General features: G+C 46.5%; 3 protein-coding genes across 10 annotated transcripts; 2 read left to right on the top strand and 1 right to left on the bottom strand.

Moving 5' to 3' along the window:
- The first annotated feature begins 37,018 nt into the window (after nt 1–37,018).
- Maea (macrophage erythroblast attacher, E3 ubiquitin ligase) lies at nt 37,019–74,982 on the top strand. Of its 3 annotated transcripts, none has more exons than XM_048461691.3 (9): nt 37,019–37,139; nt 59,788–59,970; nt 60,864–61,067; nt 63,213–63,335; nt 66,772–66,848; nt 70,316–70,424; nt 72,136–72,269; nt 73,270–73,465; nt 73,952–74,982. In XM_048461691.3, the coding sequence occupies exons 1-9, from the start codon at nt 37,071–37,073 to the stop codon at nt 74,045–74,047; spliced, it is 1,191 nt and encodes a 396-aa protein (XP_048317648.1). In that variant the 5' UTR covers nt 37,019–37,070; the 3' UTR covers nt 74,048–74,982. The 3 variants fall into 3 exon arrangements, with proteins under 3 accessions (XP_048317648.1, XP_085548184.1, XP_085548185.1); XM_085692058.2 differs by lacking the exon at nt 37,019–37,139 and adding an exon at nt 38,104–38,274; XM_085692059.2 differs by lacking the exon at nt 37,019–37,139 and adding an exon at nt 42,070–42,225.
- A 4,148-nt stretch (nt 74,983–79,130) lies between these two features.
- Uvssa (UV stimulated scaffold protein A) lies at nt 79,131–121,822 on the top strand. Of its 6 annotated transcripts, none has more exons than XM_085692055.2 (15): nt 79,919–80,161; nt 80,449–80,548; nt 81,915–82,032; nt 90,229–90,559; nt 91,846–91,966; nt 92,797–93,192; nt 94,156–94,268; nt 94,489–94,617; nt 104,618–104,723; nt 112,470–112,641; nt 113,111–113,233; nt 114,206–114,389; nt 114,855–114,966; nt 117,198–117,372; nt 118,125–121,822. In XM_085692055.2, the coding sequence occupies exons 3-15, from the start codon at nt 81,977–81,979 to the stop codon at nt 118,216–118,218; spliced, it is 2,112 nt and encodes a 703-aa protein (XP_085548181.2). In that variant the 5' UTR covers nt 79,919–80,161; nt 80,449–80,548; nt 81,915–81,976; the 3' UTR covers nt 118,219–121,822. The 6 variants fall into 6 exon arrangements, with proteins under 6 accessions (XP_048270856.3, XP_085548181.2, XP_087765245.1 ...); XM_085692056.2 differs by having other exon boundaries at nt 79,921–80,161; nt 81,915–82,006; XM_048414899.3 differs by lacking the exons at nt 79,919–80,161; nt 81,915–82,032 and adding an exon at nt 79,131–79,282.
- Nucleotides 121,823–132,525: 10,703 nt separating this feature from the next.
- On the bottom strand, nt 132,526–136,106 carry Nkx1-1 (NK1 homeobox 1). The gene is made up of 2 exons (XM_085691474.2): nt 135,638–136,106; nt 132,526–133,620 (listed from the first exon to the last, which is right to left on the bottom strand). Exons 1-2 carry the CDS (start codon nt 136,104–136,106, stop codon nt 132,764–132,766), a joined length of 1,326 nt encoding a protein of 441 aa, XP_085547600.2. The 3' UTR covers nt 132,526–132,763.
- Nucleotides 136,107–142,606: the final 6,500 nt, after the last annotated feature.

Here is a 142,606-nt window from a genome sequence, read left to right as displayed (position 1 = left end):
TCTCCATTGCATAGTGTGCCATGGCTCACATTCACCTACCTACCAATACATACAAACAAATGTTAATAATAGAAAATTGAAGCCAAAAAGAAAACAATGGCAAAGCAAAACAAAACAAATAAGCAAAAGCGGGTCAGTGAGAAAGCAAGTCGGGTTTTTAAGTTAAGGGGCTTTGCCACCAATTTTGACAACCTGAGTTCAATTCCCAGAATCTACACATTAGAGCAAGAGACAGAATCCCATAAGTTACACTCTGATACACAGAGAGAGAGGGAGAGAGGGAGAGAGAAAATAAAGGAAGGAAGGAAGAAAGGGGAAAATGGAAGGAAAGAAGAAAGGAAGAAGAAGAAAAGAAGAAGAAGAAGAAGAAGAAGAAGAAGAAGAAGAAGAAGAAGAAGAAGAAGAAAGAAAGAAAGAAAAAAGAAAGAAAGAAAGGAAGAAAGGAGAGAAAGCATAAAAAATTAAACAGACATCTGAGATATCAGGGGCAAGCTCACGAGGTTTAATGGGTATATGATATAATATGACACCCAGAAACATGGAGGGATAGAGAATAGAATAACCCATGGAGAGAGGAATGGTCAAAGACTTTACCAAAGCTATAGAAAAGTTCAATCCATGCACCAAAGAATGTCACCAAACCCCAACAGGGATAAGCTTCCCAAAAAACTACTTCCTGGGGAGATCAACCATGTTGCTGAAAGGCAAAAAAAAAATAATCATAAAAGCAGCTATGGAAAAATGAGACATAAAGAAAATCTCACTGTGAAAAATGGAGACGTTGGGACATAAGAACGGCTAGGTGGGTAAAGATGTTTACTGTACAAGCTAGGCAACTGGAATTCAGTCCCTGGGACCCAAGAAAGATGGAAGGAGAGAGCCAACTCCATGAAACTGTCCTCTGACCTTTATATTTTCCCTGTGGCACAGCAATCATGCCCACCCATCATCATCTTATCAGATACCAGAGAACAGTGAATGTTAGATAACCTCACGTCTAGCACAAATGAAGGTGTTGTGAGCACACTGCCAGAAACACAAACACACAAGTTCACATCCTTGCATGATGCCAGAGTGCATTGAATAGTAATCAATTCATAAGCTACCTTGTTTTGGTGGCTGCAATTTACCAAGTATTCCTGGTTGCCCTTGACAGCAGGATGTTGGCAAACAAATTTTTTTATTACAATCTTTATTACTTATATTAAATCCCAGGTCTGTCTCTCTTTCTCTCTCTCTCTCTCTCTCTCTCTCTCTCTCTCTCTCTCTCACACACACACACACACACACACACACACATACACACACACACACACACTCACAGTACAGAATAGCTACAAAAGGGTTAAATTAAAGAAACCACAAGATTCCCAAAGACAATACTGAAGGCAGAGAGCTGATACAGATGCAGAAACATCACTGCAGGTAGGTAGACAAGAAGAGAAATCAAGATTGACGTTAGCTGCTGGAGGCAAAACCATACTGCAAAGTCCAGTGGCGTCACAGAAGCACAGGACCATCAAGGTAAGGTGTAGGACCTCTCTGAAAAGACAGGTGGGTGGGTAGGGTGGATGATGGACGGACAGTTTGAAATTCAACTGGACCACGGAAAGTCCTGGGAAAGTCAGGGATTCTCTGCCTGTCGGTCCCTTTACCCACACACAAGGTGTCTAGATATCAGGTCAGTGGTGCTGTCACAGCCACTACTGTCACATGCTCTCCTCTTTGCGGGTTCCAGGTGACAGCATTGCACCTTTTCTTGTTATAGTATGCTCCATAAGCTCGTGGGCCTGGTTCATCTAATGTGTTATTTTAAGATTTACTTTACTTATTTGTCTATATGTGAGTGTGTCTCTGCATAAATAGGTACATGTGTATGCAGGTACCTGCAGAACCCAGAAGTGTCAGAGCCCCTGGAGCAGGAGTTACAGCTCATTGTGAGCTACCTAATGTTGGGAACTGAACTCGGGTCCTCTGCAAGAGCATCAAGCACTCTTTACTGCTGGGCCATCTCTCCAGACACTCCGATAAGGTTTTAATATCTCCATGTGCTCTTATTTTTTCTGATCTACTTTGATAAGTTTGCAGGTGGTAGTTTTTCAGTTGTTAGTTGTTAATCAGTCTATACCTCCTGGGTAGTACAGGGCATGTTATATCTTCTACATCCAAGAACAAGGTACAAAATTATCCTGTCTTTGCATTTGCTTCTCAAATCAGGCTCGTGTGCTACAGCTAAAACTGAGTTTCCTTGGGTACGGCACAGCCTGAAAGCCACTGTTCCAAACAATGTGGAGTGTCTTTGGGCAAGGTGTGACCTAATCTTCACAGAGTAAGACTAAAGGTGGACAAAGCTAAGAAGGCCCATTTCCAGGAGACCTGCACAGTAAGTACAAGCAGAACTCCGAAGGATGAAGGAATGGAGTCATTGGAAGCTAAATTTGCATGAAGAGAGAAGCAAAGATCAAATATATAAGTGAACGTGCAACACCTTACATACTTACGATGCACATATATGTTGGGAAGAGAAGAGGCAAATGAAGAGGGTCTATGTACCATCGTCTATTTGGGAAAAGCTCCTTTCTCTAAACTGTTGACTGAAAAAGCATCATCATTCCGTTGTGGTTATAGGACGACAGACGCAAAAATGCCAGAACACAGGAGCACCAAGGAGAGAGGATGGGAAGTAAAATTGCGACGATGAGGTTCTTGTTTTATGAATGCAGCATATGCACAAATCATGATGTGTTAAAGGTGCACACAGTGGTCTCCAGAGCCACACCTCAAAATCTGTGTCACGAGAAACACAAGGACACTAAAATCCAAACGCACGCAGCTGGCCAGGCCTGGGTCTCCCCTGATTGAGGTCTCATTTAATCTCTCTAAAAAAGGCTTTGTTTTCTGTTTAGCCATCTTGCCTGATGTTGTGGAGGTTCACTTAGGGGCTTGTGGAAGGCAGCTGTGAGGCTCCCATGTGGGTGCTGCAGGCCCATTTGAGAGGCACAGTGAAGGGAGAGTTCAGTCCCTTCTTACTGCCCACCACCTTTTGGGTACCACTCTGTATCCAGAGCTCCATACTCCATCTGCAGCGGTACAGAGAAGAGAGGGACAGTGTTCAGGCCTGACCCTGCTTCTGGAAGGAGATGAGGGAGGGCATAGGAACCTACGTTCCCCATCCCCAAGATCCCAGTTCTGCCTCTGTCTTAGTTAGGGTTTCTATTTCCAGAAAGAGACACCATGACAACAGCACCTCTTATAAAAGAAAACATTTAATTGGGTGGCTTACAGTGGTTTCAGAGGTTCAATCCATTATCATCATGGTGGGACATGGTGGTGTAAAGGCAGACATAGTGCTGGACAGATAGTTGAGAGTTCTACAGGCAACAGGAAGTGGTCTAAGATATTGGGTAGTATCTTGGGCATACATAAGACCTCAAAGCCCGCCTCCACAGTGATATACTTCCTCTAATAAGACCACACTTCCTAATAGTGCCACTCCCTTTGGGGGCCATTTTCTTTCAAACCAACACAACCTCCCACCATAAACCAACTTATCACAGACCTTCCAGGATACTGGGATCTAGAACTTAGGTCTGTCATACTCTGGAGGAGGGAAACCTTGTTTCAGGGGAGATAGGAGAGGCAGACACTCCAATTCATGTGACTAGCTGAGAATCATACCATTGGGTCAGGCTTTAGCTCAGTGGCAGGATGCTCATCTACATTTGAGAGGCCTGCATTTTAGGTCTCCAGCAACACCAAAATTAATAGTAAAAGAATCGCCTTGCTGATGCAATAAATTATAGCTTTCTCATTTATCATATTTAAGTAGATAAAATGAAAAATGTTAACACAGAGTTGCATGGTCAAATCCACCTTCTATTTTGACTGATAGCAATTAGGGGCCACTCTGCAAACTGCCAGTGACTCCTCAGGTATCCAGCTTGCCCTCCTGGAGGCTCTGGTGCCACCAGAGGAGCCTAGGCTCCCACTGGAAGGTGGTTCCTTGCTCATAGGACTTGCTGTCCTCCCTTCCATAGGTACAGATGATATAAATATATATGATATAAATATGTGTAGATTTGTAGATAGATAGATAGATAGATAGATAGATAGATAGATAGATAGATAGATAGATAGATAGAGATATGCCTATTTTAGGCAGCCCATTTCCAGGAGGAGAGAAGATGCTTCTGTCAGAAAAAAACAACAACCCCATCCTGATGATTTGAAACTGCAGCACCCGGATTGCTAACAGCTGCTATTCCAGCACCGTCCTTTGTAGATCAAGACACTATTTCCTTGAAGCCTAGGAGTGGGGAGCTATGACGCGGCGCAAGCACATGCTGGTCGCCAGCCAATAACTGTGACAAATGGAATTCCTGGCATCTATAGTGATGGATGAAATGACATGCCAAATTAATAAAATGGGGATCACAAAGCATGCATTTTTATTAAAGAATAATTTTGTGATAACCATGTAATATGGAGGCCTCCAAGCAAGAGATTAAATTACATGCTGAGAAAAATCTGGCATTTTGTGATAAACTGTGAAATCTGGCTTTCTCCAGCAGCTGGAGAGGGAAGTGGACAGTGTCTATAAACATGCTTTACCAAAACACACACACACACACACACACACAACGCTGGAGTGGCTGCTAGGATCCGTCGCTCTGCCCAGAATAATGAGTTGTCTAACACAGTCTTCTGCAAGAAATCATTTTCACTAATATCCCTGTTCTTAACATTAAAAGTACATCATTTTTATTATTACCGCTATCGAGCAGAATAATTACACTAGAGATTAAATTCCTATTTTGACTTTCTGAAGCCAAGATTACAGGGTTAACCACCTTCTCTGCATTCTTTGTGCATTGGAGCTATTTTCCTCTAGCCTAGTGCGGCTGGTGCTCTTATTGGTCGTTGTTTGCCTTTTAAACAGTGTTGGCTCAGAATGTGCAGTCCTTCCAGCCTTTGTAGAACAATTTGAGTACTAGGTATTTTCTGTGGTACTGTCGATCTGCCCCTTACCTGACTGCTCCATCTGCTCCTCCATCGCCCCCTGGGCCACAGAGGGGAAAGTCCATGTCTTCACCTCCCTGCTGCTTCCCAACCTGGACGCTCAGGACCTGGGCATTGTATGAGAGACACGGGCTCAGTTCTTCTGCACACAGCTGTTGGTTCTTGTTCTGTTTACCTCTTTAAGCATTTGGGCCAGGGAAGGAGATTGTGCAGGGATCTGGGGCAGCATGAATTGAAGTCTGCATGCTGGCACAGGAAGCCTCAACCCCTGGAGCACAGGATCTTCCTTAGCCTTTTCATGATGCTTGTGGTAGCACTGAGAGAATACAGCCTGGTCACGGTCTGGGCCAGACAGCTCCATCCCTCCACCCCTAGGGAAACTGGCTGGCTATGTTGTTGCCCCTCGTTGGGACTAGATTAATCAGAGAGCACAAATCTGCTTTTCCTTCTCCAAAACCCCAACATCTCTATCCAGACAAATGCCCTTAAAGAGGGGCATCATTGTTCCCAAGATCTTCATGTACTTCTTTGGTTCATCTCTTCCTACATAAACCTTAATCTCAACAGGACTTGCTGTCTTGCTCTGTTAAGAACGAGATTGTATTTTCCTAGTGTGGTGGTTAATACTGCTAACTTGACATGATCTAGGGTCACCAACCTTCTGGGCATGTCTGTTGGACAGTTTCTATACTGGGTAAACTGATGTGGGAAGACCTACCCTGAATATAGGTGACGCCATCCCATTTAGTGTACACCATTCCTTACTGGGCTGTCTTGTTGTGGGATATTTGTCCACTCTGTGAAGATGTATTGCTGTGACTGGTGTAATAAAAAGCTAAATAGTCAATAGCTAGACAGGAGGTATAGGCAGAATTTCCAGGGAAAGAAAGGAAAACGAAGAGGAATCTGGACTTGCGAGACATGCCAGGAAACAGAGGGGAAACAGGAGGAGCAAGGTGGAAGACAGGCAATGCCATGTGATAGAGCACAGATTAATATAAAAGGGTTAATTTAACTTATAAAAGCTAGTTAGGAACAAACCTAAGCTATAGGCCAAGCTTCCATAAATAAGAAGTCTCTATGCTGTTATTTGGAAGCTGGTTGGCAGGACAGAAAAAGACTCGCTCGCTGTCTTCCATTCATGACTGATGGGCACTGTTGTATTCAGCCCACCTGTCAGCATTTCTCTACAACTTGTGGTGTTTCTGCAGCATGATCATCGAAGAGCAGGTCCGTTGAGGTCAAGGATGTATTTTAGTTATGGTTATTGTTGCTGCAATGAAACACCATGACCAAAGCAACTGTTCGTCATCAAAGGAAGTCAGAGCTCAAACAGGGCAGGAGGCAGGAGCTGATGCAGAGGCCATAGAGGGGGAAGCCTACTGGCTTCCTCTTCCTGGCATACTCAGCCTGTTTTCTTCCTCCTCCTCTTCTTCCTCCTCCTCCATCTCCTCCTCCTCCTCTTCTTCTTCTTTTGAGATGGTTTCTCTGAAGTTTTGGAGCCTGTCCTGGAACTAGCTCTTGTAGACCAGACTGGCCTGAAACTCACAGAGACCCACCTGCTTTTGCCTCCCAAGTGCTGGGATTAAAGGCATATGTCACCACCACCCAGCTTCAGCCTATTTCCTTAATAGAACCCAGGACCGCCAGTCCAGGGATACCACCACCCACAAAGGGCTGGGCCCTCCCACACCAATTACTACTTAAGAAAATGCCCTCCAGACTTGCCTACAACCCCATCTTATGGATGCATTTTCTCATTTGAGGTTCTCTCCTTTCAGATAACTCCAGCTTGTGTCAATTGAACGAAAAACTATCCATCATAGAATGCAAACAACTGGAGATAACAGTCACCATAGATAAGGCTGCTCTCTGCTGCTCAGAAGACTGGGGTAGGGGGTTGTTTTAATTCACAAATGTAAGACCATGAGACTAGCTGAGCAAAACAGGGAGACCTGGTCTTTAAAGAAATAGACAAACTTCTGGAAAGTCTAGGCTGTTTAGAGAAGAGCGAGGCATGTTGGTGCACACCTTTAATTCCAGCACTTGGGAGGCAGAGGTAGGTGAATCTCTGTGAGTTTGAAGCCACCGTAGTCTACATAGCAAGTTCCAGGCCAGCCTGGGCTACACAGTAAGACCTTGTCTCAAACAAAATAAAACACACAACCAAAAATGGAAAAGAATAAGCACTCAGAATGTGGCTCATGCTACTTAAGTTTGTCTCTGGAGCCCCCCAAACTCTATTACAGGGACCTCCTCAAGGCACTGCTCTAAACATTCTACAATGGGTGTCCCACTAGATGGAATTCTCAAGGCCTCTAGGGCCCCAGCCTTTGAGAAAACCTATAGCTGTGGATCACAGCAAGGTCAAGGCTCTGGTGTAAGACACAAAAAGAACGGAGGCCAGGAGTCCTACAGAATGAAGGATGCCATTGGCTACTGCTGGATCTTGCTGTACAGTGGCCTCTGTTCTCACAGGAGACAGTGGAGGGCTTGCTGGTGCCCAGGACTCAGCCTCCATTCAAAGGAGCTAAGGGGATGCTGCAGTACCACGTCCCAGGTGGCTTGTGTCCTGAAACCTTGGCTAGGAGCAAGGAGGGGATGAAGAAAGGACAGACATATGGACACACATACGGGGAAACTGGGGTCGGGTGTGGTAGTTTGAATGTCTTTGGCCCCATAAGCTCATATGGAGTGGTTCTATTGAAAGATGTGGCTTTGTTGGGGTACGTATGGCCTTGTCATGGGATGTGTGTCACCAGGAAGGTGGACTTTGTGGTCTCATATATGCTCAAGTCATGACCAGTATCTCAGTTCACTTCCTATTGCCCGAGGGATGAAGATGTAACCCCATCTCAACTCTCAGCTCCTTCTCCAGCACCATGTCTGCCTGCATGCTGCCACATCCCACCATGATGATAATGGACTAAACCTCTAAAACTGTAAGCCACCCAATTAAATGTTTTTCTTTACAAGAGTTGCTGTGGTCATGGTGTCTCTTCAGAGCAATAGAAACCCAACAAAGGCACATGGCTAATCTTTCAACAGGCTTCTCCTAGTACCATACAGAGTCCTCCCTGTTTTATGAAGAAGGGGTCCAGCCATCTGCGGTTCTGAAGAACAATCTCCACTAGGAAGTCTACCTGGGCTTCCAGATGGAAAGAGAATTTTCTAAGTGGCCAAGGTCTATATTTACTTGAGCACTGAGTTCCTTGAAGTTTTTATCCTCCACAACAAAGGGTGAGGTTCCAACTGCAATGGAGCCTGCCATCCCTTCCCCCACCAACTGGGGAATGAGAATGGTGACATGCTTGCCATGCATGAGGGAGCCAAGAATCTAGACCCTGCCCTCTTCTCCATTTTAGATAAACACCTGTGCTGTGATATACGTGAGGACACAAAAGAGCGGGTTCCCCTCTAGTGCAAACAATTCAGAAGACGCACACTTGACTAAGCCAGTAGTGCCAGCAAACCAGGTAGTCTCTGAGGCCGGGAAAGATACTCGGCTGCAGCTCCTGGAGTCAACCTGTTGTTATGGCTGTAAGAATTTGCATGAGGGAAGTAACTAGGTGACATTTTGGTAATATTAAGCAGGCTCCCTTTCCTTGGCAATCCCCAGGGTGAACTTGAGCTGGTTCCATTTACAGTTGTCCAGATTGAAAGTAGAGCTTACTGTTTGATTAACTTCTTTCTTAAAATAATACGGGGATTTGAGGTCTGTCATAATCAGCAGTCTTTTTTAATTTCCATATCTAGACTGAGCCTTTCCCATGGAGATAAAGAGAAGATTTTTTAAAAAAAAAGGACAATCATAATCTAAGGGCCCATCTCACTGCTATCTTTATTGGGTTGAAGGACTTAGCGATGACCCATCTTTCAACTTTTGTAGCCTCCTTCAGCTGGGTGTGACTCCATGGGATGACAATGGCAATTATCACCGCTGTGGAGTATGGACCTTTCCACATTGGCTTCAGGCTCTGGACTGGGATCGTCTTTACCCATATGTCCTAGTTAGGGTTTTACTGCTGTGAAGAGACACCATGACCATGGCAACTCTTACAAAGGAAACATTTAATTGGGACTTGCCAATTTCAGAGGCTTAGTCAATTATCAAGACAGGAAGCATGGTGGCATGCAGGCAGACATGGTGCTGGAAAACGAGCTGGGAGTTCTACACTTGATCCACAAGCAGCAGAAAGAGAATGCCACACCAAACCGCTGACTGGAGCATCTGAGACCACAAAGCCTAACCCCTAGTGACACACCCCCTCCAGTAAAGTTACACCTACTCCAACAAGGCCATACCTCCTAATAGTGCCACTCCCTATGAGCTATCCATTTTCTTTCAAAGCACCACACCACATGAGGTTGCCAGGCTAGAACTTGTAGGTAAGCTCAGATAGAAGCAAGAGTGCATCCTCTCAATTCACCCGATGAAGTCTGGTGGGTCTGTTGAAGGGCCTGCCAGTAACTGAGGAGGGAGTAGTTAATAATTTCTGCTTTATGAACATCTCTGAGCTTAGGGAGGAGTGGGAGAGGTAATTTCAAATGGGGTACAACCTTCTTGATATGGGGTGTGCCTAGCTCTTAAGAGGAAAAGAAGGAGGTTGACCCAATGCTTGCCAGTCTCAAGGACACATTTAGTTAAAGTCTCCGTTAAGGTCCTATTTATCCTTTCTATCTGCCCTGAGCTCTGGGCCTATTGACTCAGTGTAATTTCCAATCAATATTTAGGACCTTTGCCAGATTTGGGGAAACGTTGGCTGTGAAGGCCAGGCCATTGTTGGACTCTCAGGGAGAAAGGCAATCTAAATCCAGGAATTAACTCTTAGAGGAGTTTCTTGGTGGCCACTGAAACTGTCTCCATTCCAGTGGTGTGGTGGTTAGAATTAGAATGACCCCCATGGGCCCGTATGTTTGAGCTCACCAAGGAGGGGCACTATCTGAGAAGTATTAGGAGGTGTGTCTTTGTTGGAGTAGATGTTGGAGGGCGTTTGTCCCTAAGAGTGGGCTTTGATTTTTCAAAGCTGATGCTAGGTGCAGTTTCTATCTCTGCCTACAGATCAGAATGTAGCTTTCAGCTTCCGCTCCAGTGCTAAGCATGCTGTGCTGTCATGCTCCCTACCATGATGATAATGGACAGTCCCTAAAACTGTAAGCCAGCCCCAATTAAATGCTTTCCTTTGTAAGAGTTGTCGTGGCCATGGTGCTCTGTTCGTAGCAATAGAACATTGACTAAGGCAGGCTGGAGAGGCTTCTGCCCATGCAGAGAAGGTATTTATGAAAACTAGCAAATACTTATAGCCAAGAACTGTGGGGCTTACTTCTGTAAAGTCCACTTTCCAGTGTTCCATGGGTATGTTTTTGGTGATATTTTGTTTGTGCTGTAACAAATAAAGCTTGCTTGAAGATCAGAGAAGCGGAGCAGCCAGCCACTAGTTCTTGCCTCTACAAAACCCTCAGACTGAATGGGGAATCCTATCTCTATAAGTCCTCAGACTGAATGCAATGTGCTCCTGTCTCCTCCTGCCTTATGTTCCTCTCTCTGCCCAGCCGTATTCTTTGCTGTTTCCATCTCCCTGGTCCTGGGATTAAAGATGTGAGCCACCACTGCTTGGCTCTGTTTCTCTTTTAGACTGATTTAATCTTGTGTAGCCTAGGATGGCCTTGAAATCACAGAGATCCATCCGCCTCTGTCTCCCAAGTGCTGGAATTAAAGGTATATGCCTTTAATTCTACTGCCTAGCATCTATGGCTAACTAGTGTGGCTAACTATGCACTTTGATCTTCAGGCAAACTTTGTTATATCACAAACAAAATATCACCCCAGGTGTTCCCTCAGGCATTGTAACATGAAGGGCCGGGCCTGCTTGTTTGTGGGGTTTTCTGTCCTGCCCGGGCCCCCCAGCTATTTAGTCCCAGAGAAAAATCACACAAAGATCTCTATTAGTTATAAAGCTGATTGGTCCTTTAGATCAGGCTTCTTTCTGGCTAACTCTCACATCTTGATTAACCCATTTTTCTGATCTATGTTAGCCATGTGGCTCAGTACCTTTTTCAGTGGGGCAGCTCACATCCTGCTGCTTTGGTGATCTGGGCAGGAGTGGAAGGAATCAGCTTCCTCCTCCCCAGAATTCTCCTGCTCTCCTTGCATCATTTCCACTTCCTGTCTGGTTTTCCTGCCTATACCTCCTGCCTGGCCAATCAGCATTTATTTAAAACATGATTGACAGAATACAGACAATTCTCCCGCACCACAAAATATCACCCCAGGTGTTCCCTCAGGCATGAATTCCTTCTAGGGTTTTCCTTCCTCCTTCGGGGTTCACTTGTACACAAGTGGTACACCTGGACACAATGTCTTTGGCAAGATTATCTAGCAGCAGGAAGTATGGGTCTCCTGTCCAGTAAGAGCCACCATACACATAAGTGTCTCCTTAGCTACTTGGTTTCTTCCTGTGTGTGGTTTGGGTGCTGTAGCAATTGGAGTTTGAACAGGGCAACCAAGATCTGGAGAGGAGCCACTGGCTCTCAGGCTACCTTCTCAGTGGCTGTGCTGAATAGCTTCATGTCAACTTGACACAATCTAGAGTCATCTGAGAGAGACTCAATTAAGAAAATGCCTCCATAAGATCAGCCTATAGGCAGCCTATAGGGCATTTTCTTAATTAATGATTGATGGGGGACGGCTCAGCCCATGGTGGTGATGCCATCTCTGGACAGGTGGTCCTGGGTTATATATGAAAGCAGGCTGTGCAAGCTATAAGGAGCAAGCTAGTAAGCGGTACCCTTCCATGACCTCTGCATCAGTTCCTGCCTCCAGGTTTCTGCCCTGTGTGAGTTCCCGTCCTGGCTTCCTTCAATGATAGACTATGATGTGGACATGTAAGCCAAATAAACCCTTTTCTCGCCAAGCTGCTTTTAGTCATGGTGTTTCATCACAGCTGTAGCAACTCTAAGACAGTGACCAAACCTGCTGCCCTGTTTCTTTGGCCTTTGGGGAATCTCCTTTTTGATGCCCTTTGCTGAGGACAATAGCTACCTCTTTTGACAGTCGTATTGCCTCTAGTAGGGCCAGGATTTCTTTTTGATTTTGTAATTTTCAGCTGAGATAAGGAGCTCTCTCTCTCTCTCTCTCTCTCTCTCTCTCTCTCTCTCTCTCTCTCTTTCTCTCTCTCCAGAAGGTCCACGGGACATGGCAAATGCATACCAACTGTCCATGTAGATAATAATGTCTTTGTCCTTTCCCAGTGAAGCACCTGGGTTAATGCTAGGAGCTCAGCCCTATGTGCTGAAGTCCCTCAGCTGAGGGACCGAGCCCACACTGTTCTGTTGAAGGTGACAATGGTAGTCCCAGCATACCTGATTCCATCTTGAAGAGAACTTCTCCCATCAGAATACAGCACCTCTTCCATTTCCACTCTGTTAGCTCCAGTCTGATGAACTGGACCACAGCAGTTACCTCCAGGCAATCACGGAGAGACTCTGCTGGATTATCATCTGGTAGCAGGCTGGCCAGGTTGATGGCTGAAATTTTACAGAGTTGGATATGGGGTGGTCCAGGAGAGGTGTTTGATAACACTTTACCCAGGCATTGGTCATTCACTTCTCTGGTGACTCCCACAGGAGGGCCTCTGCTGAGTACAGGATGATGGGGACAGTCCCCAGCCCAAGGTCAGCTTGTCAGCTTCTTTTACTATCATGGCTGTTGAGACAACTACCCACAAACAAAATGGCTAATGGGCAGAAACAGGACCAAGTCTTTTGGATGGGTCACTGGCCTCTTCAAGGGTCCTAGTGTCTGGGATCTACCAACTAGAGGATGGGGCAGTCTGGCATCAACTAGAAATTTAACAGATTTATCACCTATCTTTAATGCTACCCTGGGCTCCTAGGAGCTCAGTGGAATGGAGCCCCAGTGTAGTGATGTTTTGTTTATATTTTAACAAATCAAGCCTGCCTGAAGATCAGAGTGCAGAGTTAAGACACTAGAGGCCAGGGAGTGGTGGCACACACCTTTAATCCCAGGACTCAGGAGACAGAGGCAGAAGGATCTCTGTTAGTTCAAGGCTACCCAGGCTACACAAGATTGAATCTATCTAAAAGAGAAACAGAAATCACACAAAGGTGATCCCAGCCCTTAGGATCCCACGCCTTTAATCTCAGCACTAGGGAGGTGGAGACAGGAATGAGACAGATGGGTAGAGAGAGGAATATAAGGCAGGAGGAGACAGGAGCTCAGGGCAGTCTGAGGTTTGGTGGAGACCGCTGAAGTCTGGAGATGCAGTCTGAGGACAGGATCGCCCCTTCGGTCTGAGCATTGGTAGAGGTAAAAGAACTCTCTAATGGTTGGTGCTCTGTTTCCCTGATTTTCAGAATTAACCCCTATATCTGACTCTGGGTTTTCTTATTATTAATACCAAGTAGAATTTGTGCTACACCCCATTCCTGGTGGTCCTCACCCAAATGAAGGACAGGGCATTCTTTTTCCCTCTTTTGATTTGGGCATTATTTTTCCAGTGTCCTTTTGGCTTACAAGAAGCACGTTGGTCCTTCTCTAGCCTCTTCCTCCCCTGAGGTCTCTGACTTCCTCCTCTGGGATCCCTTTTATCAGTCTCCCTGAGAACTGCCACTACTGCTCAGCTCAATCATTTGCTCTGCTTTTCTTCTATGGAGTCACAGTTATTGTAAACCTTTTGAGAAATCTCTAATAATTGGGACCTGTTCATACTCTCACATGCTTCTAACTTTTGAAGTTTCTTTGTTTTTGTGTTGTTGCTTTGTTTTGTTTGTTTGTTTGTTTTGAGACAGGGTTTCACTATGTAGCTCTGGCTGTCCTGAAACTTGCTCTGTAGACCAGGCTGGCCTCCAACTCAGAGATCCACCACTGCCTCTGTCTACTTATTGTTGGTATTAAAGGTATGCACCACCACTGCCTGGCTCTGAAGTTTCTAATATCTAGGGCTGATTGCCTAACAAAAGCAATATAGGTTGCTCACTGGTTTTCTGGTGCTTCTGGATCTAGAGGGTTAAACATCCAGGAAGCCTTGTAAAGGGGCCCCAGGAATCCAGTGGGCAGTTTGGAGGGGGCTTTTATATTACCTTGCTGACCTTGGACAGACTGATAGGTTTTCTAGCAGCTGCCTTCAATCTTCTTAAAAGGCCTGACAAAAATTATCTAGAACCTCCTGTAACATGAGGGCCGGCTTGTTGGGGTTTCTGTCCCGCCGGGTACCCCAACAAGCCGGCAAGTCCCAAAGAGAAAAATCATACATAGGACTCCATAAGGTTATAAACTGATTGGCCCATTAGGTCAGGCTTCTTGTTAACTCTTATAATTTATGTTACCCCATTATCTTTATCTACATTAGCCACATTGGCTCCGTACCTTTCTCAGCTGGGCAAGTTACATGCTGCCTCTTCGGTGGTCTGCGCAGGAGTGCTTAGGGAGCTCTGCTTCCAGAATACTCCCAGTCTCTTTGCTCCACCCCTACTTCCTGTCTGGCTTTCCCGCCTATACTGTCTGCCTGGCCAATCAGCGTTTTATTAAAATGATTGACAGAATACAGACAATTCTCCCGCACCAACCTCCTTTCCTTGGTTAGCATTGGGGTTTCAGTCAGACCAGGCAGTGGGGAATCTTCTTTACCTGGGCTGCACTGTCTATGAGCAATCCCCCACCTGGCCCTAGGGTAGCTTTCCTATCCCCAAGCCAGATTCAGTTCTACTCCGTGGCCATGAAGAGGGTGGCCCAGGAACTGTTGGCCATCATCCCTGCTTGACTGGTGGGTGTAGAAGACAATCTCAAGGAGACTAATGAAAGCCAGGGGGTTTGGGGAGAAACTATGTGTTCTGAGTTTTCCAATGATCAGATCATTGATTGAAAAGACATAAACCATAAAGGAGGGAGGGGGAACATTTGGGTCATGTGCCTGCTGGAGACCCCTCCTTTAAGGAGAAGGTGGGGGCTACCTCTCTCCAGGGAAATTCCTCCCCGAGCTCTCATAAGCAGAGCAACTCCATTGTGTGGAGGGGACAGGGGACCAGAGGTAGAAGATATTGCCCACCCCAACCCAACCCCCGCCTCCTTGGCCAGGGTCCATATGGAAGGGAAGTCAGCTTCCTCTGGGTCCATATGGAGGGGAAGCCAGTTTCCACGGGCAGGGTTTGTATTTCCCTGGGCAACCTTGCTGAACTAAGAGGATTTGGGTCCCCAACAAAAGGACAGAGAAAATCACTGGTCACTCTGGTTGTAGTGGCCAGGGTCTCCAGTACCACATTCCACAGGGCCACCAGATTCCAAAAGAGCACCAATCAGTTTCACAAAAGGTCCGGAGTTTTCCAGGCAAGAAACGGGACACCATATCGATCTTAGTTTGCACAGCCCTGCTTGGGCCGTGGCCACTCCCAGCCGGCCTGCATTGTGTACTCCCCAGCAGCTGCGGTTCCTGGTCTGCTCATTCCCTCTGTCATTTTAGATCTGTTTCTGCAACCAACAGAATTAATAGAAACTCCCAAGGACACAAAGTAAAGACAACCACGAGTGGCCAACACATAGACGAAAACTAGGCGATCCAGTGAGGTCCCACATGGATCCCGGATCCTGGAATTCGGGCCTCATCACTTTCCTAAGTGTCCTTTGCAGAAGGTGACATAAACAGACTCAGCTCTGGAGGGCACAGATCCAGGCAACTTTCTATAGTTTCTCATTTAGGGTGGTGGCACCAGGAGCCTCTGAGCTGACAGGAGCAGAGGAAGAAGAAGTTCCCAGGGCACTGGGATGTCTCGGAGTGTGCAGTCAGTCTCTAAGAACTGTCTGTTTCCTGTGCTATCAGCCCAGACGGGATTTGGGCACCACCCCCAACTCCTGCCACTTGTCCCAGCATCTAATCTTTGGGAATTTCACGGGCACTTCTAGAACATTGCAAGGTAAGTCTACCAGAGAACATACGTGGACACTATTAAAGCCAAATGGAAAGTCGGGGGCCATGGTGCATGGGGAATTTGCCCAGTCGTGCAGCCCCAAGCCTCACCATTCTTTGCCTTCTGAGTGTGAAAAATCACATCCTGGTTGACACACTTCAGTTAGCAATAACAGTTAGTGAGAAGTAAAACTACAGAAGTCAAAAAAAAAAAGTACATTAGGGCTCTAAAGTCAGGATGGTGCCTCTAACACAGCCAGCTGTGCTAAGGCTGTTACAGTCTCTGTCACTTTTAATTGATACAAAGGCCATTTGCTTTATATTTGTTGCTCAAATTTATCTTTCTCAGTTCCCTGTGATGGCATCGATGGTGAGCCCTAGCTTTCTCAGACATTTTAGCAGAAGCAAGCCAAACTCAGGTAGTTCCTCCTACTAGGCTGCGGCTACCAGGCCAGCCCATTCAGAGTTAGAGATTCTGTTTTCACCATAAAACATTTGACTTTACAGTAACTTTGGATACAAGGGCTCACCTTAAAGCATTTGGCTTTGTAGGATGGTGGTGGAGCATGATTTAAACCCAGCACTCGGGAGGCAGAGACAGGCAGAACTCTGTGATTTCGAGGCCAACCTGGTCTACAGAGTGAGTTCCAGGACAAGCCAGGACTGTTTTGCAGAGAAACCCTGTCTAGAAAAACAAACAAAATAGAGATAAACAAACAAACAAGAAAGAAACAAAAACAAGGAGGGAAGGAAGGAAGGAAGGAAGGAAGGAAGGAAGGAAGGAAGGAAGGAAGGAGAAAACATGTGGCTTTACAGTAACTTTGGCTTCAAGTTGACCAAGAAGCATTTGACTTTACAGTAACTTTGGATACAAGGGAAGAAAATGTTACTTGCTAATACAAATTTTAAAACCTTTCTAAAAAATTTAAATTACCTAATTTTCCTAAATAAAGAGCCTTTGAGGCTGAGGCACAATTATCTGCCATCCTAAATTAGTTTCGTATGTGAAAATATGACCCTAGAGCTACTAGGGTCCCACTGCAAAGACAGACTCATAGACCGATTTCAATGTAAAATCGAACTCAAGCTACCATGCTATTGCTATTGACTAAAAATTTACTTTTTGCTATTCCTTTATTTAAAAGAACTTGCTTTTCAGTGACTGCTCTCAGGAACCAGACACCTATGTCTTGTGGTGTATGATTAAACGTTTCCAAAAAATTTAAAGCTTATATAAGTTGTAAAAGCCTGAGGAAGTGATTTAAGGTGTGTGAAAAATGAGACTTAAAGATGATAATACGATGTTAAGACTTCAAAGTTCAGTGGAATTCTAATAAGTTATTAATCTAGTCTTGGTAATAGTTATATTATCGTAGTCATGGGTTCAAATTTTAAATTGCCTTTGGTTATTTTCTCAATATAGACTTAAAAGTGCATCTCATTGTACTGAAAACTTCTCTGTCCTATATAGATATCCAGCCCTCTGGACAGGGGAAAAGTGTTCACTTTTTTTCCCAGAGCCATCTTTTTGGGATCCTTAAGCTAGTCTTACCCTTTTTTCACTTTCCTACCAAGAAATTTCTTTCCTGTTACAGGTGGATATTCATTTCTCCTCTTACATTAACTTTCCAGTCTCTGTTTGCTGTGGATAAAAGGCATGAATCCATTTCAGCTATTTACAGACACTTGTTAACTGCTTTTTCTGCAAAAAAAAAAAAAAAGATCTTATTTCTGATTATAGACAGTGTTCATGCTAATATATCCAAAACTCCTATCTCTTTTGTCAATTTTAAAGGATTCATGCAACCTTTAAGGAGTCAAGGTTGTTACAGGATTCCTGAAGAGGAAAACTCCCGAGAAGACTGAATAAGTCATCTGGAGTCTTTGTTTACCGGCAGAGGGGCTGTCCCAGGCAGAGGGGCGTGGGAAGCAGCTCACCACTTCCAGCCTGAGTTTTTAAGGCAAGGTCTGCAGTCATGGCACATTCAGAAAGGCTGGACAAGCAGCAGCAAGTGTTCACAGAAGCAGAAAGATAGCAGCTAAGTGGTCAGACGGCTCCCATAACCTTTAGGTCAGGCACACATTGTATAGCATTTATGGCTGGTTCAGAGACCAGTTTACTCTAGGAATTTGGTTCAGTAGCCCACTACAGTGACTTGGATCCAACTGTCACAGGTCAAGTGAACCCCTTCCTCCCTCTCCTGTTGGGTGTGGGTTCTCATCATGTTCCAGCCTTTTCTGGAAGTAGCAAGTAAAGATCCCCTTAAGTTCCTCACCTTCCCCTCTGTTACTAGTCTATATCTCCCCAGATATCCACACAGCTAGCAGACACCATCCAGGAGTCAACGCCATCCAGGAGGGGCCCTGCAACTGCTTCAAAATGGCTCACCACACAGCACCAGGTAGTCCTGTGGAACCATTGATTCCTGAACTTGGCTGAAGGCCATTGTGAATAAATCCCACCAAGTGAAAGAGAATCGGCTTGCAAACTACAGCTTCCAGGAGCCAGCTCCAAGACTCTCCTGTTATAACAGGCCCTGAGATCTTAGCACAACAGACACCATAGAACACAGGCCCCAACATCTGCCAAAACGGGAACAAAGACCTAGTCCATAGTTTCAGGATCTGGGAAAGTCCCTAAATGGACTAACTTTGCTTTTGGTTTCTGTAGTTTTTGCTTCTCACTAACTGTTCTATCTGAATTGTGTCACCCAGGATGTGGTTTTTGTGCTCAAAAAGCAAGAAATGGTGAGGCTCAGGGCTGAATGACTTGGGAAAGTCGTGCAATACATACTTTTTATTCAGCCTTAAGAGGGTCTGTGTGCATTCTCTGGTGCACTTGCTTCACAATACTGTGGTCTCCTTTGGGCCCCTAGCTCCTACCATTCTCAGCCCAGTGGTCCAAACTAGAGATCATCCTCCTAGACTCAAGTGATCCTCCTGCCTCCACATGTACAGTGTTAGGGGCACAGGTGCATACACTACTTTAGCCAGCTTAACGTAGTGCTTTAAGTGGAGAAAGGAAGGAAATGGTGCTACCACTCTGGTGAGCCTGGTAGTGAGCTGCCACCAACAGAGCCCACTGTCCACTTCAGTCACTCTAGCGAGCAGCCACGCAGGGCATGGATCCCAGGAGTTTTCTTTAGTCTTGGACTGGAGCAGAGAGATCTTGATTCATTTCATCCCTTCCATGCTCAGGGCAGGTTCCCTTTGCTAGTTATGACTTTCCATATTCCTGGCATCTTGTTTTTAATCAGGTCAGAGAGCAGGACAATCATATTCCACATTTTCTATATGGTTCTACCATCTTTTTTTTCAAATCAGGGTCTCTCTGTGTCTGTGTAGTCCTGGATGTCCTGGACCTCACTCTGTAGACCAGGCTGGCCTTGAACTCAGAGATCCACCTGCCTCTGCCTGCCAAGTGCTGGGATTAAAAGAGTGCGCCATTGCCGCCTGTCATGTTCTACCATCTTTAAATGTCTAACCTCATCATTCCTATGCTGCCTTTGCGCTTTCATTACTGCTCGCATTTTAAAAGATTTGTTTTTATTTTTATTTGTGTGTGTGTGTGTGTGTGTGTGTGTGTGTGTCCTGATGCCCACAGAAGTCAGAAGAGTGTCCCCTGGAGCTGAAGTTTAGGGCAGTTACAAGCCACCCGATGTGGGACTGTGATCTGATCTTGGGTCCTCGAGAAGAGCAGCAAGTGTTCTTAACCACTGAGACATCTCTCTAGCCTCTACGTTTTTTTTTTCTAAGTGCTGAGTATTGAATCGAGGATCTTGCCTGTACTATGCAAATATTCTACCGCTTTGCCACATTCTAGCCCACATTTCTTAATGGCGTATACTCTGCATTTTTTTATTTCTCCCTTTGTAACTAACATGCAAGCCTTAAAAGCCAAGGCTTCCCGTGAGGCCCAGCAAAGTGCCATTCTCTGACCGCTTCTTCTCGCAGTCACTACCATCAAGGCCTGCCTTCCCCACGGCTCTAGAGAGGACTTGGCGGTTCTGCTGGGAGTTTTCCTGGCAGTTTTAGGATCAAAGGCTGGACTCCAGAGCCCAGTTAATCTCGACTCAACCATCCATCTTCATGAAGTCAATTAAAGAAACAGACACTTGTGAAAAGAAGAGAAAGCAGATGTATTCACGTTAACCACACTGGGAAAGGAATGACTAAGGAGGTTCAGTGAGCTCTAAGTCCATCCTTAGTGTCCTGGCATGGCGCATAGATTTAAACAGAGGACAGAAGCTATTATGCATAACTAAGCAGGCCTGATCCAGCATGGTCCTGCCCCTCACTGACCCATCAGTAACTTGTCCAGTAAGGTGATTAGACTCTGTGAAATATCTTTCTGGGGACAAGTACCTCTTCTGGGTAATGTGTTTCAGCCATTTTCTTCTTCCTGCTTGAGATTCCTGGAAAAATTCCAATTTCTGGGGGACCATTGTTTCAGTAGTGTGATAGGCAATGGGAAGGACTGACATGGGATTCCCGTCTGCATGTTCTGAATATGTTTTATTAACATTGGTTAAAAAAGAATCTCCTTTCCTAGGGCAGAGCAGAATAGAGCTAGGCAGGGAAAACTAAACTGAATGCAGGGAGAAGGAAGGTGGAGTCAGGCAGACGTCATGTAGCTGCCAAAGGAGAAAGGCACTGGAAATTTACCAGTAGGCCACAGCCTCATGGTGATACAAAGATTAATAGAAATGGGTTAATTTAAGATGTAAGAGCTAGCTAGAAATATGTCTAAGCTATTGGCCAAGCAGTGATGTAATTAATACCGTTTTTTCTGTCTGTGATTATTCAGGTCTGGGTGGCCGGGAAACATAAGCGCAGCCTGTTTACAAAAGACACAGTGTCAGCATCTCTCTTAGAATATCTTCATTTCTGCCAGCGTGGGTGAAGGACCAACTCTCTTAGCATCTTGTCTGAGACATTGCAACCAACGACACACACACACCTATTGCAACATTTCCACTGTAGCCACATAGATGGGTGATTTTAATGACTATCTGGACTTTCTCTCTAATGATCTACTGGGCTCAACTGCTCAGGGCAAGAGAAACTGGATTAGTTCTACCAACTGTAACCAGGCTACAGAGACACATCTTGAGGAGCATCTCACCATAGCTCTTCGTGGCCACTAGAGCTAGCTGGGATGCCCTCTGCTAGGCTTCTGAACACAAGACAGGCCTTTCTGAATCCAAGACACTAAGCTTTGTCCTTACCTAGCCTTGTAATTTTAGGGCGGGTACCTACCACCACATCAGGTGCAGATCTAAGCACCCACCCTTGGTGGAGTCCATCAAGACCCCCTGGCCACCTCTGGGCATGACTGTCCTAGGAAGGGCCTCTGAACCTCCAGCCTGAAAACAACAGAGCCATTTCCCAGGAGACAGAAGCAGATGTGAAAATAACCATTTGGGCAAATTCAAGCTAATCATAGAAAATAATTATAGGTTGTATTACTAAATAATTTCAAGGGAAAATCAAGTCATGCTATTTTCTTGCCAATAAACCACTCAGCTTTGTAGAGTGTGTGCATTATTCAAGAATTAAGTTTTAAAACAGAATCAGCAGGTGTTCACTACCTCTGTTAAAGATGTGTGTTTCAATACAATCACAAGGGCAACTTTGGTTTAGTACTTAGGAAATCAGTCTGAAGCTGGCACAATGGCTCACTGGACAAAGGTGCTTGCCAAACAAACCTGGCAAATTGAGTTTGAACCCCCAGAACCCACATAAAGGTGGGAGGAGAAAACCAAATCCAAAAAAGTTATACTCTGACCTCCACATGCATACTGTGCTCCCCTCAATCCACACAGCATACACTCCCCACACAACAACAAAAGAGAAAATTCTGTTAACTGCTAAACAAGGCAGACGCCTCTATCAATGCACCTTCACAATGCCTTTATTTTGAGCTAAAACATTATGGTGTGAACTGAGCATGCCCAAAACCATTCTTGTCCCAAAAATGTTTTGTGGGACAAGTTTTCACTACATATCCATGGCTGTCCAGATCAACCATGCTGACCAGACTGGCCTTGAGTTTGTTATGGGTCTAGAATCATTCAGATTTTCACCACGAGTAAATTTTAAACAAAGAATAGGCTTTACTTGGGTACCAGGTCTACACCAAGATTTGGATTCCCAAGGTGTAGCACTGAATTGCATTAGTCAGGGGCCTATAAAGGCAAAACTCACAAGCCTACATACTTCCTGCCTTCCTGCAACCAGGGACAATCGCACATCCTGATATACTTTCTGCCTACGTGTAATTGGGGCAAGCAGGCTTATTTACAGACACAAACGCTCAAAATTTGTTATCTCACATGGACAGTTTCATTAAAATTTTACCAAACTAGGAAATTGCAAGAAAAGCTCCCAGAATTCCAGGAAGTTACCCATCTTTGAAAAAGTGGGGTTTACAAATTAGAGGCATTTTGTTTCAAAAATGTCTTTGGTGGATTTTTGTTTATTTGTTTGTTTTATTTTCGGGTGTTTTGTTTTGTTTTGTTTTTGAGACAGGGTTTCTCTGTGTAGCTTTGGAGCCTGTTCTGGAACTCTCGCTGTAGACCAGGCTGGCCTGCCTCTGCCTCCTGAGTTCTGGGATTAAAAGCATGTGCCAATGCCACCCAGCTTTGTTTTATAGTTCTTTTAAGCACGGTAATCTACACTTAAAATACAATGTTAGCCATCACAAATTCACAGATATAATGTCTGCCTCTACCTCTTGGTTTAAAGGCATGCATTAGCATGATGATCAGCTATTGATCCATGGCCTTGAGCTAAGCAAGTCTCTCTTTTTTCTTAAATTATCTTAAGCAGACAATGCTCAGGAATGTACTCCTTTTGTGGTTGTTGTTGTTAAACCTATTTTTTGAGACTTTATTTTTATTTCATGTGTGTGTTTTGCCAGAAGGCATGTTTGTGCACCATGTGCACGCAGTGCCCAAGGAAGCCAGAAGAGGGCATCTGTTGTTTTACCTTCATCACAGTGGCTGAGCTTTAAACTACTAGTGGTTCAATCACTCAGGCTGAAGCCTGGGAGAAACTACACCCCAGACAATGACTCTGTTACTGCCACTAAAGGTAGTTCTAACTAAATCTCTATCATTTAATAAAACTCAAGATTCAAAGGCTACGGTGAAAACCTGTGAGTTCAGAGAGTCAGAGTAGTAACTGGCCACCTTTCTGTATTTGCTGACATTCCTGGAAGCCATTCTTCTTCCTAACGCTCCAACCATACCCATGCTATTCACACCTCCCTGCTACTTCCTAGTTAACTAGTTCTTAACCCAGGTTAATTTTATTTAATTAATGCAAATGCAGCACATCTTTACATAGTTAAGCAAATATTCTACAATATTTCTCCCCTTTTAATCTAAATAAACAGAAACCCTTTAATTTTAACATAGTAAAACTATATACAATAAGAATATTTATCCAGAATTACATTTACCATACCCAGTCCCTTTGCATTTGGCAACATTGGAGAAATCGCTCCATTATCTATCCTATCTTGATGAGGTCAAAACTCTGTACCTAATTTACCTTCTATCATAACTAAGGAAAATTGTAACTATAACTATCTAGTCTTCAACTCTATCAGACTTGAGAAGGAAATAATATTAACTAAATAAACAGAAAGTGTAGAACAAGAAACTTCTAAAACTATAGAAATGAAAGAGATATCTGACAGCCTGAACAGTCCAAGGTTTCTCTGCAATGTTAGGGTACCCATCTTTGGCCTACAGGCCTAGAATATCTGGCAGACTTTTCTAGCATGAATTTTAAAGGACTGTCCTGCCCTGTCTTGGCAAAGTTGGCAGTCTTTTTCCTTTGTGTCCTGCAGTTTATACAGCATACTGTCAGCAGTTGAGTCCAAGGAAGTTTCTTACTCAAATGGCTAGCTTTGCCACAATGGAAAAAAAAAACTCCATATGGAGGTTCTTCAATGTCCATCATCCTTTTATGAAGTAGTCCTTTGGAAAAAACCAACCTGTACTCTTAACCGCTGAGCCATCTATCCAGGCTCTTACACACTTTTTTCTGAAACAGGGTTTCTCTGTGTAACTGTCCTGACTGTCCTAGAACTCGCTTTGTAGACCAGGCTGGCCTCAAACTCACAGAGATGCACCTACTTCTGCCTTCTGAGTGCTGGGATTAAAGGCGTGCATTACACCACCCAGCTAGAGACTGTATTTTTAAAATTTTATTTATTTTATGTATATGCATGTTCTATCGGCATATACAACTTTATACCAGAAAAGGGCATCAGATCCCACTATAGATGGTTGTGAGTCATCATGTGGGTGCTGGGGATTGAACTCAGGACCTCTGGAAGAGCAGCCAAGGCTCTTAACCTCTGAGCCATCTCTCCAGCTCAAGATTGTATTTTTAAAGTGCTTCAATTTGCAAAACTGTGGGACTTTTTAAAAAATAATTTATTTTTATTTTTGTATGAATTGGTGTTTTTCCTTCATGACTGTGTGAGGTATTGGATCCCCTGGAGCTGAAGTTGCAGTTGTAAGCTGCCATGTAGGTGCTAGAAACTGAACCTGAATCCTCTGGAAGAAAGGCCAGAGACCTCTTAACCACTGAGCCATCTCTCTAGCCCCAATTATGGGACTTTTTAAGTTTGTAAAAAAAAAAAAGTTTTTTTGAGGCAGAGTGTCTTTGTGTAACCCTGGCTATCCTGGAAATTTCTCTGTAGAACAGACTGTCCTCAAATTCATAGAGATCTGCCTGCCTCTGTTTCCCAAGTGCTGGAATTATAGGTGTGCACTACTGCCCTTGTAAAATGTTTTCTATTGTGATATTTATATTAATGTGTGACCTTTGTGATGAACAAGAAAGGAAAGGCTGTGGTTTAACAGCGATGTGCTTGTGTGTTGATAAGGGGTCAATTGTACTGTATAATTTAATGCTAACTTGACACAAGCTAAAATCATCTGAGAGAAGGGAACCTCAAATAAGAAAATGTCTCCATAGGACTGGGTTGTAGGCAAGCCTATGCATTTTTTAGACTAGTGATTAATGAGGAAGAGCCCAGCCCATTGTGTTTGGCCCCCTGGCCTGGTGGTCTTGAGTTCAATAAGAATGCAGGCTGAGAGCCATGAGGAACAAGTCAGCAAGCAGCATCCCTCTATGGCCTCTGCATCAGCTCCTGCCTCCAGGTTCCTGCCTTGCTTGAGTTCCTGTCCTACTGCTTTTGATGATGAACTGGAGCTATGAGCTAAGTAACCCTTTCCTCACCAAGTTGCTTTTGGTCATGGTGTTTTATCACAGCACTAGCAACCCTGACCGAGGTGTCTGGAGACAAAACTCTGCCCATACACACAACTCTTACCCAGGTTTGCCTTTGTAGCACACTAGCAAACACAGGTAAAGTGTTTCCCTGACATGCTGACCTGATCAGGAGTCATAGGAACGTTGGTCTCTCTACCTGGAGTGCTGTGTGACACTCTTCCTGGGAAGACATGGATAAGCATCTAATGGCGAATCAATCCCACACCAGTTATGTTTTAAAGGGGTATTTATTTTGGGGGGTAAAACTTACATACACCATAAACCGTCAGGAAGGGAGCCTAGTCGCTGAAGCAGGAGCCGGGAGCAGGAGCTGGAACCAAGCGCCGGAACCAAGAGGCCGAGCCGAGGCTTGCTGCTCTTCTTTTAAAGAGAAATATACCTCGCCCCAGTGGGCTGGTATTTCAGCGGCTATTGGCTGACGGAGTGGAAGGTGCTCCCGCAGCACTGTGGGCTCGTGCTTCAGTGACTATTGGCTGAAGCAGTGGAAGGTACTCCCGCAGCAAGCATCTACTCGCTACAGTGACAGACCAAAAGTGAGGATTCTACTAAAGTACAACTTGATGAACCTCTGAGTTTTATTGAGGTTACTTGCAGGAAAAGAAATGACTCAAAGGCATCTATATTCCTAAAGCCTGAAGCTGGGCTCACAAACTGGTCCCCACAGAGCACTGGAATAGAGAAATCTTTATAGATTCTTAGACTTGGGATGGTGAGCTCACACCTCCTGGTATGTGTGTAGTCATTTAACTGTGCTGGAATTGAACCTAGGACCTCACACGTGCTAAACAAGTGATCTACCACTAAGCCACAGCCCTAAATATAGTTTGATTATTTTGAAAAGGGATTTATTTTGTTTTCCTCTTAATTGTGTGTGTGTGTGTGTGTGTGTGTGTGTGTGTGTGTGTGTGTGTGTGTAACTGTGGGTATACACATGTTCCTGAGGACGCCAGAAGAGGGCATCAGAGCCCGTGAAGCTGGCCTTACAGAGGATTGTGGGTTTGATAACCAAACTTGAGTTCTCTGCAAGACAGCAACTGTTCTTAACTGATAAACCATCTCTCTGCCTCTGTACTTTTATTCTTGGCTCTAGAAGATCTCATGCACTTCCAAGTTCTCCCCCAGATCCCGTATTTTCAGATGATCCTAACCCACATCTTGTCTTTCCCACAATAGCATTTGGATGTTTCATGGGGATTATGACAGAATGACATCGCGCAGAATTTTCCCCTAAGTTTGCAGTGCTTACCAGGAAGAAGACACTCCTTCCAGGCATGTGCCTTGCTGAAGTTTAGGAACCTTGTACTAATTCCCTAGTGAGAGAATCTCAAGGTTGGTAAGGCTGAGGTGCTAGGTCAGGAGGTATCTGGCCTCTGTGGGAAGCAAAGTCAGGTTAAGGCTATGAAGCACCTTAGCAGGAGCAGCGCAAAAACAAACAAACCAAGAAATGGCATCCAATATGGTGCAGATCTCAGTCATGGCTGGTCACTAGTCCCAGCCATAGGACTGGATGCAGCTTCAGAGAGCAGCTCAAAGGCAGTGGGAAGAAGTCCATCCATCTGTCTGGGAGTTGGGTCAGCAGCTGGCCTACAATGTCTGACACAAGTGTGATGTGACATCAGGGGACTTGAAGGGCCCCAGCCAAAGATACCACTCATAAAGCAGATTCTGCAGGTATCTGGGGTCATATCAAACCTGCAAATCAGCTAGGCTGAGGTGGCGCACGCCTTTAATCCCAGCACTCGGGAGGCAGAGGCAGGCAGATCTCTGAGAGTTTGAGGCCAGCCTGGTTTACAAAGCTAGTTTCAGGACAGCTAGGGCTGTTGCGTAGAGAAGCCCTGTCTCAAAAAAGAAAAAAAGAAAAGAAACAAAAGAAGAAGAGAGAGAGAGACCCACAAATCAGTATGCAAACTCTAGAACTGGGAAGGCCAGTCTGTGACAAGATGTAACGACTAGCTTAATGTCAACTTGACATAAAATGAGTCATTTTGGAAGAGGGAACCTCAGTTGAGAAAGTGCTCCCCCTAGATAGTCCCATGGGTAAGTCTGCGGTGCATTTTCTTGATTGATGTAGAAGGGTCTAGCTCACTGTGGGGTTCCACCTTGAGCTGGTGGTCCTGGGTGCTATAAGAAAGCAGACTGCACAAGTCATGAGGAGCAAGCCAGAAAGCAGCACTCAGCACTCTTCCATGGCCACTTTGTCAGCTCCTGCCTTCGAGCTTCCGACCCGACTTCCCTGAATGATAGACTGCAGGCGTATGATGAAATAATATGGTTATGGTGTTTCATCACAGCACCATGTTAGTTAGAAACCCTAACTAAGACACAGCGTAGCAGCCCCCATGGGCGTTGCTGGGGTGGTGTCTGTGCAGGTTGATGCATCCCCTGTTCTGTACCATTATCTCAAGCTGGAAGAGACTCCGGGACTCAAGAGGCAGAAGGAGCTCTATGAGTTTGAGGCTAACTTGGTCTACATACACAGCAAGTTCCAGGTCTGCCAAGACTACACATGGTGTGTGAGAGAGAGAGAAAGGGAGGAAGGGGGAAAGAGAAAGAAGTTTCAGTCCCTTCTTGCTGGCAGCTGCTTGAAATGGCTGCTGTACTCTAGGAATGAAAGGCATTGGGATACCCTGTTTATGCCCTGGGAATGTTCCCCAGAACCATAGAAAAGGTAATAGCATAAAGCTATTTAAAAGATACACTCTTCCTCCCTGGTGATAGCTTTCAGAGTTCTGGAGGGTTATATTCAGTCAGCTAGGGGAGAAGAGCAATCAACAGACTTACTCGGTGGTGGTCTGTGAGTGCTACACCAACCTACCAAGCATGACGTCCCCATAGTGCAACACTGGAATGACAGGGTAACTAACCACTTTCTGTCTGATTGGCTTTGGGGCCTGTGCCACAGGAGAGAGATCTCTGCTGATGCTATAAACCTGCTCCAAAGCTCATAGCTGGGAAGTTTTAGACCTTGGTGTGGATTACTACTACTGCTACAATGTATTTGTGTTTATAAATATATAGAGCTGGTTTTGGAGTTGGACTCTGGCTCAGTCCCTCTCTAGTTCCAAGCTTGTTGTTAAGAGAAAACCCAGAGTTTCTGTCTCATGTCAAGAGCCATGATATGGGACAGAAGGAAAAAATAATTTACAAAATTTCTTTGCCTTTCCTCATATCTATTTTGTCTTTATCATATCTTTCATTGAATATATATGTCTGTATATGTCTATATAGATAATGCTTAAGTTTTCCATAATGAACAATAAATTTCCCTGCAGTAATCTTTGAGGTTTCCAGGAAGAAGATGGGGCCCCACAACAACAACTCCACCTGGTTGATATGACGTCATGATGCTGATAGCACTACTACAAGACCTGTTTTGGGTACCAACTACACAAGATGGTTCCAACTTTTTAGCTGAAACGGTGCACATCTTTTACAACATTCTGGCCAGACCTCCACAAAATACTCAGAGACTATTTGAAATTTTACCAGACCAAATATTAATCTTGAAATTTAACCATCATTTACTTTAACAGGATCGCCTAGAAAGAATGTTGCCCCCTTTACAGCTGGAAGCAATTTTAGAGGACGTCCCCTCTCCCAGCAAAATTTGCCCTCAGGCTTAGGGACAAATCACTTAGGGGTTGATTATAATTGGTATACGGTTGAGGGATGGGAGAGGAATTTTATAGGCTCAGGGATCTTTCTAAAAAAAAAAAAGGAGGGATAATTGGACGATGGGACAATAGATGGTACTTGTGAATTATTGTTTTTAGACAAATACATTGGTATCGATTCTTGTATATTGATACAAAGTTAAATTATATTGAATATTGTATGCATGTATGCTTCTACCCCTGTTTAAAACATTATGTATTGATATATATATTTACCATATTGCAGTGTACATTACTACCTCTGATCAAGATACTTATACATCGTTTACATTTGAAGGTCATTGTCCTCATTTATTGCACAGTTGTTTATTGTCTTAGTCTTTTTTTAAAAATATCTATTTATTTATTTATTATGTATACAGTGTTCTGTCTGTCTGTATGCTTGCTAGCCAGAAGAGGGCACCAGATCTCACTATAGATGGCTGTGAGCCACCATGTGGTTGCCGGGAATTGAACTCAGAACCTTTGGAAGAGCAGGCAATGCTCTTAACCTCTGAGCTGTAGCATGAGGCTTGTTGGGGTTTCTGTCCCGCCCGGTACCCCTCAGCCGGAACTCCCAAGGAAAATCACACACAGGACTCCATAAGGTTATAAACTGATTGGCCCATTTGGTCAGGCTACTTATTAGCTCTTATAACTTATGTTATCCCATTATCCTTATCTACATTAGCCACATGGCTCAGTACCTTTTCCAGTGGGGCAGCTTACATCTTTCCTCTCCGGTGGTCTGGGCAGAACTGCGGAGGGAGCTTTCTGCTTCCCAGAATGCTCCCAGTCTCTTTGCTCCACCTCTACTTCCTGTCTGGCTTTCCCGCCTATACTGCCTGCCTGGCCAATCAGTGTTTTATTAAAATATGATTGACAGAATACAGACAATTCTCCCACACCATCTGAGCCATCTCTCCAGCCCCCTAGTCTTAGTCTTTAAGTTAGATAGGTATTGAGAATTATATAGATCAATAGTCACCTATGTTTGTCATATTTTAATTAGACTAATCAGGTTCTTTAGATACATAGAGATTATATTCAGTGTAGATAGATAATCTTCAACCTCCTCAAAGAGCTGTAGAAAATGGCCTTTAATCTAACTCAGAGTTCTGTGGTAGTGAGACACAGTCGCTCCTGGTAACACTGATCTATTCCCGAGAGAATGTTGAGCACCAAAGACACTCCACCTGGAGCCTTTCTTATTGGCAGAACTGGCCTTTGGGCAAAGAAATGCCTATACCTCAACCACTGACAGAGATACAGAGTATCCATAAATGGATAAAACAGGGCTGTCATATCCTGCCAAGATAGGGTAAGAGAGTTTTGAAAAGTTTCTTGCCTTTGAAAATGGTATGTCAGTTACACTAGGCCTTAGCCAAAGTTGGTTGCTTCAACATTGCAAATGAGACTTTGGGTGATTGCCCAGGTAGTCAGTTGTCTCTGTCATTTGTTGCAAATTTTGGAAGTTTCCCGATTGTACTTCCTGTTCACTCAAGTAATATTGTTTCCCTTCTCAGATCTTTGATGGAGTTAAAGATTAGATAATTATATCTACCTTCCTCATGATTTAGCCAAGCTTAATTTCAATGCAATATTTAGACTCCTTAAAATAAAATGCTTAGTAAAACTTTTGTTGTTATGCGTTCCTTAGTTAATATTGTTTATTGCTTGTAATTTTATATTTGGTATCTGTTCCTATTGTATAGAGTTATATTGGGTTTGGCTCGGTCTTGTTTAGACAAAAGGGTGAGATGATGAGGAAACTATCAACCAATCACATCTAATTAGGGTGTGGCTACCTGGGGTCCAAGTAGAAATACTGGTAGATTCAGGCGCACTGCTCCCTCTGTGTGGTGCTCTCTGGACCTATTGGATTTTGAACCTCCCACTCTTGTAGTGTGAGTTTTCCCTTTTCAACTATTAAAAAAATGTAACTGTTGTTCTTGAGCTGGTCTGGTTATTTATCGTGCTGACCTAATTCGTCAGCATGCTACTACTACAGCCACTGTTGTTTTGACAGATGAACAACATGCGCCTGTCAAGCTGCCGCCTATATTTATGGTTACGCCCATAGATTAAATGCATCATCAGCTTTGTTCAGTGGGAGGTGGTTGCTGCAGAGACTCAAGAGGTCAAAGTGCTGAGAATAAGTGAGTGTTGAATGTTCAACTCTAAATGTGACATCTATGTCATTTCCCTCAGGGCTCAGGGAACACTGAAGAAAGGGCAATTGCATTCATGAATACAAGGTAGCTGTGATTATTGACACAGGATTGGGCCCATTAGCACTTCAGCGTGGAGAGAGAAGGAATTAACAAGGCTCCACCCCTTCTTGAGGGTTTATAGGCAGTTAATGGCTAATGGGAGAAGGAGAGACATTTTCTTCAGTAGTATTGCCATTAGTCAGTTGCCCATGTTCCTGTAAATAACACCTCACCCAAACTCCCATAAGCAATCCTAATTAAACTCACTGGGTCACAAACAAAAAAGACATGTAGAAGGGATAGAACAACAACAACCAAAACATGTAAAACCAAGACATGGTTCCCTCAAAGATTTATGTGGCAACAGAGTCACAAAGTTCATCTGAGCTAAGGGATGATCATTTCTGCAGAGTTCAACAGCCAAGGCCATGGGACTTCAAGTCACAGAACTCAGACAACCACTTACAGACACAAATTCCCAGCATGGCATTCCTTTGTGCAAATTCAATGGGCAACCAGGGGTGGATCTGGCACAGGATCCATTTTCAGAATAAAAGCACAAGTTAAGCAATTCCTTTGCACGAAAAGGACCACTCAGGAAAGTACCTAGTATGACTGGCAAAGGAAAAGTACACTCTCCAAAATGAGATTCATACATTGAATTCCATCTAGTGGAGCATCTGGCAGAAAGCTGGACCATGGGCCCTAATGTGACTTCTTTGGTACTCTTAGGAGTGAGGCTGAGTTGAAGAAAGTGGATCACTGGGGGCGCATTCCTTAGATGGGAATAGCTATCTTGTCTCCTGAGCCTTCTCTTGGTCTCACTGCCTCCTGCCTGCTATGAGAAGACTTTGCTCCACCACATGCTCGCTGCTCATCAATTACAAGGACCAGAGAAACAATGGAGTCAAGTGATCAGACCGAAACCATAAGTCAAAATAAATCCCACCTCCCTTGTGCCGTATTTCCAGGTGTTCTGTCATGGCATGGAAACTGACTGAGATGAAAGTTGGTGTCAAGAAGTAGGATCATCGCTACGACTAAACCTGACGATGCAGTTCAGGAGTCTTTCAGAGATGTGGGTTCGAGAAACCTAGAATGCAATGAGCAGAATTTAAGGGTGATTCTGGTGTGAGGCGAGTGGATCAAAGCGTGGATAAGGAATATAGATAGTAAAGACTGTGCTCGGGAAGTTTCATATGGAAACCAGAACGCCATCTGGAACTGGGTCAGAGGCCAACTAGAGACGAAGAATCTGACTGAGGTTTTCCCATGCTCTCAGACTTTCTGTAAGTCTGAGTTCAAGATGGTGGACTAATTAATTTAGCAGAGGAAATGTCAAGACATCTTAGCATTCAAGCTGTGTTGTGGTTATTGTTAGCTTCTTTTAGTTAGCTTTGCATTGATAACCGGGAGCAAAAAGCAGACTTTTAAATCTTTAAGTTTGAACAGAAAAGGAGCTCACTTAAAGTTATTCCCAGGGGAAGTACGGTTGCTAAGAATAGGACTATTACAAAGAAGATAGGTACTTTACAGTAGGACAATGGGAAAGAGGCCTTTCTTAGGAATTAACCTTCAGGCTTAAGCTTCACAGGCTTCAGGGTGGAAAGGGAAAGCTCATCTGAAAGACATTTACTTGAACAGAATCATCTATTCATCCCAATAGTCAACCAGGCATTCAGAGGCCACAGGAGCCATGACCTGGTAAGCCCTGGTTACTGTTCATGCTCATAGCAGACCTCAGCAGGGTTCATATGATGCTGGCTTTGCAGGCATGCAGAATGTAAAAACGCCTATAGAGGCTTCCACTTACACATCAAAGCAAGGTCTGGGACTCCAGGAAGTATGTGGTAGAGTCTTACAGGAAACCCATAGTAGGGTACTGCATGAAACTGTGAGCAACAGAAACCCCAGGATTTGGCAGTGCCAGGAATGTAGAACACCTGCGGAAGAGAAGCCACTGGCGATGAGTGAAGCCAGATGAAGATAGAGGCCATGTGGGCTCCAACCCAATATGTTCTGCATGTTCTAGGTGTTGGGCATGGAGCTGCGTTTCTGCCTTGTTCTGGTCTCATTCCTCTCTTCTATCCCCCCCACCACCACCAAATTCCTTTGTTTGGGAATGAGAATTATTATAATTGGTTTTAATGTCAACTTGCCATAATTTATAATCACCTGAATAGAGAGCCTCACTTGAAAAATTACCCCAGTAGCCTTCTGGTAAGAGCCCTGATTTTTCTTTTTCTTTTCTTTTTTTTTAGAAAAAAAAAAGTATTCCAGGGGGAAACTTATTCTGCTTGAATGAAATTTTAAAAAAGAAAGAAAGAAAGGATGGGGACTGGAGAGATGGCTCAGGGGTTAAGAGCACTGACTGCTTTTCCAGAGGTCATGAATTCAATTTCCAGTAGCCACACGATGGCTCACAACCATCTCTTATGAAATCTGGTGCCCTCTTCTGGCGTATAGGCAGAACACTGTCTAGGTGCTCTCAGTCTATGCTAGGGTTGAAGAGTCACAAGCAGTCTCCTATGTGACAGACCCTAGGATCATAATAGGAGGGCCTCTCCAGCTACCGGACATTCATTAGATGAGGCCTTGTGTGCTGAATCAATAGGATGGGGGATTTGGGGAGGGGTCTATGCTAGACAAGTGCAAAGACTGTACCTCTCTGGAGTAGCAGCCGATGGGAAAGATGGCAGGAAGTTGTCACGCTCAGGGAATTTGAAAATCACTGTCTCCTGTCAACCTAGGGTGCCAGTCACTTTCTTTCTTTTTCTCTAAGCTGATGGTGTCCTCCATTTCTGCAGAATCAAAAGATTAAAAACTGCTCAGCTCTTTCTAGTCTCTTGAATGTATTATAGTTGAGGGTCTTGTTTCTCAGTCTTTGAGCCTCTAGACGACCATGAGGAGACATTTTCCTTCCCCACGTATTCCCTGTTATCATGGTCTAACCCATCCCAAGAGGCCTAGAGGCAGAGGAGTTAGGGGAAAAAAAACCCTCAAACATTTTATCACCCAGAGAAAAATAGTTCCAGTGCAATTTTATCTTCAAATACAAGAAATTCTAGAGCAGAGGTTCTTAACCTGTGCGTCATGACCCTTTTGGAGAGGGTCACATACCAGAAATCCTATATATCAGATATTTATGATTCCTAACAGTAGCAAAATTACAGTTATGAAGTAGCAGCAAAATTTTATGGTTGGGGGTCAGCACGGCATGAGGAACTGTGTTACAGGGTTGCAGCATTAGGAAGGTTAAGAGTGAAGAACTGGTTTTGAGTGAAGGACCCAATCAGACTGTGTAAGGCCTATAGCTTCAATGTGCAAACTTACTTTACTGTTGCTGAACATTCCTGATTAAGTTCACACATGATGGCTTGGTATAGAGATGAGCAACTAGGAATCGGACAGACCCATGGTAGAAAGACAAAGAGGTAAAAGAGGCTATAAGTAGATCACTCTATTTTTCACTTAAATTTCTAAGATGGCTGACTTCCTGGTTCTTCTCCCTCTTTAAGACAAAGGCTTGTTAGGCCTTCCCCTGACTCCCACGGAGGAGTTGGGTGAGACTTTCAAATCTCCCACTGGAGAACTCCTATGGTGGGAACCAATCTGCTTCCCTGTATTTGGATCATACAATCCCCTGCCAGAGCCCAAATCAGCCAAAGGAGTAAAGGAACTCACCCCATTCCCAAATATAAAATCCCCTATCATCTGAGCAGACTCTGGCGCCATCTTTTTGTTCCCTCCCTACTATGGAGAGCCTTGTCTTTTTGTGTCTTGCATGTGTTTGTGTATGTGCTTCTGCTTTCAACAAACTTGGTTGAGTGCTGAGACCTTGCTTTCCCTGCCTTTTTTATTCTTTAAATCAACAGTGTAAGAATTCATTCCTACAACCCTAGACACATCATCCTGACAGCATCAGAGAAGAAGTCTGTTTTGGGTTAGTTTTAAATTCATGAATTGGCCTCTAAGAGCCAATATTTGGTGCAGCAAATATTTCAGCATTGAACATAAATGTGACCATAGCAGAATCAGGATGGCTACAGAGAAGAGTGAGGAATACCACCTGTGCACATATGGCCTGGAGGCCTGGGAACTTCTGTGCCTCAGGGTCTCTGATTTCTCCGTCATCTCAGGCCAGATAGGACTAATTCTGAGAGATACCATCGGGGAAGGAACCCAGAGCCTTCTCTAGAATCGAAAATGGTCCTAGCTTTTGATCAGCTTGTGTGAGGGAAAAAAAACAAAACAGAAAACATTCAGTAGCTGCAGAGTTGAGATGTGAGCAATTTATTCAAAGCAATGTCTCAGTATTCAAAAGAATCTGGATGAGCAGAGTCTACACACACACATACACACGTGTGTTCTCCTCATCTCTCAATCCCCTGCTAAAATGGGAAGCTCTTCTAAGATACTTCTTCCCTCCCAGCTGTGACAAACTGTGACTGAAGTTCTCACACATCGTCCAGCAGGTTCTCCCTTCACTGAACACCACCACCAAAAGTCCTTTCTTTTCTAATGCTGCACTTAATGTCTAAAATGTTCCTGAAGAATTGAGTTCTGAAAGGTGGTGGTGACACACATCTTTCATTCCAGCACTCGGTAGGCAGAGACAGGAAGATCTCAGTGAATCTGAGGCCAGCCTGGTCTACAGAGCGAGTTTCAAGGTAGCCAGGACTATACAGAGAAAAGACCATGTCTCAAAGAACAAAAACAAAACATAATTAAGTTCTATAAAACACAAAAGACGATTTAATGTAGAAGTCATTTCCTAATGAATGAAGCCTAACTTCATTTTTAATTTTAAAAGCAGGTGAGAGGGCTGGAGAGATGGCTCATGGGTTAAGAGCACTTGATCTTGTAGAGGACCCAGATTCAGTTCCCAGCACCTATGTGCTTGCAACCGTTCAATCCGACAACAACAAAATGTGAAATGCAGAGAAAGGAATCTAATATGCCACATTCCATACAGATAAAGGGGGTTCGGTGACCTCAAGTCAATTGTCTGGCCACCAACAATCAACTTTAAAATAGGGAAGAACTAGAGCAGAGGTAAGAGGTGTGATAACTAAACAGTCCTAGTCAAGGTGTGGTCTGGTTGAGCATTAGTCTTCTGTAGGGTGGTTCAAAAGAACTCCTTATTGCCTGAAGGGACAAGCTGATTCTCGGCCAAGGCAACAAATAATTGCCCTCACTTGCGGGCCCTGGAAGGTCAATGTTGTTCAGTTTCAGTTCCTTGTAAGACGTACCGTTGCTCCAGGAATCCAACTTGACTACAAGTTGTAGCACAGCCACTGGACACTCTAGGTGTCTTCTAGACCCAATTCAAGGAGTCAACATTTTTTTTTAAACAAAACCAGTTGACAAGCGTTCCTTATGGTAGTACCTGCGGGAAAGCCCAGTTGCTCGCAGGCCCCGTCCTACACTATTGTAAACATCCACTTTTATCTTTCATTAGGAAGCCTGTGTCAGGTCTCCAGCTCTGCTAATCCGTGAAAATGGAGACGAAGGAAAGTAGTTCCCGGATGGCAAAAACCGCACCTCTGAGTGACCACCAAGAGATGATGGCCACCAAGCACTGAGACAGGGCCAGTGGCCACTACCAGAAGTGACCGGTGCGTGGGCGGGGGCGTGAGCGTTTACAAGAGAGCCACCTAACGCGCCCTACTCAGCCCCAACTGCCAATATGCAGACGGCGTAGGAGTCTAGGCTACTTAAACCCGCCAGCGGCCTAGGCCGGCGGACAATTCAACGAGGAAGCCGCTCTCTAGAGCTGTCGACGATTGGTCGAACCCGTGGGCGGTGATTGGCTCGGGACTTCTTCCGCTCGGGCGGTCCGGTGACGTGATTGGTGCAGGGGCTCAGCCGCTCCGCCTGCCCCCCGCGCGTCGCACGTCACTACCCGGCGTGCCGCGTACCCGCCTCCTCCGCTCGGCCGGCCCAAGATGGCGGTGCAGGAGTCGGCGGCCCAGCTGTCCATGACCCTGAAGGTGCAGGAGTACCCGACCCTCAAGGTGCGTTCTGGGCGCGGCCAGAGCCGCCACCGCACCTTCTAAGGCGCCGTGGGGGCGCAGAGGCTGGGGCGCGATGGGAGCCGCTTCTCCAGGGGCTGCACGGCCGGGGGCGGGGTCGGGGGCGGTGGGGCTGTGGCTCTCCGGGGCGTCAGGCAGGGGCTGGGGCCTCTCGGCGGGGCCCCCGGGAGCTCTCTGCGTCCTGGGGATCTGATGGCGCGGGGTGGCGGGGTCTGAGGACCCCCGAGATCCGGGCGACGGCGCCTGAGCCCCGCCTTCCGCCTAGAGGCTGCGGGCATTCAGAGTGCGGGCAGCCGGGCTACGGCCCAGGCTGCGGGCACTGAAGAATTGGGGGGCCCCTGGTCGCGGGCGTGGGTCGCGACAGCACCTGGCGTCCTTTCGGAAGCTCGGCCTGGGGCGTGGCGGGCATGCCTTGGTGCTAATTAGGGGGCCAGTGGGGAGCATTGGCGAGCTGGTGGCACCCTGCCTCGCTGGGCGTCCCCAGTACTCCAACTCAGCTCCTGCCCTTGGTTTCCGGGGCGTGACCTTGGGTGGTCGCTGCGCCAGTGCGTTCCTCTAGGACAAATGTTCACCCCTGACGACGGACGACTGATAGTGCTTCTTCGGTTAAAAGGGGGTTTGATGGGGCCGGATGGACTTCGGTGAAGCACCGGGGAAGAAAGCCTTCGGAGAACAAATTGGATAGTTTTTAGGAAGGCCGGCCGAGCCTTGGGGTTCTACATTCCTCCTGGGGTCGGGCTGCTTTCTTCTGGAGCGCTTGGCACCGTGTCTATCTCTGTGGTGACCGAGCGGTTGCCGTGTGACTTGGCGGTGGGTGGGTAGTTTAGCCGAGATTGAAGAGCACAGGTTCTAAGCTCAGCTGCCTGCTTGTGCTTAGGGAGCCCCGGAGTGCGTATGGGAGGCACCTGATTGCTGGCATTCTCTCATCAGATGTAAGCCCTAGGGAGCGTTTGTTTCCCACTAGGGTGAAGTGAGCGATCACGTATTGCACACGGACGTCTTGGCATTCACTGGAAGTTATCTGCTGTCATTGTCCCTGTGACATCTGACTGCTCTGGTGTAGTTGGTCTTCACAGGAGGGCAGAAGCAAGGCCCTGCTGCTCCTCTTCAGCAGTAGGTGAGCAGCCATATTTAATTGCTGTTTTGTATCCCATGCTTTATTCGCCCAAAGAAAGGAGCAAACAATGCTGGCATCACCAGCCTCTTTGCCACACCTTCAAAACGAAGGGTTATGGGGGAGGGGGGGAACACGAGGGTTGTGCCTGCTAGGCAAATGCTCTGCTACTGCACTATACCCTTAGGCCTTGTTTGTTTTTTATTTAAAGCAGGCCATGAACTCTCAAAATTCTCTTTGTACTTCCTCCTGAGTGCTGGGATTACTGACAGCTGTTACCAGTAGCAGTAGTTAGCCGTAGTTTTCTGGCATTGTTGGATTTCTGTTGATTGACAGGTGGAAACCCTGCAGCTCCTAGTGGGCTGTACCTGGGAACGGCTATCAGTGGACCTGTAACCACTTTGGGGCCTAGTCAGGGCCTCCAGGCCTGTTGCAAGGAAGTTGCTTTGGGAGAACGAGGTATTTTGCTTTGACTGGTGAATTTAGGACCCACACACAGGAAAGGTTTCCAGAGCTCCCTCTCTGGCCTACTGAATGCATTAGGCAGTGAAATGGATGACCAGGAAAGGATTCCTTCAGTCTTACGTCTTCTGGTGATCATGAGTGCACTTTGCATTCCAAAGCAGTTGCACAGCTTCTGGTAAAATGATTACAGGGATCCTCATGCAGGTACAGAGAGGTGGTGGTGTCGTTAAACAAGATTGCCATCTCTTCTTTTTTTGAAAGAGTGACAATACGCAAAGATTTGTGGGTAGAAATGCTACTTCCTCCAGGAAAAAAATAGCACTTCCCTCTAAGTTCTTTAGATCCTAGCATATAATTTCTGTTCTGTTGACAGTGTGTCTTTGCTTTGTTAATGTTTTTCCTATAAGTTACTGTTGCTTGTTTGTTCTTTTGAGATACATACAGTCTTGGCTGGCCTGCAATTCATTGGTTAGCTAAGGATGACCTTGAATTTCTGCTGCTCCTGGCTCCAGAGTGCTGGGATTTCAGGCATGTGTACCACACCCACTTTATGCAGTGATGGATTTCAGATCCAGAACTTTCTGCACGGTTGGCAAGTACTGTGCCAACTGAGCTACATTTTTCGCTTCATTTTTTTGGTCATTTTTTCAAGAGTAATTAATGTTGGGTACTGGGAAGTTTTATAGCTTTGATTTAGAAGTATGTATTGACAGGACGCCAGAAGAAAATGTATTTGTGGACAGTCTTTAGGAAGGTCCAGGTGTGACATGGTGGGTTGGGATCCACAGGAAGCAAGGACTGGGGGCTGAAGGGCTCCTGAAAAGCAGTGAGAGCTGGAGTATACTAGATAAACCTTTACATTTTTTTATTCACTGAAAAATTCATAATTTATATCTTTTTAAAACAGATTTTTTTACCTGCCAAGCAAGGCCTCCTCAGATGTGCAGGCTTGGCAACTCCAGGTGGGCTTAAACAGTGAACTAAGATGTCTATTTTGCAGTCTCAGGCCCTGGCAGTAATTCTTTTTCTGTTTTTCCTTTCTCTTCATTTTCCTTTGAGGTACTGTTGCTGACATGCCCTGACCCTGGGCATGACTCTTTTCTGTTCCTATGTTTCCTCCATAGTGGTGGACTGATAACAGGCTTCTTTATAGGCCTTGGAACCTCTTGGCTTCATTATCCCAGTTTCTGGGGCCAACAATTTCAGGATGCTTCCTAGTATATCTAACCTCTGCCCACCAGGTGTAGGAGTGTCCTCAGAATACCTCCAGACATTGCCAGGTTGTCCTGGGTACAAAGTCACCAGCATGAGGATCTCTGGACTGAATGTTGCTTTAGGGGACTTGTTTCTGTGTTCTTCAAAAGCTCTGGAAATGTGGTTCATAAGACATCCTCCTGTATTCTGACTGCAGAATATTCTGCTGAAATCTGTTCTGATGCCAGTTTGTAATTGACAGCCCTTTGAAGCAAGGGGAAACTGGGATTTGTGGCTCAACGTCTTAAGCTTAGATGCTTTGTTTGATTTAAGTTTTAAGCAGTCTTTAGTTACAGAAGGAGATTTTTCTTCCTTCAAATTATTCTACTGAAGACACCACTCCATCAGTATTCCTACTTTCCTTCAGATATGCCAACCTTCTCTGCTCACCTCCTAAGTCAGGAAGCAGGAACTGAAGGCACTGGGACAGCCAGCTCTGATCCCAGCTCCTTCCTGAATCTCACCTGCTGTACCTTTCTGCTTTTGGACACCTAGTCAGGTATCTAGCTCCTGCAGTTCTCTTAGACACACAGATACAGCTGCTGATCCATTCTGTGCTTTACAGAAGCCTAGGTGTGTTTTTGAGCATAAACTCGTGTGTTCTTGGAATTTTTACAGGAATAGTTAAAATTTCAGTCTTGAATTTGATAAAAGACTGGTGGACCAATTACTGCCTTGGTAATTCATATCTTGAAATATCACACAGAAAGTGTGATACATGCCCTGTGTTATAACTTATAGAGCACTTTTGCAAACTTGATTTTGGCTGGATTGGAAAGATCATCAAGTATTAAAGCTGCAGATAACCATAAAAGTTTGACTTGAGACGGGTACACGTGGCATTAGGTAGTAGGTATAGCAGTATCCTACAACAGTCTAGATCTTTTAATATGCGGATTTGAAGCTGCTTTTCTCAGTGGGCAGGCTATATAAGAGTACTTGGTGCATTCTTTTTGGACTCTTAAGTACTTGGTGAATTGTAATCTCCTTGCTCCTTTATGCACCAAACCCTGCCAGATCTTCAGTGCTCTCTATTCTAGTCTGAGGCATCCTTCTTTTAGAACCTGCCATCCATTGATGGGCCCACCTGAATTCCTTGTGTTCTTTAAGAACTCTGCCTGATGCTCAAGTCTTCCCACCTCTCACTCACCTTGTCTTTGATTTGTTGGACATTTGAGTGAATGAATCTGTTTCAGATGTGTGTCCCATTGGTGTACCTCTGTGTTTCTGAAAGGTGGGTCCCCACTGAGATTAGAAAAGCTTGAATTTCATGAGAACTTCTGGGTTTTTGTTGCTGTTGTTGTTGTTATCTTAAACAGAGTTTTGAATTAGGAAAACAAAACACTTGGTAATACCTAGTTCTCTGTGGTGGGTGGATCATGTTAGAGGCATTGCTAAGTTGAGGCACAGAGTGGCAAGAGACTTGAGCAGGGCATATCCAGGAGACTGCACTATCAGTCTGCAGCCCAGGCCTTAGAGCCAAAACCTTGACTGTTGGCAGTGATAGCAGCTGTTGATGAATTTCCTGTTAGGCACCTAAGGACCCTCAGGTGTTGTGATAAAGCTCTGTGCACATCCTCTTGGAATTCATACCCTGTCAAGGAGAGCATTTATTGAGTGGTTGTTTGATATATTGATCTGTCAAAGATAACAAGAACAGATAATATGACTCAGTAGATAAAGGCACCTGCTGCCTGCCAAACCCAGTGACCTGATTTTGATCCCTGGAACCCATGTAGTTGAAGAAGAAACCAGTTTCCCAAAAGTTGTACTGTGACCTCCTCATATACTATATAACACTCATGTTTCCACACACGTACAGACATAAAAAATAAACTTCTGCTTTGGTTTTTGTTTGTTTGTTTGTTTGTTTTGAGATAGGGTTTCTCCACGTAGCCCTGACTATCCTGGGATACTCTGTAGACCAGATTAGACTTGAATTTAGAGATTTGCCTGCCTCTGCCTCCCAAGTGCTGGGATTAAAGGCTTGTACCACCACCCTCTGACATTAACTTTTTTTTTTTTCCTTTCTATTTTTAAAGATACCAGTGAAACCAAAGTGAAGTTGAGTAGTGGAAGGGGACTGGGCTCCTGTGACTGACAGCCTGAGCCAATTATCATGGAAATAATAGCTGGTGCTGCGAAGCCTTGTGAACTGTGTAAAATCTTGGCTGACATTGCCCCAGAGGCCTGCAGTCCAAGAAGAAAGGAGACTGACTGACCTGTATAGTCAGTGTATGTATCCATCTGTGGAAGTCCCATGACTACCAGTCTCATGGGACTATGTCAGAGTTCAGACTCTGCTGGTGGTGTGCAGTTATAGAATTGTTAGACATAGGAACCATTTGAAAACTTGAAGAGAGTTATTCACTTTTGTCATAACTAGTAATTATTTGGCAGAATGTGTCTAAATTGAGAAAACTCTGGGGTCTTTTTTTTTTTTTTTTTTGGTTTGTTTGTTTGTTTTTTAAAGGTCTGGGCCTGGCTTTACTTTCCTGACTATGAACTTCTGGTGCTACCCATTACCTGCCTCTATCCCAGGTTATCCTTCCTCATGTCCTCTCATCCATCCTTCCATCCATTCATCCATCTTGAGCCAAGGTCTCTGTAGGCCCAACTGTCTTGCACCTTGCCACGCTGGCCTCCAACTCATACCCCAACCTCTTCCTCCTTTTAGATACTCTTTCCTACCCATCTGTCTTCTCAGACCTTTCCCAGCTCAATTGCTCATGCCTATCTTGACAGTTGTGGGTCCCACGTGCCCCAGTTTAGATCTTCAGGGTGTCTACTGGTGTTCCTTCCTGCCCCCTCCCTACTAGGTTGGTCTGTCAGTTTTTAGACAAGAACTATTGCGGCTCTCTCTACCTCCTTCTCTTCTTCCTACCTTTATGCTGTTCAACCTCATGTTTCTCCAGATTTTCTTCTTTCTTTCTCAGCAGTCTATGGTTCTTTTACTGTTTCTTCAATCTTTTTACTAGCTCTTTGGTGTCACCAATTAACCCTGAGAGGTGGCCTTAGTGCTTGTCTTTCAGGCTTCTGCTTCCAGCTAGGTTTCTTGAGCTCTCACTAATGTAGTAGCCACCCACTGTAGTTTCTTTGGTTATCTGGGAGGTGGGTCAAGAGTACCACTTGTAAAAAGGACAACAGACTTTACTATCCTAGTAGAAGTAGTAGAAGGCAGTGTCCTCTTGCCTTATTCTATGTCAGGCTACAACCTATAGTTTGTCTCCCCACTCTCTAAATACATGGAATTACATCCTCAAATCTCCAGCCCCCCCCCCCCCCCATCTTTAAGATCCTTAGTTAATAGTAACTGCTGAGAGACAGGCTTCATGTCTAGCCGGGAAAGTTGAAGAGATCCGTGTGGACCAGCTTCTTTCAGGAGCCCTTCCAGATCCCTACATTTGTAAACATAAATTGGCCATATCTAGGCTTAAAGGAGTCTGGGAATAAAAATATAGCCCATTTGTAACTTATTGTTGCCTAAATAAATAGAGAATTTTTTTATTTTTGTTTTGTTGTTGTTGCTTTTGGTTTTTCGAGATAGGGTTTCTCTGTGTAACATCTCTAACTATCCTGGAACTCACTCTGTAGATCAGTCTGGCCTCAAACTCACAGAAATCTACCAACCTCTGCTTCTCAAGTGCTGGGATTAAAGGCATGTATCATCACTGCCCAGATGATTTTTGGGTATTTGAGGTAGCCTCACTGTGTAGCTCTGGCTGTTCTGGAAGTCACTATGTAGACCAGGCTGGCCTGAAACTACCTCTGCCTCCCCCAGTACTGGGATTAAAGGTGTGCACCACCATAATAACCATCTTAATTACTCATTTTTAAAGATTTATTTTTATTTATTATGTATACAGTATTCTCAGTATTCTGTCTGCATGTATGCCTGCAGGCCAGAAGAGGACACCAGACCTCATTACAAATGGTTATGAGCCACCATGTGGTTGCTGGGAATTGAACTCGGGACCTTCAGAAGAGCAGATAGTGCTCTTAACCGCCGAGCCATCTCTCCAGCCCCCTAAAGATTTATTTTTAATTATGTTAGGTGTTTGTGTGTCTGCATGTTGGTATGTACATATGAGTGCACATTCCCTGAGAAGGCTACAAGTATCAGATTCCCGGATCTAGAGCTACATTTTCCAGCTACCTGTCATGGGTGCTGGGAACGAAGCCTCAGATCCTCTGGAGCAGCAAGTGCTCTTAATCTCTCTGAGCCATCTCTGAAGCCCCCATCCCCAGTTTTGGTTTCTTTATAGTATTAGTCACAGTTGTACAGAATTATCTACACTTACATCTTTTTTCTTATCATCTCCTTTAGAATATGTTTTGGTAAGCCTTGTGGTAGTGGTGAATTACTTTAATCCCAACTCTTGGGAGGCAGAGACAGGCAAATCTCTGTGAGTTCGAAGCCAGCCTGGTTTACAGAGCAAGTTCCAGAACAGGCTCCAAAGCTACGTAGAAACCCTGTCTCAAAAGAAAAGAATTATGTTTTGGTCACTGCCATATTCCTAGCACATCCAAGAGTACCTGGCACAGAGTCACTATAAACAGCCATTGGCCAAATGAATTTCTCTACTGTCTGGTTGGAAAATTCCTTAAAATTTTGTGTCACTTTTGTGCATTTTTTTGAATTCCCGAATGCTTTTCTAGGCAAGCATATAGATTCTTTGTTTCGTTTTGTATCTGTCCTCTAACCTACTTGTGCTCTGGAATTGCAACATCGACCTCCTGTCCCTAGATGTCCAGCATTCTTACTGATAAATTTCAGCCTAGAGTCAACCATCTGTGGATTCTGTGTTGATTCAAGCAGTTGCCCCACTCCTGAGGGCCCTGACAGCTCACTTGGAGGGTCTCTTGCACACAAGTGCTGTTTCATGTACTTTCACCTTAAACTCTTATGCTTGTGCCACTCCCCATGGGCTATGCTCAATGCTTGGTTTCCATTGTGACCTGCCTGCCTATGCACATTGTCTTGTTCTGATGATTAGAAATACGTTCTCTGTCCCCTATCCCTGCCTATCTCCATCCCTCACAATTAAAAGATGTGCAAATAATGACTGCCTTCTAGTTATCCAGTGAGCAAATTGTCACATTCTCTCTTAGTTTGTCTTGTTTGCTATCTCTGGAGTAGCCTCACCTCTGCTTTTGCTCACATTGCCCTTGGTCTTGTTATAACTATGTTTATGGTGCTTAGACCCTATGCTGTGACCATGTGTCCATCCATAGCAACCTGCCAGCAGGTATCCTGGTGTTCAACTTGACCTCTCAAAGCTAGTGACTCCTCCATAGTCTTGAGACACATTCCTGTTTGGCTTCCACAGTAGCCACTTGCCTGACTCACAGCTGACTCTCATTCTTTATGGGGCAGCAGCCAAGCTTGACACTGGTAGTTGGGATCTTGGTGATCACATGAGTGATAACTGTAATGACGCTGTAACTTGCAAAGACAATTGTTAAAAACTTCCCAATTGTGAAAAAGCCCAGTGCTGGATAGCTTTACTGGTGAGCTCTTTTAGACATTTTCAAAAAGAATTTATACCAACAAAAGCTTCCAAGAAACAAAGAAGAGGGGCCACTTTTTGCCTCATTTTTATGTGAGCCCTGTATTACCCATAGCAAAAACAGAAAGTAACTTATGAAAGCTATAGACCAGCGTTTCTTATGACTAGCTGCATGCTAAAACACTCAGCAATATCTAAATCTAAGCTTCCAGCACTTGGGAAATGGAAGCAGGAAAATCAGGAGATGGAAGAAGAGACTGTAGTCAGTCTGGGCTGGCTGACATTCCTCAAACCACTGAAATCACACATTATGATCAAATGAGTTCTCCCAGAAATGCAAAGTTAGCTCACCTTGTGGAAATCAGTATAATGGACATATTAATGGAATAAAGGACAAAAACCACAGGATCATCTAAATGAATACAAAGTAACATCTTTTCAAGTTAAAAATACCAACTTTCTCAACCCAATAAAAAGCCTTCAAAAAGCAATTAACATAATGCCTAGTGGTCAGAGACTGAAAGCTGCCCCTAAGATACAAGACAGTTGTCACTCCTCACCACTTCATTTAACTTTGGCCTAGAAATTGTGGTCAGGGCAGACAGACAAGAAGCCAAATCTTGGAGACTGGAAAGGAAGAAGCAAGACAATTTGCAGATATGATCATGCAAGCTGAAGGAATGCACACCAACACACAAGCTATTAGACTTGATGAGTTAGTTCATTGTTGCAGAATACAAAAGCAATATATAAGTATATAAGAATATTTTGTATTTCTGTACCCTAGGAGTGAGCAGCCTAAAAGGAAATTAAGAAAATTTGATTTACTGTTGTGCAAAAATAATACAGTATGTAGGAATAAGGCAGGATTGTTAGGATAGCATTACTCCCTGGATTAATGTGCAGACTCGACACGATCTACATCAAAATCTCAGCTGACTTTTTTGCAGAAATTGGCAAGCTGTTTGTAAATCAACAGTATAACTCAGGAACCCAGACTAGTCAAGGCATCCTGATAAGCAGCAGTTATAGAACTTGGAATTTTGGGTTTCAAACTTTTTATGGAGATGTAAGATTGCATGATATTGGCAAAAGAATAGACATAGCAAGAGGGATGGTGGTGCCTTTAATCCCAGCACTTGGGAGTGGGAGGCAGAGGCAGACAGATCTCTGTGAATTTAAGGCCCTGCTGGTCCAAGAAGACCAGAGCTACACAGAGAAACCCTGTCTCAAAACACAAACAAAACAAAGCAAAGCAAAAAGAATAGACATAGCTACCAAAATTAAAGTAGGCTTTTGTTTATTTGTGCATTGCAGGATTGAACCCAACACTTTACACACAAAGCCAAGCACTGTACCATTACTGCACTACACACTCAGCTTTTAACCCATATATTTAGAGTAATTTATTTTAGCAAGTGTGTCAAGACAGATCAAGAATGGTGTTTTCAACAAGTGCTGAAAACAACTGGTTTTTCACAAACAAAGTGTAGTTGGGTCCCTATATTACAAAATATCTAAGAGCTAAAAATAAGTCAAAAGAACTAAATGAAAGATCTAAAATTATAAAGCTTCTAGCACAATATACAAGATAATTCTGACCTTGAGTTAGTCTGTGGTTTCTCAACACCTGAGCATAAGGAGCCCCAAACGAAAGACTGCTTTGTGGGAAGCTGCGAAATGAAAAGACTGTCATTCAGAGTAAGTGTGCCCATGTCCAACCCCTAAAAAATGTATGCTGAAGCCCCAGTCCTTGAAGTGTAATCTTTGAGAAGTGGTTCAATTTGGAACAGATAAAATGTGCTATATAGCCAAGGATGAGGAACTTTTTTTTTTAGTTTAGCATTTTTGCATTAAACATACCTCATCCAATTTTTATTTTATTTTATTTTTTTATTTGTTTGTTTTTCGAGACAGGATTTCTCTGTATAACAGCCCTAGCTTTCCTGGAACTAGTTCTTGTAGACCAGGCTGGCCTCAAACTCACAAGGATTCACCTGCCTCTTCCTCCCGAGTGCAGGGATTAAAGGTGTGTGCCACCACCACCTGGCCCCAAGTTTTATTTTTAACCCCTTGTCACATTTGTAATTTTTAAATATTTTAAAAATTGTGTGTATGAATATTTTGCCTGCATTTATGTAAGTGTACCCCGTGTGCCTGGTACCTTTGGAGTCCAGAAGAGAGTGAGGGATCAACTACAACTGGATACAGACAGTTGTGAACCACCTCATGGATGCTGGAAACCAAACTCATGTCCTCTGCAAGAGCAGTAAGTACTTGTAACTGTTGAGCCATTTCCAGTCCTCCATTTGCAATTTTTAAAGTTATTCTTTGATGTATGCATGCGTATATATATTTGTTCATTTTTACCTTCACTATCCTCTGATTCTCCTCTACTACTAAAATCTACTTTCTTTCCAACAAGTCCCATTTCCAGTAAGTCCCCTTACTCTCATTTTATATTTTGTGAACCAGTGAGTATAGAGTTACTTGCAGGAGCATGGATAGGGGTTATCTATTGAAGCATGAGCAACAGTGGCTATATACCACTGAAGAAATAACACCCATTCCTCCAGCAACCTCTACTTGCCTGCCAGTAGCTCCTTAAGGAGTGGTGTGGCCTCATGAGCCCTTTCGCAATCCATGATGGAATGCTTATGGGCCCCATCGTGACCACAACTGCTGTAAGCTTATAAGTACAACCACCATGTCATGTCCAGAAAACTGTTTCACAGCCCTCCTCCCCATCCTGTGGCGCTTAAATTCTTTCTACTCCCTCTTGAGTATGCCTTGAGCTTTGGAGGGAGTGGCACAGATGTCCCATTTGGGATCCAGCACAGGATAGTCGTGTACTTTCAACACTTTGATCAGTTATTAGTCTTTGTGTTAAAACTGTTGCTCACTACACAGAGAAGCTTCTCTGACCAGGACTGAGAGCATCACTCATCTATAGTTAATAAATACTTAGAAGGCAGTTTGACAGCTTGACCACAAAGCAACCTTAGTAGGTTCCCTAGTAGGAAACCAGTCATAGACTTTTGACCAGGTTTACAGTACCAAATGTGAATTCCTCCTGTATAGTGGGTCTAAAATCCAATCAGAAAATGGTTGGTTACTAACCCTCATAATGTTCATACCACTATTGCAAAAGTGATCAACTCTTTCCTGGCAGGCTCCATAGCTGAGTGAGTCTGTTGATGACTATTTTTCCTCTCCTAGCAGCCTGTGTAGCACCTTCCAACACTGAAAGCTATCCAGAAAGAAGGAAGTTTTCAAGTCCTGCCACCAAAGTGTGTGGTATTTTCAGCAATGGGGTCATAACCGTCCAATTCTGATTGGCAGCCTTGAACAATGGCAGTAAAGTAGCCAGTATTGTTTTAGGGGCCTCTAGCACTTCAGTGGCCAACAACTCAGGGGAAGCACTCCAACCAGTACTAGGATTTTTATTTAATTTATGGCTTTGGGAGCAGTATAATTTACCCATGCAGGGTGACTACATTCAAACTTTTTTTTTTTTTTTTTTTTTTTTTTAAGACAGGCTTCTCTGTGTAACATCCCTGACTGTCCTGAACTAGTTCTTGTAGACCATGCTGGCCTCAAACTCACAGAGATCCACCTGCCTCTTCCTCTTGAGTGCTGGGATTAAAGGTGTGCGCACCACTGCCTGGTTCAAATTTCTTTTAATTACAGTTTTTAATTAACTTACAAAATAGGTTTTCATCTGACTTTTTAATACTCAGTTTGATTACCCTTCCCCCACCCTTTCTCTTCCCCATCCGTCCTTACACCTTTCTACCTGTATCTTCCCTGTTTACTGTCATATCACATGTGTTCTACTATCAACTGATAGTCTTCCATTCTCCTGCTCTCACTTCTAAATGCTGGGATTACAGGCATGTGCCACCATACCTGGTTTGATATGATGCTTGAGATGGAGCATAGGACTTCGTACATGCTAATCAAGCACTGTACCATGAGTGACACTAATCCCAGCCTGGATTATTGTGTTTTTTGTTTGCATTTATTTATTTTGTGTATACATGTGTGGGTATGCATGAGAGAGAAGAACAGCTTTCAGGAGCCAGTTCTCTTCTTCTATAAGGTTCCAGGCATTGAACTCAGATCAGTAGACTTGGGAACAAGTCCTTTTGCCCACTGAGCTGTGTTCCTACTCTCTAATGTTTTTATAAGACGATTGTTGGCTAAAGCACTCTGCACATATACCAAAAGAAAATGTGAGATTATAGCAAGCAAGAGAATTTTTGCTAGATCCAGCTCTGCCAGGACCTTGCTCCAAAATTTTCAGCCTTTTTAACTTTCTGTAGATTGTGTAAGCTGAGCTAAGATAATTGCTCATAAAATAGGAAGAAACATTTGCAAATCGCATATCTGATAAGAGCACGTATTTAGCTCTATGAAGAAATCTTACTGTTGAGTAATGACTTAAATTTTAAAAATGAGCAAACATAGTGGATAAAGCAAAGTTCTCACTATGCAGACTTGAGGACCTGAGTTCTGATCCCAGGATCCCCCCACATAAAACCTTGTTATGGAAGGCTACCTGTAGCCCACCTGTAATCCTAGCACGTGGAAGACTGAGGCAGGGTAATCCCCAAACAGCTGGCTATCTAGACTAGTCAAATTGACAAGCTCTGGATTGGGCAGGAAACCCTACCCCAATAAAATAGAGACACCATAAATGTTCACCTCTGGCCTGTACACATACTTGTGCATGTGCACCTACATGCATTCCAAAAACCAAAACAATTTGAAGACTTTCTTCAGATAAGATACACAGATAGCCAGTAAGCACATAGGAAGGTGTTCAGTGTCTTTAGTAATCAAGGAAATGCAAACCAAAGCCACTGGGACACACTACTTCCTTCTGCTAGAATGGGGTGGGGAGATATGGAGAAATCAGAAACCCTCAGGTGCTGTTGATGAGAATGAAAAACAGTGGTGCCTCCTTTTGAAATACCCTAGGCATTAGGTAGTCTATACAAGGTACAAAACTTTCACAATCCCATTCATAATTGCCCCAAAGTACATGCAGTCTTAATGTGTGTGCATAACAGTTATTAATACAGGATTTGTAGATGATTTTTTTTATCATCTACAAAGAGAGCAGAGCACTGGTATATGCCACATCATGGATCAGTCTCAGAAATAACATTAAGCCAAAAGATAGACAAAAACTATTGTTCCATTTGTGTGAAATTTCAAGAACAGAGACGGAGTCATGGCCGATGCTTGTGTCTTGAGGGATGGCCATGATGTGGTTATGAAAACACTCTCTTATAGATGGTGGTAATGGTTTCACAGCCTTGCAATTACAATCAAACCTCCTGAGTGTTATCTTTTGAAGGGGGTCTTAGAGTATGTGAATTACATAAATAGTAACAACATTCCTTTTTTTAAATTGTGAGTGTTGACTTGACTGACAAATGAGGTGACCTCATGGCCAGATCTGTTGGTTAGCTGTGGTACACAGCGCTCTGCATACATGAGCAGTTGTTTTAAAGTTGGTTCAGTGACCGGGTTAGGAGGCCAGGCATGGTCAATGACTCAGATCACATCATCTCCGCCTGTGCCCCTTCCTCATCAGTGATGTGAAGCCCAGACTCAGAGGAGTTGCCCATCACATATGTGTACTACATTCTTTCAGGGCCGCTGTGAACTTGTGTATCTGGAGAGCACTGGGAATGTTACATGCTCTGAGTTAAGATGACTCTGGTTTTAAAGACTTAGTACAAAGTGGGGGATGGACACCGTGTCCCAGCTGGATACAAATTGGGATCTTAAGTGTTCTGCAGTTATTCAGCTGATTGAATGAGACCCGCACCAGAGAGGCCATCAGCTCTACTGAGGACTGACTCAGTCATCCAGAAACATGCACACAGACACCAAAGTCTTTGGCCAAATCAAGATTCTGCCTAAGAATAACCACTTTCTTTTACAGTTTTCATTTATATTTCCTTACAAGAAAACAGCATTGTAGGTCTTCCATATGTCGTTTTGGATGGCATTCCTGCTGATACTCTGGCCTGTTTTGAGAATAGGATTTTGCTATCCTCATTTTAAATTGTTTGTAAGCATTTCACATTTTCCCTGGAAGGAGTCGTGCTAGGTGTGTATATTTCCAGTGACTTCCTTCCAGTCTGGCTTCTGTTCTCTTTCCTAGGTTGTTGTTTACAGAGCAGGGTTTGGTAAAGAGCGTTGATGAGTTTTCTTCACAGGTTGTGTGGTTTGTGTCATTTACAAAGCTTGTGTCCTCCTAAAGGTCATGACAATGTCTTGTTTCTTCCTCAAATGATTAATAGACAGTGTCAGCTTCTGTTTTTGAATATATGATCTGCTTCAAGGTGGTCTTGATAGATGTATTAGGCATGACTTAGTTTTCACTACTTCGAGGTGAGTTTCCAGTCCTGCTATTGTCACTTGCTAATTTCCCTTGACCTTGTGGCTGGACATATATAGTTAGTGTGGGGCTCTATATGTGGTTTCTCCACTCTCATTTGGTCTATATCTAAGCTCAGACCAGCACCTTGTTAAGGGAATCACAAAGGTTTATAGTTACTTTTTTTTGTTACGGTTTGGTTTGGTTTGGTCTAGGGTAATGGTGTTGAGATGGGATCTGATGCAACCCAAGCTCAAACTCACTAACCACCTGCCTTGGATTCCTTGCCACCATGCTAAGCTAGAGTATTAAGTCTTGGTATCAATTGTTAGTTTCTTTTGCCTCAACTTACTATGTAGTCAAAAAGGATCTAATCTTGAACTTCTGATCCTCCTGCTTCCTCCTCCTGAGTGCTAGGATTGCAGGTGTGCACCACCACTATGCAGTTGGTTTATGCAATGTTGGGAACAAATTCCAGGGTTTCATGTACTCTGGGAAAGCACTGTCTGTACCAGCTGAGCCACATTCTACCCTGAAATTTAAATTTTTTGTAGTAAAAGCACAACGTAGAATTGTTAAAGTGTACAATATGTGTGCTCTTACTTGTATGTACCCTCATGGTGCATGATGTCTCTGGAAAACTCAGTCTTAAAGAACTGAAATTCTGCCATTAGAGAATTACTGTGCATCCTACTTTTTTCTCTGAGAGCTTGTAGTTTTTAAGAGTCTTGTTTAGTAGACATTGATCTTTTTAGGAGTCTTATTCAATGACAGTTTTGTCATTTTGTGGTCAGCTCATCTTACTTAATGCCCTCAGATTTCATCCATATTTTGGTATGTGGCAGTATTTTCCATTGTAAGGCTGAATTATATGTATATGCTACATTTTCTTCATTCGTCAGTGAATACCCAGATGGCTACTGTTGGGGTTGTAGTAAACATGGTATGCAAACATCTGGTAGATTGGATGCAAACTCAGAAGTGGGCCTGCTATCATATGTGTTTGTAGTTGGCATTTTCTTTGGCTGCCAGCCAACTCCCAAATAGACACTTATTATTAATTATGAATGCTCAGCCTTAGCTTAGGCTTGTCCCACTAGCTCTTTTTAACTTAATTTAACCTGTTTCTATTCATCTATGTTTTGCCTCAGGGCTTTTCACCTTTCCTTCATTCCGTATGTCCTGCTTTCCTGCTTTCTCTATGTCTGTTTGTCTGGCCCCTAGTGTCTTCCTGTCATTGTCTTTCTTTTCTTTATTTTCCCCTGAGCCTAAATTCCTTCTACTTACTCTCCCTGCCTGGAAGTTACTAGTCCTCCTTCCTAGCTACTGGCCATGTAACTTTTTATTAAACCAGTCAGGTGCCTTAGGCAGGCAAGGTAAAACAACAACACATCTTTATATAGTTAAACAAATGCAACTTTTGTTTTGTTTTGTTTTTAGATTTTTCAAGACAGAGTTTCTCTATAGCTTTGGAGCCTGTCCTGGAATTCACTCTGTAGACCAGGCTAGCCTCGAACTCGCAGATATCTGCCTGCCTCTGCCTCTGCCTCCCAAGTGCGGGAATTAAAGACATGTGCCACCATTGCCCAGCTATACAACACATCTTTACATAGTTAGACAAATATTTTGCAACACAAACGCAACTCATCTTTGCATAAATATTACACATTTCCCCCTTGTCTAAATAAAAAGAAAAGTTTTAGCTTTAACATAGTAAAACTATACTCAAGAACGCTTATAAAGTAAGAATTGTATTTACACTATCCAGTCCATTTGCATTTGACAAATTCAGAGAAAATACTCCATTATCTGTCCTATCTTGATGAATCCAAAGTTGTGTATCTAATTTACTTTCTATCCTAACTTGTATTACCATTCCAAAATGATCTTTTTAGACCTCAGATCATTTTCTTAGGTAAAAGTTTAAGCTTTTATGTTTCTCAACCTTTTAAACTTTACATTTCTATGTAAGTTTCTTTTCTGAATTTGGTAACAAGAAAAACTGTAACTATCTCTTCTTCAACTCCATCAGAGACCCAAGAAGGATATAATATTACATGAGTAAACAGGAAGTGCAGAACAAGCAACTTCCAAAATTATAGAAATGACTGAGAGGTATCTGGCTGCCTGGACAGTCACCCAGAGTTTCTCTGCAACATTGGGGCATCTACCTTTGGTTTCCAGGCCTAGAATATCTGACAGACTTTTATATGAAACATTAATTTTGAAGGACTGCCACACCTTAGCTTGACCAAGTTTAGGAGTCTTTTTCCTTTGTGTTCTTCTTGTCCAGTTTGTACAATATACTGTCAGTATTTGAGGCAAGGGCAGTTTCTTGTTCAAGTGACTAGCTTTACCACAATGAATGCGAACTCCATATGGAGGTTCTTCTACACCCATCATCCTTTTATAAAGTAGATTGGTACTGCCAGGAACAAACATGTCTCACTGTCATGAAAAGCATTAGGTTATTAAACATCTTAAATGCCATATTCTGTAGGTCTCTGAAGTGTTTGAATATGACCTATCTATCTAAAATATATCTCTATTTAACCTTGTAAACTTACCTAATGTAACTACAAGCTTGATTATTATAGATCAGTAGCTACTAACCTGTATTTTTTAATTATCCTAAACAGAAAGAATAGTTTTCAAGAACTAGGACTTTATATTACATTTTTAAATGAGCTGCATAGATAGCTTAAACAAGAGTAGAAAAATATATATGGTATAACAAAAGTAACCTTAAATTTGTGTCCATATACAAACATCCATTCCAGTGTAAAATATTTTGAGATGAATAATTGTCTTTTTAGTCCTATATTTCTGTATTCCCACTAAATGATGACAAACATCCATAACCCACTGAATGACCAAAACCACCTACCCCATTTCTTGGGAATGTGGGCATTTTGTTCTCTAGACTCCTTCCTGTTGTCAGAGGGTGACAGCATCCCCAGAGGACCCTGAGAAAATTGAGATAATGGTCAAGTCCTAAGAAAACTAGCAATAACATTTTTTTATCTAGTCTCTGTGTAATGGGAAAGTGCAAGGCTTATCTGAAGTCCTGGCTAGAATGGTCTGTGAGGCTGGACCATCTCAACTATCTGCCTTGAAGTTGTTGTGACTGTAGAACTCTGAGGAGACTGCAGCAACTGTTGTTTATAGTAATCCTCTGGTGGTTCACCATTAACAGTGTCATTCCTATCCTCACCAGCAAGACACTTTGCTAATACATGGTGTGATTTCAGTGTGATTTTGTTGTTATTTAGAGACAAAGTCTGTATACCTCCCATTGGCCTGGAACTTGCTGTGTAGACCAGGCTTGCCTCTGCTCTGTCTCTGGAAAGGGGCAAAGAAAAGAGGGCTGTTTTCCAGGTCTGGGAAAGGTATGGGTAAAAGGAAGAAGTTGGTTGGGAAGCTCCTTCTTGATTGTTAACTACACTATGAGATATGTTCTAAGAGCCCCTGAGAGTAGTCAGCTACTTTACCCATTCTCTAGTCTTAGATGAGATGCAGGCACCTGGCCTAGGCCCTAGGAGGAGCAGACCATTATGCTGGAGCCTGGGAGAGGGAAGGTAAGCTAAAGAAGGGAGTAAAGAGGGGTGCCTGACAAGCATGTGTCTAAGTCTAACCAAGGGAAGTTGACACTGGGCTATTCTAAGGTTAGACTCAGGCGTGATGGCTGGCGGGGAAGAGATGTTCAGTGCAGAACCCCAGGAGGACACTCAGCTGACAGTATTAGGAACTGTCACAGTACCTTTCAGGTCTATGCCATCACATTAGCCCAACACAGACAACAATTATGGGTTAATGCAGGATGTAAGAGTTAATAAGAGATCTGAGCTAATAGGCCAACCAGTTTATGATTATTGTAGACTTCTGTGTGTTTCTTTGAGACTGAACGGCTGAGGGTCCAGGCGGGACAGTCAACATGTAAACCATTTGCAGTGCAAGCCTTATGCTGTGCAGCCTTCTCGTAGATTCTGCATGGACATTGTGGTTTTGTTTCATGCCTCACTTCAATATACTCGGTCTTGGATTTTGTTTTCTCAAAAGATTCTCAACAGAGCCATGAACTTAGAATAGATGACTATCTACCATCTCTCTAGATAACAGTTAGATGGACACCCTGACCTGATGGAACTGATGGAGTTTTGCTGTCATTACCTGTGTTGGTAGACCATCTCAGTAAGTGTGGGACAATGTAGATGTGTTAGTCCCAACAGTCAGCTGATCCGCTGACAGATTTTATAACACTTGAAGCCTGCAGGTGTTATATGCTAGGTTTCACTCAGGGTCTTCACGGGGCATAAGACTTGGCAGGATTCTGATTCTGTTGAGAGTCTATTCACATCACCCAGTGCCACCTAGATGGAGCTTTATGTACAAGTTTATAATTACATTTTCATATTTATCGGAATATAATTTTATATATTATAATGTATGACAGAAGGGTTTTGTTTTTGTTTGTTTTTATTTTAATTTTTATTAACTTGGTGTTGCTGTATTGAAGGAAAGTGTGGGTCCAGGTCAGAAGGGAAACCGTCCAAAGGATGGCCAGCAAAAGGGAGAAAAGGTAGACTGTTGCGTTGTGTTGGGAGTAAGGGGGCTAGTGGGACTGCCTTTGCTCACTAAGTGCTCCTGCCTTGTAGCCTGATGTTTTTGTTTTGATTTTTAAAGAGTTGCTTATATCATTTTATATGTATATCTGAGTGTATGTATGTGTACCGTGTGCATGTAGGGTCCTGAGGATGCCTCAAGAGCATGTCACAGCCTTCCTGAAGCTAGAATCACTGCAGTTGTGAGCCACCTGATATTGGTGCGGTGAACTGAACCCAGGCTCTGTATAAGAGCACCAAGTGCTTTTAACAGCTAAGCAACACCTGGTGGAATTTGTTAGATGTTGGTTGTGGGGATAACCCATAACCACAGCTGGGAACTGGTGTTTTCCCTCTTGGGAGCCCAGTATTTTTTTCCTATACTTGGGACTGAATCCCAGAGCCTGGCAGCACATGCAGGTGTGAGTCAATGTCTCATCCACCATGGCAACAGCTCATTCTTCTGATAGCATTGCTCCTGACAGAGGAGTTTTAGCAAATGCTGCTTTCATTTGTTTTGACTTTATAAACTTTGTATTTTGACATAATGTTAGGCAAAACTAAACCCTTTACCTTAGGCCATAAAGAACAGGAACCTGTGTCTGCGGCCTACTGGTAGTATTTGTTTTTTCTTGTTATTGCACAAAATAGGCTTGCTAGCAAGACATTCTTCAGGCATCCAGCAACACCCAGAGAAGATATTCCTGGCCACAGGTTGGGCTGTGTTGCATCTGGGGAAGCTATGTACATGAAGCCTCTAACTACATACTCCACTGTTTGGTGGGGTGGAATGCATTGTGGTTGAAGAATATATGATTGATTTGCCTGCCAGAATTCTACCTTCTTGCAGGATAATCCTTAAATTGGGTAACATATAGGAGTTTGACCTGGCAAAGGTACCAAGTGCTGTCTATGGTGGCTCAGGGACTTGGTGGCTGCCAAAGTCTCACACTGGGTCTTATGTCTGTCTATTCTCCCATTAGCTTCGTCCTAAGAGTCTGCAATAGGAAGGCATTGGACAAAAACTATTTTGAATACATCTTTCCCTTGGGTAGATAGAAATAGAGGAATCTCTCTTGCGTGCGTGCGTGCATATACATACATATCCCACCCCCACCCCCTTTGGTGAGAAGTGCTGAATCCTCAGGAGAACATATCCATGAAGACAAACAGTGTTGGCTGAGCAAGGTAATGCAGGTTGCCTTGGCCACCCATACTGTGACAGACTGACTACTTAGGAAGCGTATCACAGAGCCTCTAGAGAGGATGCTACAGCTACCTGGCCCAGGAGCTGCACTGGCCACACTAGTCCCTTGTTTCTTATTACCCTGTTGAGTTATTTGCTATTTGACAACTTCTCCCATCTTCATTTCCAACACTGCAGGATTTCCTCGCTCACCAGTAAGCAAGAGCTCATGTCTTGTCTAGTGGAATTTACCTCTTGTACCAGTGAAGTCTTAGGTTAGACAGGAATGGGTACACATTGCATGTTCCTGCCTGAAGCTGCCTGCCTGAGGAGTACAGTCAACACAGGACTGGAGAAAAGTGGGTTTGGGATTGGGGGAAGTAAACCTAGTCCTTTTCCCATGCCTGTTGTCTTTATATTACCTGCTCTTAAATAGCCTAGGTTTCATAGTGAACCATGTCTAGGTCTGTTTACATTCCTGCCTTTATCAGGCCTCACCATGAGCTTAATGACTGGCTGGTGCAGGGTCCATGAGTTTGCCCATGTTGCTGAGTGGGTTTAAGATCACAGGTGTGGGATGCACATCTTTAATCCTTTCACTATGGAGACTGGATCTCTGTGAGTTCCAGGGCAGCCTGGTGTACAGTTTCAGGACAGCCGTGACTACACATTGAAACCTTGTCTCAAAAAAGAAAATGAATGAATGAATGAATGAATGAAACACTTTTCCCACAGGTGAGTTTGCTGTGACAGCAAAGTTGATCCTAGCAGTACTTGACAGTAGAGATAGGAGCCATGGCTGTAGCCTTGCTTGCCATAGAGGTGGGGCATTTGCTCAGGTACAGCTTAGTGTGCTATGCCAACAGTCATGGGCCAGGAAATGAGAGAAAAATGTGACAGTGATGTTATTAGGAGGCCACTTGTTGGTTCCCAGCTGCTCAGCAGCTCAGACCCGAAATAATCACACAGAAACTATATTATTTAAAACACTGCTTGGCCCATTAGCTCTAGCTTCTTATTGGCTAACTCTTACACATTAATTTAACCCATTTCTAGTAATCTGTGTATTGCCACATGGCTGTGGCTTACTGGGTAAAGTTCTGTCTGGCGTCTGTCCCTGGTGGGGCTACATGGCTTCTCTCTGACTCCACCTTCTTCCTTCCAGCATTCAGTTTACCCCGCCTACCTCTATTCCCTGCGCAGGTCCAAGACAGTTTTCTATATTAACCAATGGTATTCACAGCATACAGAGGGGAATCCCACATCACAGTGATTTTCTGGAAAGACAGAAAATCACAGTGACTTGACAATTCTTTACATAGTGCTTACTTTGTAATTTTTCTATAGGAAATGGTAGTTTTGGTTTTTTTTTAACAATTAGGATAATATTTTTCATGGAGGAGAAATGTTAATGTGTGTTTTTAATTTCTTTTTTTTAAAGATTTATTTATTTATTATGTATACAGTGTTCTGTCTGCATGTCTGCCACCAGACCAGAAGAGGGCACCAGATCTCATTATAGATGGTTGTGAGCCACCATGTGGTTGCTGGGAATTGAACTCAGGATCTTTGGAAGAACAGGCAGCGCTCCTAACCTCTGAGCCATCTCTCTAGCCCGTGTGTTTTTAATTTCATATGAAATATGATGGCTTCACATTAACCTGAATGATATGAAGCTATTTGGACCCACCCTGACTGCCCTTCCTAGTGTTGTCTTTACCTCCAGTTTCCCAGGACTTGATGGGAAGGAAGTCTCTTTCTCTCATCTTCTTTTTTAACTGTTTGTTTTTCTAGATAAAAAACTTTGCTGTTATTTTGTCTGTATACACTTTTTTTTTTCTTTTTTTGTAAAAAAATTGTGGCTTAGCATTATCCAAAGACTAGGGCAGCATGTGTCTTAGTGCCAGTCAGTCTCACTTCCGGGCTCTGGACCGTGTCTAGTCATGCTTTGTAGGTCCTGGTCCAGGATGCTTGGAGATGTTTTTAGAGCTCAGGGTCTTAGACTGCCTTTACTAGATGTGAAGGAGACCCATGTGCTGTGCCTGGGATGTATCTGTGCACTGAATGTCAGGGCTGAGATTCTTTCTGCCTTTTCTTGTCTAGGTGCCCTATGAGACACTGAATAAACGCTTCCGAGCTGCCCAGAAAAACATTGATCGGGAGACCAGCCACGTCACCATGGTGGTAGCTGAGCTTGAGAAGACCTTGAGTAGTTGCCCAGCTGTGGACTCTGTGGTCAGCCTACTGGATGGTGTGGTGGAGAAGCTGAGTGTACTCAAGAGGAAGGTTTGTCCTCTGCAAATGGGCCCTGGCTGGGAGATCAAGATGTAGGCAAACTGTGGGAAAGCTGTCCAGACCTCCTGCTGCTAGAAAGAGAACTGAAAGTGTCCTAAGCCCCACCTATGAGGAAGCTAGGGCTTGCGGACTCTGATATTTCACCCCAGAACTTCCTGGAACTGTCCAAATGACCTAGCCACTGAGGATGACCTTTAAAGATATGAGTAGTCCTTCAAAACAGCTTCCCAAAGGGGTTAGAGAACTCAGGCAACAGAAGAGAATCATTAGTCCCAGTCCCCATAGGGGTCAGATGTAAGAAAAGGCCAGGGACTGCACCTGCCTAGGAACATTGTCTGAGTATGAGAGGTTATATTTAAAAGTCAGACCAAACATGACACATGCGTTTAATCCCCACATTCAGGAGGCAGAGCCAGAAGGATTTTTGTGAGTTTGAACGACATTCTGGTTTACATAGCAAGCTCCAGACCAGCTAGGGCTACACAGTTGGACCCTATCTCAAAGTAAAGTAATTAGAGTCACTTTATAGTAAATAATAAGACAAGGAAAGTACAATAAATTTCAAATTTTAAGCATCTGACAATGTAGCTTAAACCAAAAAAGATATGCATACATTTTAAGCCTTATTCTCAAATGTGCTCAACAAGCATGTGAAGTAGTGGGTAGTATGTCATGTCCCTCTTAGTAATTACTGTCTCACACAAATTCACACCAAACAGATGTAGAGCCTGATTTCTTCTATTTCTACAATATAGTCCAACAACATCTTAGCTTTTGCCTTTGCTTGCTTGTCTTCTTTCAAGTATACAGAAGAGGTTGTAAATACATATGTTTTCATTGCTGCTGGTGGACCAATCATCTCAAGTGTGTTTGCTGTGACTTAGGCAGTAGAGTCCATCCAGGCTGAGGATGAGAGTGCCAAACTCTGCAAACGTAGGATCGAGCACCTCAAGGAGCACAGCAGTGACCAGCCAGCAGCAGCCAGCATGTGGAAACGGAAGCGCATGGACCGCATGATGGTGGAGCATCTCCTGCGCTGTGGCTACTACAACACAGCTGTGAAATTGGCTCGCCAGAGTGGCATTGAGGTGGGCTCTTTGAACTCTTAGTCCCCTACTTAGGAGTGAACACTATCGCATTCCCTTTCGTTCCTACCTGTTACGGTGCCCCAACAGTCACTGAAGATCACAGGATAAAATTAACTTGCTTTTAGCCAACTTGAACTTGTTGGCCTTGCGGTGCCTAAGGAGGCCCGAAGGTTGGTGTTTTTGACAGGAGCTCCCTGAAGTCAATGACATGCCCATGGGAAGGTATTGCTGCTTTCTTGCCCCTGACCAGTGACCGCTATTTATAGTTACTGCCACTAGACATTGAATACCCAGCCTGTGCATGGCCACCAGAGTGTATCACTGAACCCATGGGTTACCACATTTTTTATCTTGTTACTTCTTGTAAGCCATTATTATTTTAAAATTTTTACTAAATTTATCATACATGTTATGACATGTGTAGAAGTTAGAGGACAACTTTGGAAGTCAGTTTTCTCTCTGTCATATGAGTCCTTGGATTGAACTTGGGTTGTCAGGCTTGGTGGCAAGCATCTTTATCCAGCTGTGCTATTTCACATCATCCAGGCCGTTAGTTTTAATTGCATTGATATTAGCTCTAGTCTGCTTTTTACGATTGTTTGTCTTGAAATAGGGATAGTAGGAGTCTTATTACGATTTCTTTTACTTTAAAGGCTGTGCTGTGTCTGCACCATGTTCAGCAAGTTCCACGTGCTCTGCCCAGCCATGTCTCTGGAAGGAGCTTTCTCCCTTCTCTGGTCATTTCCTGCATGTGTAGTGTCCAGTGCTTGGGATGTGATGCTAACTAGGACCATTGTCATGGGGTTTGTCAGAAGAAACATCTGGTCCCTGTAGATTTTGGCCAGAGCATACATACTACACCCGACTCAACTAGGAATTAGCAGTTCTGTGCTCTTACTCTACTTGTTAGTTGAGAAACCGTTTGTTATCGATATGTTTTATTGGAATCTATCCCAGAAATTGTGTTTTCAGGCTGATGAGACGGTTCAGCAAGTAAAGGCACACTTGTTGTCAAAACTAAAAATAAAATTGTTGTTGTTGTTTGATCCCTATGAACTACATGGTGGGAAGAGAGAACTAGCTCCTGCAAGTCATTTTCCGACCTCTGTATATCTGCCCATTGATACATACATAAATCAGTGTGATTTTTAAAAATTTCCATTTTCTTCAGGTAGTTTCCCTGCCTTTCTCATAATGTGCGTACATCTCATTGTCCCAGCCACTCAATTCTTGCTAATCTTGCTGGACACTTTAATGAAGAGGGACCGTGACCTTGTTTGAACCCTCCAGAGCTCAGCAGATTTTCTGTCTTTGGCCCTTCTTAAAGAACACAGGCACTGGGGAGAGTATTGTATCACACACACAGACACACACACACACAGTGGAGGCATTGTGCCCTATGCTGAGAGCTTGAAGAAGGTTGTACACTGGTTTGTGGTTTGTTTGGGGTGATACTTTAATTGCTGCACCAAAATGCCTGACAAAAGTAACTTAATGAAGAAAGGTTTAATTTGAGAGTTACAGAAGATAGTCAGTCCATCATGCCAGAGAAGGCATGGCAGCAGAAGCAGGAGGCAGCTGTTTATGTGTGTACACAGTTAGGAAGTAGAAATGATTACCGGGACTCAGTTTGCATTCTCTGTTTTCAGACTTGAGACTTGCGGCCCCTGGAATAGTACAACCCACATTTACGATGAATCTTCCCACCTTTAAAATTTACCTAAGCTAGGTGGTCCCTTACAAATATGCTGATATTAATTTTCATGGTGATTCTAAATCTCATCAAATTGACAAGGTTAACCACAGAGTGCCTGTACCCTGTGCTGGGAGCCAGTCCAAGTAACAGTCTGGTTATGATCCTTGTTGATCTTTCTTTATCACAACAGGATGGGTCTGGTTCCCCTAACCAGTAGGCATCTGCCACATGTAAGCTTCCCAGTCATCACGGACCATTTCTGCTCCTGGAATCTTATTCCCTGGGTACTGTCTATGAGCAGTGCCCTAGACAGGTTGGACCAGAGGCAGGGGTGCAGTAGGGCCAAGCCTAAACTCTGGGTGGGAGGCTGGGGTGAAGAGGGTAGAAATCAGTTGCCCCTGCTTGTAGGCCACAGACATGTTGTGACCTGAGCTGCCCCTTCCTCTAAGGACCTTGTGAATATCGAGATGTTCCTGACAGCCAAAGAAGTAGAAGAATCCTTGGAGAGGCGTGAGACAGCCACCTGCCTTGCCTGGTGCCATGATAACAAGTCCCGACTCCGGAAGATGAAGGTGTGTGGGCTTTCCCAGTTGGACTTCTGGTGAGGATGGGGTCTCTATTGAAGGAGAGGCCAAAGTTGAGTAGCTGTGCCACCTCTCCACGACCTCATGCCCTCACCTACTTGCAACCTTTTGGTTTGGTGATAGTTTGTAAGATTGAGTTGTTGGATGTGGGGTGGGGTTCGAGTGTGTGGGTGTTGGTGCTTTACCTTTAGGTAAAAACCCTGCCTCTTGTGTTGGTTTGGTTCAGGAGTGAAGTATGGAGTCCCATCACACATGCAGCATGTTCATGCCCACTGCACTTAAGAGTTGAGGCAGCTGTGGGTTTCCCACTTAGTCAGGGGCTATACAACTCTGGGGTGTGATGTTCTACTGAATATACACTTTATACTTTTAAAACATTATTTCAAAGTGAAACACAGACTACAGACCTTAAACCTGCTCACTGAAAATTATCGTCTTAGGGCTTTGTAGCAGAAATGTGTTAGTTTTCATTAGTAGCCCCTATTTCCACCAGAGAAGCTGTATTCTAGACTGAATGCTACTTTAATACATCAGGTTGAGTTTGTTGGGGTGCATGTAGTCACCAGCCAAGAGTGACACTCTGCCACTCAGGACTGCCAAGGTGAGCATGAGATGAAGATGGAACAAAAGAGTAGAACCATCAGTGAGGAGCTTGGTACAGAAACCCCCAAAAGGGAAGCCAGATGATTCGTTACATAATAGTCTGGCCTACTCAGGTTCCACCTTCACTCCCTCCCACAGAAAACACTGGGCTTTTATCTTTCGTGAAGTGATCTCCTAGGCAGTGTGTTTACAAACTTGCTGAATTTACTATGACTGGTCCATGTGGACCAGGGGTGGACACTGTGGATAGGCAGTGCTTGAGAAATTGAGGTGCACGGGGCACCAAGATAAGATCTGTAAATTAGCTTAGGTCTCTAGACTAGACAGGACACAGAAAGAACAACCTGGAAGCCTTTTGTCTAGAAGTCACACAGAATGGTAAATTCGGAGTCTCCAGCTGCTGTAGAGTGAACAGGGTGGCCAGTCATTCCTCTATATGACTTGGTAGATACATGTTTTAGATTTAGGTCTGGAGGGTTAATTTGCATGACAAACAGGCACTCTGTATATTGGTAAGGTGTTTGAAAGTTAACTGTTAGGGAATATTGCTCCTAAATAATAAAGACAGATTTAAGGTATATGCTTTATGAAACAAAACTTTCTGCTGGGCTGTGGTGGTGGTGCACACCTTTGATCTAGCACTCGGGAGGCAGAGGCAGGTGGATCTCTGTGAGTTTGAATTCAAGGCCAGCCTAGTCTACAAAATGAGTCTGCAAAGCTGTCTGCAGGACAGCCAGAACTGTTACATGGAGAAACGCTGTCAGGGTTGAGGATGAGTACTGCTTTTCCTTTAATACCTGCTTTTAAACATCCTCCTGGTGCTCACCAACTATAGGAGGAACGGTGTTACTTTGCAACTTAATGGGGCTCTAATGTGCAGATTCACCTTTCAGTCCTGCTTTGTTTCCTGGTTTTAAAGGGAGCAGAACACTCACATGCACCTCTTCATCAGTGGGGCCAGGCTGCTCCTAGGGAGCCTTGGGCACCCTGTCTTTTCCTGATAAGCCTGCCACCCACCACTCAGTCAGGACAGTACCTGCTCTGGCTTGAAATGTACTGTTTCCAGCCTGCTTGACCCTCAGCCTGGGCACGGGAGGGCACAGTGCAGGGATCAGAGGAGTGGATATCTCTGTCATCTTCCTACACAGAATTGTGAAGCTGTGGTTACACTGTATTGGTGGAATAGAGTCAAAGCAGCTGGCGATGGAGTATGCTTTGCTGGAGTTACATTGAAATGGGCCATGGGGATTGGGTACATAGAGGAGGCTAGGTAGGAAAGAATGTGGCACTGGAGAATTGAGTAAAGTCTTATATGTTCATGAATGATTTACTTGCCATGTGAAGTCTGTGCTTTTGTAATACGGATTCTCTAAAATCGATGACCTATGATAAATAGTCTTAGACTAGTTTTTCATATCCTCATTCCTGTTTTCTGTCAGGAAGTGTTTTATGTGTCCTGAAGCTGAAGGTTTTGAGTAGCTTTTAGGGGGACATTGCCTCAGGCTAACCTCAAATTTACTGAGGCCCTGCCTCAGCCTCCTAGGTGCTGGTTTTACAGGTGGCTCTGTACGTGCTGGGCAAGTGTTCCACTGTCTGGTGCTCAATGCCTGGGGATCTTTAGATTATTACTTGCAAAGAAAGGTGCTTTCTGTGTAATGTGGTAGCAGGTACTATTCCTACTGGCTAGCCTCCAGTCACAGGAACTTCTGCCTTCATTGGATTGTAGTGCTGGTTTTAGAGTCAGCTTTGAACTTCTATGCCGATGGCATCTACCAGCATACCCTGTACTGTCCCCAAGAGCCGCTGTGGTGCTGATCTCAGATCTTCCTTGCAACTGCAAATCTTGAAGCTTCTGCATTTATGGATGCACCCATTCTCTCATCTCCTGATCCCCCAGCCTGGACCTTATAGTCTTAACAGGAACCTTAGCTTCCTTGGGCTTATTGCTCTGGGTATTTTTTCCTTCTGTCCTAGGGCCTTTGTACTATGCCTGTTTCTGCCTGGAACCTTCCTGGACATCTTTTCAGTCTTCCATCTTTTGTTGTTGTCTTAGTGTTCCGTGTCAGCACCTTTGAGGTGCCACATTCTTGCTACCTCATACCCACTTGAGGCACTGTCCCCTTCCACCAGGTATCAGTCTTAGATAAACAACTTGTGGACATTTTTACAGAGCAACCACCAGCTTAGGCAGCATGGCTTACAATACAGACAAGAAGTATGCTGAGTTGAAGCCTGGTGGAGGTGGTAGAGAGGAAACTTTTTAAGATAAGGTCTCTTTACATAGCTCTGGTTGTCCTGAACTACTCACTCTATAGACCAGGCTGGTCTTTAATTCACAGGGATCCGCCTGTCTCTGCCTCCTGAGTGCCGGGATTAAAGGTATGCGCAACCATGCCCAGCTAGAGGAGACACATTTAGAGGAAGAATTGCTTTATGGTATTCATAGACAATAGGATCTTGACTGTAGGGGACTTGGAAAACTCTCTAGGGAGTTGGCAGGATTTCCTCATACAGTCACTTAACCTTACCCCATGGACTCTGGGAGCTAATGACAATCCCTGTCTGCTGCCCATACAGATGTCACATGACTGCCTTCGGGTATTGAACTCACCATCTGCATAATGCATTAATCCTGCTGGAAGAGGACTGTTGCCCATTAGAATAGAGACTCTGGCCATAGCATTGCTTCTCAGTGCCCATGGGGAGGTCCTGAGTTTTAATGATAGAACCTATGGGACCTGTGGATCCTCGTGCCCGGGTGTCTAGGCCATCTGACTGCTGAAAGGTGGCACCTTCTAACCCTGTCTGTGTTTGCCCTCAGAGCTGCCTGGAGTTCAGCCTCAGGATTCAGGAGTTCATTGAACTTGTTCGGCAGAACAAACGCCTGGATGCTGTGAGGTAAGAGGCCATACACAAGGTTTTTTTTCACTCAATTGCTGTTGCTTTTTCCCTGTCGTCTTGGTCAGAGTACTGGAGAGGGAAACACACATGTTGGGGCACTTCTCATCTGATGGCTTCAGTCCTACATGCCAATTACATTTCTGTGTTCTAAGTCAGGGATTGAAGTGTCCCCTGCTCCACAGACAATTTCATGTAGCAGTTTAGACCCTCATAGTTGTCAAGTAAGCTAGATTGGTGTCCCAACCACCCATGTAAACCTGTGATCAGGGCTCTGGGGCCCATCTTCTCCACCTGGGACATAATCATGATCTTTAAGTAACAGGTTTGCTTCAAGGGGCTGGCCCTTGGTCAGTTCACACTTCCTTGGTCTGATGCTTCCTTCGTGGCCATCTTAAAGCATGCTTGCATCAGGAAGTATACCTTAGGGCTTTTTACAGGTATATCTGAGCTTCCAAGGTCTATCTCTGCCCTAAGAGGACTTGGGCGGTCCCGAGTGGCTCTCTAGCAGTCCAGCATAAGAGTCGCCCTTTTTTGCCTGGAGTGTTACAGAGAGTATCATATGCCAGTTTCTGCTCCTTTCCCTGAAACCACTGGCTTTCAGTAAACTTTGTGAAGCCTTCCTGGTGCCTACCAGGTGTCTCAGTGCCTGTAGCTGGGATTTTCCAATTCTAGCTTTGCCAAGGCTCCTGCCCAGTTAGTCCTGGAGTGTGAGCAGGGAAGAACACTGAAACAGTGAAAACGTGAGTTGCTGCTCTCTAGACATGTTCTGAGCTGGTGGCATCTCCCAGCATAGGCACTGAAGGAATATATCTTCCAGAAGACTCAGCAGTGACATGTTCCACCAGAGAAGCCTGGGTTGGGAGCAGAGAATCCTGTTGGTCCAGCCCAGCCTTAGCTTTTAGTGAACCCAGGACTGCTATTCCCTGGTAGCATGGGAAGGTGAAGGTAGGTATGATAGAGCTGGCTGTGAACCTTACTAGCTGCTGTCACTTCACCTTAACTCATACATTGTAAAGGGAAAACATGACATGCCTACATGTGTGTTTGCCCTCCATTGATTATCAGGGCTTAGAAAAATAAGATAAAAAAGAAACACAGAATATAGCATCAGGAGGGAGTTCCCGTGAATGCTGAAAAATTGCCTACATTTAATTCCCATTTCTTAAATACCCCAACTCAAAAAGGTAGGAGTAAGATCAAAACAAACAAACAAACAAAAAAACTGCATTAACATGAGACAAGGAATGAGCAGATCAGTTGAAGGACTGTGGGCTACATTCCTAGTTAAACATTCTGTTGGCCAAAACATCACAACTAATGCTCACACCCTAGACCAAAACATTCTGTAGGTAAACCACTCCCTGTGTGGAATCCGTTGTTATTTCCCGGAGGGAGTAGGAATCTAGTTGGATCCTTAGACTTTTGTTTGATGTAGAAACAGATCTACTTTTTAAAACCTGAAATACTAGGTCTGGCTATTAGCCACACCTGTTGTCTGAACTGTTAACAATAACCTTGAAGAAACAGAAATAAGTTCCAACCTTTAGTCAAAGCAGAATGGACCTGTTAGTTGGTTCCCCTTCTTTCTAGCCCTTGAGCGCGTAGACAAGTGCTCTACCATTAAGTTAATTTCTCCTCTTCTCATTTCTATTTTAAGAGACCTGATCATGCCAGGAGTGGTGGTATATGCTTCCAATCCTAGTACTTAGAAGGCAGAGGCAAGTGGATCCCTGTGAATTTGGGGACAGTCTGGTCTACATAACAAGTTCTAGGCTAGCCAGGGCTACATATAGTAAGACCCTATCTCAAAAAAAAAAAAACAACAACACATTTTGCTGCCTCGTCCTCAGCTTCCTGAACAACCCAGAGTTTTGGAAGGGCCATTGTGCCTGGTGCTTGAGACTTGAGACTTGACCTGTGTCAACTGCAATGTTATAGGGATTGTCACTCTCCTCAGACTGGGGGCTGGCTGGTTGGTTCAGGTATATCAGTCTCTGAGTATCTCACATTTATGTTTGCAAAGAAAAATTGGTGTTGCCGTATGTCAGTTGCCAGTTTTATCACTGTAATGTATTCTTGAGGCAAACAACTAAAAAGGTGAGCAAGTTCATTTTCACTCTGTTTTCTGTCACTTGGTCTCCTGTGTGGCACCTGTGATGAGGAAGAACATGGCAGAAGTATATAGTGAAGCACAGCCGCTTAATTCACAGCAACCAGGAAACACAGTGGCAAGGGGCCAGTATGCCACTATCCCTTCAGGAACACACCCAAGTGACCTAACTTCCTCCAGTGGACTCCACCTTCTAAACTTTCTGCTACCTCAAATCGTGCCATAGCTGACAGCCAGGCTTTCAACCTCTAGCTCTTGGAGACAATAAAAAGCCAGACTGTGCTTTGTTTTTCTTTTACTGTTTGTGATGTTCATTAAAGCAAAATTGGTTCTTTTACCCTGGGATTAAGATGTCAGAGTCCTACACCTGGTACTGGTCTTGGCTCACTGCTTCTGTTGAGTGGCAAGCTATGTAGAGTAGTTGGTTGTATCCTAAACCTGGGCATACCTCTCACTTCCTCTGGCTTTATGGCCATCTTGCTACTTCCTGGGGGCTGCTTGGTGACATTGTCTACTAATTTTATTCTCTATCTAAGCATACATACCCATTCTTACCCCAAGGCTGCCTCAGGTTCCCAGGACTTTCTAGCTCTTTTTTTCCTGACTTAGTACAGGGTTGACTTACATGGTGACTTGATTCTTGGGTTCTGCTGTGTCACTGCCACTGGTTAGAGGGACTGGTTCTGCAGGAGGGACTTGGGAGACTGTGACAGTGAGTGAGGCCTTGTGGGAAGATATGAAGCCTTAGGTCTTCAGGGCTAGTGGCCAGTGGAGGAAAGTTCCATACTCCTCCTGGCGGCCCAGTCCTGAGATAGCCATGTGCATCACATGTGAAAGCTCACAGCATGTGTTTACTTGTACATGATAGGCTAGACAAGCCTTGGAGTCCATCTGTGGGCCCCAGTTGCTCCAAACAACTTAGAATTAAAGATGTTGGACTCAAGTCCCTGGGACTGAGTAAGCACTCAGGGCAAATGGAATTACTTGAGGGCTCAGGCAATAATTTTAGCACTAATTGAACCCATTTTCTGATATCTTGAGCCCTGTCTCCCCCCCCCCCCCCCGGCCCTGTCTAGCACATCATCTGGGATGGGATTCCTTTATGCCAGATTATGAAGGACTTGCTAGTGTAGTTCCTTATAATTGGAGTTTTGGGGCTCAGAGAGTTGGCTCAGCAGGTAAGACATTTGCCTCCAACCCTGGCAACTTGTGTGTAACCTCTGAGATCCACATGGTAGAAGGAAATACCTAACTCTCACAAGTCATCTTTTAACCTATGAATTGATTGTCTAAGTGATTAATTATTGAACATCTGGGAATACAAACTTAAATGTGCCGAAATGTTGTTTTTCAGACATGCAAGAAAGCATTTCAGTCAGGCTGAAGGGAGCCAGCTGGATGAGGTTCGCCAGGTCATGGGCATGTTAGCCTTCCCACCAGATACACACATCTCTCCATATAAGGTAATGTTCATGACCCTGCTATGTAGGTTTCTACTACTCCTTGGAGTCAGGGGTCCACTGGGATGGATTAGAAGATGCTAGCCAGCTCCTGAGGCCCATCCATTGTTACTTCTTCACACCTCATAGCTTGTCCTACCCAGCTCTGCTTTTCTTGCTTTATTCCCATCCCGCTGATGCAAAGTTTGGGGCAAAGGTGAGGAGACTTCAACCTGGCAGGCTCTGGGGTCTCCACCCCCTGCCATACCTCCTTGGTATTCTCTTCCTGTAGTCTATTGCCTTATGCACAGTCTGTCTCCTGCTCTGCTCTCCCTTGCCTCTTTGCTGTTTTTGTTAGGCCAGAGTTCTAGGTCTAAAGGGCATTAGAGTCTGGTCATGGTGGTGATCTTGTCCTTCCTGGGCTGCTCCTGGTCTTTTCCCTCGGTGCAGGCCTCTTGTTTTCAACCCCCTGTTCTCTAGCCTGTGGTGAGGGAGGTCTGTTCCCTCTGTGGTCATGTTCCCTTGCTGAGACAGCTTTGTACAAACTTCAGCCCACGTCAGAGTATCTGTACCTAGCCCTGAGTGAGCAGCCTATTAACCACTTTTGAATATAGCCTCACTCACCAAGCCAAGACCTCTGAAGACATTAGGTACAGACTTGGCTCATAGCATTCTATACTTTGTTCTCTGAGCCTTGAGATTGGCCTCTGTCAGAGGCTTTTGTGTCTGCCCTGCAGCCTCACCCACAGTGCCAGCATGCCTGAGTAGACCCCGTTGGTGCCATTTTGAAGCTACTGGATTTGCTCTGGGCCCTAGTAAACCTACCCAGCTTTCATGTACTGAAATACCATCAGACCAGAGTGTCAGGAATGTCTAAACTCGTTTTTTAAACTGATGTTGTAAATTTCTCTTCACTGCATTGGAGGAGGCTTTGGTTTGGGCCTGAGACATCTGAGTTAGAAGATGAACCATCTCTCTCTGATGGAGACCTCATAGTACAGGAAGGGGTGGGACGTACCTGCTGTCCCACCAATGCACACAAGGGAGAAAGCCTCCTCATGGGGTCATGGTCAGCAGGGTAACAAGAATAGCTTATCAAGTCCTGTCAGTGACAGGAATTTAGTGATCTGAAAGAGAAAGACCAAGATCATATTGAAAACCTTTGTCTTGGGGGCAGTCAGGCATTTAAGGGTACAGCAAGCTATAAAAAGAACTGAAAGAATGGCTTTTATAAATTAAGGAGGAAAAAACCAGGGCACTTGTGAGGAAGGCAGGGAGGAAGCTCCCTTCAGAGGAAAGTGGTGGTCTGGTTCGATACCATTCCTTCTATGAGAGCGTCCCAGACTGGGCATAACTCCTGTAGACTGCTTTTATAGAATAATACTGAAAACCATGTTTTTATAAAAAGGTGGAAGGGAAGTGTGTGGTGTCCCTGGTGATACTGAGGCTTCAGCTCTTTTTTGCTCTTGTACGTGTGCATTCCTTATGTGTGTCTAAAACACACGCATTAACCAGACATAGTTCTGAGCTGAGCATTTCTTGTCTGGAGTGACCTCACTTTCAGTTTTATTCTCTGTGATTCTGTTTATAGTTGCAAGACCACAGGATACACACCAGGGTAATATTCTGGATTAAGCCAGCAGGGGTCTTGCAGTGGCTAACAGAGCATCTGTATTGTCTGGGCCTCCCAGTAACTGCCAAGGGAGGGTCCCAACATTTCCATGTTGTTTTTCAGGACCTTCTGGACCCAGCCCGGTGGCGGATGCTGATCCAGCAGTTTCGATATGACAACTACCGGCTGCACCAGCTAGGAAACAGCTCCGTCTTCACCCTCACCCTGCAGGCTGGGCTCTCGGCAATAAAGACACCGTATCCTTCTTGTTCTACCTTGTCCTTTGGGGTAAAGGTGGAGAGGGCATAGGACTCGCAGCTTGGTCTTTCCTTGGTCTGTTTACTTTTCATGGCTTTTGTATCTCAGGTGTTGCCATGCACCTGATACTGACTTCCCAAGAGTCCTTAAGACCTGAGCCCTAGTTCTCTAGCCAGCTTGACTCATAGTGGTCGGTCATGGCTCTGGCAAGTCAGCCTCCCTTCTTAGGAAGGACAAGAAAGGCTGATCCCTTCTTGCTTATATCTGACATACTAAACCCTTGTATGACTCCCTCTTGCGTGGCTGACCTATTCCTTGCTGTGATGGACCATCCCCTATGGTAGATGTAGATTCTTGTCCTTTGTGTGGCTGATCTTCCCATATGTGTTTGACCCCCATCTCTTGTGTGGTTCCTACAGTCAGAACTCATATCTTGTGGGTCTGTCCCTGCCCCCTCAGGTGAGTTGCTCACTTTCATGTGGATGACTTGTATCTATTATATGGCCAAACCCTACCTCTCTGGCTGAACCTGTCCCTTATATGCCTAACCTGATTGCTACGTGTAGCCAACCCCATTCTGTGTGTGACTGGCTGTCCCACAAAGTAGTGGCTGTGGGACACTGGGGTCACGTACAGCTGGTATGTGTTGTGTTATGCTCCAGGCTGAGGCTCAAGGCCCATCCTCACCATCTGGTGGACACTGGAGAACAAGCATGTGTTTGCCTGCCATCTCTGACAGTCACCAGAATATCCCTATCTCACACTTGGGTGAGATGCCAGCAAAGGTGCATGGTACCACTGCTTGGCCATGCTAATGGCTTGTCTTAATTCAAGTGTTGGTGACCATTGTTATTGAATAGTATAGAATTCTTTTCACCTTGAGCCTTCTTTATTTTCTTCATGGTGTCCCTATGACCATAAGGATGCCCAGTGTGTAGACAGTAGTGGTCACAACATGCCTGCCTTGTTGGTACAGCCTTTCCTTAACCCTGTGTACAGACAGTGCTACAAGGAGGATGGCAGCTCCAAGAGCCCTGACTGCCCTGTGTGCAGCCGCTCTCTGAACAAACTGGCGCAGCCCCTGCCCATGGCTCACTGTGCCAACTCCCGCCTGGTCTGCAAGATCTCTGGTGACGTGATGAATGAGAACAACCCACCCATGATGCTGCCTAATGGCTATGTCTATGGCTACAATGTGAGGGGCCCGGATGATGAGGGCTGCGGGCTAGGCTGGGCTGGGCAGGTCAGCTGTGTGGAGGGTAAGGGGGAACCAGAGTTGGGGTAACACCACATTTGAACAACTTCAGGTTTCTTTGACAGGTGTGCATTCAAGTGACTTTGTAACATTAGGTGGCTTGAAGCTGAAGAGCTGAAGAGATAGCTCAGTAGTTAAGAGCATGTGTTATTCTCGTAGAGAACCGGATTTGGTTCCAAACATCTGCATGGTAACTCACAGCTATCCATAATAAGTTCCACAGGATCTGGCACCCTTCGCTGACTTTCAGAAGCATCAGGCACACATGTATACATGCATGCAGGCAAAATACTTATAAAAGTTAAAAACTATAAAATTAACTGATTAATCTATGGTAGCTTATTTTGGGGAATGAGCCCTAATTCAGATATTTTTTTGTGGGGGATTTTCTCATTTTAATGCCTAACTCTGGTCTTGTTTTTTCAGTCTCTGCTTTCTATCCGTCAAGATGATAAAGTTGTTTGCCCAAGAACCAAAGAAGTCTTCCACTTCTCCCAAGCTGAGAAAGTATACATCATGTAGGCCTTGCGTTGCCATGTGCACGCTTTTGGCCAGAGGCTGTGGTGGGTGGGAGCCATACCCTCCTACCCTGACCCATGACCCCGACCCCAGCCTGCCTCGGCATTTGTTTCTTGCGACCAAAGATCAGTGAGCAACGACAAATACTCTTAGGAAAAGAGGAAGTGAGATTTAATAAGTCTGTGCTTGAGAACAGCGTTTGATTGGTAGGATTTTGTAACATAAGTCGATTGATGCCTCTGCAAGTTCTTGCACCTCTCAGAGGAAACTTTCTCTACAGTGTGACCTGAACACCAAGGAAATGAACACCAGAGCATCTCAGAAGTAGGAATTGGTTCATCGGTTATTTCCCTGTGTTTCTCCATTTCCTTCCTTTTGCTAGTGATGGGACTCAGGGGAGCTTGAGGAACAGGCTGGTCCTTTGCCAACTCCTGTTGTCCACAGCCTGGGCAAGGTGTCGGCCACACCAGGTTGGCTGCAGTGACTTGTGACGTGGTGCCAAGGCCTTTCCTGACTTCATTGTCTAGCTGCTGCCAAAGCACCATGCACCACACACGCCTGGGCTGCTACTTGAGGATGCTCCGCCTACATGGCCAGGGTGTCTGGGGCTGTTTCTGTACAGATTCAGTATCTCACCTCCAGCACCGCCTTATCTCCTGCTTTGAGAATGTATTCACGGGAAAGCCGCTGGACTGAGTTTCTGCAGAGGCCTTGCCAGGTGGTTCCGTAGTCCTAGAGTGTAAATGCTTTTCATTACAGAAACTGATAGTTGAGCTAAAATAAGTACTGACGGGTTTTCAAAACAGATGAACCATTGTAATTCACACAAAACCATATTGTAGAGGTTTGTATCTAGCGCTTATTTTTGCATGTTGATGTTGATTAGCTAATTAACTGTAAATGTAAAGCGTGTTAATAAAATAGCTTTCTATTTCTCATTTTTTTGTGTGAGGTGTTTCTAAGACCTCCGGTCTCTTCCGCTCACTCTGCCAACCAGTAGGCTATACAGTACCTATATGGGACCTGGGTTTGCCCTATTACTACAGTAAAGGGACTCAGCACACTACTGGTCTACTATATACAACATGTACAAGTTTACATGTCCTGCTGTAGTGGCAGCTGTAGGATTCCTGCCTTGGGTGATAAGACATACAGCTCAAGCTGAGCTATCTGCCTTGAGGGAGCTGGCTTGCATGAGGGAGGGATGACACATGGGAAAGGACATGCATGCTAGCCTCTGATTAGGGCGGGAATAGATAGTAGGACAAAATAAAGATGGTGACTTCCAAGGTTTTTGTCTTGGTTGCTTTTATTGCTATGATAAGACATGGAGGCAGCCTATAGAAGAAAGCGTTTAAATTGAGGACTCCACCTCCAGAGCATTAGAGTCCATGACCATCATGTAGAAGACATGGCAGCAGGCAGGTGTGCAGGACAACCACGAGGCAGAGATAACTAACAAAACCCACCCCCAGTGACACCTCTTCCAAAAAGGCCACACCTGATCCATCCTGAACAGTTCCAAGTGGAGACCAAGCATTCAAATGAGGGCCATTCTTATTTAAACCACCACAGCTTTCTATGTGTATGGGTGTGTGTGCACAGAACTGGAAACTAGAGAATAACTCTGGGTGTCGCCCCTCCAGTACATTCCCACTGCTGTGGAAGTAGAAGTTCTCACAAAATGGAAATCTCAGCTGCACCCTTAACGGGATGGTCAATGTTGCCTGCAAGTGAGCTCCTTGCATGGTGACCCGAGGCCCCACATTGGATCACATGTTGGTTGAACCCTACTAATAAGCAAAACTGGGGCCTTAGTGGATACTGGAACCAAATGCGCTTTAGTTTGTGGCAACACCCATAGGCAGCCCGAACAAGTGTCAGCAGATGGGCACAGAGGTAAAGCAGCACTTCAAAAAGACTAAACTTATCCTATGGGTGAGTAGTTCTTCCCCCACAATGCATATTTCTCCCCTGTAAGAAAACAATGTGGGACTGGAGAGATGGCTCAGCAGTTAAGAGCACTGACTGCTTTTCCAGAGGATCTGAGTTCCATTCCCAGCAACCACATGACAGCTCACAACTGTAACTCCAGTTCCAGGGCATCTGAAACCCTCAGGCCAATGTACATAAAATTAAATAAATTGAAAAAGAAAAACTGGCGTTGGGGACTGAAGAGATGATTCAGTGCTTAAAAGGCAGGCTGATCTCTGTGAGTTCAAGGTCAGCCTGGTCTACAAGAGCTAGTTCCAGGAAAGCTAGGGCTGTTCTACAGAGAGACCCGGTCTTGAAAAGCAAAAAAGCAAACAAAGCACTTGTTGCTCTTGCAGAGCACCCAGGTTTGGTTCCCATCACCCACATGGTAGCTTACAACCATCTGTGCCTCCAGTTCCAGAGAATCCAATGCCTTCTAACCTAGGGCAACAGGTCACACATGGTGTACATACATGCATGTAACAAAATATTAAAAAATTAAAACGGTGATACAGCTGGAATGCACCATGCACACAACCATTGGAGAATTCTGTTTGAGGAATGTATTTGGGTAAATTGGAGCCTATAAATAGATGATAGATTACTGTGTCACCCCAAGACCATTTTAGAAAGCAAATTATGTGTATAGTGTTTGCTTGTATGTGTATGCAGGTGTATGTGTACCACATGCATACAGTGCCCACAGGGGCCAGAAAAGGATCAGATCCCTTGGAATTGGAGTTACACCTGTGAGCCACAATTCCTGTGTAGGTGTTAGCTTGGAACTGAACCCAGGTTTTCTGCAAGAGAAGCAAGCAGGCCCTTTGAACATGGAAGTGTGGTTGAGGAGGCTAGATGGATCATACTCCATACCCAATAATGCTCTTTTGACAGAAAAACTGATGCAAATGGTGGGTTTGTTTGTTTGTTTTGGGTTGGTTTGGTTCTTGGGTTTTTTTGTTTGTTTTGTTTTGTTTTTTCTTTTTTGAGACAGGGTTTCTCAATGTATCTTTGGACCCTGTCCTGGAACTCTCTCTGTAGACCAGGTTGGCCTCGAATTTACAGAGATCCATCTGTCTCTGCCTCTGCCTCCCAAGTGCTAGGATTAAAGGTGTGTGCCACCATCGGCCGGCGTTGTTTTGTTTTTCTGGGTTTTTTTGTTTTGTTTTAGACCTTGCTGGCTTGTTTACTTTCCTCATAGTTGCTGAGTCCCAAGAGCAATTCTCCCTTGTTTTGAGTGGAAGGCAGTGAAGCTTCAGAGCTCCTGCCAAACCTTTGTATAAAGGTCCCATTATTTAATGCTAGCGTCTTAGTGTCCTGTGAGTGGCAAAACATCTAGGGAACAGTAAAAACAACATTTAAACACTCTGAGTGAAGGTTATCTGTGAAGAGGAAAAAAGAGCGGATAGGTTGAATGAAAATCTCAGTGCTAGGGCTAAGCAACCTCTCTGTGTATTGTTGGCCTGAGGACCAATAAAGCCCCTCATGCAGGCTTTTGCCATTATTGTTGCTGTTGGACAGAGTCTCCCTAAATAGCTCTGGCTGTCGCTGTCATGGAGCTTACTATACAGACCAGTCTGCCTTGAACGTAAAAAAATCCACCTGCATTTGCCTGCTGGATGTAAGAATTAAAGTCGAGTACTGGGATTAGAGGCATGTGCCAGCAGGCCTATCTGACATGTCACTCTGCTGTTCGGTTTAAGGCTGTTACTTGCTGCTTGTTTCCTATTTGACTCCTCTGTTCTTTGTTCTTTCTCCTTTTCACCCATATCCATTTTATTTTAAATTGATCCCATTTTATCTTTGCAGTCTTACTAGTGATGTGCCATTTTTTGTGTGTGGGATCAAATCTAGGGCCCCAAATACGCTGAGTCAGTGCTCTGTCAACAAGCCACACTCCCAGCCTTGTGCATCTAATTCATTGTTACTTCAAGGTTCATTTGATGGAAGTGGCATATTCTGAGAAATGGACATTAGGCAGTTATATTGTTTTGTGATAATAGAATACTTAAACAAAAGACTGCTATGTCATTAGGTGTTGTATTGGACTGTCACTTGTTTTTCAGAATGTACCTCCAAGTAGTATACCAATTTGTGTAAGAACACAACTCTTGGAATATATACCACCATTTCCCCCTCCTTGTCACTTAAGTAACTGTTGTCATATTTTTCCTGAATATTAAACTTCATAGTCTATTGAACTGTGGCTTATAAAAGAAATTTGAAACTATTTTATCAATTTTATCATTTGCAGTTAGTTCTTCAGTTGCTCGAAATCTGCATCTAGAATCATTTCCTTCTCCGAAGGGACTCCCTGTGGCATGCTGGCATGCAACAGCTTGCTCCTGTTTGCAGGAAGCTCAGCTTTGGAAGGATATTTTGCTGCACATGTGTACACGTCTGGCTCGACTTTTCTTTTACTACCCTAAAAAACATTCTGGTCGCCTAGATGGCTGAGCTGGTAAAGGCACTTCACCAGGCCTGGCAACTTCAGTTTGAGTGGTGAGAGAAATAGCTCCCTCAGGTTGTCCTGATTCCACAAGAGGACCCACCTTCTAACCTCCCCAATAAATAAATGTAACAAAAATATCTTAAAGATACTTCATTCTTTTTCATTGGGGGGGGGGCGGCAAATTTGTGACATATCTTTGTGTGAGGTGATCTTGTGAAGTAGGAAAGCAACAGGCCACAGTCATTACCCCACAAGTATACAGGGACTGGGAACTAGCAGCCGCCACGAGGTGGTAGGAGGAGCTCAGACTCTGAACATATTCTAAAGTTAGGCTGCCAGGTCCTCATATACTGAACACAAGTGAGAAGAAAGGTCCAGTTGACTCAGGTCACTGGCCCAAATTCAGGGTGGGGCAATTGGCACACCTATTAAGTCAAGGCAATAAATAAATAAATAAATAAATATCGCGGGGCAATTGGCACACCTATTAAGTCAAGGCAATAAATAAATAAATAAATAAATAAATAAATAGATAGATAGATAGATAGATAGATAGATAGATAAATAAATGTCGCGCTTCAGTACACACAAACTTGCTGATTGTCTGCTCTGTGGGTGGAGAACCCGGGCCTCAGAGTAGGGCAGACAGGGAAGGCCCGTGAATGCCACTTCTTTGCTGGGTGAAGCAGGAGCTAACAGAGAAAGCGCTGACTGCAAAAGGCAGCGCGGCGAGTTGAGAGAAGGATGAAGTGACAGTGGCCGGGATCTGTGCAACAGAGAGCTGGCCAGCGAGCGGACTGAAGCAGCGGGAGGTTGGTAAGAGCCAGTGACCTGGACATGGTGAAACTGTAGGGAAGGGAGCAAGCAGCTCTAGCCGTGAGCCATATCCTTTAAAATCATTCTACGCTGAGACAGAACTGACACTTAAAAATATCCGATCAGTGCAACCACTACCCCGACGCAGCCTTGCACTGTGCCTCCTCCGATGGTCCGGCCTGGGGGTGGACAGCTAGCTGACCCGGTCAAGGAGGCGGGCCGATCCCTCCCCACTGGACTTGCGCCCAGACTCTCTTCTGAGCTTTCTTAGCAGATGCGAGCCTCCTGGTGGCCAAGGAACTGATGCCCCGATCAAAACCTCTTTCTACGCCTGTGTTTCAGACTTCTGCCCGGGTGCCACCTCCCCTTTAAGAACTTGCTGCGCCCTCGCGCCTCCTTTTTCTCGCGCGTACTTCTTCTAGAACTATCCCGCCCCCTGGAGGCGCGTCTGCGTCACCGCGTTGCTGGGTCCTCGCGCCTGCGCTATGGGACCACCCGGGCAAATGACGGAGACTGGCGGGGGCCCCCTGGGAGGGGCGGGACAAGGGCGGTCGCGTCGCACGTCACGTTGACTTCCGCTCCTGCGCCGCGGGCCTTCGTGAATATTTGCCTGCTGCGCTCACGGACCTGTGACAGGCATCTCTCTCCACCGGAAAGGGTGGGCGAAGGGAGCTGCCGCATCCGGCGTTTTGTGTCACATCAGCCCCGGAACAGTGTCACTAGGTTTCCTGAGGCGGAGGGTCAGGCAGCGAGCGCGGCGCACCGAGGCTCATGACCGTCCTGTTCCTCGGCCCGCGGGGATGATCGGTCGCCCCTGCAGTGGTCCAGAGGCTATCACTAACAGAGAAAGTGTCCTGTGCGGCCAGCGTGCGAAGGCCAGTTTGAGTATAATTTAGTGACAGTTTCCCTTCAGGAGCCAGTACGGGCTTGGCTTCGACTCCCACACAGCTGACTGTGGACCGCCGGAGTTAGTGTCATCTTCAGAACCTTAACTAATTACCATCAAAGGTCTTGATGGCTTTCGGTGCCTACAGAGACACCCTAGGACCCTTGCCATAGTCCGCAGTACTTTGTTGCCAAAGTCCCAGTAAACTTTGTTGCTAAAATCAAAACTGTGAAGTGCTGGATGTTAACTCTGCATCTCCGCGTCCCTCGTTTCTAGATATGGATCACAAACTTTCACAATTGATAGAGGAGCTCACAACTTCAGGAGAATCTCAACTGAATGCTCAGAAAATGAAGGAACTGAAGAAAATTTGCAAGTATGTATTTAGGTTAAACGTGTATAGTAACTGGTCCAGTGAGCACCCACACTGAACCCTTCTGCCTTCTTGTGCATCTCTGCCACCTCCTGCCTTCACCACCTGGAAAGGAGTTTTCTAACCACTAGGGCATGGAAGAAGCACTTGCCTGATAGGAGATGGAGGCAGGAGGGTCATGAGTTCCCGGCCAGGATTGGCTACATAGTGAGACCTTGTGTCAGAAACTGTAAAGAACCACTGTAAGAGTTCCGGGGCTGTAATCTCCAGTGCACCCGTTAGTCCAGAATGTAGCACCGGGTCTAAGCTTGGCGCCTCTGATCATTTCAGTATGTTACAATGCAATCATAATATGCCAGGAAAATAGAGCTCCAGGGACGAACTCAGGAGCCTCAAGCATGATAGGCAAACTGTACTGAGCTACCCCTCGCTCTACTCTCCCTTTCTTTTTCCTTTCATTTGAGACAGAGTCTTATGTAGCCCAGGTTGACCTCTTACAATATAGCTAAAACTGGCTGTGAACTTCTGATCTTCTGCCTCCACGTACCAGGTGTTCGGTTGGGATCTTAGGCATGTGCCGTCAGTGTTCTCCCTGTTCTTAAGGTTGTTGTTCCCATCTTTATTAGGCCCTCTGAAGAAAACACCCTGCCTTGCCTCAGAAGGCAGTCATATTTAGCGAGGAAGCACACTTCCCTCATTGCCTTGGTCACAAAAGGAGAAAGCTTAAGTGATTATTTAGAAAGTGCTAGAATATATACATTTTGATAAAGCCTCTAGTCCAGGCTTGGTTTTGCTGCACACCCCAGAAAAGCTCTGCTCTCCGATTTACACAGGGTGTTGGAGAGGGAAAGAGGACTGTGAGCATCTTTCTGTTTCCTGTAGAAGAGGCGAGGGCCATGCACCTGAGACTGTCCTGCTAACAATGGCGTTTAGAGGACACCTCTGGAGGGGTTCCAGGTTTTTCTGTCTCAGAACAAAGACTTGAATAGAGACACGTGGATAGTAGCAAGTAGCGCAGGAAAATTTGTTAAGAATGAATATTCTTCCAAGGAGGAAGCTGGCTAGAGACGGGGGAGAGTTTAGCATCTCAAATATTCCTGGAATACAAAGAGCTCTTGTGTTATCTTATTGTGAACTTTCCCTGCTCTATCTGTTGTATTTCTACATGCATTCCTTGTCCGTGGTAGTTTGAATGAGAATGGCTCATATATTTGAATGCTTGGTCTCCAGTTGGTGAAATGGTCCGGGAAGGATTAGGAGGTGTGGCCTTGTTGAGGAGGTGTGTCCCTGGGGGTGGGCTTTGAGATTTTAAAAGCCCACACCATTCCTAGTTAGCTTTATTTCTGCTGTTGTTTCATGTTGTCTCAAGATGGGAGTTCTCAGCTATTGCTCCAGCACTATGCCTGCCTGTCTGCTGCCATACTTCCCACCATGATGATCATGAACTCACCCTCTGAAACTGTAAGCCCCAGTAAGCTCTTTCTTCTGTAAGTTGCCTTGATTGTGGTGTCTTATCATAACATTAGAAGACTAACTAAGACAGTGCCTCATTAGCATCTTAAATCCCGCTGGGGTGTGTTTTTAGTACCATAAGCTTTGTACAAGGTCTGTGGGGTCTCACTTTCCACCTGATATCTATGGTTTTAGGAATCCTTTGGGAAAACAAGGAAACTAAAGAATGGCAATCTGATGGCTGTTAATATGGTAACGGTGCTTCCTCTGCAAGCCTGGAAACCTGAGTGTAATCCTTCCTCCCAAGAGAAGGTGGAAGGAGAGAACCAGCTCCACAGAATTGTTGTCCTGCCGTCTCTACACATGTGCTGTGTAATGCACACCCACACATGCTTCAAGAGTCAAACACACAACAATAATCTTTTAAGTTAAAAAAAAATGATTATCTAAGCTTCCATAACTACTTCCATATCTCAGGGCATGTAAGAGGAACCACAAAACTGTTATCTAGTGACTGGGGAGGAGAATTCAGAGTCTCCAGCTTAGTCTGAAATTGCTGTATCTTAGATAACAAGAATTAGAAGACAAAGAACTTAAAAATCAATGCCCAAGCAAGAGTAATATGATTACTACAGCCAATGGCCTTGAACTCATTTGCTTTCTGTTGCTCTGATAAACACCATGACCAAAAGTAACTTGGAGAGGAATTGTCTATTTCATCTTACATCTTATAGTCTGTTGGTTGGAGTTGGGGGTGGGGGGATCGCGCAAAGATGGAGACTGACCACCAAAGTCTAATAAACCAGAAGCAAATTTTATTCCAGAAACCAGATTCTAGGAAAAAATAAAAAAATAAAATAAAAACTCTCCATGGGGCACAAAAAGCTTATCAGATAACTGAGACCACAGCCAGAGGTGGATTCTGTAAGACTGTGGCAAAGGCCAGTTTTTGAAGCCACCTTTTTATACTAGGGGCACCAGGCATTAGGTCTGTGTTGTAAAAGGAGCAGCGGGCTGCTTCCTGCTGCCCAACTCCCAGCTAGCTTTATACCCGAAATAATTACGCAGAAAACTGTATTCATTTAAACACTGCCTGACCCATTATATCTAGCTTCTTATTGGCTAACTCTCACATATTAGATTAACCCATTTCTAATAATCTGTATCGCCACTTGACTGTGGCTCACTGGCATGAGTCTAACCAGCGTCCATTTCGAAGAGGAGAGCCATGGCGTCTGCCTGACTCTGCTTTCTTTCTCCCAGCATTCTGTTCTGTCTACTCCACCCACCTAGGGGCTGGCTTATCAAAAGGCCAAGGCAGCTTCTTTATTTAACCAATGAAAGTAACACATACATGGAACACCCTCCTACACCAGTTCTGAACAAAGGAATTTTTACAATCTCGAGGTAAAACTCAGATACAGATTGCCTTACTTTACAATCTTCATTAACAGATTTTTTTTAGTTAAACTAGTGTTTGTACTTAATCTATTGTCTTCCTTGGTACTTCCAGGTGGTGTTTACTGAAGCCCTGTGCTCTCCCCTTTGATGCTTCCCATTTCACACAGCAAGGATAATGTGTAACCCAGAGGTCATATATCTATCTCCTAAAACTTAACTCAGCTCATGTCCATGTTAATCAAGGATGGCTGGGGTGTTAGGCTCTCAGTTTGCACAGAGATGCTTCAGCCTTGTAAATAGAGCTATGGGTTGTAAAGCGGAGTAACCCACTGTTAATAGTTATTCCTCAAGCTGCTGAGAAAGCTGCTGACAGTCTGTTCTCATTCTCCCAGGCTTACAACTTTATATTTCTTTATTTCTACATTTTTATTTTTGGAATATACATTTTTATATTCTTATTCTTGGACCCTTCATAGTCCATCAGGGCAGGAACTCAAGGCAAGAACCTAGAGGCAGGAAATGAAGCAGAAGCCATGGAGGAATGCTGCTTACTGACTTGCTTCCAGAGCTAACTCAGTTCTGGAACCAAGACCTTTATACAACCCAGGACCTTCTCCCCACAATGAGTTTGGCCTTACCACATGACTTGCCTATAGATCAGTCTACCAGAGGCATTTTCTCAATTTGACATTCCCTCTTCCTGGATTGTCCAGCTATGTCAAGTTGATTAAAAAAAAAAAAAGCCAACACAAGCCTCTAAAGGACAAGAATCAGGAAAAAACAAGACCATGTGTTTGCCCAGGAAAACCATCTTGGTACAACTTGTCCCCAGGATACTTTATTTATTTTTTTGGTTTTTCGAGACAGGGTTTCTCTGTAGTTTTGGAGACTACCCTGGAATTTTCTCTATAGACTAGGCTGGCCTTGAACTCACAGAGATATGCCTGTCTCTACTCCCGAGGGCTGGGATAAAAAAAAAAGGCATACACCACCACTGCCCGGCCCCCAGTATATTTGAAATACTGTTTTGAACTTGTCTTAACCTCTTGACCCCAAACCAGCATTTCTCTTTGAACTTTAGGTAAACTCGCCCCTGGGCTGTTGCTAGCATATCAAGAGCCATCAAGTCTTGTAGAACAGCTGACCTCATTTTAACTTTTGAATTTAGGCGTGAGATAGATCACTAAGCCTTAGAAAAGAAAAAAGAAACCACACTGGTGGTTATGTATTGAGAATTTGAGATGCAGAAGAATAATTTCAAGAAGGAATCCCACGTTGGAATGGAGTAAAAGGAAAATAGTGTGATGTTATCATTATTGAATGTATATTATAACAACAGTATAAAAGATGTACTGAAGGGCTGCAGAGATGTCCTAGTCAGTCAAGTGCTTGCTGAATAAACATAAGGGCCTCAGTATGGTCCCCATCATACATGCGGAAAGCTGGGTATGGTGGCAGAGTGCTGGGAAAGCAGAGACATGAGGAGCCCCGGCTCTCGCCAGCCGTCCACCTTTATCTAAACTGAACTCAGGATCCCAGCAAAAGACCGTGTCTCAAAACACAAGTAGACAACTCCTGAGGAACAACATCTGATACCTCTGCCTTCATATGTACACACATTCACGCATATACACACACATGTACACATACACATGCACATGCTCACATAATAACATGGACACCCACCTGCATACACCCTTACAAGTAATGAAGAAAACTAAATACAGCATAAGGGTACTACTACTGATAGATTTGTAAATAGGACTTACCTTTATGTATACGAAGAAGTTAAGACATCTGTTTTGTTTGTTTGATGAGAATTTTTAAATTTTTTAAAAAATAGTTTGCTTATGTAAATGGCATTGCCTTTAAAGAATTCTTAATATTTTAAAAAGTTTTATTTATTTACTTTGTAGGAATATTTTACTCACATGCATGTAAGTGAACCACGTGTGTACTTGTGGTGTCCCCAGGAATTGGGGTTACAGATGGTTGTGAGCCATTATGTGGGTTCTGGGAATTGAACTCAGGTCCTTTGTAAGAGCAACAAGTGCTCTTAACCACAGAGCCATCTCTTCAACCACTCTGTAAGGCATCCTTGAGACTGTGAAGATTCAAAACAAGTTTTATTCTAGATACTAAGTTCTTTCATTAGTTGCTGGACTTCAAGAATAACTTGAGTTCTTTTAGTCTGGATGAGGTAGGACTCTGTCCACTCTGAGAAGTTGTCAGCAAACAACAGAGGCATTTGTTTCTTTAATGAATGTCTGAGCATTCTGTGACTGGTGTAGCATACAAGTACCCTGGATATCCACAAGTTATAGCTTAGCTGAAGAAGTAACGTATGGATGTAGGAAGGTTCATAACTTTTTGGTGAAGACCTCAAGTGGTATGCTTATTATTTGACTATGTTTTGGGCAATTGCAAAGGTTGGGACTGAAAACTAGTTCTTTTGATTTTTGAGCATTTCTCATCAACCCTGGTTATGCACAGGTTTATTTAGGAAGGGATCCGGGATTATTGCTTAATGCTGTGTTTAGTTACTTTTCAATTGCTGTCATAAAAACACTATGATCAGAAGAAGCAACTTGCAGGGGAAAGGGTTCACTTTGTCTTAAAACTCTTGGGTCACATTTCACACTGAGGGAAATCAGGGCAGGAACTTGAAGTAGAAAGGAGAAAGGAACTGAAGCAGAATTCGTCTAGGGGTGCTGCTTACTGGCTTGCTCAGCCTGCTTTCTTTACAGTTTAGGACTACCTGCCCAGGGGTGTGTCACCCCCAGTGGGCTGGACCCTCCTACATCAATATTAATCAAAAAAATGCTCCCACAGACTTGCCTATGGGCAGTCTGATGGAGACATTGTGGTTTTTTTCCAGATAACTCTAGCTTATGTTAAGTTGACTAAAAATCAAACAAACCCAATAATCAGGACATGCAGAGAACAAACCCCATATTTAACATTTCCCACCACATTAATAATTTCTGGAGGCACCTCAGTAGTTTCTACTGTTAGAGGAGGTATGTCACTGGGGCAGGCTTTGAGGCTCCAAAAGCCTCCTGCTATCTCCAAGTTCTCTCTGCCTCCTGCCTGTGGTTTAAGGTGTGAGCCTTCAGCTATTGCTCCACCATTGTGGACTCTAACCCTCTGAAACTCTAAGCCCAAATTAAACCCCTTCTTCTGAAAGTGGCCTTGGTCATGGTGTCCTATCACAGCAGCAGAGAAGTCGCTAAGACACAGAGAAACTTCTCTGGTTTTATCGTAGTTAACAGGTTTCTTAACTTTTCTTCTCTACAAGAAGGCTTTCAGTCACCAACCTACATCTGTGGGTCCCTGCTGGGGTTGTATGATCCCAATTAGTGGGTTCCTGATGTGGGAGGGTATTCACTCAGAATGCACAGAGGTGAGAGTTTGAGTAAATAATCTATTGGCATACTTCCTCTTTTTCTTCCTAGACCCTCTACTTTTTGTCAGGAGTACAAATAGTGAGGACCAAGTATAGATCCTTCCATCTTTTGACCAGACCTCTCACCAGCCAGCCTATATTAAGACCAGAAGATGTTACAGTAAAATATTGCTCTCTTTTTCTTTAGGTTCTCAGGATTAATATATTTCTTTGTCTACATGTTTGAAATGTATTATTTGTCTATATGTGCATATGTGCACACATTAGTGCACATGTGCATTCAAACAGGTGCGTGCAGATATGACTTAACTCTTGTAGAGGTCAGAGGATGACTTGGTGGAGTTGGTTCTCTCTGTCCACCTTTATGTCGGTTCTAGGGATCTAACTCAAGATCTCAAGACATACCCAGCAAGCACATCCACTTGTTAAGTCATTTTGACAAAATCAAACATAGTTTCAGTTCTTGAAGATGCTTTGTAGCCAGGCAATCAAGGTAACAGAGGATGTATCTTAGGAGAGACAAGAAGCAGCCTCTGGGGGTAGAAAAATACCTCTCTTTGACTTGTATGTAGACTCCAAGAGACTCAATGATTCAGATGTCCCCCAGTCCATCACACTAGCTGGGATTCTAGGTGAATTGAGTGTGGCTTACCCAAGGATTAGAAATACTGCGTTGAGGCCCCAGCTTTTCTGTTTTTCATTCTTAACTAGAGTTGGAACCAGTTAGTGTTGTCTCTTGAAGGATCATGTGTAACTGGAGACTTCTCTCTGTCTCGCCTGCACCCACTGGACTGGTTTCTCTTTAGCTCACTGGTCCTGGCAACTGCTTGTAGACTAATCAATACTCAGAGGCTATTATTGATATAATTGTTTGACTGGTGGCTTAGGCTATAACTAGCTAGCTCTTATTTGTTAATTAACCCATTTCTAATAGTCTGTATATCACCACGTGACCTTGTCATTATCTTAGGTGTTCTGGCATCATGTTCTATCAGCAACTCACTGGCATTTCTCTCGACCCCACCTTCTTTCTCTCTCCCTCTCTGCTTGGATTTCCTGCCTAGCTATATTCTATCCTGCCATAGGCCAGAGCAGGTTCTTCATTAGCCAATGGAAGGACTGTATATTCACAGTGTACAGAAGGACATCCCACATCAATCATGTCCTGCATTAACGTTGCTGAGATTGGAATGCAAGTCCCTGCTACAGGCACATTTCTTCCTACTTTGATGGAAAAAGGCTTCTCCTGAGAGTCTCTAAAAAGTTCCAAAGCACTTGACTGCTCTTTCAGAGGACCCGAGATCAATTCCTAGCACCCACGTAGCAGCTCACAACTGTCTGTAACTCCAGTTCCAGGGGATCTGACACCAATGCACATAAAATAAAAATAATAAATTATTTTTCAAAAATTCCCAGGCAGCTATGTTAGTCAGAGGTTTGCCTACATGGATGGTTCTGTATTTTTCCAGATTGTCATCAAAGTTAAAAATGGAAACAGGCAATCTTTCTCTTTGACTTTGGACCTCATATGTAAGAAAATATAAAATATCTGGGAAGCTAAATCAACAGCCTTAGAGATTGATTGTCTACTGTAAATGAACAAAACAAGGTAGAAAATCGGTGGCACAGGGAAGCTATCTAGAAGTCCAGAGCTACTAGTGAGGAGTTATGGGAAAAGGAGAGAGACAAGCAAAGCTTTCACAGTGCAGGAACGTACCAGGAGGTAGCAGCATACTCTAGAACTAGTGACAAAATGTGTTCCAGACAGGAGTCACTGCACCATTGCCATTGCCCAGCGCCAACTGGACAGCTGTTTGCAGAATTGAGTCTCTGAGCATCCATCCAGCACCCTCTCTCTCCTATGCTTGCCATCACCTAAGCCTCAGGGCAAGTGAAAAGAGGAGACACAAGAAAGTGCTTGCTGAGGGATGTGTGGATGTGATGTAATAGGCTCCTTTGAAATTACTGGTCATACAGGGAGTTGCCACTGGATGTGGTGTGTTTTTTCCTATTTTTAATTTTGTTTTGATTCAGGGTTTTACTGTGTAGCTTTGGCTGGCATGGAACTCACTATGTAGACTAGGCTGACCTCAGACTCATAGCGATCCACCTGGCTCTGCCTCTGGGGTGCTGAGATTAGAGTTATGTGCACCACAGCCAGCCCCTGATGTGTGACTTTGGCAGCATACCTTGATTCAGGAAGGGCTGACTTCTAACCTCTGCTCCTGCCCACAAAGATTTTCTTCTGGTGGGTGTATTCGAGCCACTGGCCTGCTGATGGTTCAGTGGCTAAAGCACTTACCTTACTTACAAGCTTGACAATGTGTGTTGGCTTTGGGAGTGAGAGAACCAACTCCTGAAAGTCGTCTTCTGACATCCACATGCATGCCATGGCATATGTGCACCTGCACTAACACACACATACAGTAGTAGTACAGCTTTTTAGAAAGGAAGGAAGGATATACTTTCAAGGGAAACTTATTTACATAGTACAAGCTTCCTGTATGTGTTCTGTTATGTATAGTTCTATATACAGCTTCATGTATCACATGACTCATTAACATCTTACGTTTCCACCCGGGGTTGTGTATTTTAGTGTTATCGTGAACCTTTGGTTACTTTCAGACATTCTGGAGTACCTGTGTTCCTGTGCCAATGGCAGTAGCATGTTTTAGTTGATCTTATTCTGGGGATTACCATCTTCTTTGCCAACTTGTTTTTTCAGCTAATCATGTAAGACTTTGCGTAAGGCCTTCTGAACCTTACCCTCTGCCCTATTTTCCTATCTTACTGCTACACTGTAAGACACACACTGAGGATATCAACTGTGAAAGCAACTGGGGACCATCAGGGTAGCGTGTTTGTGCACCATGTTCGTGCCTGCTACCCAGGGAGGCCTGAAGAGTATGTAGGATCTCCTAGAACTAGAGTTAGGGATGGTCGTAAGCCTCCATGTGACTGCTAGAAATCAAATCCAAGTCCTCTGGAAGAGCAAATAGGGCTTTTAACCACTGTGCCATCACTGCAGCCTCTGACATTTGATCCTTAATGTAATGCTCATATGTCAAAAAGTATTCTTTTATGTGTTTCAACCACAGTGTTTTTCTTTGCAGTGCTGGAGGTCCAGCTGAGGACCTCACACATGCTAGCCATGTGCTTTGTCGCTGGGCCACATCAGCAATGGCTTTAGCCATTTGAAAATGTAGAAAGAGTTCTTGGTTCATGGGCAGTACAGAAACAGGGCAGGAGTGGGCCACAGTTGGTGTTTAGACCCTGGTATGTCTATTCAGCTTTGAAGGGAAGAATAAAGATTGAGTGCTAAGCATAGTCCCTGCCACCTGTAACTGTAGTGTCCCTACACAAAGAGTGATGCTTATTTGTCCTTCGTGAGAGAGCATTTGGTTAGGCTAACTTGTGCCCTTAGGTCTTCAGAGGAGCAGCTGAGCCACGCCTACCACCTGCTGAAGACACAGCTGACCCAGGACCATGCTGAGATCCGCCTCTCAGCCTTCCAGATTGTGGATGAGCTCTTCACCAGGTCTCATCAGTTCAGAGTGCTGCTTGTTTCTGACTTCCAGGAATTCCTGGAGCTCACACTAGGCACAGATAATGAGCATCCCCTGCCTCCCCCACGGGAGGCAGCTCAGAGACTAAAGCAGGCAGCCATGCAGGCTGTGGAAGGTTGGAATGAGAAGTTTGGGGAGGCCTATAAGAAGCTAGCCTTGGGCTACCACTTCCTAAAACACATCAAAAAGGTGAGTCTTGGGCAGGACAGTCTGCTTCCCTGTGGTGGGAAGGAGCTCTTTTCATTGAGGGTTTGGCAGGGTGCACAGCCCTGGGTAGGCAAGACAGCTGGATCAGCATGCAGTAGAATGGAGGATGTTCCCTAAAGGTCAGAACAGCCTTGGGGAAGAAAACTGCACCTGGCACCTGCCTGAGAGTGGAGATAAGCCTGTAGAATCATACTCCTAGATGCCCTCCCTCTGCTTTAGGATGGGCTCCTCTTTCTGGGACATACCCTATTCTTGCCAGTAAGCCATGCTTAGTTCTTGCCATGAGCTCTGACTGGTGCTGGGTTTAGTAGGACACCAGGTTCTGTTCTGTCTTCCAGCCCTCCTGTCGCTGCTCAGATTCTGTCATGCCTCTGTCAGCAGCACAAGCAAATGGCTGGACCTTCCTAAATCATTATGGTTCTTTTTTTTAATTATTTATTTATTTATTTATTTATTATGTATACAATATTCTGTCTGTGTTTATGCCTGCAGGCCAGAAGAGGGCACCAGACCCCATTACAGATGGTTGTGAGCCACCATGTGGTTGCTGGGAATTGAACTCAGGACCTTTGGAAGAGCAGGCAATGCTCTTAACCTCTGAGCCATCTCTCCAGCCCCATCATTATGGTTCTTATATGGGTGTCACCTACTCTCTGGAGTGTAGGCGTAGTGCTCTTACATTTCCTGACTGCTTGGACCCGAATAATCACACAGAAACTATATTAATTATAACACTGCTTGGACAATAGCTTAGATGTATTCCTAGCTAGCTAAATTAACCCATTTCTATTATTCTATGTATTGCCACGAGGCTGTGGCTTCCTGGGTAAGGTTCCAGCATCTGTCTCCTTCAGCAGCTGTATGGCGTCCATTGACTCCACCTACTCTTTCCATTTATCTCTGTTTGGATTTCCTGCCTGGTTTTGCTCTTGCTAAACCATTGGCCAAAACAGCTTTATTATTCAACCAATAAAAGCAACACATATACAGAAGGACATCTCACATCATTGGAGTTTACTCCTGGGTGGTGTGTATGTTCTAGGTCTATCTGATAACCCCTGGCCTGCAGTTAGAGGAGCATCTGCTTCCCAACAGTGTTGAACTTGTCATTGGATGTGGAAGATGTGGCAGGATGATGCAGCCTTGTTTGAAATGTTGTAGATTAGAAACCATCAAGTTGTGGCTTTGTGTTGATGGCACTGTATCTTTTTGTACTTCGTGTTTGTGTTTGCTGTAGGCAATCCTAAACTTCCTTTTCAATTTCTCAGGTGGATTTTCGGGATGTCAATGTTAGGTCTTTGGCAGAAAGGAAGCGAGAAGAGGAGAAACAGAAGCACTTGGATAAAATCCACAGAGAAAGTGCTGAACGGGCTAAGAGAGAAATGGAAGGTAAGTTCCTAGGTTAAGCCCTTGAAACTGCCCCCTGTGGTCCCTTGTGCTTGTTTCCTAGTTGTTTTTTAATCTAGCCTGAGACCATGCAGGTAGGTTTGCAAGACAGAATGGTTCAGGATGATGTTGAACCGTCACAGGCTGCCTGTAGTGCATGTGTCTCCTAGTGATTTGGTCTTCCTGTAACTATTTGACGTAAGTCTCTGAGCAGAGGAGCTGGGCGTAGTAGCTGTGACTTCAGGAAGGAGTCTATACTCTGTCACTAGCTAGAGGCCTTCTTGCCCTTTCTTCTCGTGTCCAGCATCTGTTCTTGCTAGTTCAGTTCCCCAGATCCTCATCCTTCCTGGGAGTCGACCTTTGTGAGATGGGGCAGTGCTCTCTGTTCTCGAGAGCAGGTCTTAGGTTCTTTCTGTGTCCAGAGCCTCTCACATACACCTGTCCTGTGAAAACCCAGGCCTTGGGGGAAGGCTACAGGAGACAGCTGTGCTGTGAATGGTTTAGAGGGCTCCAAGAGGGTGCACCCGGTAAAGTATGTAGTGGTGATGACCTCTCTGGGACCCCTATTCTGAGTGAAAGGCTGGCCTGTGGTAGTGGTCACATAGGCTCCTGTGAACTGCCACACAACCGTGATCAGAGATGTACTCCAGAGACTGAGCTATTGTACTAATAGTTTATTAAATGGTTGGAAGTGTTCTGATTTATGCACCAGGGCATTGGCTTTCCTCGGTGGCACCATGATCTTCACTTTGGTGCCCTGGGGAGCACCAAATAGGCATCTATTGCTCTTTGGCTCAAGATGACAGAATAAGCAAGTGTTTCAATGTCTGCAGAAATGTCTGATGAAATTGGATACAGCCTGACAGAAGTGGAGAACTGCTTTAAACTGCTCGTGCCCTTGGACTTTGGCCCATACCCAGAGGATAAATTCTTTGGTGAGGCATCTGGCATAACAGAGGGCCATGTTCCTTATGTCTTGAGCCCAGACCTGGCAACTTCTCGTGAGTCTGGTCTCCCTCTGTCTCAGAATGAAGAGCAGCCATGCTGTAGCAAGGACCTGGTTGACTCTGCAGACCATGTAGGATCTGTTGTTGGTCTGAAGGCACTGGCCCTAACAGCCACTCAAGACCCCTCCAGGGATGAGGATGAGCACAGTGACCCAGAGGAGTTCCTGAGGAGCCATGGACTGGGATCCCACAAGTACACACTGGATGTGGAACTCCCCTCAGGTAACTGACTGCTGGGGCTGTGCAGTGCCTCCATGCGCTGCCCTGGCCTACCAAGGTTTGTAGCTCCCTCACTGGCACTGGTTGTCTCATGGTAGAATTTAGACTTGGGAACTGCAGTTTCTTGGGTTGGGCTATAGAGGGACCTCCATCTGGTTAGTCTTTCCTGTGTAACTCTTCTCTGAGTTTCTGCCACCATGGGATTCTCAGTCATTATAGTCCTATACTAAATGAGGTTATGAGCAGGGATACAGACTCCATGGCAGCTGTATGGCCATCCACCTGAAGGTCCACCAGGGGCACCTTCCTAGGAGGAAAATGTGATCAAAGTATGATTTCTTGCTGTGTTTACAATGACGGGGATGTGGCAGAGTTGTGCCTGGCCCTAGCATTCCAGCCTTGTGGGTACAGAGGTGCTTACTTGTCCATCTCTTGATCTTGGTTGGACCAGATGTCCTCACAGGTGCCATCTGTTCACCTTGTGGAATATTGTTGGTAGGGACTGGTGCTCTTCAGGATCCACAGCTTTAAGTTAATATCGCTGATGTACTGCACCTTGCCTTGGAAGCATACAAGTGCTAGTGAGCTCCTTTCTGGGGGCCTGTCTAGCAGGTGTTGTGAAGGAAATGAAGACCCTGTCAAGAAAAGGCAGAATGGCAGGTGTCACTGAGACCCTGGGACCAAGAGGTGGAGGCAGTCCTAAGAGAAGAGGAAAGAGAAGGTGACTGAGCAGTCTAGCCCTCTGGCTGGGAAGCCAGGGCTGGAGCAGTGGAGCTGTGTGAGGGGCAGCCTCAATGCAGAGCCAGAATGGTTGATACTGTCCCAGAGTTTTTCCACATGGTATGTTTTTCTCTCAGAGTTGACCAGTGTCTGGGACATGCTTGGAGTCACATTTCCAATGGGCTTCATGGCTTCTGCTACATGACTGGCCTTAGCATCCCTCTGACTTGCTTTGCCTTGTTTTAGATGGTCTGAAGGTGCAAGAGAATGAAGACAACCTTGCTGTCCTCCATGCTGCTAGAGATTCGCTCAAACTCATCCAGAACAAGTTTCTGCCAACTGTGTGCTCCTGGGTCCAGGTGAGGCTCAGTACCTGGTCTTCAGCAGTGAACTTGGGCTCCAAGACCAGGCAAAGCAAGGATGTCGAAGGCGGGAACACTCATCTGGGTGGGGATGAGCATTTCCCCTCCCCCTAGAACTTTGTCCCTTCCTAGAAGGAGGGCTAGGCCATGGGTCTCCTGGCCAGATCAGGCTCTCTGGGGATGGGCTGGGCTTCACGAGTCACGCTTTGTTTTACAGCGGTTTACCCGTGCGGGGATCTACAGTGAACACTTAAAGCAGGCCATTGACCTGAAAATGAAATTGCAGCTTGCTCTGAAGAAATGTGAGGAACTGAACATCAAGCCTGAGAGAGAGCCGAGGAGTAGGGTGAGTTCCTGGAGCTGAGGCTGAGAGGTCCCAGGAGTCTACACTCGGCCATTTGAGCAGGCAGGCGTCACCAGCTTCAGAAGATTCTGGGCTTTTCCTTACTGAGTTTTTATGGTGGTAGTCCCAGATCAGTCTCTCCCGAGAGATGACCTACCTGCTCCTCTTCACTTGGGGTTCAGACCTATCCCTCAGCAGATCTCTGTGAAGTCAGTTCATGGTGGCTGCATTCCTGTTGTTAGGGTCTGTTCACCCTGTGTTATAGCCAAAGATACTTACAAAGTACTGAAAACCCATGCATCAAGGGCTCCTCCTGAGAGCCTAAAGAACTAGACTGTGCCCTGGCCTAGTGTTTAGTAGGTGGAGGCTTCTGTGGAGTTGCTATCTAATAGGGAATCCTGTCTCTGGGCAGGACAGACAGAATGAAACCTTCAGAATGCTCTGGTGCAGTCAGGTGAGCATGGCTATTGTGCCCTTTGGGATGGGGACCTGAAAGCCACCTGCCTGTTGGATTGCATGTGGCCTCAAACTCGAATAGGCTAGGTTGTTTGTGGGCAAAAACAAGGTATTTTTGAGATTCAGGGGGTTGACAAGGTGCTGTATCTCCTTGAGTGAGGATCTAGTGTTGAAATAGAACAGGGGTACATGGGTTCTCTGGATGGGACCAGAGAGATGGGAGTCCCAGACAGGACCAGAGAGAGGTGTGGGGCATGTGTTCTGGGTGCCTGGTAGTGGGTAAGGATTCAGTCCTGTAGTGACCTAGGAGTCACCGACGCCATCCATGCCAGGTACACTGGCAGAGTGTATTGCTGTACCTGGAAGAGGTGCTGCACTTGGAGTGGGAATGGAGATCCTGGGCCTGAGGGCTGCATGGACCTGGGGTTCTTCACAAGTCATCACAGAGTGGGGAGATGGCTGCTGCATTTGGGTAGATGGGGCTTGAGGTTTTGGTTGGAAGACAGAAAACTGTCACAGTCCAAACTCTCTCTCTTCTCACAGCTCCCAGCTGACAGTCATCACCCATGTCTCTCTCGGCTGCTTCTAATGAAAACGTTTTGCATTTATCTGTGGGAGTCAGTTCTCTCCTTGTAGCATGTAGCTCCACAGACAAGAGCCAGGTCCCTGGCAAGTGCCCTTCCCCGGCTGGAACATCTCACTGGCTCTTCCCAGCTGGTTTCCAAACAGAGAAAATAGACGTTAGAGCTGCCTCATCCCCATGGAATTATGTTTGAAACCTTGACCCTTAGTCTGGTCTCTGAACAAAGCCTTAGAGCATTGGTTCTCAACCTGTGGGTCAAGACCCTTTCACAGGGTCAGATATCCTGCATATCAGATGTTTACATTACGATTCATAACAGTAGCAAAATTATAGTTACTATGGTTTGGCATTAGCACATGAGGAAGTGTATTAAAGGGTCGCAGCATTAGGAGGGTTGAGAACCACTGCCTTAGAGGTTAGCTAACCTGGTCAGTCTGACTAGTAAATTCTGTTTTGGAAGCTAGCTTTGAGGTGGAAACAGCACCGCCTTTACTGAGGAAAAGCTCAATTTTGAAGCCATCCACTGCTCCAGCTTAAAGTCAAGAGGACACACATCTAACATTTAGAGACCCTGTTGACCCCTTGTGGCAGCTGAAAGGGCAGTACAGGAAGTGCTGGGACCAGATGGGGTAGGAGGGAGCTCCTGACTATTCTGCTGCTGCCCGCTGGTCCCAGCTTTACAGAGGGTATGTGTGATGTGGGCCAGCAGAGGGCAACCTTGCTTCTCTTTCAGTGGGCCAGCAGTTGCCTTCATGGCAATGATGGAAATACTGTGCCGCACCTGAGTCTGTCTGGCGGTTTTGGTATGTGGGTTAACATCTTGTGAGAGTTGCATTTGGTTGTGTCACTAATCAAGTCAGATTTGTGAATCTTGAGCAATATATGTCTACAGCAGAGAGCGCTTCTCCAGCCCTCACTGTAGCAGTCAGGAGGAGTTCATCTCTACACTCAGTGTCCAAAGTCATCAGTGCTCCAGGCTTGGCCAAGACTGGGAAGTGGAAGTTTACCTCACTATTTTGCTGTGTACCCCAGTCCCTTCCTGAAGATCTCAGTCAAGCCAATTACTACACTATGTGAACAGTCACCTTGCTGATGGGCCTTGGCAGTACAGGGACATCTTTGGGTAGCTGGTGTTCCAGGGACTGGCCATAGAACTTTGAGTACTCTTGGGTAGCACAGAAGGGTTTTTCAAAGGACTAGGTATTACCAGCTTGCACTATCTTACTGGGACCAGCAGCAATGCTGGGGCTGGCAGGACTCCAAGCCCTGAGGGTCTTAGCAGTGTGGCTGTTCTCCTTGGCCTGAAGCTTTGTCGGGTTGACAAAGCTGGGTGTTGTTGGGCACTGTTGTCTTAGCCACATCCCTTGGCTCCATATTTCCTGAGTGCTGAGTGAGCGGCTGCTGTAGGAGACCTGAGCAGTCTTCCTCTGATACCTTTGTGGGTGGTGAAGACATGCAGCCTCCTGGGTCAGAGCTCTATATTGAGTTCAGCCAGCAATGGGTGCTGCAACTTCTGTCCACAGAGCCCACGTAAGAAGCACCATTTTTCCTATGTGGCTTGTACCTATGTCTCTGTTACCTGTTTGGTAATGGCCAAGCATACAATGCCACTGAATGGAAGCTGGTCCTGGTGGTGAAACCCTGTGATCCAAATTACTTGAAAGGCTGAGGCAGGAGGATCATAACTTCAAGACCAGCTTGGGCTACAGAGTAATTTCTAGGGCTGCCTAGGCAACTTAGTGAGCCCTTGTTTCAAAATAGAAAAAGACCTGGGGATTTAACTCAGTGGTAGAGTGCTGCCTAGCATCTTTGAGGCTCTAGGCTCAATCCCTGGTACTACACCAAAAGAGACTGAGTAGCTTGCCCTGACTCCTGCTAGCTGTCCTAAAGCATCTGCTGTCCTAGCTTCCTGTTGTAGATCTGCCTTTGGTGTAAGGGGGCGTGGGCCCATAGTAGATGATCAGGACATGGCTATGTCAGTACTTTGGCTCCCAGGACTGAGGGCAGTTTCACTGGTCATTTCCTAACTCCTTTGGGACACAGCTCCAGGAGTCTGAGACCCAGCACTTTAACATTGCAAGGACGGTCTTCCTGTGGTGCATGGTGGGCAGTCTTGGGTTGATGTGACGCCCAGGGCCTGCACTGTTTCCATTATCCCTTGTTGTACCCAGTGACTCCTAGCCTGATATTGTCCAGATTAGTCCATGTATCCTGTGCATCTCAGCAAGCAGTGGCCCTCCCAGCTGGAGCCTGACTACTCTCACTTGTGCCTTGGGCTCTGCTGTGAAGACAGGCCCTTCAGGGCCTTTGGGGGAGTCCTCTGACTCCTCTGGTCACACAGGTCAGCACACTAACCCAGACCATCTGGGCCCAGTGAGGTGGCAGCCCATGGACTGAGGGTGCCCCACCTTCAGTGGCAAGGCAGGTAGTGCTGTGCTCTGCTCTCAGTTAATGGACACTTCCTAGACCTGTCTCTACAAACTGATTTTAACAGAAGGCACTGCTCTGAAATCCTTGGAGATTTCGCTTGCCGCAGCTGGAGAGTGAGTGAGGCGCTGCTTGTAGATGAAGTGATTGGCGGCTCCCGGACTGTGAGTGGCAGCGCCCAGGCTCAGGTGAGCACTGCTTCCCAGAATAGATTCAGCAACTGCCTATCTACACATCGCCCGCCCTTCCTGCAGCTGGTGGGCAGCTCCTTGCAAGGCTGCTGCGCCACAGTGTCGTGTGGGGGAGGGGCAGGGAGAGAGGGCTAATGAATGTCTATGTTAATTAGAGCTGTTTTAATTAGAAATCATGATGAGGTGTTCACTAATTTCCAAATAAAATTTACGGAGGGTTTAAATCATTTCCTAGTGTTTCCCCATTTAGCACGGGATTGGCATCGTTAACTCCTCATGTAGAACAGGCTGAGCAGGGAACACTAATTCAATAATGCATGATTTAAACATTTAAGAACTTCTAACAAATGTGTGAGATTGAAACAAATACAGTGCTACTAGTCATAAACAGCAGCCCAGACTTTGGACAGGTCCAGGCTGTCTTTGGAAGGCTGGTTTGATGCAGGCTGTGCTGGGTAGTCCCCTTTCTTCCCAGGCTTCTGTGGAGTCCAGCCCCAGTTCCCATTTGAATGTTGCCATTGGTTTCTGCACAGTATTGCTTTCCTTTTGACATAGATGGTCTATCTTCAAAAATACTTAAACCAGTTTAAACATGTCTAAGCATTTGCTTTACAGAGTGTGTGCACTTCAGCTCAGTTTGGTGGCAGGCTGGGGATAAATCTTGACCCGATCAATGTGGAAGGCCATTTGGTGGAGTTAGTTTCCACCTGCTCTGTTACAGAAGAGCTGTAATAACCTATGGCGGCCTCATTATTTAAACTGATAAAAATCCTTTGAAAACTTTTAAATTGCCTGCCTTTTCATTATGGAGCTCTGATCATGGTTAGTTTGTGTTATGTAATTAACAAAATACGAATTTCTACCAGCTGGTGGTCAGAGCGGTGATTGCAGACATCAGTACGTCTGACTTATCAGCAGCTGCTCTTTCCTTCCTGGACTGTTGGTCTACCTGTTCATGTGGTTATAAATGTGTCTTTGTGCACACCAGTCTTATGGGCCATGTGGCAGCAGACATCCTCATGGAACCACGGACTCATCTTCGCCCTCTCACAGCAATAGAAATCAATCTGTTTGGTTCATGCTGTGCAGCCTTGCTTGCTTTCTGTGTTGGGTGCTGGACAGCCTGCCTTTCAGATCAGCCTCCTTACCAGGCCCATGGGTGCTATGTCGGGAGCTCACCCAGGCCCAGCTCCTTTTCTGCTGAGTGTTAAGAAAGCTCCCTAGGCTGTGCAGGATTTGCTTCTTGTAGGTGAAAAGGACAGAGGCAGAAAACCCAGGGAATGAAATGTTGAACCGTCAGGCACACCCGGGGAAAGCAGGGAAACTAAATCAGCCCTTGCAGGACCTTGTGCAGCAGCAGGGCCCGTAAACAGCCTTCTCAATGCTGTGCTCCCTCCATCACCCTGAAGGCCAGGCACGCACCCAACAGCAGGGAGTGGGGAGGGCTTTGAGCATAAGTTCTTATGCTCACGGGTGGGAGCAAATGGCTCTGCAGCCTGTCCACCAGCTTTTACCCTCCCATGCCCTACTGCATGGATTTGGTCTTGGTTTTCCCTGGCTCTAATGTCCAGCCCAATCATTTGTCTTTCCAGAATGAGCTAGCTCTCAGTACCTTCTCATATGTTGTTTCTGTAGCTCCAGGAGTACCCCATCCGATTATTTCCTCCATTTCACAGATGAGAAAGCAATCTGGTGGAACTTGTTTGATCTTGGCCCTCCTAGAGTCCCAGATGCAGAGTGAAAAGGCTGCCTGATGCATACGGCACCCACACCTTTGGGACAGGCCACACAACATAGCATGGCCTCATGTTCCCAGAGGCTGGCCACCTGCTTTCACCTGAGACGGCAGCCAAGGCTCGGGGAGGGCCCTGTTCCAATCCTGGCAAGTGTTAGCTGTGAGGACACACTCCTCCCCTGCGTGGTTGGCTTTCTCTGCACACTCCTGGGAAGAATGATTAGTGATTTCACACTTCATTGGATGTTAATGTGTGGAGTTCACATAACCTCATTCATGATAACTCTCCCTGCCTCTGCACCACTCACACAACCTTGTCTTTGGGAGCATGTGTATGTGGGTTCCCAGAGAAGCTGGTTTGAGTATACCCATTAGGAGCACTGTAAACCCAGAGCACCTGGCCTGTGTCCACCTAGGCTCCCAGGCCTCAATTTGATTAACAGTATGTGACTCCCTTACCCATCTGACTAGCTAGCTGCTTGTTTGGATCCAGCAGAGATTTCTAGTCTTAGCCTTGCTGTAGAAATGGACTTCCAGGCACATTCTAGGCACACCAAGGCTCTTTGCCTCGTGCTTTGTAGCAGGCTAGACTCAGCTCTTGAGCCCCAGTTCCAGGAAGCTCCCTGGCACTGGAGCTGTTGCGCATACTGGATTCTCAAGGGCAGGTTTCTGTAGACTGTTCCACACGTGTTTCAGATCAGGGGAGAGGAGGAGAAATGCCCATCCCTGTGTGTCCTGCAGTGTTATTGTGAGATCCCTTGTGTATGTGGCCTTTATAGAAACAGTCATTCCAGAAAATGAAGTTTTGCTCCAACATAATGTTTGGACTTGAGCATGTGTTCGAGTGCCCTGCCTGCATCTGGGCAGGTTTGACTCAGTGACACCAGGTGCCTGTTCTGTGTTATCACGTGGTGAGCACCACTACACCCTCTGTCCTCTGAAGGTGCGTCCCTGGCAGCCGAGATGCACATGAGATATTGGCCTGGCCGGGCAATTTGCACGGCCTTCCAGGGAGGGCATTAGCATATAAATAGCAGATGCAATGACGGCCATCACAGCTGAGCACGTTTAATTTTTAGTTTATAAGATAGAATGGGTTTTTAAATGCATAGCCATCAAGCCGCTGAAAGACAAATGCAGTTTGGAACTCACTTGTCTGACGAGGCCTTACATCATTTTTTTTTAAAAGGGAAATAGACACACATAAAACTGAACAAAAGTGATTTCTTGGGTGAAAAGTAATTGAGATTGCGCACCAAGTTAATTAGATCGTACAAAATTTATTTAATGGTCTCAGCTGTATCTCTAGGCTGTGGGCTTGGCGGCCATGGCTTTCTGGATGTTGAGATGCTCTTCCCATTCCTTCGCAAATAATTAGCACTCACCACCCTACTTCTGTAAACTGATTGCGTTGTATATTTTAGCCATTTTATTGCTTGTTTAATTATGATCATGACGACTCATTTTTCTAAATCCTTTTAACTGTGGGTGAGAATCAATTTGTATAAAACCAGCAGTGCCCCCACCATGGCAACAGTAGTGGGTAAAAGCTTGTGTCTATCCTGTGGGTGGATGAATTGGCCCTCTGTAAGGATCTGTAGCTCCCACCAGGGGGTGCAGCTTGGGAGAAGACATCTGATTGGCTGGAAGGGTTTCTGACCACCACCCTATCCTCAAAGGCACCCAAGGGTTTCACCTGTCAGAAAATCTCCCGAGTGAGATGCCTGTGCTGATGTGTGGCTCCCATGTGCAAATCTCATTAAGGATTGGTCTTTCCCTCTGGCTTCATGTAGTTTGTGTTATATTGTTTCCCAAAAGTAGAAAATTTGGCCCTCTCTTGGGATAAGAGTAAATTGTTCTTGAGAACATTTCAAAAGTCTAGCCTTATTTTGAAGATATTACCAATCCTGACGCCTTTTTATCAGGTGTGAGCTCTTTCCCAGGACCCTTGGTGTCCAACTATTTTCTGCAGACCCCTCTGGATGCTGCCTCCTGTCTGACCTCCCATGGGACTTTAGAGGCAGGTTACTACCACAGTGGCCATGACCTCTTGAGATTCTAAAATAGTGAGTGGAGGCTGGTCACCTGAAGTTCCAGATTATCCCATGAAGGTCTTCTCCCCTCTGGGCCTCTGGGCTGTGTTACCTTTCCAGGGGACTGTCCCTTGTGGCCATCATGTTCCTGGCCAGACTCCTGAGCAGGTCACAGGAGTGTCCCTACAGTAGAGCTCTGAGGTTTTCCACATCAGAGTATTTTCCTGATCCTCAGGTGTGGCTCATCTGTCCGCTGTCCTTAGTATCTTTGGCACCAAGGATTTGCAATGTTGATATTTACCAAATGTGAATTCAGATTTCACATTAGTTTCACTTACGTGTTAACAGTGGCATCTCTAGATTCCAGTTGTTGCAATGTGAGGATCCCATCTCCGAATAGTTGCAGAGTCAAGTATAGAAATGACTGGCATCTCTCTGTGGCTCCAGAGAAAGCCTGGGTCTTTTCAAGGCAAACGCAGACAGCCAAAGGCCTTATCAGTACTAATTTAAGAACAAGAAAGAAGCCAGTGCTTCAAATTTAATCTTAAAAATAAATGATTTAGTTGGGGAGGAAGAAGATAAAATTCTAATAGTTACCTAAACAGTTGAATATTTTTAGGGAATGCAATTTTGATAAAAAGTCCCTAGCAAAATTCAAGGGTGTGAGCAATAAGCATAATATTTTATGAAAATGACCCCCATATTTAAAACCTGGCACTATATGTTATGCATTGTAGCACCCAGCCCACATCTACCTTTTAGAAAATTAAAACACATAAATTCTGTTTAGTGTTTGATACGCACTGCACTAGCTGAGCCGGTAATGCCCTAAAACCTTGGGCTGCTTTCCACCTTTCATAAATTCCTGGGTAGATTCTATACAAAAATAATTTTCAGGTCCGTGGCTCATTGTTATTCAAACGTGATTGATCGTCGTCATTTGCTCAGCGCGGGAGTTAAGTGCCCCTGTCATTTCCAAAGAGTATAATTGGGACGTTTCACAGGTCAGCGGTGGAGACAGGCTTCCCTTTTGATCAGTGTTAGACTGATAACAAAAATTACAGTTTCCGATGATTAATGTCTCCCGTGCTTCCCAGATGCATGACTGTGGGCTGCACCAAAACAAAGTGCATTTGCATCTGATTATGCTCTCTCGGGCAGCAGTCGCCCAGACTGGGGCATGGGGCCAACAGGCACGGCCAGATGTGGCTGCTGATGGCTTCAGCAGCCCCACGGTGGAGCTTGGCTCTACCTGGGCGGGCAGCGTGCTGAGCTAGGCCATAGGCAGGTGCTGCTGTAGATGCCGCCATGGTGGCTGTCATTTGCACGGCTTGGCTTCCAATACACGTGGCTCCTGACCTAAGAATAGAAGCTACTCTTTAGATGTCCTTTCTCCTTTCAGGAGATAGTTAGGATCATGAGAAACATCTGTGAATTCAAAGTTCTGTTGGAAGTGGTTTTTAAAAAGTTTTTCAAAGTTTTTCTTAAAACCCTATAAGAGTCCCACTAGTTGGCATTCACTTGACAAGGGTTCTTCTTGCCTCAACTCTGCCCTGGAGCTTTTGTTTATTTGTTTGTTTGTTTGGTTTTTGTTTTGTTTTGTTTTGTATTTTGACACAGGGTCTCCCTATTGTCCAGAAATTTTCTACATACACAAGGTTGGCCTCTAACTCACAGAGATCCCCCTGCCTCTGCCTCTCAACAGCCCAGTCCACTCTCAGACATTGATGGATACTCAGTGCAGAGCTCCTGATGGTCAGTTAGGGCTCTATGGATTCTTACTGCAATTGAGTCTTCTCTTTATTTCAGCCCTTGTACATTCCCCTTCATTTCATACACAGACAAGCGCTGAGATTAAAGGTGGACACCACCATGCCCACTAAATTGCTCTGGAGCTTTGGAAGCTGCAAGGGCATTGAAACTTGGGGCGCATTCCAGGGGCATCACGGCTCAAGGGGCCACCACAGTCTGAGGGGTATTACATCCCTAGGGGCATGGACCTCCTCTCCCTGGTTAGCTGAGCCTGGCCCCCTAGTGTGTCAGGTGGGCAATGGAGGAAGGTTGGGTTTCTGGCATCCTATCCTGGGTGTAGAAGGCTCTGGAAGAATATGAGGTCAGTGGGAGGTAGGGCGGGAAGAACCTCATCAGAGGATGTTTCTGCAGTGAGATTTGAGGAGCAGGGAGTCTGGGCCATAGCTAATGCTATGACCTGTGTCCCTGGTGGCTTACTTGGGCATGGCAGAGCTGTTGGTGGGATGGCACAGCATTAACTGAGGCTCTGCTGCCTGCTTAATGGGGATGGGCCAGCTGTGCAAGTGCTCCATGGTGCACACTGCAACAGGCACAAGGGAGTTGGTGGTGATTAGGGAATGGCTCCAGGTAGGAGCTAAGCAAAGGCACTGTGATTTAAGAATAAGAACAGGCTTAGAGACACTGTAATTAAAGACCATCCACATCTGATGGTGAAGTCCTGAACTAGAGAGACGACCCTATGGGAGGCAGCACCAGCACACAGTCCATGACCAACTGCTGTTGTATAGAGCTGATGACCTCATTTGTGCTTGGGATGTATCCGCAGACAGAAGCCCTGGAGGACAGCGAGGATGAGGACCAGGACTTTGTGGAAGTCCCAGAGAAAGAAGGTTATGAGCCTCGAATCCCTGACCACCTCCGGGCTGAATATGGTGAGCTGTGGGCAAATGAAGGGCAAGATTGGGCATCAGGGGTACGGAGGAGACAAGTCCCCCATCTGGACAATGCCTCTAGGTTGTGACATCAACCAGGGAGCTTAGCCTTCAGCTTCCCTTGTACAGCTGTTGTATCAGTAATTGTTGCTTTATTTAACTTGGGGAGTTTTTCTTTTGTGCCCCAAACCCCCCAGGGGCCAGCACATGGCAGGCTTCCATCACACAAGGTCTTCTGGGCCATTTGATGCTCTGGCTGTGGGGCAGGGGTGCAGTCTATGGGGATGCCTTTGCTTACATAGGGCCTGCACCAGGATGGAGGGAAGGCAGATACCATGCAAAAAAACATCCCTGCCTTGTGTCTTTGAGGTCACAGGCGTGGCCTCTGACCCAGCAATGTCTGAACCCCATAGCAAGAATCAGCTTGTCGCACATGGCACCACTGTGACAGACAGGAACATCCCATCTAAGATTTTTCTCTTTTCCAAGAACTCTAAAAGCCACACTCTGTGTCCTAGGCTTGTGCCCTCCAGAGAGAAACTTAAAGGGGATCCAGGACCCAGGTCACACCCTCAGGTTATGGCATCGCTTATGTCAAAAGGAAGCAAAGACAAACAAGTACCCTGGCTTCTCTGGGGTAGAATTTGAATTTAGCAAGAGAATTTAAACATGACCCATTGGAGTGTCATGCCAAATTAGCCCAGGCAGACTCACCCCTCTCCACTCTCCCAGCCCTCTGCCCAGAGCCATCTGCTGGGCAGGCTGGCACTTAGGGGTCAGTGAGTGTGTGACTGTCAGGAGGAACCTCCCATACTAAGGGGGTACTGGTAACCCCTTAGCTAAGCATATTCTGGCCTGGCCCACTCTGCAGGAAGGAGTCTCAGTGTTGTAACACCCCATGAAAAGCTCCCTGCCTAGTTGAACTGCCCCCTCTTATACCTGCTTGCCTCTCCTGCTGGTTGTGGGCCCCCTGCCTTGCTGAGCTGTGTATACCCTTTCTCCAGGCTTCAGCCTTGCAATGCTCTCATGGGATTCTTCAGCCTGCAAGTTCATGACCCATGAGCCTCCTCCACCCACACACTTCTCCAAGCACCCATCTCTACCTGAAATGAATTTCACCATCTCCCAACTTATGTTTCCACCTAGTAGAGATACCACATGGTCAGACTCTCACCCAAAGTGGTCACAGCTAAGTGCCACACCTAACTCCTGGGGTACCCAAAAGTGTTTCAGGCATACCATGGGATGACATGGCCACCCTCCTGTGCCCACGGTGGTCTTTGCCCTCTGTTTCTTTTACCCTCAGCTGGATGAGGCCCTGGTCTAGCAAGGTGCTGGTATGGCTGTGGCTACATTTGAGGCCACCGGAGTCTAGAACAGTGGGCTGTGAGATCAGGTGAGGCAGGGACACTTCTCATAGTCCAGGTAGTATGAGTAGCACCTAACTATAGACCATGGTCCTTCTGCTCTTTGGAAGCCACACTTTTCTTCTTAAGCTGGGAAACTCTTGGGATCTTCAGGGGAGCCTGGGAGCCAGCACTGATCCAGGACTCTTGGTCATACCAGCATTTTTTAGCTTTGTTCTCTGTGTCTTATTCTGACGTTTGTATCCTTCACGCAGATGTGGTAAGTCTGACTTTACACGGACTTTGAGTGGCTCCAGGTCACATGTAGTAGGGCCAGCAGTGACACACCAACACTGAGAATTGTTCTTAAAGAACAAAACAGATTCTTTCCATCCTAGGAGAGGATGCCTTTGGGCTGTGGATTGGGAATGGCACCAGTGATGGTGCCAGTGAGGACAGCAGCCTCTATCACAGATGCTGACTCAGTGTCCCCTCTGGAAGCTAGATATACACAGTGAAGCCCTTTTCAGCCACCGGTGGACATTGACAGGGCTAGAGCAAATCCTGTAGTCCTCTGATTGGAGATTGTCCTGTGTCTGCCTATACCTTGATGGCTTGTGACTGCTGACCATTTGAGCCCAGCAAAGGAGGCTGAATTGAAAAATACTTTGAAGCATCTCCCAATGTTACTGCTTGAACACAACCACGGGCCACCTGCTGTGAGGCTACCCGAGTACTGCACAGATGAATCGTAACTGGCTCTGGTTTACAACCCACATCAGTTACAACCCACATCTACTCATGGTCATCCCAGCCTGGCCCAGGCCCCACAACAGAGTTGTATTCCTAATGTGGAATACTCATGATTTTCAATAGAATACTGTTGGCTCCACTACTAAGTGTTCAGTTATTTGTTACATAGCAGCAATAACAACACTGCCCATAGCCCCTGCACCTAGTGCCCATCAGCCCATGTGTCTTTTCTTCAGAGCCTTCCATGTACTCCTGGCCCTGGAAGGGCCTACAAAGCCGGTGAGGGACTTTGTCCCAGCCTAACAGAAAGGCAGAGACCCCGCAGCTTGCTTCACTGTTTGTAATTCAACCTTCTTGGACAGGCTCTAGACATCTGGAAGGCAGTAGTGACCGATGTGGTCTGAACCAGGTGTTGTTTTGTGTTTTCAAAATGACATCAAGTGGAAAACATGGTAGAGGCTGGGTGGGCTGGCAAGGTGTACAGGTAGACCTACAGCAGCCATAATCTGGCCATCAGTGCCACCATGGGACTAAGGGCCACAGGAACCAAGGAAGGGTCGGTCGGTGGGCCCTTGAGGCCAGGGATACAGGACACACCTAGAATGTTTGATGATTCCTGGAGCATTGACATGAGGTGCTGGGGTAAGGAGGACACTAGCCTCGTGGGCAGGACTTATGCCAGGGATGAAAAATGGGAAGCCTCCATCATTGCACCAAATAGAGACTCCCCCGGGAGTCCTGGGAACTAAGCCAGTAGCCTAGGCTGGAGTGTCCAGACAGACAGACAGTGCGCAATGAGCTCAGTTCATAATACGAGTTTATAGTCCATCACTGTTTTTCCAATTAAACACGGGCGAATCTGAAGTGTTAGATTCAGTCTAAATCCACACGGCTGAGGAAATCAGGCTCTTTTTTCTTTCTCATTTCTTTCTCAGAATTTTCACTGAGGGGCTTTTATCTTCCCCTTAATCCTACCATTTCTGTCAGGACATAATCTCTTTCTCAAATTTACATTTTAATTACAAGGCCAGCTGAACTAGGTAAAATCAATAATGTCAGCGCGCGGCAGCCTAACTTTGTGCGGAGCCCCAGCCTCTCCATTTCCTCCTATCGATCCATCTCTCCCGCACTGTCTGCTTTAGTGCTTCAGGCAAATAGGTGCCACTTGGCCAATTTAAACAAAAAAAGGAGCTTTGGACATTTTTATGATTCTTTCTAAAAGCAACTATGGGAGTAAATTTTGGTCAAGGGACTAGAGTCAGGCCCTGCAAGGCCACAGGGCCATGGTGGTCAGCAGAATGATGTCTCATTCTTTTAGGGTTGCACGCCCTCTGGCCTGAGGAGTGTGCTCTGCTTTTGGGGTTTTAACTTTGGAAATATGTCAGTGAGATTGATTTTCCTCAATGGCGTGAAAACAGTGGTGTGTTCGGTGCCCTGAGTGTTTACCCTGCTCTAACACGCTTACCCATCTTCTTAATGGTTTAAAACAACAAATCAATGAAAAATATATTTCATTCTTGTAACTCTTAGGAATTCTCATATTGATCTTTTGGCTGCGATTGTATCTATCTAAATGCCACATTGTTCACTTACCAGCCTTGCCTCCCTGCTGCGTATGTACGTATGCGGGGCTGGGCTAACTGCTGCCTTCCACGTTGCCGGGAACATTGTGATGGGAAACGCTGAAGGTCGCATGGAAGTGTTTGCTACCCGAACCTTGGATGCTGTTTTTAAGGACGGAGCAGAGAAGAGGCTGCCTGGTGTCTTCTGACACAGTGTGCCCAAATCTTAGGACCACAGAGCTCCAGAGCCTGGAGGTAGCTGACTATGACTCCACTACCCGCTCAGAGTGACCCTGCCCAAGTTCGGTGTTCCGTACCATGAGTCTCCAAGAGATAGGAGCCCTTTCCTGTGCATAGCTATACCAGAGCAGAGACAACAGATGTTTCTATGAAGGGCCACCGAGTAAATATTTTGGCTTTCTGGTCTGCGTCAGGTCCCAGTTTAGTTCCATTCCAAAAGATGGCCATAGCTAGGACCAGTAAAACTTTGTCCTCGAAACAGGCAGTGAAGCAGATTTGGCCTGTTGCCTCCAGGGCCCCAGGAAGCCCTGAGGAGCAGCTGGTTGTTTCTGTGCCATGTCAGGCTGACCTCTGCTACGTCAAGCCCATGATGAATCCAGAACTCTGGTGGCTTAATGCTGTGACCCCTCAGAGCTGTAGACTTTGACTTCCCAAGGACCTCACGTACAGTGCGTTGGTCTGCCTTAATGGATGTCTCTTTGTGTGCGTAGACTTTGTTTGGTCTGGTTTTGGAAATAGTGTCTTGCATTGAGTTAAAGCTGCCTCAGCTGAAATCCTCCTCCCTACCTATATCACATACCTGTATCATATACCCAAAACATTCGTTGACCTTGAATCTAGAAATTAATTCACAGACTTAGCATTTTTAATGAATTTTTTTCCTGATTTAGATCCAAATTGGCCTTGGCCTTGAGATTCTCCTACCTCAGTGCTCCAAGTTCTGGATGACAAGTGAGGTCCAGCTTGTACTTTGGCTATTAGGTGCAGCTCCATCCACATTTATCAGACCTTCGTGTATTTTTTTATACTATTTTGTAAACTTCAAATCTACTTTCCTGATATTAACCCGTTTTCTCAGCTGTCTTGATTGTTTATTAGCTTTTTCCTTTTGGCCTCGCAGTAGCTATATATTAGCTGCACACGTTTGACGGGCCCAGTCTGTGTGCTCACAGCTGTATTAGTTCACGTGACAAGTGCTCCTCAGTGTGCTCAGAATTGAGCACCTTTCTGGCTTTGCTGCTGCTGCTACTGTTTGCCTTTTTTCTCTTCTTAAAAATGTATCCTTGTGCCCTTCTGATAGCTATCTCTAATTTTATGATTCACGTATTTTTATCACTCATTGCTTCCATTTATGGTTCTGAGGACAGATCCCAGGGCTGTACACATGTTAAGTATGCTTTCTACCACCAGCCAGCCCTTAGCCCCCTCACACACTATTTTTTTTATGGTTTCTCTACTCTCCTCTGCATAAGTCAAGTGATCAAGGACTGTCTTATCCTACCTCCATGGCACTGGGCCACCCTGGCACCCTGGTATCCTGGTACTCACTGAATTAGTGTTCTGATGTCAGAAGTCATTTGCTCATCATTATCTTGTCTTGCACTTGTGATTTAAGTTTTTTTTCTTGGTGGACCACTTATGCTAAGGGTGTTCTTAAAGAATCTGCAAGTGGTGGTCCTTGTAAAGCCATGGGTCCACAAGACCCCCTTCCTGCACCTGTGGGGGGCCTGACAGCTCAGCAGGCTAATCAACTGTAAGCTCAGCTCTTCTTCCTACATACTTTTTTACTTTTTTCTCTTTTGTGGTACTGAATATGGGACCTAGAGCCTCGCACACACTAGGTACATGCTCTGCCACAACGCTGTATCCCCAGCCCTTCCCTGCACCCTTCCTTCAAGGTGAACTTGCAAGGCCTTAAACTTGCTGCAGCAGCTGAAAGTGCTGCTTCCAATGGAATTTTCAGTTCACCTTTTTCTTTGTTGTCATTAATGTTCTCCAGCTTCCCCTTTCAGCCATAGTTGCCCCTTTGCCTCCTCTGGCAGGCAGCACGTCCTTTAATTTCAAGAAAACTGGCTCATTTCTTCAACTATTTCCCATGCTCCAGTTATATTTTGTTTCCTCTGGGATTCCAGAAACAAGGACACCAGTACCTGTATATCTGCCCTTCCCACCTCTGAGCTGTGCAGTTTTCCTCATGCACACCACCAAGTCCGTCTGCACTTCAGGCACACAAGTAGTTATTCTTCTGCCGCCTTTCCTCTCCTCATCCCTTATAAAAAAATTGTATTTTATGTGTATGGGTTTTTGTCAGCCTGTGTGTTTGTGTGCCATGCGTGTACCTAGTGCCCGAGGAGGCCATAAGAAGGTATCAGGTTCCTGGCACTGGAACCAGGCAGTTGTCAGCTGTCATGAGGAGATTGAACCTGGAGATTGAACCTGGGTCCTCTGAAAGAACAGCCAGTGCTCAGCGCTGAGCCTGCTCTGCTCTCATCCCCTGCTCCTCATCTTTGATAAAAGATGTCTTCAACACCTTTCTTTTCTGACTGCTGGGTGGTACTTTGCTGGCTACAGTCCTCCACATCTCATTTTCCTTCTTGCCCTATCTCAGCTGTGGAGTCTGCTTCATCTAAACAATGGCGCATCATCTGTTCTCTCTCTCTTGGGGCAGAGTGCTCAGAAGCCTGAGGGTTTTTTTTTTTGTCAGTGCAGATCTCACTGGTAGCAGGGCTAGTACCCAGCTGAGGTTGCTCCCACAGTGAATGTGAAAAGTGGGATAACAAGTGGGTAGTGCCTCTGGAGTCCCACTTCAGACTGTGCGCTGGGACTAGCAAGGTCAGAGTTCGCCCCACGTGCAACCTCCTGAGAGCCAGACCCGAGAGTGGGCAGGAAGGGGAGTAAAGTGGCAGGATCCTGCCATCAGAGGTGTAAGAGTAAATACTGAGCTGTGGTTGGTACCATCTGCCATATCCTGTAGAAATCCTGGTGTCAAGTGTCAGCATCATGACCTCCTCTGGCTTGGTAGTAGGGCAGGTATTCCAGGGTGACATCCTGTAGTCAGGGACGTCTGCCCCACAGCCACAGAAAAGATGCTGCAGTCACAGAACCCAGGCCCAACTATAGCTATCCCTGTGGCTTTTGAAGTTTAGGGCAGAAGATGGGAACAACCTTGGGTGTTTCTTCTGAGGACAGTACAGGGGAGAAGATGTACCACTAAGTCTCAGCTTAAATCGTACAGTCACCCTCACACAGAGGCTAGTTTCCTCTCTTCCTTGCTCAGTGAAGGGGGTGAGTCTGGTGTTCGGGGAAGGGAACTGTGTGTTCACACTATAGCTAGATAGTCTCTTTATATAATGACAGGTTTCATATGTCTTAGTTAGGGTTTCTGTTGCTGCAACGAAACACAAGTTGGGGGGTTGGTTTATTTGACTTACACTTCCACATTGCTGCTCATCACTGAAGGAAGTCAGGATAGGAACTCAAGCAGGGCAGAATCCTGGAGGCAGGAGCTGATGCAGAGGCCATGGAGGAGTCCTGCTTATTGACTTGTTCACCATGGCTTGCCTGGCCTGCATTCTTAAAGAACCAAGGACCACTGGCCCAGGGATGGCACTGCCCACCATAGGCTCCAACCTCCCCCATTGATCACTACTCGAGAAAATGCCTACAGCTGGATCTCATGGAGGCATTTCTCCAACTGAGGCCCTTCCTCTTTGATGACTCTAGCTTGTGTCAAGTTGACACACAAAACCAGCCAGTACAAAGTCCATCTTCTTACTGTGGGAAACTGTGGGCAAAGATGACAATGTTGTCAGTCCGTGCTGTGAACAACTCTCAGTAGGCTTCTAGTGACAGTCCTTGTAGGCTAGGGCTGCCTGAGTCATTGCTCTGTGTCCCCTGCATAAGAGTGTGGTCTCTATCTAAGAAGCTGAGGTGACAGGCTTTTCTTGTGCTGTTGAGGAGTGAATGTGTCATGTGTCTGTGCATCTGAGGCCTGGCCGCATGGTGCTTCCCCAGTTTGCCCCGGGTTAGAGAGGGATGTCGAAAGTGGACATGTGTCATTCCAGGGCTGGAGCCAGGAGCCCCACTGAAGACTCTAGAGAAGGGCACAGCTGTGTGCAGCTTACAGGAGAGGACAAGGATGAGAAAGGAAGAGGAGGCATCAGACCCCACCTCTGCAGCTGCCCAGCTGTTGCGGCTCCAGGAATGCTTGCCATCCACCTCATCCTCCTCTCCCGGGTAACTCTAGATGTCCCGTATTGCTGGGCCCACTGCCTAATACTGCTGCCACCTGTTTGGAGCACTGACTGACCTGAACAGGCTGCCCAAGAAACTCCCTCACCAACCTGCTTTGAGAGGTAGTCTGGTGCATGTAACCCTAGACAAGTAGCACCTGTTGACTGGGGCCTGGTGCTCAGCTGGGCCTGCAGCAACCCTCTAGAGGTCCTGCAGCCAGGCCCCATTCTTGAAGAAAATGTCAGGTGACCCCCCCCCCCCCCAACCAGGTAGGTTCACATCACAGATCATCAGAGCCAGTGCTCAGTAGAGCCAGGTTGTTTGCTGGACCTCAGCAGCCATTCTGAAAGCTCAGGCCCCACACAGTTTATTCATGCTTACCCCAGGCTTCTGGGCTACATTGGGGTATGGGAGGGAAAGGCAAGTGGCCACACAAGGAATGGGTACCCCACATGTGCTGATCTGTTTCCAGGGTACCCCTGGAGCCAGAGGAAGCCCAGAAGCAGGCTGAGCGGGCCCGAGCACCCATTGTACCCTTCGGAGTGGACCTGTGTTACTGGGGCCAGGAGAAGCAAACAGCGGGAAAGATCCTTAAGTGAGTCTAACATCTATATCTGGTTCCAGGACTCAGAGCATGGCCTGGCCTTGTATATCTGTTCTCTGGCTCTTAGGACACTGGTACTTGAGCCTTTCCATTGCTTCTTCACAAGGTACCCATAATGTTCCTCCATTACTCAGTGTTAGGGAATAGCTAGAGGGGAAAGCTCAGTCCTGAGACCCTTTCTGGCCATCGCAGCTCTTCCTCAAGTTGCAGAAAGCTAATGAGCACATTACTCTTCTGCCCGCCATTTGCCCCACCATCTCTGAGCAATCAACAGAGGTGCCAGATCTTGGGGCAGCTGGCATCCATGTGCAGAGCCCATAGAATCCTGCCATGTGTTGGGCAGGGGGCCGAGTGACAAAGCCTACCCCATTCTCTGGCATCCAAAGAAAAGTGGCTTTAACAAGGTTTGGTGATGGACTGGGGCTGTAGTTCAGTGGTAGAATGCTTGCCTAGCATGCATGAGGCCTTAGGTTCAATCCCTAGCACTGCCAGGGAATGGACAGGGAAATGAAGATTTGGTGATAGCAAGAGAGTAAAAGCTCCATCCTTTGGGTCCCTTAGCACTGCATCAAGACTGGGCATGAATTTATACATTCTTCTTCCTCTGGTGCCATGTCAGTGTCAGAGCCTGTATTCTCCCACTCAGTGGAAAGAGACCTTTGTCGTGGATTCATGTTACTCTCAAAGCCATGGCCTGAGGGCTCTGGAGCTGCTGTCCTGCCTTGTGAGGAGAATCTAAGCTCAGGCTAGTGGTTATACCCACCATCTTTGGCTGGTTCATAAACAACAGTATTTGAACCCAGTTGGAGTGAGCATGTTCTCTAGTCCACAAAGGCCTCAAGGCCACCAGGGCCCAGTGCTCTCCCCAGGGCTGAGGTACAGTTGGGATGCATTGGGATTGGGCCAGACGTCCTCTTCTGGGCTCAGAGTAGCCACTTTGAGGGTTTTTGGTGCACCTTGCAGATCTGACTCTCAACACCGCTTCTGGAAACCCAGCGAGGTAGAGGAGGAGGTGGACAGTGCCCATGTTTCTGAGATGCTGCATAGCCGACACATTACCTTTGCAGGGAAGTTTGAGCCTGTGCAGCACCAGTGCCGGGCTCTGAAGCCTAATGGCAGGCTCTGTGAGCGCCAGGATCGGCTGAAGGTAAGGCTGGTGGGCAAGGCCATTGGCATGAAGCTATAGCTACCCATGGAGAGGCTGGGCCACCACTAGTGGCCTGGGGAAGTGCTTGTCCTCTCTGCCTCCATTCTAGACCAGGGATCCTTGTGAGCCCTGAGGAGCCCCGTATAAGAGGCCTTATAAGCAGTGTCATCATTGCTTAGCCATCAGAGAATCCTGCCTGGGGTTCTCTGCCCTGGGCCCTGACACTGACTTCTGAGAGACTACTAGAACAGTCAGACTGCTGCTCTGCATCTCGAACCCTGTGTAGGCTGTCCTGAGCCTGGAGAAGGTAGCAGAGTGGAGAGACAGACAGACCCAAGTTCTCAAACTCCTGCTGCTGCCGCTCCCCAGAGCTCCCCCTCATGATTACAGGGTTTGGCCGTGCACTGTCCCCAAAGCTGTTTGTGCTACCTCCTGACCATCGACTGCTCTGTGCTTGTTATATAGTGCCCATTCCATGGGAAGATCATCCCCAGAGATGACAAGGGGCAGCCCCTCAACCCAGAGGACAGAGCCCGTGAACAAAGGCAGCGGTTTCAGCAGCAGCAGGCACATCCAGGTAGGTATGCGGGAGCACAAGACGGGCTGCAGACACAGCCAAGTTGTAGTCGCCAAGTTGCCAATTCCAGTTGAAATCCTAAGCAAGCAGGTAGGGGCTCCATGGGCAAGGCTGGGTACACATGGTGTGAGGTATTTATCTTCAAGGCTCACAACAGGAATGTGGATACTCCTGACTCCACCACCTTATCCACATCTGCACAGTGGGACTGAACCCAGAGTCCTTGATATGCTAGACAAGCACTCCACCACTAAGCTACAGCCCCAGGCTCTGGTTCTTATCCCTGCTTCCTGAGCAGATGCAGGAATTGCAGCAGTCTCTCTCCCCTGAGATGGTCACCTAGAGTCCATGTGGGCTCTCTGCTGGCTCTGACCTGCCCTGCTCAGCTCCAGCTCACCTCACTATCTACATGGGTGGTCAAAGTCAGACTCGTGTTTAAACCTATCTTGGAGGCTGTGGTCAGCCATGGAAGACCCTTCATGGCTTCTTGCCCTGTGGTCCTGAGACACAAATTCCTGTTTCTTCCTGTGCCTAGAAACATGTCTGGGTTGTATAGCAGTGGGGAGGGCCTGACCTGTTCATCCGCGGGAGAAACCTTCCCTGGTGGCTCACACTCAGGAGCAAATTAAGTGCCTATTTTTGTGTCAGCCCTGAAGAGTATCTAGTTTTCCAGCCCTCGGTGGCTTGTTAACAAACAGGTATCAGGCCACGGGCCAAGCCTGGTGCTGGCCAGTCAGATGTGAAATAGCATCTCTTTACTAACTGCAGTATTGATCCCGCCTCCCTCGCACACGGGGCAATTTTCTTTTCCCTGGTGCTAACCTCAGTGACAATGCACGCGGTGCTCCGGGGCCCTTGAGCGCCCAGGAAGGCCGCACAGCCCCAGCGTCTATTGATTTTCTTCAAAGGCTTTTAAATTGCTCCTTCATTTTCCTGAGGTGCTCATTCCATCTCCACTGGATGCCGGCATTTTTTCGTTGTGTTTAAACAATTGCTCCATTCACCAGGTTCCTAAACTGTGACGCCTTCTTATTACTGGGAGATAAACTGTTTAGACAGTTTTCCTTAATCTTGGATTAATCGTCCCTGTATCTGAATCGTGCAGTCCTGAGTTCCTTTACTTCAAAAAAAAAATCAGCTTGGAGAGGCCAAGCCATCTGTCTGTCTGGCGTGCTTGCTTCTCACTCAGTGGACGTACCCTTCTCACAGTCTGGTTTTGCTGCCACCCTGTCCAGGCACTGTTCCCTGTCCACTCTGCCCCAGCTCATGGATCTTTGGCATTTGGATGCATTACAGTAAGGAGTGCCAGGCGCCCTTCTGCCTGCTAGGCTCATCCACAGGCCTGGAAGAGTTAGGTTTAATTTGCCTTCACTCTTCACTAGGCTGACTTTCCCAAGCCAGGCTGGAGCAGTGTCATGCCTAACAGAGCTTAGGGCAGCCTGTGGAGGCGAGCCAGCAGAGGCTGCACAGGGAACTCCAGAGCCCCGGGCTCTGACTCTCAGAGGGGGCTGGTGCTTATTTATGTGGCCAACCATCTCAGCAGCCCTGCACATGAGCAGCGATCTTGCCATGGGTCTGGCCGGGTAGTGATGAGGCTGCTCAATGAACTGGGTGCTGTTCAATTCCCTTGGCTTTCCATAGACCCTTGTGGCTATAACAGGTAGTGCCCAACTCACAGGAGGGGTAACTCTGCTCTGCACTCTGAGGCCCATAACCACATTTCCTGTGTACAGAGAACCCATCTCTAGCCTGCTGTTCCCCTCAACTCTGGATACCCTTGCTTCACAGGCCCAGTAGCCAGCAAATATGTCTGACAGCATTACAGTTGGCCTGGCTGGCCATGGCCCAACCTGCAGCTTGGGAAGTAGCCTGTGGACACTCTGACTCCGTGGCCAGTGGCCTTGAGTACCGTCCTGCTGGAGTGGTCGTGAATGCCAGGAGTAGTGGCCATTGGTGCTGGGCCTGCCTGAATCCTTCCAGCCTGTTCAAGGTGTGGGAAACCTTGGGATACTAGGGGACTAAGTAATAGAAGCAGGGCAGTGGGAATAAGGAAAGAGATTTCCCTGTGTGGCTCTTATTCCCAAGGTAGCCATGTCACTCAGCACGGACCCTCTTAGACTATGTACCAGGGCATGCAGCAGGCAGGCTGCGACCCTCCATCAGGAAGAAACCCACAAGGGTCAGCCCTGGCTGGTGCCAGGCACCTTTTGAAACCCTCAAGTTTTGTGCAGGTTGGCAGGACCCTGAGTTTATGAAGGATGTGGAGGCAGCCACAGGGGTGGACCTCGGCTCATCCAAGTATAGCAAGAAGGGCAAAGGGAAAAAGAAGAAGCACCCCAACCTCACCGACCTGCGAGAGCGTGCCAACACCAGCCGGGCCCGCCTGGAGAAGAAAGTCTTTGCCAAGTAAGAACTCGTCACTGGCCCAAGGCCTCGGGCTTTGGTCTAGGATACATTGAGGGAGAGCCACCTGAGTTGCCAGGAGTTTCTGGTGATTGTATTAGTCAAGGTGATAACCAGAATTAACCATCACAGTGACCTCCAGCCCTGACCAGTAAAAGGCCATGCCAAGAGCTGGTTGGTTACAGAGCCGCAGCTGCTGCCTTGAGTATTCTTCCTAGGAGTCCATAGCCACCTCTGTGTAAGTAGAGCTGGTGGCAGCCAAATGGTCCTAAAAGGCCAGTGCTGGCTTTGCTGTGCCCTGGGTTAGTACCATGCTCACAAGAGGGGTAACTCTGCTCTGCGCTCTGACGTTACAGGAGTGACCTCAGGGAAGACAAACATAGAGCCCCACACTGCTGGGTTCAGATACTTTATCACAGTACTAGTCAGTAAGCTCCTTGGTTAGCCTTGGGTGGGGTGGAGGCTGGGCCGCATGGGCTTCCTGCTTTCTCCTTTTTCTCCTTCTGCTGAGTTCCCTGCCCCTGGACTCAGCCCATGTTCACCATGCCTTCCCTCTGAGGTCAGCCTGGGGTTAGCAAGTGTGCTCTTGCAATTGCCTTCAGGGCTGGGAGACACAGCCAAGGCCCATGGTGGGTTGTAGCTGAGACTGGTGAGCCCCACCTTCCAGACGTCTAGTGCCCACTGGAAGCAAGTCAACCCAGGTCCCCAGGGCCTTGTCACATCCGTAGTCGTCTCTTACTCTGCTCTCTCCACAGGGCAGCCGTGCAGAGAGTAGTTGCTGCCATGAACCAGATGGACCAGAAGAAACATGAGAAGTTTGCAAACCAGTTTAATTATGCGCTGAATTGAAAGGGTGTGGGTGAATGTGCTGTGGTCCCCTTTGACCTTCAGCTTACTAGGATAGGAGGATAGATAGATAGGATAGAGAATATCAGAATTTGTTTTTTATGAGTGTATAAGTAATAATGGAAAAGGATACATTAAAACACTCTTCAGGAAGCCAGGGAATGTAGCTTAGTGGTAAGGCCAGAGTATGGTTCCAACAATTCTAACCATGCATATGGCACACACCTATAATCCCAGCACTTGGGGGCATAAACAGGACTGAGTTCTAGGCCAGTATGGATTAGAAAGGCTGCTTGAAAAGCAGCAGAAAGCTGTACGAGGTGACGTACACCTGTAATCCTAGCACTTCGGAGGCAGAGCAGAAGAATCAACATAAGGTAAAAACTAGCCGAGTATACGTAGTCAGTTACAGGCCAGTCAGACTTCATAAGGAGAGTGTTTCTGGAGGCGGGGAGCCCCTCAGCAGAGCCTACAGCATTGGAGTTCAGGGGTCAAGGCAGGCATCCCATCTGGTTGCAGGTCAGGCCTTGGGCATAAGTGTGTCTCCATTAGGGCTATGTACTTACGATGGCTTTAGAAGCCCACTCTTTCGTGCGCATGCTGTTTAATACAGATGCACAACTCTTAGCACAGAACTCTGTGGAATGGCTCTGTTGAACCCTAACTCACATATCAGCTCACCTAGTACAGGCACAGATGTGTAACCAGTGACACTATCTGCTCCCAGAACTTTATCCTCTAGGATGAATTGCCTGCCCACCCCATCCCTGAGCCCCCTGTTTCAGGATTTGTGTTTTCTAGAATAATGGGGTCTGTCACTTTTTGTTTTTGCTTTTTGTTTTTTGTTTTTTGTTTGAGATATGGTCTCTTCATGTAGTTCTGACATTCTTGGAGCTCAGATGTAGACCAGGCTGTTCTCAAACTCACAGAGGTACTTACTCCCACCTCTACCACTTGAGTACTGAGATTAAAGGAGTAAGGCCATGTGCCACCACTCCTGACTGAGTCCAGAGCCTTTTGTTTCTGGCTTCTTTCCCTTTATTTTAAGGTTCTTCCATATTGTAATACATACTAATACTTCATGTCCACCAAGCCAGCCTTACAGAGAATACTAGAAGTAATACTTTGGACTGAAGAGAGGAATACGCATAGTTAAGAGACTACAGAAAGAAAATAAGTGAAGCTGTAATTACTGAAATATAAAATAGGACGAAGAACACAAAAAGCAAAACAACACTTTAAATGGTGACTATAACAGCTTCGGCTCCAGTCAAGAGATGCTGATTAGTTGACTAGATTAAGAACTCACCTTCTGGCTGGGCAGTGGTGGCACACGCCTCTAATCCCAGCACTCGGGAGGCAGAGGCAGAGGCAGGTGGATCTCTGCGAGTTTGAGACCAGCCTGGTCTACAAGAGCTAGTTCCAGGACAGGCCCAAAAGCTACAGAGAAACCCTGTCCAAAAAAAAACCCAAAAAATTCACCTTCATGCGAAGGATGGAAAAAGTGTTCTGAACGAATGGGAGCAGGAGCAGCGGGTCTGCTGTATAAACCAGGTGAACCTTGAACTCAGAGATCTTCCTGCTTCCGCCTTCCAAGTGGTGAAATTAAAGCCATGTGCCACCTTGACAGGTTAGTACTGCTGTTTTAATATCTGACAAAATAACCGGGTGGTGATGGCACATGCTTTTAATCCTAGCACTTAGGAGGTAGAGGCAGGTGGATCTCCATGAGTTCAAGGCCAGTCTGGTAAACATGGTGAGTTCCAGGAACAGCCAGGGCTACACAAAGAAACCCTGTCTCAAAAAACATATATATTTCAGACTAAAATTAATCAAAAGAGATTAAGAAAAACACTTCATTCTAATCAAGAAGACAATTGATCAGGAATACATTACAGTTCTGTATGCACCAAACTCTGGCATACCCAATTTCATAAGAAATATACTATTGAATTTAAAGGCACAGATTACTCTAGTTCAGTATTAGTGAGTGATTTCAGTACCGCACTTTGTCCAGTAGACAGGTCATCTGGATGAAAAAAATAAACAGGAACATCAGAATTAAGTGATATCATACATCAAATGGAACTAACGAATATGTACAGAAGGTTTCACCCAGACACTAAAGAATATACATTCTACTAAGCAGGCCATGAATACTTCTCTAAAATAGATAACATAGGCCAGGAGGTGGTGGCACATGCCTTTAATCCAAGTACTCAGGAGAGAGAGGGAGACAGATTTCTGAGTTCTAGATCAGCCTACTCTACAGAGTGAGTTCCAGGAGAGCCAGGGCTACACAGAGAAACCCTGTCTCAATGCCCCCCCCCCAAAAGAAATGAGAAAAAGACATAAATAAGTGCCTTCATGATGTAATTCAACAATTTGGAAAAACAAGAACCCAAATCCAATAGAGAGGAATAAATAATAAAAAACAGCATAAATTAATGAAATCCAAAGAAAACAATATAAAAATTTAATGATCCTAAAGCTGATTCTTTAACAAACTATGAGCAAATCCTTGCCCCAACTACCCAAAAGAAGCAAAGATAAGATTTAAATGGATAGAGTTAGAGTTTAACAGGGAAACCTCACAACAAATACCAATGAAGTTCAGAGGACTGTAAGGGAGCACTCCAAACCCACTCTCCATTAAGTTAGAGACTCTAGAAGTGGACAGGACACGTATATGGCGCCCCTGTGTGCAAGCAAAACACCCATGCATACATTTTTAGAAGAATGTTTTTATGTGATGGATGTTTTACCTACATGTATGTGTGCATCATGTTTATCCTGGTTCTACAGAGGCTAGAGGAGGGGAATCAAATCCCCTGGAACTAGAGTTACAGTTATTAGCTGGTTTGTGGGTGCTGGGAATTGAATCTGAGACCTCTGGAAGAACAGCCAGTGTTCTTAACTGCTGAGCCAACTTGTATCTAGCCTCACATTTTTCTTTTCTTTCTTCCTTCCTTCCTTGTTTCTTTCCTTTCATTTTTCTTTGAAGCCTGTCCTAGAACTCACTTTGTAGACCAGGCTGGCCTTGAACTCACAGAGATCCTCCTGTCTCTGCCTCAGTGCTGGGATTAAAGGTGTGCACCACGACAGCCCGGCCATCATTTTTCTTTTTTAATGTTAGCAATATAATGTTAGTGAAAAGTATACCTTACGGTTTTGCTTTTTGTTTTTCTAATGACTCATGGCAGTATTGGTGTTTATTGGCCACTTGTATCTGCTCAAATAACTTCTCATTATCAGTTGGGTGGTCTTGTAGGAGTTTTTGTAGATATTCTAAACACTGCATCCCTATATAATTTGCAAATATTTTTCTCCTTATCTTTTCACCTTGATAGTGCCCTTTAAAGTCAAGTTCTTAATCTCCTTAAATTACAGTGTGTGTGTGTGTGTGTGTGTGTGTGTGTGTGTGTGTGTGTGTACACGTATATAAGGAGGTCAGAAGACAGCCTTCAAAAGTCCATTCTCTTCTTACACCATATGGGTTCTGGGGATTGATCAGGTCGGAAGGCTTAACAGCAGGTGCCTTTACTCACTGAACCATCTCACTGGCCCTAAAGTTTTTCATTTTAATAAAGTTTATTTATATATTTTTGTCGTTTGTACTATTGGTATCCTTTCTAACATATATTTTATATATAAACATATATATTGCTCAATTTCAAGTCACAGAGATTTACTCCTAGGTGTTCTTCTGAGAGATTTATTTATTTATTTATTTATTTGAGACAGGATTTCTCTGTAGCTTTTGAGCTTGTCCTGGAACTAGCTCTTGTAGACCAGGTTGGCCTCAAACTCACAGAGATCCGCCTGCCTCTGCTTCCCAAGTGCTGGGATTTAAGGCAGAGCCACCACCGCCTGGCATTTTGAGACAGAGTCTTTCTACATAGCCCTGGCTGTACTGGAACTCACTGTGTAGACCAGGCTAGTCTCCACCTAACAGCTCTGCCTTCCTCTGCCTCCTGGGTCCTGTGATTAAAGGAGTGAGGCACCACACCTGGCTCTCTTTTGAGGATTGTATAGTTTTAGCTCATACATGTCATGTTCTGACCCATTTTGAGTCAAGTTTTGTGTGTACTGTGAGCTGCGCCAACTACATTGTTTGCGTTCAGGACTTGCACCTTTGGTGGGAAGATTACCCTTTCCCTTTAGCTCATCTTTTGATTGCTGCCATTGTAATCACTGGCCACTGCCTTAGGGTTACTCTAACTGTGGTGAAACACCATGGCCAAAGCAAGGTGGGGAGGAAAAGGTTTGTTCAACTTAAGTTTCCGCATCAGAGTTCATCATCAAAGGAAGTCAGGACAGGAACTCTCATAGGGAAGGAGCCTGGAGGCAGGAGCTGTTGTAGAGGCCTTGAAGGGGTGCTGCTTTTTGGCTTGCTCAGCCTGCTTTCTTATAGAACCTAGGACCATCAGCCCAGGGATAGCACCACCCACAGTTGGGCTGGGTTCTCCTCCATCAATCAATCACTAGTTAAGGAATAGAAGCTTACCCTACTACAGATCTTATATAGGCATTTTCTCAATCGAGGCTCCCTCCTCTCTGATGACTCTAGCTCGTGACAAGCTGACAAAATAGCCATCGACCTGAACACGGATGTGTGGTTTGTTTCTGGGCTCCAGTTCCTTCTCCCACTGACAGCCACAGCACTGTGCTCCTTAACTACTGTAGCTACATGGATGGTAAAGTTTGGGTTGCATAGGTGTGAGCATTCCTGCTCTTATGTTCCCAGATTTGGCTTTTCTGAGTCCATATATTTCCAAGTGAATTTTAGATCAGTTTTTCAGGGAGGCCTATCTCCCAGGAGGTAAAATTTTGACAGGGATTTTCATTCAATTTGATATCACTTTGGGAAATTGTGACCTCCTAATACTAAAACTTATGATTCATGAACTTCTGATAGCATTTTGTTTAATTGAGTTGTTTATTTTCAGTGTTTTACAGATTTTTTTATAGGTTGCTTATTCTTTTAAAAAAATCCCTAAGTACTTGAATGCTTTTATAAATATGATTGTTCTAAGTTCTGTGTTTAGATTATTTGTTGCTAATGTATAGAAGTACAGTTGATTTTTTTATTTTGATAGTGTATCCTGCCACTTTGTGAAGCTTTTCTGTTAGTTCTAATAGCAATGTGTATTTCTGTGTGTTCCTTAGAATTCGCTATGCACAGTCCTGGTATCCATAAATAGAGATGTTCTTTCCAGACAGAGTTCGTTCTTCCTCCCTTTCTCCCCTCCCCCTCCCCCTCTTGTGCTAATTGCTCTGGTCAGCACCTCCCGTCCAGCGTTGAGTGGATGTGAGGAGCACTGAGAGTTCCATCTCGCTCCTGGCCTCCCACACATGCACTGAGTGTGATATTAGCTGTGGATTTTTTGTAGATCCTCTTTATCATGTTTTTTCTTTTTAATTTTGATGAAGTCATTTTATTTTTTTCTTTTGTTGCTTGTGGTTTTGGTATCATTTCAAAGAAACCACTGCCTAACTTCAAGCCACGAAGATTTACTACATTTTTCTGAGAGCTGATTTTTGTCATTGTTTTTCTTTCTTTCTTTTTTTGGTTTGTTTGCTTTGCTTTGCTTTGCTTTGCTTTGCTTTGCTTTGCTTTGCTTTGCTTTGCTTTGCAACAGGGTCTCACTATGTAGCTCTGGCTGACCTGAAACTCCCAGAGCTCCACCTGCCTTTGTGTCCCTAGTGCTGAGATTAAAGACATTTACTACACCTCAGGGCCAGTGAGAGTCGTATAGTTTTAGTCTCTGTGTATAGAGTGAACTTTTGTGTGTGTTCTTGAGAGTTTTGTATTAAATGGTTCAATTTTATAAAATGCTTTTGCTCACTGCTAAATGCTTTTCCTGTATTTACTAAATTGATCATATGACTGTCCAGACAGATGCAATGTATGATATACTGCTCATATATTGAACTAGCTGGACGGTAGTGGTGGATCTTACTCAGTAGATCAGGCTGGCCTTGAACTCAGAGATCTGCAGGCCTCTCCTCCTGAGTGCTGGGTTTAAGGGCGTGCACAACTACTGCCTAGTTTCATGTTATGATATTTTTCCATGTTTTCATTTTATAGGTTTCCACTCAGATTTTAATTATTTCTTTTGGATTGTTTTGGACATGATTTTCTGTTCCTTTTTATATATCTTAAGTTAGAAACAATTAGCTTATTGATTTAAAAATCTTTTATTTAGTAGAGGTATATTTATAGAGGTAAGTTTTGATCTAAGCATTTTACATTGATCTTTTAAATTTTTTCATGTTGTGTTTTTGTCTTTTAAATTTTTGTTTCGAGATCTCCTGAGTAAATTGGGAGCATGGGGATCAAGGGGAGCGGGGAGGAAGTGAAGAGAGCATAGAAAAATATATAGCTCAATAAAAACAATTAAAAAAATTTTTTTGCTTTGTTTTTGAGACAGGGTCTTACCCAGGCTAAGCTTAAACCCCCATCCTCCTGCCTCCATCTCTCAAGCACTGGGATTCAAGGCGTATGCCGCCACACCCAGAACTTGTTTAAAATTTCCAAGAACTTTCTCATTTCTCAGTTATTCTTTTCTCAGTTGATTAGATGTTTGTTGCTTGATTTTCATAAACATAAGACAGCCCTTATGTTAGTGATTTTTGTTCTTACTTAAGACTGTACTTTGTATGATGTCAAGGCATCCTTAAGCACACTGACCTGTCTGCCAGGGAACCAGCCACTATTGAGTTCTGTCCTGTCTGCTCAGGAGGCTCTGATGCCTGCAGACTTCCCCCTCCCGGTTGCTGGCCAGCCTTCCCTTATCTGTTCTTTGAAGAGGGATGTTGAAGTCTTCAGCTGTTGTCTCTGTTGCCCTCATTCTGATAGTTCTAGTTTCATGTATTTTGGGGCAGGTGTTAAGCTCTTTTATACTTGCCATCTCTTCCTAAAGGATGGGCCCTTGTCTTTGGCCGAAGTCTCCCTCCGCTGGCAACAGTGTAGCCACTCAGCTCTCTTCCTCCGGATGACTGCTTCTACGGTGCACCTTTCCCACTTCCTCCTTTCATCCTGTATGTGTAGCTGTTTCCTGCCCAGTGTAGGCTGTTTAATCTCCCCCCTCGGTTCTGCAGCCTGAGGAGTCTCTCGATCTGTTCACGTTCACCAGTGTTGCTGATAGGGGTGAACTTTTACCTGCTGCTTTCTGTTTCCTCTCTTTCTGTGTTGTGGAAATGAGTACTTAATTCTTTGTAACCTTTCCTTTGGTTGTAAACAAAATAGATACTTATTTCTTTCCTAAGTCCACAAGATCCAGAACCCCTACCAAGCACTTGGTTCCATAGTCTCCAAGCACAAGCTACTGTTCTCTGAATTAGACTTGTCTTGTAGGAGTTTCTTTGATGACGCACAACATTCAATTTCTAGTGTTTTTCATTTAGAACAGTCCTGTGATTGACATCTAGCTCCTTGTAAAATTGTTTTGTTTGCGCAGCTGTGTACTGTGTAGCATGGTGGGATTTCCGCTACTAACTATGCTTGGGACACTTTCCCTGATGCTCTGCGCAAGCTTGGGGGTATAATGAAGAGGATGGTAGGAGCGTCCAAACCAGAGGCGACCAAGCACACATGGAAGTCAGGCAGAATTAGGCTAGGAACTTGCTTCTGTTTTCTGGGTTTTGGTTTTTGTACAGGTCTTAGTATGTACACCGCTGGCTGACCTGGAACTCAAGGGCCCCTGCCGCAGCCTCTTGAACACTGGGATCCCAGGTCTACACTACTAGGAGCAGTTGTATTTGTGTGTGCAGTGCTAAGGCCTTGCACATGGCGTGTGTGTTCTGCCAGTGAAGTACCTCCTACTCCTCAACCGTCCTTCAGCAGACATCCCGGGGGATTGGCTGTTAGAAACCTCTGTTAACGTCAGTGTTTTTGAAAAGTTTGTGTTTGTTGGTTATTGCTGTGAACAGTGATCCTCATTCTACCTTCTCGAAGGATCTCCCTGCAGCACACTGTTGTGAGGATGGGTGTGCTGTCTTCATCGACTCTTACCCATTGCTGCATTCAGGTACACATTAATCTGGAAGTGGAACTGCTGAGCCAGGGGTTAGCACGATTATCCCGTTTTCTTCTTGTCACTTTTGTGCATCCATATCCCCCTTTAAATCACTGGCCTAAAAAGTATGAACTAGAAAACACCATTTTTACAATTTGGATAGCTGACTGCTTGCCTACACACACCTATTCTCAGATCTGAGAGAGCAGCTGCACTGTGTTCAAGCCCCAGTTGCAGTGTTTCTGGTCTGGCACTTGAACTGCCTACCTGGTGGGATGCAGGCAGCCTTTTTACTTATGCAGATTTGTGATGCAATTTTAGGTCAAAGAGCTCTTGTATATTTCTGTTGCGGTAAAGCTACAACATCAGGGATGGGAGAAAAGAGTTTGTAAGGTGTGACTTGGGGCTGACTGGTTATCCTGGTGATTTCTGTATTCTGTTTTTCAGTGGATCTCCCTGACTTTATTATAAGAAAGATATGCCAGTGTGGCTGGCAGGATGGGAACAGGGCAGGGGCCACAGTGAGGGTCTGGGCAGTGCCACTCAGCTGGGCACTGCCCCCAGGACTTCCACAATACCCTGCACCTAGTATTTGCTGTAGTTTAGGCCCCTGACTCAGGAGGAAGAGGTCAGAGTACCTGGGTCCAAGGCCCAGAGCTGGAAGAAAGGCAGTAGCTGACCCTTGGACTCAACAGCTGCTGGCCCTTAGGATTCAACAGCTTCTTTACTTGCTCAAGACTGGGTCTGGGGGTGGACTGCAGGGAGGGGAAGAGGCAGGATTAGCTGGCAGGCTTTTGGGAAGGGCAGAGTCAGCCAGCTGCAGGAGCCATAGACAGTGTCCATTAGAGCTATGAGTACAGTTGCCAGCATTCAAGGGCCAGACTGAGCACTAGGTCTTATCCTAGAAACAGTCACAGGGCTGCCACTTGTAAAGGTGCTGGAGCTGGTCCAGACCCAACTGGCTAGGCCACAGGGGCAGCAGAGTAGACAGACATTGTTACAAAAATGGGTATCAGAAGGAATTTTAAAACTAAAATAGAGTTTTGAGATGTTTCTGTCAGAGATTGGTGCTGGGCCTTAAGGAGGCCACATGACGCCTGCAATTAGGATTGTATCTGTTTCCAGATTGTGGAACAGCAGGCAAACATACAGGCTTCATCTTCCCAGGCTACATCACAGCCTGAGGAAACTGGACTCCAGCCATTACCTTGTCTACAAAAGGAAAGAGGAGTGTGCTTACTGAGACCTGCCGTGAATCATCTGGTACCCATCTCTCTCTCTCTCTCTCTCTCTCTCTCTCTCTCTCTCTCTCTCTCTCTCTCTCTCTCTCTGTCACACACACACACACACACACACACACACACACACACACACCGCTTGTGTCAGCTCGGCCAGAATTTAGTCATCCCACCAAGCAGCTCCTGGCTAAGAAGCAGAACTTAATGCCAGTTTGTTCTGGGGGTAGAACCCAAGAACCCATGTATTTCAGGCTGGCCTCAAACTCACTCTGTAGTCAAGGATGGTCTGGGACTTTTATCAGCCTGCCTCCATTCCCTGAGTCCCAGGACCACAGCCATGCACTTCCATGTCCCAGTTATGCAGTGCTGGAGACTGAGCCTTATGTTTGCTAGGCAAGCACTCTACCCGCTGAGCTTGGTCATCAGCACCAGACACTAGTCTGTTCCAGGATGTGGTCAGTGTCCCTGAAAGAGCTCATCGGTACAGGTAGTGCTGTGCCCAAGGTGCCATGCAGGACTCCCTGGAGGCTGTGGGACACAAACATTCCAGATGTGTGCTTGTGGGAAGTGACAGGGTTCTGTAGGGGAGGGGCCTCTATGAGACTGTGAGAAGCTAGGGGCTGTCCTGGGGGTGGGACACAGTGTAGAGCTCACCTAGTGGTGGCAGGGCAGGCCTCGATCCTGCTTCCTCCCCTCACTGGCTGCTCCTTTCCATCATAGGGATGGTCTGTGCCCTGCTTTCCTGGTGTTACCTCCCCTACTGTGTGCTGGGTCCAGCTTCCCTATCTCCAAATGTTATCCTTGCTCCCGGAGCTAGGGAGGGTCCCTCTGATCCATCTGCCCTGATGGCCAAGAATGGATACCTGAGGAGCTCACCATAGGCCCTGGTCACAGCCAGCAAAATGATTCTGGCATAAGGAGGCACTCAAGCACCAAGGAAGACATGAAGGGGATGGCACCAGGCCATTGAAGCCACTGGCAGGCTGTCAGGTTCCGTTGGGCATCAGGCAGAGCTAGGCTCCAGGTGACATAGTTGGAGAAGGTGGTGGAGCCTGAACATTTCTGGGGCTGAGGGTTGTGGTACAAGGTGGACCTGAGATGGGCAGTGAAGGCCACTGGTCTCTGGGGACACCTTGAGTGGGGTCTGGATGAGGCTATAGTCTCCCTTAGCAAGACCACAGAAGAGGAACAGCTAACACAGAGATACCTACCATGCGGGGAAAGAGAGGAAGAAGTGCTAATAGTGGGGACAGTGAACACAGATGGTGAACAAGACAAGAGGAGCCATAGGAGCGAAAAGGAAGGTCAAGGCAGCCATGCCTGTCATGCAGGTCTGGCCTGGGACCAGAGTGGGAGCAGGAAACCCCCATCTGTCTCTATTGGGCCTGACCCGGGAAAAGACCCCATTTCCCAGCCTCCCTCTGTGGCCACATGGCTGAGCTCTAACCAATGAGGCAAAAGCAGCCTGGGTTTCTGGGAAAGTGTTTAATAATGAAGTGGTATCCTTCCTTGCTTGATGTTTGCTGCCCAGAATAAGGGCATGGTGGCCAGAGCACACCTGCGTTTGTGAGGATTAGGGCCCAGCCCAAAGATGTTGCCGCAGAGCTGGGCAGAGCTGGGCTTCATAGGGCTCTGTGAAGGTGCTATATCTGCCTAGGACCGTCATGGACACAATTCTTTCATGAGAAAATAAAGTCTGTTTTCACATTCTTTTCATTTGAGTTTTCTCTCAGAGGCTAACACACCCAGTCTTGACCCACACCCAATCAAGGGGCCATGGAGCACAGGCAGGATTGTGGGGGGGGGGCAGCAGTTTGTGTGGTCTCGCTGGGATCTTCCTCAGTGTCTGGGTTCAGTAGTTCTCACACAGCAGGTTGGGGACAGAGAAGGGGGCCTGGGTGTGGATGAAGGCCCCTCCCTATTCCGGCTTTGCCTTCAGCCTTGTCTTCCTATTGACAAGAAACTACCACACATGACTGACAGGCAGCTGGGGGCTAAGGGCAGGAGCGCCTGTATTCTTAACACTTTGATGACCGAAGCATGAATGTCCACTCTTGAGTTTGAGAATACCCTGGGCTATATAATAAGACTCAGTCTAAAGAAAAGAAATTAATGGACAGATTCTATATAGAAGGGATGTCCAGACCAGAGCTAGTTCTAAGTCCTAGAAGGTAGACTTCCTGCCCTGGGGTCAGGACAGCTTCTCAACCACAAATACAAAGGGGTGTAGTAAAGGCCAGCAAGACCAACTGGTCTATAGTCTAACGGAGCACCCAAGGCCTGGACTAAGAACTAAAAATCCCGATGTGCCCACCCAGGTCTTGCCAAAGCAGAGTTGTAGGTCCAATTGGAGGGCTCAGCAGAATTTGCACCCAAAACCTCACCAGCTGCCAGATGTGTATTGAGAAAGCCAGCTGAGGCCAGAACTAGGCAGGCCCAGCAGATTCCTTCTAGCTCTGCCTGGGAGCAGCAGCCTCTGGCCCTCTGGACCCAGTTGTGATGTGTAACAGTGTTCTCCATACAGAAATATTCCATTCTGCAGGAAGCTATTTACACAGGAAGGTAAACAACTCAACTTCAGGAAAATCCTGAAATTGACCAGATTCACTAAGCCCTTCCCGACCAGCCAGAGTCCCTCTCTGAATAGCTGAGCTGCCAAGAGACCAGGAAAAGCAAAGCTGTGGAGACCAATCCTGGAAGAGGTTTAAACCAACTGAGGGGCCTGGGAAGGACACTCTCCAACCTCAACTGTGCAGTGTGCTCCAGGTTCCCAGCTTTGTGAGCTGCCATTGATGCTGGGTGGGCCTTGATGATGCAGCTGTCTTTGAGTCATTTCTGCTCCTGTAAATAACCCCATCATCCACACTCCTATAAGGAACCCCAATAAAACTGATTGACTCACCACATTGGGCTTTGGCGGTATTTGTAATTCCATCTGTTGTGAGATCTCTATTTGGGGTGAGAAGATACACTGTGTCTCCCCAGAAAATGTTTTGTTGTACAATATCCTATCACAGGCTAAGTGCTCCATACACAGTAAGAGACAAGCAAGAATGACTACAGGGACCCAGGAAATGCCAGGAAGTAGCCTCTACTCCGTGTCATGGCATGTGACCATACACCAGTGAGGAGCCAGCAGTGAACCCTGAGAGGAACAGGAGGAGAGCTATGTGTTGTGAGCCCACTGCTTTGCAGCTTCATGGCCCCTGACTCATACTCTCTACCCGATCCTAAAGCCTGGGGTGAATGTCGGAGGGTCCATGAGTGTAAGCAGTCCTATTTGGGACTGAGCCTTGGCAGGTGAGAAGAGTCAATCCAGCCAAAATGCATTATCATATGCAAGAACACCTGGGCACCAGGGATGCAGCTACCTGCCCTACCTTGTCATCTCCCCAGGAGAGCTCCGGGTTCTGGATTGTCTCAGCATTCCCAGCTGAGCTCACAGCAAGGCTGACATAAGGAAGGGGACCTTGGGTCTTTTTCCAGGGTCATCTGGCAGCTGCTTCCCCTCTCCTGCACAGGGACCCTGAGCACCAACACAGAGGGAGCTTGCAGAGAGGCCACCCCCACCCCTTCTCATGTTCCACAGCACCCTGCTGGGGGGCTAGGATTCTGCATGTGTTGGCATGTGAGAGATGCCCCTGAGCTGAGGAGGGCTGAATGGGCAGCCCCCTGGCATGACCTCTCTATTCAGGCAGAGTGGCTTCTGGCTGGGCCTGCTGTTACCTGTTTTGATGCCAAGAGTCTTCTGAAGCCTTTTATGGCTTCCTTGCCAGCTGTGTCTCAAAGGCCCATTCCCCAGCAACAAGGTCAGGAATGTCCCCAACCTGTCACCTGTCACAGTGAGATTTATCTCACTTCATGGAGGGCTCTCACTTCCTGACCACCAGGAATACAATTATTGTCCAGCCTGCTGCCCACTTAGGGTCAGGACAGAAAATTCCAGGCCTGGAAGATCTGGGAAATGAAAAGTGAGCTTGCTAGAGTTGGGCACCGGGTCTCTGCTGGTGAGTGGGGGAAGCTAGAAGCACGGGTCTTGGGGCTATCTTCAACTGGCAGGCAGACTTTCTGCCCCTGCCAACTGCCAGATGCACTGCTCTGACCTGCCCTTTGACTCCTGCTGACTAAGAAGTCAATTACAAGGAGTCACCACCAGTGCTAGACACTGCAGCTCACTATCAACCTGACCCCCAAAGGTAGCTGACTAGCCAAGAGTCCTCGAAGAGCTCACTGTGCTTGGGTGGGGACAGACTACGGGCTGGAGGATGCCTGAAGGGTACGAAGTCAAGCACCACAGCGGAGCACAGCTTGTTCCTTCCAAGGTGAGTCAGAGACCCTGGCCCAGACCTGAAGACAGCTGCCTGCCTGACCCTCCACCCCTACTAGATCTGCAAAATCTTCCGGAGCTGAAACAAGCTGCCACCACAGCCATAGGTGGTTCAGGATATGCTTTGAGGTGTGTGCAGCCACTGCTTAGGGCCACCACCCCACCCCCCCGCCCACGCCGGGCTCACTGCGTTTGGTGCACAGAGACCATGAAATACACATTTACACAAACGTTAAGTATGCCGAAGAGTGACACACCATAACACGTCATTGGGCTTCCAGTCTAACTATGACACTTTCTGGCAGGTAGTTCAACCCAAACCCTCGGAGCCCAGGGAAGCTGGTGGGCTGTCTTTCCCATCCACAAGTAGCCTGCTCGAGAGAGATGGTGGGGCTGGGTGTGGACGAAGAGCAACAGGATGGAGCACTCCGTTTGGAGCCCAGCAGTGCCGCATTGCAGGAAGAGGAGCAAGGGCCTCACCAACCGAGAGGGAGAGAGGGAGAGAGCCGGGAAAGGGTTCCATGTTTCACCAGCTCCCAAGGCGAGCCCGAAGATAGAGAAGGAGTACCAGGGTATAAGCTACTAGAGGGAGGGCTGGCCATGGGACACTAAAACTGACAGGAAAACCAGAGCTCAGTGCTCTGAAGTCCCCGCTCAAGGAGGCACAGAGACAGGTAAGAACCCAAGCGGACAGGAAGGCGCGATCAGCATCCTGAGGCGCCAGAGCCTTCTAAAACGCTTCCTGTGGTTTATTAAGAGTTCTGCAAAGTGCTTGAAGCAGGCCTCGGGAGTTTCCCGTCTGACCCCAGGGCACACTCGTTTATAAATTTCTCTTCTGTAGGAACCAGCTATATACAGAACCAACGACTGAAACCTTAGAAAACAGACTGACGCGCTCGCCTTAGGTCCTCCGGCCGCGAAGCCGCATGGTGTGGTCCCCACCCAGGCCCTGGCACCAAGGTTCAGAGGTGCGGCGCGTAGAAGGCGGGCGCGCCATACGTCTGCGACCCCAGCACGAAAGGCGAGAGCACCGCGGGACTGGACAGGAAGGGCAGTTGCGCGGCGCACACCAGTCCTCCCGGACTGTGCGCTGGGTACCCGGCCGGGCCGTGCAAGGCGAGCGGCGCGCCCATGGGCGGCGAGGGGCTGAGCGGGCTGAGGCCACCGGGCAGCCCCGCGCCGGGCCCCGCTCCTGGGCCGGGGCCCCCGCCGCCGCCGGTCGGCGCGCTCGTGTCGGCGCCTGGGTTTTGCTTCTTCCACTTGGTTCGGCGGTTCTGGAACCAGATCTTCACCTGCGTCTCGGTGAGGCTCAGCGACAGCGCCAGGTTGAGGCGCTCGCACACCGACAGGTAGCGAGTGGCCTTAAACTTGTTCTCCAGCGCCACGAGCTGCTCGTAGGTGAAGGCGGTACGCGCGCGCCGCGGCTTCCCGGACTTGGAGTCCGAGCCCGTGCGCTTCCGCTTGGGCTTGGTGGCCACGGCCGCGCCCTGCGGGGTGCTCCCCGTGCCCCCTGCTCCCGGAGCTGTTGCAGGCGGGCCCGGGGCTCCCGGCGAGTTCCCACGGGGCCCTGTGGCTGCGGCCTCGTCCACGGGGGAAGCCTCGACCTCGGCCGCTCCGGGGCAGCCCGACCCGCGGACCCCGAGGCCGCCACTGCCTCCCCGCGCCTCCTCCGTGCCGTGAGCATCCTGCACCTCGGGCGCCTCGTCCTCATCTTCGTCCTCGGGCGCTTCATCCTCGCTGTCCGCGGTCGGGCTGCGGCCACTGCCGCTGCTATAGTCGTTGGCCTCGGTCTCGTCCGCCCTGTAAGAGTCCCCAGCACCTGCGGGCGGCGGAAAGGAAGAGAACACAGGGTCAGCCCGGCACCCAGCCGCACTGACCGCTCCCTCCTATCGAGATTCTCTTTATCTCGTTGGTTTTTTCCCCTTCCTCGTTTGCCCCCTCCTCAAAGATTTTGTTTTTTCTCCCTCCCTGCAGCCGTTCTCCTCGCTGCTTGCATCTCCTCTCTGCCTTCTTTCGGAAGGACCCTTTCCGTGTCAAGCTGCTTTTGCTGCCCCGTTCGCAGTCCGCGCCTCCCTCGGCCTTTAGGGCTGCGGCGCGCGGGTACGGAGTGTACGGAGGAGAGAGAGCTCCAATCGATTCACGGGACAGATACAAACTTAATTAAACTCATTTTGTGTAATGTACAAACTAGTTAAAGTCCATTTAATTTATTTCGGCGTATATTACCTTCCAATTACGGCGACGCGGGGCCAGCCAATTACCGCACACTTAATAGCTGGAGGGGCCAGAGGTCTAGGGTGGGGTCGGCCGGCTGGGAGGAGGCCTCTTCTAGGAACCAAAATCAGTCGTCTTGGAGCTGTCCCTACCTCAGGCTTCAGGCCCTGAAAACTAGGTGTCGGGAAGTGCTGGCTTCCCCGGCTACCCTTGGGGCCCACTACCCAGCTCCCCAACTACACTACGACAGCCTCCCTCTGAGCTGGCCGAGTTTGGAGGCTGGGAAAGGGCATTGCGAACCACTGCGCACCAGCCTGAGAGGGGATCTGAGCACCAGTCCCGCAGCATCCAGACAGAAGCTGCCGCGGTGCCTGCATTTTGTCTCTGAAATTTGAAAGGCTGTCTGTCTCCTATGCAGGTATCTGAAGACTGTCCATACCCCTCACCCACAGGTGGTCTTTAAATGCCAGAGGACCTTCCAACCCAGTGCCCGGGTTCTGCTTTCGTGTTGGGTCGGCGCCGACATACTGGAGCATAAACGATAATTCACTCCTCGCAAATAACCCCACAGCTCAAAAGACTCAAGTCTCGTGAAGACTGCGGATGTCCTGGCCTAAACTCCCAGGCCTTAAGCAGGGCAACTCTTCCCTCAGGCGACTCTTAGCCACTCATACCCCAGCCTGGTTGCCCTCCCTAACTGTGCAGCGCTGTCTCGCACCCTACAAAGCTCCAGCAGGCAAGGCGCGTTCCTGGTAGATCAGCCCCTTGCAGAGAGCAGGAGGGGTCCACTGCAGCCTGAGGGACCTGCTCTTTCTCCCTCCAGGAACGGAAGGTCAATGCAGAAACGCTGGCAGAGCTGGTGGCCCCAGTCCTGTCCAGCCTGAGCTTTCTGGTCCGGGCGAGGTGCAGGGGCCAGGAAGTTAGAGGGAGGACGGGGGAGGGGCGCAAAAAGCAATCAGGAGCTGGTCGAATGCAATTCGCGATCAATAGCGGCCCCTAATAAGTGTAATAGGTTTTAATCGAGTAATTATCCGAATTTTGACCCTATAATTTAGATGTTCGGGGGGAGTTTGCAAGGTGCTTGAAAGAGATATGCATGCTCCGTAATGGGATATCGACCGCAAAGGGGGCGCGGGCCGCCCCATTACCGGCCGCTTTCCGCCGCTAAGCACATTTCCCTTTAACTGTAATCGAAGGGATTTAATTGTTTTTCCAGAGATAACCAGCGTTTTGTCACAATTAGTCTGATTTGTCCAAAGGGGGGCTGGGGAGGCTACGGTGGGGGTTGGTAAGTCACCAAGCTAGGCTCCGCATGTCCCTTCCCTTCCAGCACCAACTACCCGCCAAAGCCACAGACTGAGTAGGCGAATCCTGAACCGTTGTCGCAACGCTAAAACCCCAGATCTGTCCCAGCACAACCTTTTCAGAGACGTTAAGCAGTCCGGGCCCTAGAGTCCGGGTCGGAAGGAGGCCATGGATGCGCCGGGTGCAGACCCCGCGCTCTGCGAACTTTCCACAGAGCCTGGTGTCAAGCCAGGCCCAGCTTGCCGCAGGGTCCTGGGAGCATAAACATTCCAGAGCAATCACTGCCCTCGCCCCTGGCGTCCATCCCTTATACTCACTTGCAGGTTCGGCTCCCGCGGCCGCTGCAACTCCTGTGGCAGCGGAAAGGGTTCGGCGTTCCAGCTCTGCGCGCGGAGAGCGTCCCGGGGCAGCGGGAACCGGGACGCACGCGGCCGCTGGGGCGCAAGGGGCACACGTAGCGGGCACCACAGGGCCCAGTAGCACGCACCGGCGTCTCCTGCTGTTGAACTTGTTGGGATCTAGAATGTCCAGCACTGAGAAGGAAGTGGGGCGCGGGGGCGCGGCGGGCCGAGCCGCTCCAGCCCCCTCTGGCACAGCGGGCACAGTGTCGCTGGCCGCAAGCGGTGGGACTCCAACCCGGGGGAAGATGGGCAGCTCAGCTCGTCCGTCCATAGCGTCCCGAGCAGTAGCCGCAGAAGCGGGCGGTGCGGGCCCCGAGCCGGGCCCGGGCGGTGGCGGCGGCAGCGCGGGGACGTCCCCAGGTGCCGCCGGGCCGCTGGTACTCATGCCGGCCTCGGGCCGCTCAGGCGGCTCGGGCCCCGCTGCCTACTGGGCTCCCATCCCTGCGCCCCACAAAAACACCTCAGCCCAGCTGTTCTCGGCGCTGCGCTCCTCTTGGCTAAAGCTGCCCGGCGTTGCCTCCGCCACCGCTTCAAGCGCCCGCCGCGCCCGGCCAGTGCATTTATGGCGGCCCCGCCGGAGGCGCCCACGCGCCCACACGCTGCACACACGTGCGCCCGCAGGCGGCCGCGGGGTTCCGCCACCCTCGTTAGCGCGCACGCCTAATTGGCTGGGGAACGGTCCCAGGCGGAGTAGGCGGACCCGGTGCGGGACACACGGACTGAGCCGCAGAGCCGGACAGACAGATGCCCTCCCGGGAGCCACAGCACAATCCGCTGGAGGGTGTCGTGGTCAGCACCGTGCCGTTGCGCCTCCGCCGGGCTGGAAAATGCGTGCCCGCCTCCTCGGCGAAGGGGGAGGAGACAGCCCGGCTTTTAAATAATTGCGGGACCAGTCGACGGAGGAGGGCTGCGGAGGCCCCCCGGACGCGTGAACCCGCGGACCCAGAGTTAGCCTGGACCTCCCAGCTCAGGGTACGGCTCTGGGGCAGGTCTCTCTTGCTGCCGTGGCACGCGTGGTTCTGGACTCCCGTGCCCTCCGCAGCTGGGATGGGGGAAGAGTAGGGACTGCTGCAAGTTCTGAGTCTCTGCAGGGTCCTCAGCCCCTTGGGGGGGCGTTTCCAGAGTCTGGGTTTCGCTGCCCTCGGTTGCTGTCTTTCGTGTCTGGAGCTCTCCAGTTAGGATCTCTGCCCCTCCGCCCCCCCGCCAGCCCTGACTTCCGCCCCCTTGGCTCGATCAAATTAGGGACTGCACGAAATCCCCGCAAGGGGCGGGGCTGGCGGCCGCGAGTGAAGCTCATTAGAAGTGGAATCGAAATGAGGAGGGCTAGACGGCCCTCCCGGTCCCCGCCCCCGGAAAGGGCGACCGAAAAATCGCACAAATAGCAGACGGCCTACATAAAGATCGATACCTTTCATGTAATGGGAAAATATGTGTTTCTTCCAGAAATAATACCGAAACCACCCCCTTCCCACCCCTCAAGATATCGGAATGGCCGTTCGAGGCCTCAGTATTTGATAGTCTCAGGACAGGCTGGATATTCTTAGAACGATCTCTGCGACCTCGGAAGTCGAGCCTGGCTTCACAGAGTGAGGGCCGGGTAGCCGACGCTTTGCTTTCGAAGGTCATGAGTTTCACTCCTTCCTTCGCTCAGGCCAATGACCCGCCTCTGATGAACCCAGGTGGGTCCCAGCGGTGGAGCCCCCTGCCTAGGGTGTGAGTGTGTGCGCTGCCGAAGACTTGTGCTTCAGCGGATTTGCTCTCCTCCTCCCACCATGGTCCCGGGAGCCTGCTCTGCACAAGGACGGTCCTTTGCAATTACCGCGGGCAATGATCCTTCGGAAGCAGAAATTAAAAGTTAGGAGAAATAATGGGGGACCGATCGCCTGTAATTTGGGCCAAGCTCGGACATGCTGAGCCTCTGGGAGGCTGGGACGGGAGTCAGGAGGAGGGGGGGCAGGGCTCTCCTCCCCCTCAGTTTCTTCCCTGCCCCCTCCCACCTTCACTGCGTGCTGGTCCATCCCGAGATTCTAATCAGACCCACAACACTGTGTCCTTCCTTGCCAGGACTTGATTACTCTTTATCTTTAAATTATAAATCACCTCTGGGGAAGGAGGGTGGGTAATCTCTCATCGCAGTGAGGTAATTATCTTCTTCCCGCCCCCCCCACCTTGGTCTTTGCTCCCGCCCTCACCTCAGCTGAGTTTGAATATAGATGTACACGCCCCATTCTCTTACACACACACACACACACACACACACACACGCTCACACTCATTCACAAGCGGTCCACACACAAGCAGGATTCATTCATGAGCACGCACACACAGAAGGTGGCTCTCCAGTGTAGTGCTGTTCGCCCATCACCTCTCCCTTGCCTGCTCCTCTTTTCTTTTCTGTCTCAAAATTTTAAGTCCTTTGGTGAAGACCACACACAGGCATAATGCCAGGTCCCCATTTTCTTTGCTTCCTGGGGGAAGTGGAGTCACTAGGGGCAGGGGAGCTTCTTTGAGGGAGTGGAGGGCAGGACAGGCCTCACCTTCAGAGCTTGGAGCTGGCTCTGGGTAGCAGAGACTCTATGTGACAACCCTGCAAACACACACTCCCCCACAGACACTTGTCACCGGCACAGGTTGTCAGCGAGGTGAGTGTTGCTAAACATTTAGCAGCCGCCACAGCACCCACCCTTTCCTGGGTGGGTGAGAGCTGGTGTGGTTGCGCTCTCAGCCATCGCCTGGCTGTGAGGAAACGCGATGACCTGCATTTCTGTCTCTGTACAGCTTTCCTTCAGCACAAGCAAATCAAGGCATTTTCTAGAATGTAGGTGTAGATTACTGCTAGGACATAGTAAATATAATACAATGTGTTCATAGGATATGAAATAAGATGTTATAGAAAAATATACAACTAGATGTTGGGTTTTTTGTTTTGTTTTGTTTTGTTTTTTCCCAAATGCTCTCCCTGCCGATAGGCAGACGCTGGTCAGAGTTGAGTGTAATTCAGAGAAAGCACCTTGGCCATCCAGAAGTTTATAGGTGTCTAAGTTCACTTCCCCTCCCCTTACTGCCCATCTCTTCCTGCCCCTCAGTGTCCTGATGGGAGCTGCTGCAGGCAGAGTGATGAGCTGCCAAGCTCACTGCCAACTTTGAAGAGTAGGATGGGCCTGAGGGTCCTCTGGGGTTGAGAGGGGCCTTCCTTGGGTCTGGGGCAGTGCTGTGTGAACCTAGCTCAAAGTTTCTTCCACTGTTTCCACCCTATCTCTGAGGACAACCCAAACAGAGGGATGCCTAGCCCCTCCTCCTCCCAGTCTCAACCCGAACTGTCTGTCAAGGGCTCTAAGGACGTCCTTTGGCTCCTAATCACAATTGATTGTCAATTAGACCCTCACTTGTGCATTCCCTGCCCATCTGCCACCTCAGGTTATCTCTCCCCACCAGCTTCGCTGCGAGGGCCCAGGTGGGCACTGACAGGTGAAAGCTCAGCCTAGAGTGGAGCTGGCTCGGCCTGCAGTGCACAGGAAGCATTCCCTTTCCCTGCTGCGTGCCACCATGCAGGTCATCAAGGCAGGGACAAGGGTGCCAAGGGATCTGAGAGGTGGGCCCGGGAAAGAGGGGGATGGGCTGGCATTTCTAGCTTCCTTCCCCCTGAATTGCGCATTTTGAAACTCTGGAAGACAAGAGCAAGAATAGGAAATCCCAATGTCTGTTGTTAACTCACCTGGGCTAACGACTCCTCTCCACTGTGTGGTGATCACCAAGATCCCATTTGCGTCCCCTTGTGGACCCAAGGGCTCCAGTAATAGCCACTTACTCAGAGTAAAGGAACGCTGTGTGATGGAATATCCCTTCTCTTTCTGCTCCTGGGAGCTTTGTGGGCAGGCTGTAAGGGCAGTAGTGTTCAGAATCTCTGTGACTGGGCACATCACAGACAGCTCCCACTTTTGCTTCGTGCACTGTGACAACCCCTACCCCTTGTCTACCCAATCGCCAGGGCTGCTTCCACAACCTTTCTGGGAACACTCAGAGAACTTTAGTTAGTCGTCTGGTTGCCTGAGCGTGGACTGAGGGGCTGTTGAAATTTTGCAGCCTCTGAGCGTGTTGCCTCCCCATGGAAGGATGCAATGCAGAAAATTAGGCTGACACGGGGACAGGTGCTCTCCTGTGCCTTTCTTGACCTCCACCCATATTGACACTTGGCACACCCTGCTGCTCACCAGTCTGGAAAATGAATGAGCAATTCTGGTCATTCATTTTCCTGAAGATGTATATTTCCCTTTGGATCGTCTATCCGCGCAAAAACGGGCACAGCACAGTCAGAAACCCTGAAGAGGCAGAACTCGCTCGGGCTGCTGACCTCTCTCGAGGTCACAAGAAGAGGAACAGCTCTCTGCACTACACCCAGAACCCAACCAGTTGGTTGCAGGTCAGCACCGCGGACAGCGCCCGTCACACAGCCTTCCAGTCTGCTTGGCAGACATCCGCCCCGCCCCCTCCCTCTCCCCGGCCCCACCTCTCCCACCTCCCCTACCCCGACCTCAGCTTCCACGAGACCACTTCTCAGGTTCAGCAACTGGATCCAGCTAGCACGTTTCTGCTCTCCACTCCTGCACAGACCCTACTATCTATTACAAGTTTGCCCGTCTCAGAGCGTGCAGGCTATCTTTGGGGGTACAGTGTGGTGTCTGGACCCGGTGTGTTACACACCCAGATGAGATGCCGGCCCATTCACCTCACACCAAAGGGCTAGGGAGTTTCACAAGATCAGTGACTGCTGGTTTTGCATCCTCCTGTTCAAATGGTACGGGATTCAGAGGTGGAGGGCATAGATAGCGGGCAGGGGGCAGGGGCTGGCTTCTGGCAAGCGATTACTTGGAGATGGAAAGGTAAAGTTTGAACCTTTTAGATTTAAAACCCAAATCAACAAATGTCAGCCCAAGAGTCACTCCAGGGCTTTGGGAATGATGCTGACTGTCATGGAATCTGCACTGGCTGCTGGCTCCCTTTCTTGCACTGCTAGTTGGATTTCTGCCCTAGAAGGGTTTGCTGACCACAAGACAGACAGGATGGGGAAAACTGAGACCAAAGAGGATCACTGATACGTTCAAGGTCATCCAACCAGTCAGTGGCGGAGCTTTAATGTGAACGCTGATACTTCTGGCCAGCGTTTAAAGCGGGAAAGTCATGGATAATCAGTTTCCCTGGGGCCAGAGAGAAGGTGGCCTGGACATGCGGAAATCAGGGCCGACAAGGGGTCGGGAGATCCCAGTCCTTCATCGACCTTTATTCCTCACTGTGTGGTGCAACTTGCTGACTGCCAGTCTGGAGATCGCCAGCGTGGAGCCCAGTCTGTTCATTTCTCCTTTGATTCCCTTAGGGTGCTTAGAGACCCTCTTCTCACAGGCTCTGTCCCTGGGTCTGTCACCACCCCTCAGCCTTTTTGCTGCTGCTGACATACTTGAAAAGTGTTAGCAGGATGTCCAGGCCAGAGCTTGCCCACAGTGCTACCTGCCCTCACTCTCCAGGGCTCCCAACAACACACAAGCTCCAGGCATCTCCCTATCAGAAGCTGTGAGTCCCTTGAGGGATGGTCAGGCCACCTTGTATAAAGGAGTGAGGTCAGGAGACCCCTCTTGAGTCGGGAAACTGGGTGCCTTGGTGCTGTGCTTGACTCTTTTTATTTTTTGTTCTTTTGAGAGGTCTTATTTGCAGCCCTGGACGGACTAGGACTCAATCTTTAGACCAGACTGGCCTTGAATTCAGAGATTCACCTGCCTCTGCCTAAAATTAAAGGCATGCAGGCTCATGCCCCATTGCTCACTTTTTATTGCCTGGCCAAAACCTGTCCCCTTCTAGAAGCTTCTTGAGATTGATGTGGTCTGAGAATCATGCCTGGGCTGAGCAACCTGCCTGTGGGACTCCCTGGGTCATCCTGCGTGGTCCTACATCTGAGTCCCATAACCCAAGGTCCTTCCTTATCTGATGGCCAACTACTGGGCTCTTGAACACTGAACACTGTGTGCGACTTTGTCCTGGGTCTCTCATCAAGACAGAGGTGGGATGCAAAGTACAAACACATGTTTGTACAAACAAGGAAAAGTAGGTTAGAGTTGGGCAAGGGTTCAACCAAGGATTGTGCAGAACTTAGCTTAGCTTCTGTGGGCAGAAACTGCCCTGGTGACTCTTGGTCTGCCTTCACTCTGCTTTGCCATATCTTCAGAGCAGTCTGGCACTGGTTACTCCCTGATCTATGGGTGCAGGCGGTACCTGCTTAGATCGAAGCACGGCATTGTGTACCCTTCTTGACTGTTGCCAGTGCCATTTGTTGGCAGGGATGCTGCTTCCAGAGAGAACGGGTGTGGGGGGGGGGGAGACACAACCCTCTTTCTCCAGAGGTAGGAAAGCTGCTGTCAATCACACTTCAGAGTGCCTCTCCAGTTAGACTACATGAAAGTTCGCAGAGACACATCCTTTCACGGTTTCCTATATTTGTTTTTAGATTTTTCCGGTCTTGGGAGTGACGGGCATCTGAATTCTGGCCCTAGGCTCAGCCTTCCCATAGACTATCAGAAGAATGGTGGAGACGAGGCCTGGAAATTAGCCTGCCCAGGGGTGGCACGGTCACCCTTTCAATGCCACAGTTCTAGCACACAGTCCCGAGGGTCAGAGTGTGTTATGCAGTAACGACAATGCTTCTTGTCCTTCATCCCTAGTCCCATGTTTCCAGGGAAGCTCTGAGTCAGAAATGCGGCAGGTCGGATAATTTGTCCATACTTCTTCTTTCCCTTCACCTCCTCATTGCACCATGGTCTTCTGGAGAACATGTCTGCCCTGCGCTCCTGAAGCTGAGCTTGATCATATGACCTGCAGGAACTGAAGGCACAGAGGTCT

Source organism: Myodes glareolus, chromosome 8, assembly GCF_982192425.1.
Source record: "Myodes glareolus chromosome 8, mMyoGla1.1, whole genome shotgun sequence".
NCBI lineage: Eukaryota > Metazoa > Chordata > Mammalia > Rodentia > Cricetidae > Myodes > Myodes glareolus.
This window is presented reverse-complemented; position numbering and strand designations above follow the sequence as displayed.

Bases quoted from the DNA above. Each gene is read 5' to 3' on its own strand.
- Maea (XM_048461691.3), top strand. From the start codon at position 37,071: ATGGCGGTGCAGGAGTCGGCGGCCCAGCTGTCCATGACCCTGAAGGTG. The intron at 59,971-60,863 runs GTTTGTCCTCTG...GCTGTGACTTAG, and splicing joins TGAGTGTACTCAAGAGGAAG to GCAGTAGAGTCCATCCAGGC. The intron at 63,336-66,771 runs GTGTGTGGGCTT...GTTTGCCCTCAG, and splicing joins CCCGACTCCGGAAGATGAAG to AGCTGCCTGGAGTTCAGCCT.
- Nkx1-1 (XM_085691474.2), bottom strand. From the start codon at position 136,106: ATGAGTACCAGCGGCCCGGCGGCACCTGGGGACGTCCCCGCGCTGCCG. The intron at 133,621-135,637 runs GTGAGTATAAGG...CGCCGCCCGCAG, and splicing joins CGCGGGAGCCGAACCTGCAA to GTGCTGGGGACTCTTACAGG.
- Uvssa (XM_048414899.3), top strand. From the start codon at position 80,451: ATGGATCACAAACTTTCACAATTGATAGAGGAGCTCACAACTTCAGGA. The intron at 80,549-90,228 runs GTATGTATTTAG...TTGTGCCCTTAG, and splicing joins GAACTGAAGAAAATTTGCAA to GTCTTCAGAGGAGCAGCTGA. The intron at 114,390-114,854 runs GTAAGGCTGGTG...CTTGTTATATAG, and splicing joins AGCGCCAGGATCGGCTGAAG to TGCCCATTCCATGGGAAGAT.